At 42.3% G+C, this 144,179-nt stretch overlaps 1 protein-coding gene across 1 annotated transcript; it reads right to left on the bottom strand.

Annotated features, from left to right (window-relative positions):
* Positions 1-23,647: 23,647 nt before the first annotated feature.
* Positions 23,648-138,096, bottom strand: LOC126484812 (alpha-tocopherol transfer protein-like). Its single transcript, XM_050108409.1, has 8 exons — positions 138,071-138,096; positions 118,285-118,555; positions 110,808-110,877; positions 83,683-83,839; positions 44,558-44,810; positions 39,181-39,291; positions 32,686-32,791; positions 23,648-28,063 (listed from the first exon to the last, which is right to left on the bottom strand). The coding sequence occupies exons 1-8, from the start codon at positions 138,094-138,096 to the stop codon at positions 27,912-27,914; spliced, it is 1,146 nt and encodes a 381-aa protein (XP_049964366.1). The 3' UTR covers positions 23,648-27,911.
* Between the last annotated feature and the right edge of the window lie 6,083 nt (positions 138,097-144,179).

Here is a 144,179-nt window from a genome sequence, read left to right as displayed (position 1 = left end):
AAGTGTAATAATCGTAAATGACATCATGGTAACTCTTTGACTGTAAAATTAGCAATTGTACAACTCAATGTTGTTATTTCAGCTGCCTGGCCATTGTCAACTGTAAATAATAGTGCTCTAGCACCTGTAAAAACCTAAAAATCACCTCACATGTATGTACGTCATCGTTGGGTGTTTAATTTTACATATTTTACGTGAATATAATGATTATTAAATTAGTTAATTTGTTTATTAATTTGACTTCTGGAAGTGATTATAGGCATAGGTCAACAAAAGTGTCATGAGTAACTTCATTAATTCACATAGAAAACTCATGTGAGTAGCACACGATTTGACGTTATTGCCAAGATAACATTTTTCTTTATGTAAAGATTACAACATTTATTTTCACTAAGACATATATTTATGATTAAAGCAAGCGACAGCATGCAATAGTGCAATTCATCATATCATGACAGAATAACGCAGATAAAGTAGAATTACAACTTTGAAAGTAAAACTTGTATTATATACTCGTATATTAGCCTTACCAAACAGTCGTCTGTTCAAAACATTGTTTTTTGATATTCATAAAGTTTAATGTAGTTTTTCAGTGTACATGGCGAGCCGAAATACGAGGGCGTGCTGAGAAGTAATGCCTCCGAATATTTTGTATGGAATCTCTTAAAGATTTTAAAGAAAACAAACGCTATGAACATTCTACACCTTTAGTCTTCATGTTTACAAATAGGGTGACAATTATTGAATTACATAAAAAAAAGTTTAGTTAGGAACTACGGCATCCTCACACTTTATTCAACATGTAAACGTCATTATGGATACTCGGTTTTAAGCTAAGACATGTTCAATATGTCTACCATCATTGGCAACGGTGTGATGCAGACGAATAGCGAAATTCTGCATGACCCGCTGAAGTGTCGGAACAGCGATGCTGTCGATGACCTCCTGAGTGGCTGTTTTCAGATCAGCAATGGCCTTGTGATTGTTGTTGTACGCGTTGTCTTTAATATATCCCCACAACAAGGTGTCGCATGTGTCCAGATATGGAGAATATAGTGGCCAGTCGAGGTCTATTCCAGTGGCCTCTGGGTACCCTAGAGCGAGAATGCGGCCCCCAAGTGCTGCTACAGGATATCACACACCCTCCTGCTTCGATGGGGTCGAGCTCCGTCTTGCATGAACCACATACGGTCGAAATCAGGTTCACTTTGTACAATGAGAATGAAATCATCTTCCAAAACCTCCACGTACGGATCGGTAGTCACCGTGCTATCAAGGAATAGGGCACCGATTATTCCGTGACTGGACATTGCACACCACACAGTCACCAGTTGATGGTGAAGAGACTTCTCGATCACGAAATGCGGATTCTCAGTCCCCCAAACGAGCCAATTTTGCTGTATCGTGACATTTTCACTTGCAAATGGCCGACAACAACAAGTTGTGTGCGCATGCGCATACTGATTCCCGTCATACCCTGTGGCCAGCCTTCCAGTTTGAACGTCCTAACGCAAGCCGTTCAGAAGTTATGACGGTTTCATTTCATACATTTCAATATTTGTCACCCTGTATCAGCAGCCCTCTGCCAATGGAGGTTTCCGCATAACAGCTTGTGCCATATAAGTTGTGTGACGTAACTTCTTCGGGGCGTGAGGAACAGCGTTCTGTTATCGAGTTCAGAATTAGAAGAGTTCCTACACTTATGGAATACCATCACCTTCAGCATGACAACGGCAGACCACGCATGAATGGTACGACAATGAGCCGAAGCCTTGCGTTTACTGTCATCGATCATCATCCATACAGCCCCGGCTTGGCCGCACCCGATTTTCGTCTGTTTGCAGAACTTAAAGAGCACCTTCGAGGACTTCACTATGACAGTGGTGAAGTGGTGCAAGCAGAGGTGAGGTTGTGGCTCCGTCAACAAAGTCAAACATACTACAGTGACAGTATCAACAAACTAGTTTCTCGTTGGAAGAAATGTGCTCGTCCCCAAGGTGATTTTGTTGACAGATAAATATGTAGACATGAGAATGAAAATGTAGAGAGTTCATAACGTTTATTCCATTTAAAAGGCTTTAGGCGTTTTCATATTAAAAAATTGAATGTATTACTTTTTCGCACTCCCTCATAATGTGACCACCTACATACTGGCGTAATGGTCCGCGAAAAGCAGCAGCGATTCTACATGGTATGTATTTGACAAGTCTTTCTTATATTTATTGAGTTGTGTGGTCCAATCCATTCATAGTCACGCACTTCCCGTACGTTGGTAACCTACGTTCTGTGGTCGCGGAACTGGCGCCCGATAACGTCCCAGTCTCTTAACATCAGGCGAATCAGATGGCCAGCGCATCGTAGTGAGTTCACTATTATGCTCCTCTAACCACTGCAACATCATTCTGGCCTTGTGACACTAATAGTTATCTTGATGGAAGGTGCCATCGCCGTCGGGGAAGACATTAAACACGAAGAAATAACGTTCAAATAGTCCACAACTGTCATGCTCCATTTGAATAGTTCCACAGGTTCCATGGAATCCCAATTAAATTTTCCCTATAGCATAATGGCACAATCATGCTCAGTGACAAAATTGCTCAACATTGTATACGAACAGTCGCGCCGCATTTTATTACGACAGTCGGGAAACACCAATAAAACGTCGCGGAACAGCCCTGTAGCTTGTCCCGCGATTCGTTTCCAGAACTTTGTTGCTATGTGTGCACTCGGTTTAGTACTGCTGCCCTCCACCCCCACCTCCATCCCTCCCCCCCACCCCCCCACCCCCACAGCGGTCAGCATCCGCGACGAGGGACGAGTAGCCCATCTGAACATGATCATCGACTTGCTGTAACAAGAAAAAAGAGACACACATTCAGCAATGTGTGCTGATGGGTGTCTTGAGATACACTTGTGTCTGCATCAGAATAATACTCTGTGCTCATATCAGCCACAGAACACCGCCTCCCTTGCTTTAAGAGCGGGCAACCCTTCAAGCTCCACGTTCTGTGGTGAGGCTTGGGCGTCCAGCAAATTGTCGCTTGCTCATGACGTCACTGTCCTTCTACGAGTTTCCGTGCATGCCACCGTCAGGAACAACCGACCTGCGTCGCCATTCCCGAGATGCTCGTTTCTAGGCGCCGGCCAATAAAGATTTGCGCTTTGTCATAGCTGCTTATGTCAGGTGAATACTACACTTTCGACACATGTCGTCACTAGAATGATTCCCCATCCATTTCTGCCCCGTTTGTATAGCCACTAGTTCAGTACCAGATGTTTCCCGGGTACGTATTTATTCCAATCTTCTATTAGTCCACCTGCTCCCTCCCCCCCCCCCCCCCCCCCCCCGTCTCAGTCCATCTTCTTCCCCGCCTCTGTCCATCTCTTCTACCACCTATGTCCAGTTCTTCCACTCCCTCCCCCCAGAGGAGGAGAAGAATGAGATTAGTGTTTAACGTCCCGTCGACCGCGAGGTCATTAGAGACGGAGCACAAGCTCGGATTAGGGAAGGATGGAGAAGGAAATCGGTCTTGCCTTTTCGAAGGAACCATCCCGGCATTTGCCTTAGGCTATTTAGAGAAATCACAAAAAACCTAAATCGGGGTGGGCGGATACAGGCTTGAACTGTCGTCCTCCAGAATGCGAGTCCAGTATGCTACTCACTGTGCTGTCCTGCTCGTTTCCACTCGCCCCCTCCACCCCCCAAATCTCTGTCGATCTTCTGCTGACCCTATCTCTGTGCGTTTCCTCTTCACCTGTACTCTGTCCATCTGCTCCTCCCCTCTCTCTAACCATTTACTCCTACCCCTTCCTGCGTATCTGCTCTTTCATCCTCCTTCAACCTCTCCCTGTCCCTCTCCTCTTACCCTCTCTCGCTGTTCACCTCCCCCTTTCTCCTCTGTCTCTCCATCTCTCCTCTTTCCTTTTTCTGTCCCTCTCTTCCCCTCCCCTCTCTCTGGCCATCTCTTCCCTTTCTTCGTCTGTTACCTCCTCTGCCACTCTCTGTCCATCCCCTTTACCCTCTCTCTCTGCCCGTCTCTCTCTTCCTCCACCTCTCTAACTCGTCCTCTTTCCTTTCTCTACCCCTCTTCCATTTCTTTTCCAATTACTCCTCCCCATCTGTCTGTTCATCTCTTCTTTCCCCATCTCTCTGCCCATCTCTAATTCCCTCTCTCTTTCCAGCTCCTCCTCTTTCCTTTCTCTGTGCATCTCTTCCTCTCACCTCCCATTGTCAGTTCCCATCCACATCTCTCTGTCCATATCCTCTTCCACCCATATATAGCTCCACTTCCGTTTCTCTGTCCATCTTCTTCACACCCCTTCTCTCTCCATGTTGTCACATCCATCCCAAAAGGAGCCTGGTGGTTCTTACCGTCTCACACTTTCCAGGTAATGACTTATATGTGTATCAAATTTGACTGAAATCGTTCCAGAGACTTAGGACGATCTTTTTATCCACGGTTTTGCCCACATATGCATATATTTCAAATATATTTGACGTATTTCATATGTTACTCTACCCATTTTTATCCCATATCTCTAGCGAATTTCGCCCTGCGGTGTCATTTTCACGCAACGTCATTTATGTGACTTATATCTCCTAAATTAAGTGCTGTACAATTATATAGTTTTACGAATGCTTCCAGCAGTATTTGCTGTCTGCGAAATGGGTTGCGAATAGAGGTAGTAGCAAAGAAGTAATAAATTTAAACATCAAGCATCATGCAGCAATTTTCCTGCGTTAATAGCAAAAACATAAAAAGCGATAAATATTTTTCCTTTCATTATTTTGTGGGGGTTGTCAGCGAAAGCAAGTTTCGTAAAGGCTTGAAATTATGTATAAAGTTTGTCGCAAGTCACTAAGTGTTATCAGTCTCAAACAATGAATGATAAATTCTGAATATTCGCCCGTCTTAAGACACACTTCCTTTTCACCCCCAAACCAACCCCTTTGATAAGTATGTGGTTCTTATCCTCACGTCCATTCCTTCCAGACAGTAAGTGATACGTTTACCAAGTTTGACTGAATTGGTCAAGTGGTTTCGGAGGAGATGTGGAACATACATACATATATTTTTCCAATGTGTATGGGTAACATATGCCCATACTGCTAGCAAGCGGCGCTAGGTCTCGTGGTGGGCAGTGTTTTGGCTGATCTGCGTATTTGCCCTATGAATAAATATAACGTGTATTTCTGTGGGTGCTGTTGTTGTATGGGAATAACTAGAAAGTATTTTAACGTCAAATATCATACATCTCTATTTACACGGAATTTATGTATCATGGAAGTTACATAACATCTGTTCTTAGCAAAGCAGTGATAGTATTCAGAAACGTCGTTTATTAGTTCCCCACAACCTCCCAACTTGTTCTTTCTCCAGAGTCAGAACCTGCTATATAGGTCTGGTGAAATGTCTCCTAACAGCAGATGCCTGTTGTTAGAACTCCATTTCTGCCTTAGTTCAGGTCTTCACTCTTGCCTTTTTCCAACGTGCCGTGGGAGAACTTCTTGCAGAAGGGGGACGTCACCAACTCGGATCCTCGCTGTTCCTTCATTTGAGCATTAGACTTCGTAAAAGTTTGGCAAGAGCACGAGATATTCCTTACTTCAACTCCTCCAGAAATCTTCTGCTGTTTTCCGACGGAGTCTCGTCAAACCTGTTACGATCAGTGGCTTGGATCCTATTGGCAATGTACTAACTCTCTTGACGAGGAGGAAGTGTGCTGGAATGATGACTTCGTCTTCAGTTTGAGAGATGGACCTCGGCTTCAGGGCTGTTTCAATATTCACCTCTACAGTTTGCAACCATTCTTCGTCCGCAATGGACCGTCTGAACATTTCGGAGACATCGTTTGGTTGGGCCAACCATTCTCTCCCAGAATCCTCCCCACTAAGCCGCACGTGGAGCCATAAACTTTCAAGTTATGCCTTGTTGATCCAGGTATTGATGTGTCTTATAAGCAGAGATGGCTGTCTTTAATTCTGTTATCTCTTTGTTGGTTGCGTGGAACGTTTGGGCGCTGTCATTGTAGACTCTGTGTGAATTCTGCGTCTGCCAATAAATATTTGAAGTGTCAACAAGAATCGATCCATTGATGCATTGTTTTAGGTGAAGGGCTATAGACACAGCACAGGTAAATAGTACAATACAGCATACTTTTGTGATACTTCCGACTTTGGCATACAACGACAGTCAGTTGTAAGGCCTTGCGGTGTTGTCTGGTCGGCTGGTAGTGCAGGTTTTATACTCTAAATCAGAGAAAAATGCCTCGAAGGGATTATCCAAATGGGACGGAATATGGTAGATGTGATGTACATGTACAGACAAACAAATGATTACAGTTTCAGAAAAATTGGATGATTTATTGAACAGAAAGAGCTTCACAAATTGAGGCAACTCAATAACGCATTTATCCACCTCTGGCCCTTACGCAAGCGGTTATTGATATTGATTGATAGAGTTGTTGAATGTCCTCCCAAGAGTTATCGTGACAAATTCTGTGTAATTGGATGGTTAGATCGTCAAAATCTCTAAATGATTGGAGGGTCATGCCCATAATGCTCCAAACGCACTAAATCGGGAAGAGATCCGGCGACCTTGTTGTCCAAGGAAGGATCTGGCAAGCGCGAAGACAAGCAGTATAAACACTCGTCGTGTGGGTGCACAAGTTATCTTGCTGAAATGTAAAACCAGGATAGCTTGCCAGGAAGATCAACAAAACGGGGCATAGAATGTCGTCTGCGTACCTCTGTGCTGTAAGGGTGCCGCAGATGATAACCAAAGGTTTCCTGCTATGAAAACAAATGGCAACCCTGATCGTTGTCGGGTCGTATGGCGGGCGACAATCAGGTTGGTATTCCACCGCAGTCTGGGCCATCTCCGGACAACGTCTCCGGCCTGAAAGCTCATTGATTGGTATAGAGCTGTCTTCAGTGTCGAGTCCCACTTCCAACTAAGACCCGACGACCAGCGGAGAAGCCCCAGGCAGCGTTGGCATACGACCCTGACTGTCGCCCGCCATATGGCCCGATAAGCAGAAGTGATGTTCTGGGGTGTCTTTTCATTTCATAGTACGACCCCTTTAGTTTTAATCTGCGGCTTTCTTACAGCACAGTGGTACGTCGACGATATTCTATGCCCCTTTTTGTTGTTCTTCGTGGCAAGCTATCCTGGTTTTACATTTCAGCAAGATAAGCACGCCGGCACACGTGAGAGCTTCTACTTCTTGTCTTCGTGCTCGCCGAACCCTACCTTAACCAGCAAGGTCGCCGAATTCTCCCCAACTGAGAACGTTTGGAACAATAGGGGCAGGGTTCGCTAATCAGCTCGGGATATTGATGACATAATTGGACATAATTTGGAACGAGATCCCTCAGGATCAATGCTAAGCCGAATAACCGCTTGTATAAGATCCTGAGGTGGACTAACGTGATAGTGACTTGCTCAGTTTCTGAGGCTCCTTCTCATGAATAATTTTTTTTTCTGAAATTGTAGTCATCTGTTTTTCCGCCCATAAACATCATACTTACAGATTTGTGTCCCATTTGGATAATTCCTTCGCGGTGAGTTTTATTTTGTATTTTATTTATTTATTGATTTATCTATTTATTGTCGTAGAATGAATTTCTTGATCAGCTACACAGCGAGTATTTTCCACGGTGGGCGGCGCAAGAAGGAGATGCGAAGCTCTAGAAAGCACAATTCTAATTTCAAGTTGATGTCAACGTACGTGAGTAACTGGAGTTAAAAGCTTTGTGCAGTAATGGTGTCTCCGTCCAGGATAAGTGGATGTCGTTCTTACGTGGTAATTTTGGTGTAATGTAGACGTCCACCTAGACGCAACAAATTGGCATAATAAAAGATGAGGATTCATTGGATGGTGGAGTGATGTCCTTCACAGCTTGGACTTATTGGAAAAGCACTTGGGATCATCTGAAATGACGGCAAAATGTTGCATTTTAAAGCGTATGAGTGCTGCAGTTACATGGGCAAGAAGTTTAAGCACTGTTCTCAAGCCGTCATTAAGCGAGGGAGAGCCCTTTCCGTGTGAACGTCTGTCGAATACTATTCGCCACATGGTGCTTCCGTGTCTCTTTCTCGTCATCAATTGATGATAGAAACATAAGGTGTCCGCTGAATTTGGTAGTGGAGCCAGTTCGACGAGATCATTTTTGATCTGATTTGACATCTGAGTGTCATATGCGGCACTAAGGACATCGCTCTTCTCTGGACGTCTCTGCAAAGTGAGGAGGCGTTTTCAGCATTGGGGATATTATTTGGAAGAACGGCTGACGATTTTAGTGGGATTCTGACTATTCTTTACTGATCCTCAATAGAATAGGAAGCGCGAAGCTCCTCAAGAAGTGCTGAATCCTTCACACTCAGTGATCGATCCTGGTCGATGCGTATTCTCTCTCTCTCTCTCCTGCTTTTTTTTTGGGGGGGAGGGGGGTCATCAGTCTTCTGACTGGTTTGATGCGGCGAGTCACGAATTCCTCTCATGTGCTAACCGATTCATCCCAGAGTAGCTCTTGCAACCTACGTCCTCAATTATTTGCTGAATATATTCTAATATCTGTCTTTCTCTACAGTTTTTTGGCCTCTACAGTTCCCTCTAGTGCCATGGAAGTCATTGATTATTTTACTGCCTAGGTAGCAGAATTCTTTAATTTCATCTACTTCGTGACTGTCAATTCTGATGTTAAGTTTCTCGCCGTTCTCAGTTCTGCTACTTCTCATTACTTTTGTGTTTCTTCGATTTTCTCTCAGGCCATATTGTGTACTCATTAGATTGTTCATTCCTTTCAGCAAATCACGCAATTCTTCTTCACTTTCACTCAGGATAGCAATGTCATCAGCGAATCGTATCATTGATATCCTTTCCCCTTTGAATTTTAATTCCACTCCCGAACCTTTCTTTCCTTTCCATCATTCCTTCTTCGATGTACAGATTGAAGAGTAGGGGGGAAAGACTACATGCTTGTCTTACACCCTTTTTAATCTGAGCACTTCGCTCTTGGTCGTCCACTCTTATTATTCCCTCTTGGCTCTCGTACATATTGTGTATTACCCGTCTCTCCCTACAGCTTACTCCTATTTTTCTCAGAATTTGGAACATCTTGCACCATTTTACATTATCGAACACTTTTTCCAGGTCGACAGATTCTACGAACTTGTCTTGATTTTCCTTGGTCTCGCTTCCATTACTAACCGCAACGTCAGAATTGCCTCCCTCGTGCCTTTACTTTTCCTAAAGCCAAACTGTACGTCATCTAGCGCATCCTCAATTTTCTTTTCCTTTCTTCTGTATATTATTCTTGTCAGCAACTTTGATGCATGAGCTATTAAGCTGATTTTCCGATAATTCTCGCACTTGTCAGCTATTGCCGTCTTCAGAATTGTGCGGATGATGCTTTTCCGAAAGTCAGATGGTCGCCAGACTCATATATTCTACACGCCAACATGAATAGTCGTTTTGTTGCCATTTCCTCCAGTGATTTTAGATATTATGATGGAATGTTATCTATCCCTTCTGCCTTATTTGATCATAAGTCCTCCAAAGCTCTTTTAAACTCTGATTCTAATACTGGATCCCCTATTTCTTCTATACGGACTCCTGTTTCTTCTTCTATCACATCAGACAAATCTTCCCCCTCACAGAGGCTTTCAATGTATTCTTTCCACCTATCTGCTCTCTCCTCTGCGTTTAACGGTGGAATTCCCGTTGCTTTAATGTCACGGAAGGTTGTTTTGGCTTGCCCGTATGCTGAGTCTGTTCTTCCCACTATCTAAAATGCAACTTATACGTCTACTTACATCTGTGGTTCCTGTTACATACACACGGGCCGTCTGCCGGTAAGTGAATCCTAAACATCCGGTGTTCACGTTGTCGTCTGAAATATCTTCGGTAGAAATAACCGACGAAGAAAAATGTTAATAAGTTCTGCAGGCTGTCTTTCTCGCAAAAGAGGCAAAATAGTTGTCCCCCTTGAGCCGTGCTGAGGCTCACGTTGGTGCTGTTTGTAGGTTTCCGTCCTCTCTTGGAGAACAGACGGTATCGTTTAGTTGGCATGGTTGTGGTTGTTTTTATTCTTTTCGTGTTGACTGGCGCCACTTGGGTAGCAATCGTGTCCTGTCCGCTAATGGCAGAGCAGCGGCGGATATCGATAGATATGTAGTAACTGTTCCCCTGTCTTTGGGGTGACGTCGTTGTTTTTCCAGGTCGTGTGAGTGTGCGAGTTCGGTTGGGGACTCAGGAGGAGCCAGGTCCGTGCTGTGGAGAACACGCATGGACTGCCGGTTGGAAGGTCTGTGCTCACGAGGGCGCACGGCCTCGTCGTAAACCGGATCCAGCAAGCTTTACGATGAGTGCATTTCAATCCAAGTTGAGAAACCTCCACCATTGTGATGTCTCGCGATTCTCCAGTGACCTGGTTTCGTGTTGCTGCTCGTAATGTCGCCGAGGCAAAGAGCAGCGAGTGGAGTGCTTGGGGAAGGCGGATCTGATTAGCTTTCCTCGACTCTTATTACTATTTACTGCGTTCATCTTGTTACAATTTGTTCAACCAGCGATAATTTTTCTTGCCTCATGTCCGCTAACGCCCCAGTTACCTGCCCTGGGGGTTTGTGTATGTAACGGTAGTGTACGTTTCCTGGTTTCCTTCTTCTACTCTAGTGGTAGAGATTCCTTTTTCGTTCCGGGCGCTCTAAGCACAGTATTCTGGTGACGTAGTGCAGACCGCCGGTTACGGCTTTGGCGTATTGTTTCATCCTTGCATTTGGTTTATCGGACGTCAGGTAGCTTCAGCAAGATTATCAATAGTCATTCGTTAGACTGCCACTAGTCTGAGTTACCATCTTGTCAAGTGAATGAAACTCTTGGCTGCCTATCTCATTGCTCGCGAAAGTGTTTGTTGCCGGACCTTCTCAGAGGTCGATTCCTGGAGTACCATCTGTGGCCCCTTCGTTCTTGTAAGACATGTGTGTTCTAAAAGGAGGTCTGATGGCCAGTAGTTCAGTCTAACGCTCCTTCAGCTCACGCTTTCTGCAGGTATAATCTGCCTCAGTACCCTTTAACGAACTTATGTACTGGTCCTTGTGTTTTATTATTGTATTTATTATAACAATACCTTGTAGTGCCTACATTGAAGGTTATGTATGTCTAGTTAATAGTTCTGGTCGCCTTCAGGAATAAATCTAGCAGTTTACTGTTCAGTGGATGTTAAGGGCCGCGTTACAATGTTCACTATCATCTTATGTCACCCGTTTGGTGATAAGTTGCTTGTTTCTTAATGAACCTTTTGTATTGTATTTGTTGTTTTACAGCAGGTTTCTAAATTTTATTATATTATTGCCGTTCCTGCCGTGTAAGGCCTTCAGCCGTGATTGTGGTCATTTGTCTTAAAATTCTGATTTGGTATTTGTATTTTAGCAGTAAGCCTTAAAACCTTATTTACTCCCATTCCTGGCCTGCTGTGTTTGTGGCGACGTACCCTTAATATTTCAATACCTGTAAGTTGTAAATTGCTGCGAGTTCTTAAACAATTATTGATTTATTGCCATTCTTCAAGTCGTGTGAAGTTAGCACCCCTTTTTCGAGAAATATACATTTTTTTCACAGTTCTTGATAGATGTAGCATAGTTCTAGAGTTCTTTGTACAAAATTTCAATAGTTCTGCAGAATTTAGCGACGAAAACAACAATACTCGAAAAAAATTTCGTATCGAAAATGTTCTTTGGCAGTTTCCGCAAAATGTAAATAAGTACAAGAGTTCTGAGCACAGTTTTGAACAGAGCTCCAAGAGTTCTTTCGAAAATCCAAGTAACATTTTTTTGTGCAGCTAATAGTTTACGAGATAATTGCATTTTAATGAGAAAATCTTTTCACTTACTGTGAAGTTGGCACCCTTTTTTTCAGAAATATATATTTTTTTCAGAGTTCTTGATAGATATGCCAGTTCTAGAGTTCTTTGTACAAAATTTCAATGTTTCTGCAGAATTTAGCGAAGAAAACAACTATATTCGAAAAATTTTTCGTATCGAAAACATTTTTTGTCAATTTTCGCAAAAATTAAACTTGTAAAACAGTTCTGAGGACAGTTCTGAGCAGAACCCCAAGAGCTCTATCGAAAATCCCAACAACATTGTTCTATGGCGATAATGGTTTGAGATAAATTGATTTAATATGGGACACACTTTCTTTACGGATAATATAAATATATTCGTACAACAGTTCTGATGACAGTTCTGGACACCACGTGAAGAGTTCTATCGAAAATCCTACTGAAATTTTTTTGTGCAGGTAATAGTTTAAGCGGTAATTGCAACTTAATTAAGAATTCCATAAGAGCTCCTACTGTGAAGTTGGCACCCTTTTTTTCAGAAATATATATTTTTTTCGGAGCTCTTGATAGATAAGTCATAGTTCTAGAGTTCTTTGTGCAAAATTTCAATAGTTCTGCAGAATTTAGCGACGAAAACAATATTCGAAAAAATTTTCGTTTCGAAAACATTCTTCGTCAATTTTCGCAAATTGTAAATAAGTACAACAGTTCTGAGCACAGTTCTGAACAGAACTCCAAGAGTTCTATCGAAAACCCAAGTAACATTTTTTTATGCAGCTAATAGTTTACGAGATAATTGCAATTTAAGGAGAAAATATTTTCACTTACTGTGAAGTTGGCACCCTTTTTTTCACAAATGTATATTATTTTCAGAGTTCTTGATAGATATGCCATAGATCTAGAGTTCTTTGAACAAAATTTCAATAGTTCTGCAGAATTTAGCGACGAAAACAATATTCGAAAAATTTTTCGTATGAAAAACATTTTTTGTAAATTTTCGCAAAAATTAAACTTGTAAAACAGTTCTGAGGACAGTTCTGAACAGAACCCCAAGAGCTCTATCGAAAATCCCAACAACATTTTTCTATGGCGATAATGGTTTGAGATAAATTGATTAAATATGAGACACACTTTCTTTACGGAAAATAGAAATATATTCGTACAACAGTTCTGATGACAGTTCTGGACAGAACCCCAATAGTTCTATCGAATATCCTAATTACAATTTTTTGTGCAGCTAACACGTTACGAGATAATTGCAATTTAAGGAGGGAATCTCTTCACTTACTGTGAAGTTAGAATCCTTTTCTTCAGAAAGATATATTTTTTCAGAGTTCTTGATAGAAATGTCATAGTTCTAGAGTTATTTGTACAAAATTGGAATAGTCCTGCAGAATTTAGCGAGAAAAACAACAATACTCGAAAAATTTTTCGTATCGAATACATTCTTTGTCAATTTTCGCAAAAAGTAAATTCGTACAACAGTTCTGAACAGAACACCAAGAGCTCTATCGAAAATCCTAATAATATCTTTTTTTTGCGATGGTACTTTATACGGTAACTGCTTTGATGTTAGACCCACTTTCTCCACAGAAAAAGTAAATTCGTTCTACAGTTTTGATGAACAGTTCTGGTTAACACCTCAAGACTTCTATCGATAATCATAATAACATTTTTTGTGGTTATAATAGTTTGTATGGTAACTGATTAATTGTGGGGCACTCTTACTAAAAAAAAAATTATGTCTGTTCGTATGCTCTGATGCCAGCTCTAGATAGCATTGTAAGAGTTCTATCTAAAATACTAGTAACATATTCTGTGCAGGTAATTGTTTACGTAGTAACTGCCTTTATTAAGGAATGCTTATGAGCATTTCCCGTTAAGTTTGAACCCCTTTTACGATAAATATAAATTTTTTTCACAGTTCTTGATTTATATGCAATAGTTCTAGATTTCCCTGCTCAAAACACGAATAGTTCTACAGAATTTCGGGAAGAAAACATTAACTCGGCAAAATTTTGGTATGGTAAAAAATTATTTGTCAGTTTGGAAAAAATAAATTTGTATAACAGTTCTGTTGCCAGTTCTGGATAGCACCGGAAGAGTTGCATTGAAAATGATAAGAACATTTTTGTGGCGATAGTAGTTTATACAATAATTGTTTTAATCTGATACTCACTTTATCTAATATAGCAAAATTCGTAGAATAGTTCTGATGACAGTTCTGAATATCACCCACAGAGTTCTACCAAAAACTATAATAACATTATTTGTGACGATGACATTATATGAGATAATTACTGTGGGACTCACTTTTGTCATGTAAAAGTAATAAATTCGTACAAAAGATCTGATGGCATTTCTTAATACGACCCTAAGAGTTCTACCGACAACTGCAATAACATTTTTTGTGGGGATAACAGTTAATGAGATAATAGCATTTTCGAGAGACCCACTTGGTCTACATTATAATAAATTGGCACAACCCTTTTGCTGACAGTCCTGGATAGCACCGAAAGAGTTCTTTTAAAAACCCTCATAACATTTTTATGGTGCCAGTAGATTATAAAATAGATTGTGTGTTCACTCTGCAGTGGATGTGCGCCGATGTGAAACTTACTGGCAGATAAAAACTGTGTGCTGGACCGGGTCTCTAACCCCAGGCTGTGACGAAAGAATATCGTCACAATATCCTTTCGTCCAGGAGTGCTTCTTCTGCAATTTTCGTAGGACAACTTCTACGAAATTGGGAACGCAAGAGTTAAAGTACTGCTGGAAGTACAGCTATGAGTACGATCGTAAATTCTCACTTTTATTTTGGAAAACCGAAAATCGAAAACCCGGATGTACATTCTACTAAATACAAAAAGTCTAAATGTTCAGCACTATACAAATGCCAGTACACCTTCTTAAGACTGACTGTAGTAACTGTAGGTGGAAGCGTGGGATGTGCACGCTTAGATGATTCAAGGAGAGAAGGCTCGTCAGTGCAAAACAAACAGATGGCTGAGAGAGCAGATACATTCACACGCGCCACTAACCAGATGGAGTCACTCCTGTCGAGAAGCGCACCAGAGGTACAATGAGCTGTGGTGGAGTGCTGTTGGCGTGGTTACTATGCAACTTACTTGATGGGCATCAATACACCGTTATATTAGTGTACAATACTTGAGAAACAATGTCATTCACACACTCCGAGTTCCTTATCACTCAGTACTAGACTAAATTACCGGCCTAGTGATAAGCAGCCTATGTACCTCACCGACTACACATCTTCGTGTTATAAGAAAAAAAGAGAAAAATACCAAGGGACACAAAATATGAATCCGGATAAACCGGAAATCCGGATTACTGAGGACCAAATAAACGAGGTTCTTATTTACAAATTTCGAACTTCTTATTAACTTTAATACTGTATCCCCTCACCATTATAACACCTCTATCAGTCATGTATTGAATTAGGATTTAAACATACTACTTAGTTCGTTTGTGCGATATATTCAGTAAATATACTTACATTTCTATACATTGTAAAGACTTTTAACTCTCGCTGTAGTGTAACTCATCAAACTTCCACACTTTCTTTCTAACTAGAACAAATGTTTGCAACAATATTAACGACAGCAATTTAAAATTTATTCGTTACACACAGCACATGTTTTTATGTATCCTAGCGGCTGGTGATGTTGCCACATAACTGTCATCCATGAGGGTCCTGGGCATATTTTTAGCTGTTAGTGGGTCCTGGATGTCATGAGAGCCCAAAACAATTACTGTTTTACGTAATAAAATTCATCTGGTTCTTCCTGATTCTAAAAGTATACACTTCATGTGTGCCTTTCATTGTTGTATGATTCAGTATCGACGCTAATGCTCTCTTGATGAGATATGAGCCGATTGCTCGTTTTTATCCACTGTGCCCTTTCATATTTCATTTCAGCGATTAATTTATTTGTTTATCACCGTAGTAAGTAGTACAAAGCTAATCCAGAATGTAAACTGCACTTAAATTCTGTTTGAACTGTTTAATAGTCAGTGTCCGCTGTCTGAACGTCAAATTTCAGATCAATACACTGCGCGTGGTTGCTTTATTTTATAGAAATTTTATTATTGTAAGTGGGAAGTACTAGATAGTGTTGAAGAAATCCAAAGCATATTGTTCGAAGAGCATAATATTCTTCGAAATTTACCTGTACCAATAGGTGCAGCCAAAGCAGCATTTGTGATGCTGTAATTACCTCATAGATAACGATATTTGTCTATTGTAGTTTTGTATTCCAATCAGAATTTTGAGAGCATCAAAGCCTCATTTCAACGTGAGAGAGGGGTAAAATCAATAGATGATATTGAATTGAAAGCCTTCATGAATCTCTTGTTTTTAATTGTTGTTAACAAAAGTAACAGATAAAGCCTGGAAGATCTGTGTGGAACTGATGGTGATGGCATTGAAAAATTTCACCTCGCAAATGAACATAAAACGTTTCAAATTTATCCTGGAGAGCCTTAGATTTTACAGTCGCGCTATTCGTGATGAAAGGAGACAATTAGACAAGCTAACAGCTATTCGGGAAATATTTACTGTGTTTGTACGCAACTACCACAAATCTTACACCCTTGGAGAAAATGTTACAGTAGACAAGAAGCTGGAAGGATTCTGTGGAAGGTACAGTTTTCGCCAATATGTATCAATCAAAACAAACGAGTATGTATTCTTAAGTGTGGATTCTTAAGTATTTTACCTGTACAATTTGGAAATATACGCTGTGTTGCAACCAGAAGGATTTACCAACTGAGCAACAAACATTTTGATGTTGTTCTGTGACTGTGTAAACCTCTATATCAGTCAGGTCGAAATGTGAAAGCGGACAACTGGTTTACTAATACTGGAATGATAATAGAGCTATGAAGGGAGAATTTTTCTTTTGTTGGCATGATGAAGAAAAACAAGCGTGGAGATTTCTCTAGAGTTTGCTATCAGTAAAAGAAGGGATGCCCACATTTCCTTTTTTGGCTTCCACAAGACTGAACTCTAGTTTCCTCCGTACCTAAAAAGGGGACGTGTGTGATCCAGGCATCACGTTTGCATGAAGATAATTCGATAGATGCTGACATTGTAGATAAACGGGAGCCATCCACCGTAAATTTTAAAATAGCGTTAAGCGTGGTATTTTCACAGCGGATAAGCCGAATGCTCTGTACAACGCTGCAAGAAATGTGCGCCGCTGGTTAGTGGTTGTATTTTTGTAATGATCAGTACCGTTGGAATCTATGCACAAGTGATTTATTGTGGCAACAGTAAGAAAGGTATCAGAAGGAAAGGGTTCCTGAATCACCTATGTTATACAATGTTGTTCTCTTCGCTAAATTCTGCATAACTATTGAAATTTTATACAGAGAACTCTATAACTATGACTTATCTATCAAGAACTCTGAAAAAAATATATATTTCTGAAAAAAAGGGAGCCAGCTTCACAGTAGGAGCTCTTATGGGGTTCTTAATTAAGTTGCAATTACCTCTTAAACTATTACCTGCACTAAAAAATTCTACTAGGAATTTCGATAGAACTCTTCACGTGGTGTCCAGAACTGTCATCAGAACTGTTGTACGAATATATTTATATTTTCTATAGAGAAAGTGTGTCCCACATTAAATCAATTTATCACAAACTATTATCGCCATAGAAAAATGTTATTAGGATTTTCGATAGAGCTCTTGGGGTTCTGTTCAGAACTGTCCTCAGAACTGTTGTACAAGTTTAATTTTTGCGAAAATTGACAAAAAATGTTTTCGATAGAAACATTTTTTCGAGTATTGTTGTTTTCTTCGCTAAATTCTGCAGAACTATTGAAATTTTGTACGAAGAACTCTAGAACTATGGCATACCTGTCAAGAACTGTGAAAGAAATATACATTTGTGAAAAAAAGGGTGCCAACTTCACAGTAAGTGAAAAGATTTTATTCTTAAACTGCAATTATCTCGTAAGCTGTTAGCTGCACAAAAAAATGTTACTTGGGTTTTCGATAGAACTCTTGGAGTTCTGTTCAGAACTGTACTCAGAACTGTTGTACTTATTTACAATTTGCGAAAATTGACGAAGAATGTTTTCGATATGAAAATTTTTTCGAATATTGTTTTCGTCGCTAAATTCTGCAGAACTATTGAAATTTTGTACAAAGAACTCTAGAACTATGGCATATCTATCAAGAAATCTGAAAAAAGTATACATTTGTGAAAAAAAGGGTGCCAACTTCACAGTAAGTGAAAAGATTTTCTCTTTAAATTGCAATTATCTCGTAAGCTATTAGCTGCACAAAAAAATGTTACTTGGGTTTTCGATAGAACTCTTGGAGTTCTGTTCAGAACTGTGCTCAGAACTGTTGTACTTATTTACAATTTGCGAAAATTGACGAAGAATGTTTTCGAGACGAAAATTCTTTCGAATATTGTTTTCGTCGCTAAATTCTGCAGAACTATTGAAATTTTGTACAAAGAACTCTAGAACTATGGCATATCTATCAAGAAATCTGAAAATAGTATACGTTTTTGAAAAAACGGGTGCCAACTTCACAGTTAGTGAAAAGATTTTCTCTTTAAATTGCAGTTATCTCGTAAACTATTAGCTGCACAAAAAAATGTTACTTGGATTTTCGAAAGAACTCTTGGAGCTCTGTTCAGAACTGTGCTCAGAACTCTTTTACTTATTTACATTTCGCGGAAATTGTCAGAGAATATTTTCGATACGAAAATTTTTTCGAGTATTGTTATTTTCTTCGTTACATTTTGCAGAACTATTGAAATTTTGTGGAAAGAACTCTAGAACTTTGGCACATCTAACAAGAACTGTGAAAAAAATGTATATTTCTCGAAAAAGGGGTGCTAACTTCACACGACTCATTCTTCAGCCGTGATTATGGCCACTTGCCGCAAAATTTTAATTTGGTAGTTGCATTTACGCAGTAAGCCTTTAAAACCTTATTTACTGCCATTCCTGGCGTCTGATGCCTTTTGCTGTGTTTCTGGCGACTTGCCATACCTGTAATATGTAAGTTGTAGCAAGTTTTAAAAAATTCATAATTTATTGCCCTTCCTGGCGAGTAAGGCCTTCTGCCCACATCACAGTGGCTTGCTTTTAAAACATTATCTGCTGTATTTGTATTTAATGGTGGTTTGCTAACTTGTAACTCATTGAAAACACTATTATTTACACAGTTCTTTAATCCTTCATGGCCGGTCGGAGTGGCCGAGCGGTTCTAGGCGCTACGGTCGCAGGTTCGAATCCTGCCTCGGGCATGGATGTGTGTGATGTCCTTAGGTTAGTTAGGTTTAAGTAGTTCTAAGTTCTAGGCGACTGATGACCTCAGAAGTTAAGTGCCATAGTGCTCAGAGCCATTTGAACCATTTTTTTATTTCTTCATTAATAGCGAGTGGTATTTTTGATTTATTGTTGAGTCTGAAAACACTATTATTTGCACAGTTGTTTATTCCTTCATTAATAACGAGTGGTATTTTTATTTATTGTTGAGTCTGGAATTACTGGTTTAAAATAAATTGTGTGTAACTGAAAAAGGCAACCAATGGTAACTGATTGTGGCCCCGTCCACAGTCGTAACCGAATCCCGCCTTCTTTTGACTAGCAGGTTTCACCCTTTTTCTACAACTCTTTACTATGTGACCCTGACTGAAGCAAAGAAGAAGCACCGATTGATAGATCGCAAAATCTTGAGGCTATCATGGACGTCCTTCACCTTCTCACAGTATTGAGCCCAGTGACCACACTGTTCGCAAAACACACAACAGGCTTCCACTTCCTGCACTGACTAACGTGGTCGAACGTTGACAGCTGCTATAGTCAGTGCAGTGTTAGTTATTCCTTTCAGGTGTCATTGCACCATCTACCTCTTCTGGCCAAAATTGTATCAGTTTCAGGATAAGCCATACTGAAAATTGTGCTCTCTTCATATGAATTAGCCAGGGCCTATATATATATATATATATATATATATATATATATATATATATATATATATGTCTTCAGAAAAACTGCGAGGTACCTCTGGAACTGAAACTCGGCCATAAGCTCCTACGCTCTCCCTTAGTGCCTGTGGAGCTTGAATGGGTTTCTTACGTTGAGTAAATGTTAAGCTGATAATTCTGTATCTGTCACCATTATGTGCACGTAATGTTTCCATCGTTTGTTCATAAGCAGCTGTAGTTACAGTAATGCCTTGCACCAAACTCTCGGGTTCCTCTCGAGGTAGCCTGGAAGAAACAGCTGCAGAGGAGTGCATTTCAGCAAATAATGGGTGCAAAGATATTATTGTGCTTTTCGTGGAATGCAAAAACCGCAACAAAAGCTATCAGGGAAGAAACTGCCAGATGGAAAAACCATCAAACGGAAGAGAAGGCTAACAGATGGTGAAAGAGATAACATTCAGACATATTATGGCAAGGCCATAAGAACTAATACTGAAGTTTTCCACAGAGGAGAACCCAATACACGCATTGTGCCCAACAGGTTTAGATTCTTGGTGTGGATTCCAGACATAGATTTCTGCACGAGATGTGTATCACCAAAAACATTCCCTCCCAGCGGCTCTGATGGATGTAAAAAAACGCATATACAGAGACATTGGAAATAAAACTGTACTCTCCAAGCGCCCACATGCCTGCACACAGAATCAGAATCAAAACTTCAACCAGTACATTTGGAAAAGGCTACCAGAAACAATGTTTGTGGTGACAGAGCTCAAGCCACGAAATTTGTTTGGAGTAGAATAGGTGTAAAACCAGAAAGCAATTGCTCTTCATCACTTCTAGTCTTCGACCGACAACGCGTCTGAAATCAGAAACGGACTTTTTGCAAGCATGGAAAGTAGCAAGGATGCCAAAAACCGTAAATAAAAAGACCCCAATAAGGAATCAGGGGAGGCAAATCATTATGGTCTTGGAGCGTTTTAGCAGTATGTGAACATTGCATTTAACTTTAAAGTGATTCTCCCAAAAGTCAGTTTCTGTAGCTTTAGATACACATGATTATTGAAAGCATATTCCCACCAGACTGCAAGTTTCGGCAGTTATCAGATGTCAAATGTGAATTCATAGCTTTAGAATTATTTGTTATGATGAAGTATTTTGAGAAATGAACGTGATAATACCAGATAAAATGATTATTTTCATCGTACAATAACTTCAAATGTTGTTATAGACTCATTTACATTTGAATTAAAAACACTTCTAGATTTTAAGGGAGGTATGTATGCCATACATGTCCTCAGCAAAGTACATTGAAATCTGGTGAATAGTATTAAAGAAATATGAACCAAGGCAAGAGAAAACTTTTATATTAGAAATATGTTAAAAGTTTAGTAAATAAACAGTCTTAACTAAACAACTGATTGATTTTTCCTAGTGATAAGTACCTGAGATCTCACTTCTAAGTTTTCCATTTTTCAGATTTGTGGCATTAAATTTGAGGAGAATGTAATAAAACATGTAAGATAATGCGTTTATCTGCATTCTAGCGGTTGACGTCCTTATCCCCCTAACTTACAAAGACAGTGGTTTCTTTAAATATTTGTGCTCTATTTTAGTTGTCATTGTAGTGTCACTAGCAAGTTGCAGCACTTGACAAGCCTTAATGTTAAACTTTCTCGCTAGAAATCACCTATGTGCCTGTTACGTAATCAAATTTTTCTTCTAAGTTCTACTCAGATGCTATTCCAACATCCAGCAAGCTGATACGTGTGCCTAAAGAATACAAATAAGCCGAACGTCACAATGCGTAGACTACTTAGCTGGGAGCGTGAGGAGTTCGTTACACACGAAGAAATTCTGTCGTGGAGGCCCTCGGAATCGAAGTGTAAATACTCTATACGTATCGTGGACATCTCAGAAATGCCAACAGTTCCCATGCGCGTCATTTTTCCCGAGTTACAGCACCAGAAAATATGAGAGAACAACTAGAATGTATCTTAACGTCACGTAACATACAACTTCATTTGCACAGATGCCTGTCTCATGAAAGCATCTGTCATTAACATAGCAGAGATACATTCCACACATTTGGATACGTTGTTTAGCGAGTCCCCACAGTTGTTGTGCTACTTATTAAGATTACTCTCCATTTAATTCACGGATAAATTGCTGCATTAAGTTCTATGCCTCTATGGGAACTTTGGCATTGTTTCAAGGTCTGTGAAGATGTGATACTGAGGGGGCGGCAGAATTTCCACAGGTTCTGTCCCAAGAACCAGTTCTTTGCGAATGTAAATTTAAAAAGAAATTGTGAGTCATTTTTTATGTCAGCCAACTAAATTTCTTTTTTTTTTTTTACTATTCACCACTAGCACCTAAAAACTTGTTTCCATTTACGCTGCTCTTAGGCGAGAGAGAATCTTCGACAGAAACCTGTCAGTTTGCTTGCAACTGATCATGTGTGATTCAAGTATTAGTTTGACAAGACATATTCCATTTGTGTTATCGGTCCTGTCTTCAAAGACCTCTACTGTTTTACATTTCGTGAAGTCTATTACTTAAGATTGATCTAAATAACGATTTTTCTTTGCTCCAGTGACTTATATTCTCAATTTTTTCCAGTTATTAGCACAACTTTTATCGGAACAGACTCTCTCATTGGTAACCCCGTACTTGCACAAAGTCGAATGTTACAACTAATATCATTCGATAAGTCATTAATATGTAATACATGAGCAGCTAACAAGTTCTCTTAACTGACTGTTGCCAGGCTGTGATTCACGGAGACGCAGCTCATTGCAGCGTGGTACTTGACGATTGACGCTGCTGCTGACGTTCGAGTCCTGTTCAGTGACGCTACTTTCTGACACATACCAAGCTAAATTTCTACCGCGGTACGTAGGACACGAATTAACGGCGTATAGTACTAATAATTTTGAACAATTCATTCAGTGTTTTTTCGATTCTTATTGTTTATCTTTCTTCGGAAAATAATTTTTGCGCTCTTCAAAATTCTTTAGTCTTGGAAATAAAATTGGAAAGGAAATTCGACCAAAATTTTTCTCGTAAAATTAAATTATTTTGGCATGAAGAGCTAAACTTGTTCCCAATTGCGAACAGGATGATCTTCTTCTTGCGAACTCAAACTTTTACATCTTGAAAAGTTAAATCATCCCTCCATTAGAACTCTGATTCTTCAGCCGTTAAAACTTTTTTGTAAAATGAATACTGATGTATATTAAGAAATAAAGGAAAATTATTAAATGAAATTAGCTCGTCTTTCTACAACAAAGAAGTCGCAGAATGTGTAAAACATCTTATAAACGTACGTACTACGCAATCAAGGCAATTAACGTAGTTTTTCATAATTTTCTCCACAAGTTATCTTCAGCTTCATTCCACCTAAAATATAAGTCAGCGAAGACAGATTTTTCCGTGACTGTATGTGCATGTGCGTGTGTGTTTGTTTGTGTGTGTGTGTGTGTGTGTGTGTGTGTGTGTTAGAGCCAGAGAAATGCTGTAGCGTTGCATCAGCTGGGCTTCGACAAAGGCACAGCTGGATGACAGCCAAGCAAGAAAATGAAAGATTATAGAAGGACATCGCTAAATGAAACCAAGTTGAAACACAACTCTTGGAAACAAAAGAGAAGAACGAGATGGAAGCAGTTAACAGTCCCATCGTACTTCCAGAAATTAGTTCCTATTGTCTAACATATAGTATACGAAACACATAATACTCATGCCGCTAGCGTCATATATTCCGCTTCAAGGGGAATAACAATTAACGTGTAAAAAACGACCAGAGAAGTTTGCATCAATATTTAATAGGTTTCTCGCCTGTACAACAGAAAATACATTTCATATAAACCGAGAGATACAATATAAATAAAGTTTATTAAAGAAAAACAATATTTTTTTTTATTAAGTGCTCCCAAATAAATATTTTGTCAGAGTAATATAAAAGGAAAACACTTCTTTCTAATGTAAACATGAAGAACACTCTTTCCTGTTACAAAATGTCTCTTGAACAGAGCTGTACAAACAATAAAGATTATATCTACATTATTTTCATGGTTTGCCGCTTCTGATAGAATATGTGTGAAAAAATCTTATACAGCAAAATGTTTCTTACCAAGCAAATAATCTGCTGACATACTTTGATGCCTTGTGTGTAACAAAAAGTCACACATAATCTATTTATGTAGAATAGTTGAAAATCATAACGAATTTACTCATGTTATCTCTATATAAGTAAGTTTAATCGAATTTCTGAATTTTAGACGTAGTGATGCTTTGCAAATTTACAGAAAACAATTACAAGTTCGATGTGATTTCTCGGAAATCGACTTGAGAGTGATCCTGACTCTAAGCTGGGCAGTAGTTTAATAAGTCAACAATATTCTCAGAAACAACGTAGTTCTTCACACAACTTCTTAAAATACGAATTTATGTTCATTTTGTTAGTTGTTGAATGAAGGAAAGCGTCCATTACTCGTACATTTTAGTAAATTTATGAAGGAAAAACAAAAAAATTCTTCATCAGTGAATTCGTATTAGCATTTGTGAAGCTATGCATGATTCGGTACAAAAAGGCTGTTATACGTTACATGCAAACTACTATTAGCTTCGTCCACCTATCAGAAACTCAAGCGTAATCAGAAATACTTTTCTTTAACATTACCAAATGAAGTGAAATACTTACGCCATTTTTTGCCAGATTGAAATGCACTGCTTACGTCCTGCGAAAATTACTTTCATTTGGAGTAAGTGAAAAAATAAAGAACTGAAATAATTACAAGATGAAATGTTCTCGGTTCTCGAGCTCGGCAACTGAGATAAATTGCTGAAGTAATTACTTTCAGGTGAATTCATCTTGAACTTAATGTTACATGTGACAGAACATGTAAGACGACGAGCGCTGCCTTAATCTAGACAAAGAGATTACCACGGCCGCCGACTGTAGCCGATGTGGCAGAGTTGCAGCGCAGTGATGTAGCAAACCATGTTTCTTTGTCGACGTACATGTCATTAAAAGTTCTTCTTGTTCGATAAGAACGTTGGTTTATGAACGTCACTTTCGTCAAAACCAATGTAGTGATTTGTATTGCATTTTGTACAGAATATGAAATTATCATTGGCGTTCAAGTGTGTAGAAAGTATTTCCAACAGGAAACCGTTTCTATCACAGATCATGTTTTATGTAAAAAATATGGTCTTTTGACGCTCTCTACGGGAATGAGATCAATAGTAAAGACTTTTTCTTTAACGTTGCGGAGAGTAGTATTTCATAACGTATTGAGATAAGATACTGTTGGTTTGTCGTAGCAACAACGTTTTAAATCTACAATTCAACAAAATAATTCTAAAAAAATATATCACGCCTATGAAACGAAATGTGTTGAACTGTGGCAATACTTACTCCGAAGCAGGACATACTGCCAGACCTTACCAGGCTTATGAAAGTCGTTGGAAGTGAACGGAAACATTCAAGAGAGTAGTTTTATACAGACTGGGTATACAGCCTTACGGGAACACAGAAAGCATGTTGTAAGTTAATAATAAAATGATATTATTATCGATATCGACTTAATTGCCATGATCAGATGAGCTGCTTAAAAAGAAACAAAGAAGGTGCTAGTAAAATTCTAGAAATCTAAATTACAAAGGAAACTAACGTCTGTGCACGATTGTATGCGTTTGTATAAGTAACTTGTTCAGGTATGTATAGTTGTGTGTAGAGGATAGTTCGATTTATTATTGTACCTCGGATTAGTGATAAACGTCACAATAATTTTCTTGCCTCGCTTGGCTACTGGAACCAGTGCTTGAGTTGCCTTTCGCCGCAGAAGAGCGCACCAGCGCCAGCAAAAATTGCTGCTTGCGGTATCAAGACGAGGCGTGGATCAGCGTCCTGTCACAGCGAGGAGCTGTCTGATGGACGGGAGAGAACTGGCAACAGCGACTTCGACAGCGACGGCAGAGACTTGGGTTCGACGCCAGGCCACATACGGTGTGGCGGCTGAGCTTGTTTATGTCCTAGCGTGGCAGTCGAGGCTGTTGGCTACTGAGAAAACGACCTTGTGTGGGTGGACAGTGGCCACAGCCATCATCTGAGAGAGTCACAGCGGAGACGACAGTGGAATGATGTCCAGGTAGAAGGCAACACACGTAGGAACTTCCAAGTGGAGCAGCTGGCTGGACATAGCAAAGCAGGAAGTCGCCGAGCAAGCCTGGAGGACTTGGAGTCTGGGCTGGCTTCCTGTCAACATAGGAAATCATTCCGGTGTGGAGTAGTGGACGGCAGTTGGTTTCGTCGATCCAGGGAGCGCAGAGTGCGCTACAGTCTAGTGTTCTTTCCGAAATGCGCATTACAAATGAGGGTTGGGTACTTTATGCCCACCAAAAAGAAGATTGTTAATTCTTGCTGAATTACATTAGCAACAACTTTTTTAAGAGGTTTTTTTTGTAAGTAGGGTCCAGAACCTGACAATACTTTGTAGCACACTCTTAGACTATCCATGTACTTTCAGTAACATGTTCTGCAGACTTCATGAAAATGACAAAAAAAATATATAAGTTCCGTTCATTGTTGTTGACTTTCTCTGGGAATACTTTTTAAAGATGTGCAAGTTAGACCCTGAACCTCAATATATTGAATACGGTATTCATTGGGGAAAGTGATATCTACTACAGAAACTTAAATTGTTAAGTTTAACAGAGAAGTTTAAAACATATGTGGAATGTGGTGGAAGAATTCATTAAAAACAATAAATATTTTTTCAAAATTATAAAGTATAGTGCAGTCGTCTAGTGAAAGGAGTATGGCTGAGGCTGGCCAAAGTATGTTACCAACAGATCATGCTTTTCAACTACAGCCACTCACTTGTGGTTAGTGCAGTAACACTGGAAAAGTTATTTTATGTTGTTGTGTTCAGTGAAATTTCAATCTCACCTTTTTGTCAGCATTCACTGCTTCATTTTTTTCATTTCTTACGTACAGCAGTGGGTAGCTTGGGCTAGTGTGTTCGACAGCTGATTTTAGGTCTCTCGTTAAACACTTGTGTATTGCTAGTTATGTTGCCAACTTTAGGTTGGGTATATTCTATTTGGTAAGCCGAATGAAACTGATTATTGTGTTTTCCTGCTCTCCTTTTACTGTTGTGTTTTATTTTCGGTAAAATACAAAATTGGCCAACGTTATTGTAAAGTTGGTGAAATCAAGGGGGCAGTTTATTTAATTGTTTGCTTCATTGTGTTAGAAATTCAGCTTTTGCGTTTAGGCAATTTGAGCGCTGAGCACCTAGCGTCGGTCATCATGCGCATGCACTCGAAGAAGCTGAAACTGGTCAATAAATAAATGTAAACATTGTTAAGGAATTACGCACCCGCCAGGTTAGCCGAGCGCGCTAACGCGCTGCTTCCTGGACTCGGGTAGGCGCACCGGCCCGGCGGATTAACGACGAGGGCCGGTGTGTCGGCCAGCCTGGATGTGGTTTTTAGGCGGTTTTCCGCATCCCTCTAGGTGAATACCGGGCTGGTCTCCACGTCCCGCCTCAGTTACACGGCTCGCAGACATCTGAACACTTTCGGACTATTCGATGGATTACAATCGTCGCAGACCGTTGGGGCGCACTAATTCGGAAGGGCATCCGGCCACCCCTTCAACCCACATCCGATTAACCATGCCGACCCTGCGTATTTACTGGAAAACCGGCATAAGCAAAAGAAAGAAAGGAAGAATTTTTAAAGAATTACGCATACCAACATCCTGTCAGTTGTCACTCTCACCATTTCCTGCGCCAGGTAATTTTGTTTCCTAGAATTCTGCCACACTTCCCATTTTATTTTTGTACAAACTTTCTTTTGTACAAAGGGCGAGTAGATAATCTTGAGATATGCGGGTATCCAACCGCTAGTGAAAGCGAAGAATCGTGATTCTAGTTGAAGTAATTCTCCTAAGGTTGATGGTGCACTAGAATGTAAGCCGTCCCAGGTTATGAATGAGCTGGGCCGTGCCGGTAACTGGCTACTGCGGAAGCGAGCGTGGTACGGCGAGACAGCGGCGGAAGGCCGAGCGAGGCGCGGCGCGCTCAGTCGATGGAGAGGGCGCGGAAGGAGCCCTCCATGCCGAAGACGTCGGTGGCGGTGAGACCGCGCCCTGGCCTGCGGGACTCGTCCACCCGCAGCGCCTGCTCCGACAGGAACCACTCGCGGTGCTCCTTCAGCCGCTGCCGCGTCTCGTCTGGAACACAGCGGCGGACACTTGTTACAAAAAATGGCCATTCCAAGTAAGAATAAAACACGTTTGTTTCTCCAGAAGTTTTTATTCTAGATAACGAAGTGAAAATACATTTTTTTAAATCTTCTCTATTGATGGAACTTTTCCTGATTATCGGACGAGTCGTGGCGTCGTGTTGCCGCAACGTTTCGACGAGTTTCCTACTCGACATCTTCAGGTGAAGTGTCAGGTTCTTGTCCAATTGGTATGTTTGTAGCCGCCGAAGGCCTAATGGGTGGACCAGTCGCATACCTCCAGAATAACTGTCGCAGCTGGCAGTGGGAACCTCACGATGGGCTGGAGGTGGGTTTGAGCATCAAGGACTCCTGTTGCTGCCTGTCTGTTTTGCACGCTGCTTCTACAGCACCACGAATTGGCGCCTGGACCCCTCACTAGCCCGCCGGGGGCCAATACTACCGGCATATCTCTTCCGGACGCAAGCTACTGGCCCATCCGCTGACTCCTCGGAAAAGGATTCTGTAGTATAGACGCTCTAATAGAATTGAAAATGAACCCGACACTTCACCTAAAGAAGACGAGTAGGAAAACTGTCAAACAGTTGCGATAGCAGAACGCCACGGGTTGGCTGACATCCCGAAGAAACTGTCTCGATGAAATTCCCCAAGAAACCTTGTGTTTCCAAATCTTAGGTATTTTTCTACGTAGTCGCCGTTTGTCTCAGCTCTCCACAACATTTACTATGCCTTCTGCATACTCAGTGGCCACCAGATTGGCAAATTAGTCATTAGTGTCCTATCTCATTTCTCTGTCGTTTCCACAGAGCTTTCTGCCCGAAAGATCCTTCAATTGGGAAAAAAGACAGTGATGAAATGGGACCATGTCTGGAGTACATAGTGGATGCTCAGCAACGTCCAACTTACACTGCTGAAGACAATCCTCCTTCAAAGCATCAGAATGTGGGTGAGCGGTATACTGAAGAAGCACAATGCTGCTGGACAACATTCCACGCCCTTTGTTTTGAACGGCACGGAGTTGTCTTTGAAGGTTCCGACAATACACCACTGCACTTTGGCACGGAAACACTGTGGCCATAACCTTTATAGCGCTAAGATTAGCCTGACTTTGTTTTTGTTTTGCTGGGTATCGTGAGTGACACCATTCGGACTAGGGCTTTGTTTCTGGACTTTTATGGGAAACACACGTCTCTCCACCGGTAACAACGAGGATCAAAAATTCCTCACCACCATTGTCGTACCGAGTGCAAAAAAGCAATGGAGCTCCCACTCGTAATTTTTTTGTGTTAGTCTGCCAAAAGTCGAGGAACCCACCTGGAATACACTTTTATCTAATGCTTCATTCGTAGCATTTATATAAACTACTATTATCTTGTTGTAAATTTCGGTGTGGTAGATTCTTGTTGTATTCAGAAACCGTGTTATACGACGATCCTCACAGTTGGTGGAGTGTAATGGCGGTGGCGGTGGCGGTTCTAGGCGCTTCCGTCTGGAACCGCGCTACCGCTACGGTCGCGGGTTCGAATCCTGCCTCGGGCATGGATGTGTGTGATGTCCTTAGGTTAGTTAGGTTTAAGTAGTTCCAAGTTCTAGGGGACTTATGACCTCAGATGTTAAGTCCCATAGTGCTCAGAGCCATTTGAAACATTTTTTGCCACAGAATCTAAAATCACACATGCATCAGAGACGACCGTTGTTCCTTGCTGTTACCGTCACACTATGCCAACGATTAGGAAGGTCTATAAACCGTAACTTCCTGGGGCGGCGGAGGGGGGGGGGGGGGAGGGGGGGGGGGAGGGGGGGGGGAATTGTGTGGCTCATAGATCAAAACGTTCTTTGCGTCTAGAATGCCACTCGTATATTGTCAAGCTCACAGATGTTTGGGAATAAGCGCTTGTCACCAATATCTACAAATAGAACACTTTTTATGTTTGGACGCTTGAGTACAGGAAGTGACGCTGTCCATACTCTAATGCAAGGGAATCCTACATAACTACTAAAACTTTTTCACGTTTGATCAGTTTCCATACCATTACCAGGTAGCAATTGCAATCGGATAAAAAAATAAATAAAAAGGAAATATGGGGAACATGAGAGAATAAAAATGTGTAAAAACAGGAGAGAAAGCTCTCTTAGACGTAATAGAAAAAATTATCTTGACTCTAAGACTTCAGACTGAGACACTTCTTACACGTCTTACATGTTTGCTGGAAGTTGACGATGGTATCTGAATCATGGAAGACAGCGAAGGTGATACTGCTCTGCAAAAAAGGAAGAAGAAACGTCTGTGAGAACCACAGAGGAATAAGCTTTCTAAATGCGTCTTACAAACGGCACGCAAGGAATGTTAAAAATTAAATGAGAAAGACAGCTAATGCTGTCCTAAAATAGGAACAAAATGATCTTAGAAAGGGTGATCGTATAATAGGATCTACTATAATGCGCCAGTTAATTGAAAAACGACCAGAAATACAATCTGGAGACTCACATCGAAGTCACAGATTGTGATGCAACTTTTGATAGAGTGTACAGAAGCAGATATTGAAAAATCATGGAAGAACGGACGTATCCGGGCTCGACGACACTCCGACATGCGAAAAATAGGCCACAGGCCATAGGACAGAGGTGTCAGAAGAAGGAGTGGAATGTTGGTAGGAGTGGCTGCAACGACTTACCCGTCGTGCGACGCATTTCTGATGGGTCAGAACAGTGGTCAAAAGTGGTGCCAATGTAACATAATTAACCCACCTTACAGTTTACATGAACTTGTAAGCTGTGGTAGTTTTATGGCCTGTATCGACTCTTTGCTGTTGGAAGCTTCGCTGAGCCCGAGGGTGACGTCACAGGCGCCACGCTTTTGCACCATTACAGAGGAGGATTGTAGGAACTTTTGGCCAATTTCAAACTAATATGTCCCAGTTGGAAGCAGTTGAGAGCTTTTGAAACAATGCGCCGTGTATCTCGTACGTAGACGATATTGTTAGACAGCAGAAACGGGAAGTTAATGTGTCACGTTAAAGCCAAGACCCACAATCAAATAAATCCTCTCTTCATTACCGATGACCAGCCATTCAGAAGACGGAACATGACTTCCAGTTTGCAATTCATAATTTCAATCAAATATAAATATCATTTAAAAATGTCCGCAAAGAGCTAAAGTAGTGGCGTTTAAAGGGAAATTTCCAATACACTCAAAAACAGTACTAGATGAACAATAAACAGAACAAAATGTAGTAATTTTATGCAAACAGAAGTTATTTTGGTAATATTTTCTTAGGCTACTAGTTTCGACGTTCCAAACATGTCATCTTCAGACCTGTCACATGAATGACACCACGTACAACCCGTGCATGTACAAGGCTAGGTACCAATATTAGAATCTGGTTTCGTAGATATCCGAACTTCATGAACATGTGTGCTCTACACATATATGAGCTGTTGCTATATTTGTGAAGAGCACACATGCTAATGAAGCTCGGACATCTACGGAAACAGACACGAATATTGATTAGTAAAAATCTTCGTATTTCAGAAAAGAAACGAGTTGGAAAGTACTATCTTTATAGCCAGTCACACAAAAGCCCTTTAGGTACTATGATAAGAATATAGCTTACTTCCTTTAACAATCCTAGCCCGGTTCCTCTTCCAAATTATCCCCCGTCTGGTGGTTAGTGCAGATTATTAACACGATCTGGCCCTTATGCAAGCAGTTATTCGGCTTTATTCAGTTGGGCATTGATTGATAGAGTTGTTGGATGTCGACCTGTCCAACTGGCGCGTCAGATCGTAAAATCATGAGCTGGTTGGAGGGAGATCTTTCTGGCAGACAGGGTCTGTCAGCGGTAAAAATGCTCGCCATATGCGGGCGGGCATTATCTCGTTGAAATATAAGCTCAGGATGGCTTGCCATGAAGGGCAACAAAACTGCCTAGAATATCGTCAACGTACCACTGTACTGTCAGGAATCCTCGTATGCGAACCGAAGGGTTCCTGCTTTGTAAAGAAGTGGCACCCGAAACCATCATTCTGCTCCTCGGGCCATGTGATGGGCAAGAGTCAGGTTGGTATCCCGCCAGTGTCTGGGGCTTCTCGAGACACGTTTCCACTGGGCATCAGGCTCATTTCGAAGCGGATCTCATCAGTGAAGACAATCTTACTACAATCAGCGAGATTCCTGTCCTGTCACAAGGGCCAGATGTGGGTCAAAGCATTTCTAACTTGCTCAATTTGTGAGACTCTTTCTATTGAGCAAATTACCGAGTTCCTCTGTATTTTTTTTTTAGTCGTATAGTATAGATTTGATGCGGATACGATTTCAGAAAGTGCATGTTGTGCTTTAACAAACGGGGTGGTTAATTTTCTGCTGGTTGCCCTGTGTTTGTACCTTGCGCTAGTTAGCACGTTGGAGAGGGTTTTGAGAAGGGACCGGGCTAGGATTGTTAAGCGAAAGTAAGCTATGTTGTTACCATGGAACGTAAATTGCTATCGGAGATTGTACTTTCTCAGTTGGTTTGTTTTCTGAGATTCGAGGATGATGCGAGGAAGGATGACGGAAATCAGTATTCAGAGACCATTTTCGCTGACGTAGCTGTTTTTCCATCAGTAACTTACTATGGTAGACTTCGAGGCTGTCCAGTTCACCACCATAATCCTTGGGCAGAACTGATTTCGGCACGTGTTTGTAAAATTCTTCCATGTCCTTTGAATGGACAAAAAGCTGAAAAATTATTGCAAAGCATTATTGATAGATTTTTGAATGCTTATCAACATGAAACTTTTATGTACAAAGCATTTTATAGTTGATATTTACACGATAATGTGTAATTAATGTAATATACTGTATAGAACACCAGAAGATCTGTTTTCACAGACATGTGTAATTAATATAATATACTGTAAGAACACGAGAAGATCTGTTTTCACTGACATCCAAGAATTTTAAAATACATAAAAATAAAATATTTTAAATAAAAAATAAGGACTAGAAACGGGTCTTTTCCCACTTTTAACAAAAATGTTAAACTATTACCGGAAAATAAAATAATAACACTAATCTTCGCGTTCTGAGTATATTTTATTTATGAAAAAGTTATTAGAACAAAAACGGTTCGAAAATTTAATGCTACCGCATTCAAACAGCAAGCAAATGTGTTGACAATGGGATTCTGAGCCAATAAAGATCCTTGAAAAATCTTGATAATTTCGGAAACCCCCGAAGTGAGACCCACAAGAGTGTGTTCACTGCTTCTATAGCTTAAGAATATATCAAATCACTCCCATGCTTCTACAAAATATAGTCGACCTGGGCCTCCTCTGGTAATCTTGGTGGAAGTTCTATGTGTCCTCCTCTTTAGATTCACATTTCAAAACGCTGCTACCAGGTGGTCTCGAATGATGTTGCTAAAGCTAGCTGGAGTTCCGTCACTCTGGAGTCATATTGTTGCACGGGTACGAAACATGTTGTTACTGATAAGAACGTAACTGGTTCTCTTGCAGATCTTTCCAATTAATACTACCAACGAAGGGCTTCGGTTTCTGCGGGAAACGTTGAATGGCTAAATTAGCTTAGAAGCTGAGGTGAATTCCGTCGTCGTGCAGCACAAACAAAGTATCTGTTCGTGCGTGCGTCGTAACTATTCGATATTTTCGACAGAATTGAACAGTTATCTCTGTTATTGTATCAGAAAATGCTGCTACGCAGCAGTACTTGAAATTTAAATACTAAGCAACTGCTAACCTTAGGAATGAGTAATGAGCGTTTACTTTCAGTGATTCACATTTGAATGTACCTATGTATCAGGTAATCTTACGTTCTAAGAGCAATGTCTTCCATAGAAATAGCTGAATACTTTCGACGTTTACCTCCTGGTCTAAAGCACTTTTGTTTTATGCATGTTTATCTCTCGCATTGTACGAAACCATGTACTGACCAGGGTTCGTCTGTGGTAAGTACGTTAGGGGATGACCGACCATTCACAGTAACAAATTTGTCGTAGATAGGTCTCCTTGATCTCTGTACAGGAGTCTACACTCGTAGCGGTGATCATGACTACGTACTGATTTACTCACAGGATCACAATCCTTATCCCATAGAGGACAATTATCTTCTAGATAATACCACAGTAAATGGATCTTAAGTCTATAATTCAGGCATTATCATTTACTTTTTGGTGCGGTACCCATCTTCCCCCCTTACTCCTTGACTCTTTCTCTGTAAGAAGATTTTAAGAGGTGGCAATTTTTGGGCATTTATTGATTTCATGTAGTCACTCGATCTTTTTTCATGGACCTTGTACCGTAAGGATAGATGCTTCATTCATAACTGATGCCGTCATTCATATTGCTATGCAATCTGCTACATCCTTTTCCTGTCCTGAGAAAAGTGCTTGCCCCCAGTTGAATTCCAATACCTTGTAAGTTTTGACACAGTATTTCCATACAACAATGTAGGAGTAACTGTGGGCTTACAAAATGTCAATCGTGTCTCTATATTTCACCTGTCAAGCCCCTGTTTGTTGTTCCACGTGTATTGTGAATTTTGCTACTTCCTTCTCGTTGTTCTTTTCAAACTGATATGTAATATCGTAGCCTGCTTAATTAAAATGTTTTACTTACTCTACCATTTTATTATTATTTCTTCTTACAGAATCGTTTCGCTTAAAACTACAGATTTAGTCTGTCGCGTTAATGTGTATAGGTTGCGTCCTTTAGGTGTTCTGAACAATAATTCGTTCTTATACATTATCCTCTTTTGCTGATTAAAGTATAATATTGTCTGCCATATAAAATAGTACGTCCTTTATTGGAATACAGAGACAAAGCTGAGCTTTCAAATCTCATAGTCTATCGTCGAGAATTATTTAAATAATGGGTGGTTCCCTGCGCTCTGCTCAGACTCCTTGCTTACCAGTCTACGTTAGTTTGGCACTTAAATTTAGTGAACAGGCTTCTGCGGACAACTACAAAATATTGCGGATTACCAAATTTTTCATTACGTTGCACATGATTCACGTTTAGAAAATATTTTACAATGTCTATACATGAAAACTGGTTTTGATATTATATTGCATCTATTTCCAGGTATTTGTTTCGTCGCAAATACTGCCTGTCGGCGAATCTCATCATTTCTAAAGCCAACTTGTCTTCACTTGTGTCATATTCAGCTATTTTTACCCTACTACTTAGAGTCTCAGGAACGAAATTGTATGCAGTGTCTACCTGTTTCGACGACATAATTTTTCTATTAATTTGCCCATTAACGTTTTGAAAATGTCATTACAAATACGTCTAAGAAATCACCCCCATAGTCATACATTTCAGTGCTGTTTCAACATACAAATAAGATAAAGAAGCAGCCAAATAACACGAGACGTAAGCTAGTATAATGACGACATGCTTCCAAATCCAGTGACTGGTACAGTAAGAACTTTGCTCTTGCCCTCGAATAAGCCGAGATGTGCACTCCTTAAGAAAACTCATTACATTTTAGTCATGGGAAATAAACATTATCTTACAAAACTATACAAGTAATAGGTAAATGAGTCATCCCTTGTAAATAACATAAAAGACAGCAAATTTATTAGAGTTACTTGTGATATGAAGAGTCAAGTACAATATGTAAACAAACATGGAACACGAACGTAAAAAATGTTTAAGGCCGCTACTCACAGTCGGATAGTTCTCTTATTGCTAGTACACGGGTTATTCAATTACTCCTGAGTTTGAGGTACACATAAAACAATTATCGATTGTGATCGTGAAAAAGCATGATATTTAAGGGAGCCAAACAGTGGCTTACAAACCCATGCAAGTGTTCAGCAAGTCAGTCACTATTTTATTTCCACCACGGCTTTTGCAGGGTTAAATCTCCGTCATAAAGCAGTTTCACGTTAGTTAACATATTATATGTACTCGTATCTTTCGTATGTACGCCATCTGGGTGCCTGGTAGCAGAAGACAAGAAAAAACAAAACACTAATTCAGTACAAGTTTCCAAGTTCTGTGGAGGTCTCTGACTGCAAGTACAGGGAGACAATTATTGAACTATATGAGAAACAAACGTAAATTAGTTTAAACTACGGCCTATACACATTTTATTTAACATGAAAACGTCACTGCAGATGTTCGCATTTAGGTTATGACATGTTCGATATAACTGCCATTATTGGCGATGATGTGACGCAGAGGAATAGCGAAATTCTGCATGACCCGCTGAAGTGTCGATGACCTCCTGAATGACTGTTTTTAGCTTAGCAATAGTTTTGGGGTTATTGCTGTATACCTTGTCTTTAAAGTAGCCCCACAAAAAGGAGTCGCATGTGTTCAGATCCGGAGAATGTAGCGGCCAATCGTGGCCCATGCAGCGGTCCCCAAAGGGCTCTTCCAGAACATCACTCGCCTGCTTCGATGCGGTCGAGTTCCGCCTTGCATGAACTACATCTTGTCGAAATCATGGAGACTTTGGATAATGGGGATGAAATCATCTCCCAAAAGCACAGCACAGCTTCGATAGTCACCGTGCCATCAAAGAATGTCACACGATTATTCCGTGACTGAACACTGCATACCATATTATTACTTTATTACTTTATTAATATATCTTCGTCGTTTACCAGCCATGGCTGGACAGACTGCGTCACAAATACAATGTTTATCAACTAATATTTGTACAACACCATACACAAAATTTATATTACAAATAAAAGAAAATATTTATGCAGTGCACAAAAACAGATAGAACAGAGAGAAAATGAAATATAACTAAACAGGAAAGCAAAACTTCATAGCAGCAAATGAAAATACCATAAAGCAAAATGTTTACAAAACCATGTAGATTACACACATACAGTTTCGTTTTGGCAAAATATGTGCTTTAAGTAAAACACAAAATTAAATGTGCAGTTAACTGAGAACATAAAAAGAAGATTAAATTTAGGCAAAATTATATATAAAACATAACAATATTTATTATTTTGTCCATTCACTAGAACCACTGTTGAAAAACTCTTCCAAGGAATATAGTGGATGTTGTTTCAAGTCCTGAGCAGTTTTTTTCCGAAATAATTCAGGTGGCAGGGATTTCACTTATGGAGGCAGTTGACTGTACATTTTTAGGGCGACTGTTGGAAAGCTGTCTTGTGTCCTTGATAGGCGACACCTTGGCACTTCAATGTTCCTCTTACAGCGAGTGTCATGATTAGGTATTTCTTGTCTTATGCTAAAATTCCTTTGATTTTCTGTTATATAAATAAGGCAGAAAAACAAATACTAGCTAAAAACAGTCCTTATGCCTAGCCTGGTGAAAATAACCTTACAGTGGTCCACTCTTTTGCTAGAGGATATGATCCTGATGGCTTTTTTTGTAATAGCAACACATCTTTGCAGCCTGAGGAGTGTCCGCACAACAACAGTCCATAACTAATGTGGCTGTGGAAAAGTGCATGGTAGACTATTGTGAGAAACTGGTCAGTTATTACCCTCTTCAGGTTCCTCAGGAGGTATATCACACGAGAAAGTTTGGTGATACGTATGCAGTGTGATCATTCATGGAGAGTTTGCTGTCAATCTTGAAGCCCACTAGTCTGACAGTCTCCATGTTTTCTTGCTCTTCAATGTTGGTTAGGCTGCATATGAAATGTTGGGTTTTTTCTTCATTGTTCTTCATCTTATTTATGATGAACCATTCTTTTATTTCTTCAAACATCAAATTTGATGCACCAAGAGCCTCTGCGGCTGCATGTCCTTTGGCAATAAGGGTAGTGTCATCTGCAAACTGCAACATTTGACTATTACAGCTCGTATCATTGACATATATGAGGAATAGGAGAGGTCCTAAGACTGATCCTTGGGGCACTCCATGTTCCAGTTTTTGTTCAAGAGAAGTTGCTTCGTGCTTTCGGTTTTCCAAATAAGATTGGAGTGTTGATAGAACAACACCTCCGACACCATAGCATCTTAATTTGGCTATTAGTGTTGTGTGTGAGATGAAGTCAAAGGTTTTGCTGAGGTCACAGAGTGTCAGTGCCACTCTCTCTCTCTCTCTCTTCAAAACTCTGTCTAATCGTTTTTTATAAGTCCAGTGTGGCTGTCACTGTTGATCTCCCTTTGCATTGAAGGTGAAGAGGATTCTCAATCGCGAAATGTAGATTCTCAGTACCCCAAATGCACCCGTTTTGCTTATTGACAAACCCATGCCAATGAAAGTGCGCTTCGTCGCTAAACCAAACCATACATGCGCACACTAATTCCCATCATGGCCCACGGCCAATCGTGCAGTTTCAAAGTCCTAACGCAAACCGGTCAGAAGTTATGACAATTTTATTTCATGCAGTTCAATAAGTAACCCAGCGTATGCACAGTAATACAATTGTAAATAGCTCCAGCGGTCACAGGCGCCTTTTCCTATTGTGTCTATGTCACGTATACTTTGTATACACTGAAGTAAGCAAAGTGAATATTAATACCCAATAAGTGCAAAGAACGTGTGAAATACTACTGCCATCAGTGGCAGTACCATCGTTTATAATAATAATAATTATTATTATTATTACATTTAACTGATATTGTGGTTATGTATGTATGTATGTACGTATGTGTGTGTTTGTATGAGAGACAGAGAGAAAGACTAAGAGAGAGAGCACAGTTTTGATTATAACAGCGCTGTGGGTTGTTAAGCATATTATTGCCATTTTTTCTGATAGGATTAATTTTTACATTTTAAGTAATAGATCAGCTCCAAATATTGATCACATTAAGCTACTGCTCAAGAAAATTTTTGTTTTTCGGATTCCGCTATATTTATTGCCTGTTCGTAAGCATATTTATTTTGTCGTATATGTGTCCTCGTGTGCGTCTTATGCTGCCCATTTGTTAGAGAGCAACATATATTCAAATAAACACAACATTGTGGACGTGGAAGCAGCCGTAATGCCCCGCTCACAATATTCGCTTTGTATGCGTGATGGCGGGGTTCGGAAAGTGTGTTATGCAGGCAAAGAATCGTGTAGCGCTGCGGGGGCTGTTCCTAATACCTCAGGGATGGCTTGCTGTAGCTCTTTCATTAAATTAATAAAGCGCCGGCGACGTAGTAAAAGTGACGGCCCTTACCTTGTCGGAGAGCTCCTTCTTCATTATGGGCTTCATGATATTAATCAACGTCTCCGTCGCCGGGACGACGTTAACCATGTGGTTACCAATTACCTTTGACGGCAGGGCATCCTGAAACATTAATTAATTAAAACTTGCCTTTCGCTGCTCAGAAATTAAGTAGTCTCCTCTTTCGAGGAAGCGGGGTAAACCAGACGTGTACAAAATGTAGGTGCAGCGAATAAATATGATGAGTCTTTTCAGCAGAGCGAATCTGTTCCGCTGTATTTCCCAGTCTGAACTACAAGACTGATGTTCCGTTGCACGTGGACTGTAATGAGCTGTATGTCTTAACGTATACAACAACCAAAGCGTACTGCCGCAGAGGAACTCTACGACCAACCTGTAATTCTGTTTTGTTATTACTGTTTGATTCCAATTACCCGGAAGACTCTGGACTGGATCTGATCCGGATAGTCAAATATCCGGATAACTGCATAAATCATGGAAAAAAGCTAAATTTGTATGTACATACTGCGTAATGTTAAGTTCATGACTGCAAAATAACGTTACTTAGATTCTGTGCAGTACTTCACTTACACACAGTGTCAGTTCTTGAACATATCAGTCAGTGTCAGTTTTTCTGTATTCAGTCACTTTTGTGCAGCCAAGTTTCGCATCCGCTTTGCGGTGAGCAGCTGTATGCAGGGTGAAAAGTATTTAAACCGACAAACTCTGGGAGGTTGTAGGGGACATTAAAACAAATATTTTTCCCTAATGTCATTTTTTCCTGTGAGGAGTATTTAAACCGATGGAGGCCGTATTACGCTCTTCAGTTATTAGAGGCCGTATTACGATCTTCAGTCGTTAGAGGGCGTATTACGATCTTCAGTTGTTAGAGGCCGTATTGCGATCTTCAGTTGTTAGAGGGCGTATTACGCTCTTCAGTTGCAGGCAACTGCTGTCCACCAGTGTAGTAGTGCATTGTCTCTGTTTACTAATGGAGCGATACACCTGGAGTGAGTACACTGATATGCTTGGTGCGTACTACCACAACGGACGAGCTGCACAGCGGGTTTATCAACAACAATATCCTAATCGCCGTATCCCACGTCAAAAAATGGCTCTGAGCACTATGGGAGTTAACTTCTGAGGTCATCAGTCCTCTAGAACTTACAACTACTTAAACCTAACTAACTTAAGGACATCACAGACACCCTAGCCCGAGGCAGGATTCGAACCTGCGACTGTAGCGGTCGCGCGGTTCCAGACTGTAGCGTCTAGAACCGCTCGGCCACCATCCCACATCAAACGACCTTTGCTGCTGTGTACCAACGTCTGCGTGAGACCGGGTCATTTAGCAGATTACCTGGACAGGGACGCCGTCGCACGGTAAGAACGTTGCGATTTGAGGAAGCTGTCTTGCAGCATGTGGAGCGGGATCCTTCAATCAGCACTCGTGCAACTGCACTTAACATGGGGACGAATCAGACGAATGTAAGAACAGTCCTTCTAGAGCAATTGTTACGTCCATTTCACTTACAGCGTGTCCGCAACCTGGAATTAGTTCATTATTAACCCAGAGCACAGTTTTCGCAGTGGTACCTGGGACACTGTGAAATGCATCCTACATTTCCATCCTCTGTGTTGTTTATCGATGAAGCAACTTTCGGGCGTGATAGAGTCTTCAACATGCACAATTCGCATGTTTGGAGTGAGGATAACCCACATGCCACAGTTACTATCGCTCATCAAGTGCGGTTCTTCGTTAATGTGTGGGTCGGTGTTGTTGGGGGCTGTCTAACTGGGCCGTACCTGCTACCTAGGCCATTAAATGGCAGGCACTATTACAGTTTTATCGTCAGAGCATTGCCAGAATTTCCGGAAAACGTCCCGCTCCTTACAAGACAACACATGTGGTTCCAACATGACGCGGCGCCGGCACATTTCTGTCGTCGTGTGCGTCGATTCCTGGACCGAAGGTTCCCAGAAACGTGGATTGGCAGAGGTGGTCCTGTACCATGGCCTGCTCGATCCCCAGATATGTCCCCTCTGGACTTTTTTGTTGGTTTGATTAATTTGTCGCCAGAGAAATCTTCCTCTACCGGTTTAAATACTCCTCACGGGAAAAAATGACATTAGGGAAAAATATTTGTTTTGATGTCCCCTACAACCTCCCAGAGTTTGTCGGTTTAAATACTTTTCACCCTGTATACTCACACTCAGGCTGCCGCTCTATCCGTGTTAGTGCAGTGTCAAGACATGCAAACGCCATACCAGCTGACGGTTTCATATCTGTTTTAGTGGCCACATCATGCTCCTGGTTATCAGATTATTCTCGCACGTTTTGAATGATTTAATCGACACCGATATTTTGGAACTCAGGTTCTGAAGAGTCACAGGCAAGCCACTCATCTACATCCTCTCAATTGCAGTCGGAACGTTCTGGGATTTTCAAAAGCGTCTTTGTTATATCTTCAAGTGCTATTTCGTCCTCTGCCGCTTCTCCTTCTTAGCCTTACTTTTCACTCTTCTTATTTTCATCTTCGTCTTTCTGTACCTCATCTTTGGTGGAAATGTCTTCCAGTTTATTCCAAGCTCCTTGTAATCTGGTTGTTTTCACCAAATTCCATGTTCCCACCACAACGTAAGAGCAGTCTTTTAAATTCAAGTTATGGCGATGAGCCACCATGACTTCTTCATTTTCGCTTTCTGTCAGAAGCTTCCTAAACAATTGCCTTCAGTAATGCCTCTTCAAAGTTTCGATAACCGACTGGTCCATTGGGTGCAGCAAACTCTTCACGTTTGGCGGCAGGAACAGTGTTTTGAAATGTCCGTCTTCTCTATCAAGAATGCAAATTTTGGCACGGTAACATGATTTATACTAACCATAACCACAGGAGCACTAGTTTCCCTTTTAGAAGCTAACGTTGTTTCAGGTAACGTATTCCAAATAAGGCCTCTCTCAATGCGTTGCATAAAAATTCAGGATCATAAGATTATGCTTCACTTTTGAATTTTTCAGTAAACTTTTCTGCTGCTGTAGCGTCTATTGATAGTTTTTCACAACTTAAATGCAATTCGCGATTATTGTGCCTGACTTTAAAATGCCGTAGCCAGCCATTGCTCGCTTTAAATGAAGACAAATTGACTATTTCCTCGTTTTTTGGCCATGGAAAAGGGTAACCCAATGTTCCCTGCTGCAAAAACCATGCTCTTTGTTTTCCGCTGTTCTCATCGCTAGCCGCGCGGAGTGGCCGCGCGGTTTGAGGCACCATGTCACGGACTGCACGGTACCTCCCACCGGTGGTTCGAGTCCTGCCCCGGGCATGGGTGTGTGTGTTGTTCTTAGCATAAGGTAGTTTAGGTAGTGTATAAGTCTATGGACCGATGACCTCAGCAGAATTCACATACATTTGGACATTTTCTTTCATCGCTTTTCTCGATGAACTCCCATATTTATCCTGAAGGACAGGTACAAAGTTTAATGCACATTGACCGTTTTAGGAGGATCGTCGTTAATTCTATACCAGTAAATAGCAGTGTTATTGACCATAATTAATGCAGCTGTAGCCCTATTGTTAGATTTACTGAAGTATTCAAAGTAATCAAACTGATCTCGAAGATGCAGCTTCTAGTGTTGCGTTGCTGATATAAATTGCAGGTTACTCTAGCTACTCACTGCTTAAAAGCTTAAACTGTGATAATTTTAAAGAATTGTTAGTTAGAGATGATATGTTGACTTCTCAGTTAGACTGTGTAGTTGCAAACCTAAGTGAAGGCATTTTAAAATATTCAACTGAGGCACCAGTCATTTTGGTGCCATATACTGGTATCGTTTTAAGGAAACTATTAAAACATGAAAAAGAGAATTTTTTTCTGATTTTAAGCAACCATTATTAGTACGTAACTGAATTTGTTCGTGAAGGTGTGCTGGAAACAGTAAGTTGTGTGGCCAAAGTGACAACAGTGTGCAGGCCTCAGTGCTTTTATATGTAAACATGATTTGGAAATGTGTAAATGTTTTACAAAATAGTTACAGTACAATTTAAAATGCTCCAAATATTCTGAACATTTCATAATCAGGAAAACACGACTTTTGCAAAGATGTGAGCAACTGCGTTCATAAATGTGGTTTTTGTAATAGTATAAACGGTGATTCAGCTGCCCCTACCGATGGGTTTAATGCAGCCTGCAACGCCTTCAAAAATTATGTGTGAGATTTTCATAGTCTCATTGACTAAGCACAAACTAGTAGTCCTACAGAAGAAAGGAACAGGACCTTTATATAGGAAATTTAACGCAGCTAAATTTTGTACCGGGGTTGCGTTTTTGCTGGAGTGCACGGTTTTCGATTAATTCAAGAAAAACGCATTTGAAGATCACTTTTGCATGTTTTCCTTGAATAATTGGAAAACTACAGCCTCTAGCGAAAACGTATCCCAGTAAATTTAAGTCATTAAATTTCCTATAAAAGTATAATTTTCATTTTTGCTTAGGACTGTGGTTGAATGTAGTGAGTGTGAAAATCGTGTGTGTGGTATTTGAAGGCGTTGCAGGTTGCATAGAACCCATGTGTTGGGACAGCTAAATCACCCTGTATATGACATGAACAAAATAAATCGCACACTCCGTCTTCAGGCCACGAGTGGCCTACCGGGACCATGCGACCGCCATGTCATCCTTAGGGAGGATGCAGATAGGAGGGGCGCAGGGTCTGCGCACCGCTCTCCCGGTCATTATGATGGTATTCTTGACCGAAGCCGCTACTATTCGGTCGAGTAGCTCCTCAATTGGCATCACGAGGCTGAGTGCACCCCGAAAAATGGCAACAGCGCAAGGCGTCCTGGATGGTCACCCATCCAAGAGCCGACCACGCCCGGCAGCGCTTAATGTCGGTGATCTCACGGGAACCGGTGTAGCCAATGCGGCAAGACCGTTGCCAAATAAATCGCACAGCTCTTGTGTATTCTGCCGGCTGGTGTGGCCGTGCGGTTCTAGGCGCTTCAATCTGGAACCACGTGACCGCTACGGTCGCAGGTTCGAATCCTGCCTCGGGCATGGACGTGTGTTATGTCCTTAGGTTAGTTAGGTTTAAGTAGTTCTAAGTTCTAGGGGACTGATGACCTCAGATGTTAAGTCCCATAGTGCTCAGAGCCTTTTCTTGTGTATTCTTAACAGTTTTCGTCTCATTTCTGCATAAACAACTGTATGTTTTGCCTCTGTTAACTACCCTCATGCATATATCGAATAGAAACTCGCTCATTTTATGAGTCGCACAAGTCTTTTGGTGTTGGCTCGTTCATAATCCGATCGCCGCTCGGCTGTGTCGTCACGGTATAGTAGTTTGGGCTCGCCTGTAGGTGCTGTGGGTTACATGGTGTTCCTCAGCACTCACCTGTGTGTAGACGAGGTACTGCCTGAGCAGCACGAGGTTGAGGCGCGCCAGATGGGGCAGCGACATGCCGCTCAGGTCGAACACGAAGAGGAAGCCGGTGTTGGCCGGGTGCTCGCGCAGGGCCAGGTCCTCGCACATCCAGTAGAACTTGAGCGCGTCCGCGTGCACGAAGCGGTCCGCCGTGTCCGGCAGCAGGCGCGCGAACAGCACGATGTAGCCGTCAGGGTGCAGCACCGGCGAGGCCGCCACGTGGCTGCAACGCCAACCACATTCACTGCCGACCTGTTTGCCCTTCACCGAGCTCTTCTTTGCATGGTAGACGTTCAAGTCGGCAGAGTCCTAATCTGTACTACTAAACGGCTAAACCGAGCACCCTATGCAAGTTGCAGGTTGCCTATCTAACGGGTAACGGAGGCAACTAAAACATGATTTTCAGTGTATCATGTTGTTATTGGCCGAATTTAAAAATTATTAATGCTGTCATAATCTGTTCATTAACAGGTATAATCTTACGTTAAAGGTAGAACACGGTAAGTCAAATGTTAAAGTTGCAGACTTATTACTATCAACAATCAGTCTTGGGTTGCACGGTGTTACACTACTGGCCATTAAAATTGCTTCACCTTGAAGATGACGTGCTACAGACGCGAAATTTAACAGATAGGAAGACGATGCTGTGACATGCAAATGATTAGCTTTTCAGAACATTCACACAGGGTTGGCGCCGGTGGCGACACCTTCAACGTGCTGACATGAGGAAAGTTTCCAACCGATTTCTCATACACAAACAGCAGTTGGCCGGCGTTGCCTGGTGAAAAGTTGTTGTCATGCCTCGTGCAAGGAGGAGAAATGCGTACCATCACGTTTCCGACTTTGATAAAGGTCGGATTGTAGCCTAACGCGATTGCGGTTAATCGTATCGCGACAATGCTGCTCGCGTTGGTCGAGATCCAATGAATAGAATATGAAATCGGTGAGTTCAGGAGGGTAATACGGAACGCCGTGCTGGATCCCAACTGCCTCGTATCACTAGCAGCCTAGATTACAGGCATCTTATGCGCATGGCTGTAACGGATCGTGCAGCCACGTCTCGATCCCTGAGTCAACAGATGGGGACGTTTGCAAGAGAACAACCATCTGCACTAACAGCAGCATGGACTATCATCTCTGAGACCATGGCTGCGGTTACCCTTGACGCTGCATCACAGACAGGAGCGCCTGCGTTGGTGTACTCAACGACGAACCTGGGTGCGCGAATGGCAAAACGTCACTTGATGATGGTAGCATTCGTGTTTGGCGACATCACGGTGAACGCACATTGAAAGCGTGTATTCGTCATCGCCGTACTGGCATATCACCCGGCGTGATGGTATGGGGTGCCACTGCTTATGCGTCTCGGTCACCTCTTGTTCGCATTGACGGCACGTTACATTTCGGATGTGTTACGACCCGTGGCTCTACCCTTCGTTCGATCCCTGCGAAACCCTACATTTCAGCAGGATAATGCACGACCGCATGTTGCAGGTCCTGTGCGGGCCTTTCTGGATACCGAAAATGATCGACTGCTGCTCTGGCTAGCACGTTCACCAGATCTCTCACCAACTGAAAACGTCTGGTCAATGGTGGCCGAGGAATTGCCTCATCACAATACGCCAGTCACTACTATTGATGAACTGTGGTATCGTGTTGAAGCTGCATGGGCAGCTGTATCTGTACACGCAATCCAAGTTCTGTTTGACTCAATGCCCAGGCGTATCAAGGCCGTTATTACTGCCATAGGTGGTTGTTCTGGGTACTGATTTCTCAGGATCTATGCACCCAAACTGCGTGAAAATGTACTCACATGTCAGTTCTAGTATGATATATTTGTCCAATGAATACCCCTTTATCATCTTCATTTCCTCTTGGTGTAGCAACTTTAATGGCCAGTACTGTATTTATTGATCGCCGCTTGGGTTTAGCCGAACGGTCTAAGGCGCTGTGCGTCTGGTCCCGGCGGAGGTTCGAGTCCTCCCTCGGGAATGGGTGTGTGTGTTTGTCCTTAGGATAATTTAGGTTAAGTAGTGTGTTAGCTTAGGGACTGATGACCTTATCAGTTAAGTTCCATAGGATTTCACACACATTTGAACATTTATTGAACGACGCGTTTTAGCCGCGAAGAGTGTCACCAGCTCATCTCGGGAGATGGCGGTCAACAATCATATCATTAGGGTGTATGTATTATGTGGACACGGATAGGCGCCAGCACTTTGTTCCGGGGTCATGGTTACAGTTTACGAGCTTTGTCTTATTCTACGGTGCTATGACTGACGACTAAAGTTGCACGAGATAACTTGTGATGCCGAAATCGGATGAAACGCGTCGTTCTTGAATCAGTAAAGAACACTGCACGACTGAGGACTGTCTTTTAATATTAATCAAAATACAAAGTTGCTGTGGCACCTTGCCACAATGGATTGAAATAAATTGCTAGAAACTATGAAAATGTCTTGAGGCAGTGTACCTCACCGGACAGACATACTCTATATTCCTCCAGCATCTGAAAATGAGGGCTCTTAGCGACTAACCAGCAAACTTAACAGATAATATGTTGAAACACAGCTGCGCTGCACCAATGGCTGGAGATCAGTAAATGAATCCAACACAGCCAACCAGTTACAACTACAAGTTGTTTTACTCTCGTTACTGCGTGTTTTAAGCTATCAATAACTGATGCACTCATCTCTTTCATTGCCACGTACGTTTATGACACCGTGTTCACGCATTGCGTTTTTTACTGTCCATACATGCATTTGTGGTCTTCCAAGGGCCTTAATGTAAGTTGCCTTGTTACTTGATAATAGCGTCCTCTAACACTCCGTATTTCCCACTGTTCTCTCACTGCCCACCCACGCCCTGAATGCATTTTCACTCATTAGCCATTTATCCAGCAGCGTACTTTGATCTCTTCACACGCATCACCTGCCTTGTTTTCCTGGTGCTCAAGTTGTCCATTCCTTGTCAGATGGTGTGCTATTCATAACATCACCTGACAGTTTGTTTCATTGGCTTTTAATTATTCTTATGTGACAAGCCCTCATCATAGAGGCCAGCACATTTACTAATGCATACAACGATCTGCACTGACAGCTTATTTTCATTAGGCAGATGTCAGATGGCAGTAGTGGGACAACTTTTATACGGTCGCACTCTGCAATGTGCAACATCACAATGACATTACGGTGGGAAGCTCAAATTTTGGCGGGAAAGTGGTTCAATTGGGCTGCCTTCACCAACCTAACTCCCTCCCCTACCCCCTACAATAAACAGCCGAAGGCCTGAATTAGAAGTCAGAAGAACAATACCAAATAGCACTTCCAAAATAAATCCCTTGCATTTAAATCAAGTTTGCTTAAAAAAACTTACTATAACATGGCTGAAGGTCTTATCACCAAAGAAGTGAAGTTATTGCTTGGCTGAAGGCCACACCAACCATAATTAGAGAATTAGAAATATCCTTACAATAAACATCACAATCTAAGGAATCAGGACAAGCGGTACTCAGCAAGTGCTCCAAGGGTCGGCCGGGGAAGGTAACTCAAACATAAGGTATGGTGAGGCAGGCAACCAGGAGTTGTGCCACCCAACAAGATGTCAACTCAAACTAGGGGTAACTTAAGCGCCGACCGACTAACTAACCAATCTTCCTAATGTCCAATCACCGGTATAAGGATGGAACATTTTAAGGCAAGGGCGAAGAGACAAACAGAAAACACCCTAGGCCGAAGGTAGACCTCCAAAAAAAAAAAAAAAAATATGCACAGTACAAAACAAGAGGCTGTCAAACTACATGCCGTGTTGGACAGCATCAACACGACGAGGAAAGGTACACTGACGGAAAAGTATGCTGACCCCCAGGGCAGGTAACTGGGGCTTTAGCGGCCACAAGGCGGAAAATACCGCTGGTTGCACTTCACTAATAAGAATGATACTAAAATCAATTATGAATAACAAATAGAAAGACTGCAATATTTCACTGCCTCGAAACAGTTCAGTCGTTGCCGTCAGGCTCAGCAGTCCTGGAAGCAACAACCTGCCGACCAGAGGTGAGACCTTAGAATAGTTGAGGTTGCATTAGCAGTTAACTCTTCAGTCAGCTTAAACTCGAGGTTTCGGTGTGCAACGAAGTTGTCGCTCTTGAAGCTACCCCACCTCGAACCGGCAGCGGCAGCACACCGCCAGCAGCCCCGGCTTGCCCTTGCGTGACACAGACCTGCTCACTGCTGCGAAGCCAACCGACCTGATGTCCGTTCGCCTCTAGCCACTCCACACAACACGATCCGGAAATACTAGCGGTCGCTCCAAAGATAGTACCACAGTACTCGTATCGATAAGTGCTGCAGCTGCCACTCATGGGCAGGCAAGCCAGCAACTCTAATGGTGCCAGACAACACACTAAGAAAATAAGACGCCACTGTCGCTATTACAAGATGCCAAGCTATGCACGGCATCAATGCGAGCTGCACATGGCTCATAATGCGTGTAAAAGGGCCTGCAAACACGCTCAATAATTGTAAACTGTCGAAATGACGCATAGCTCAGCCTACAGACCAGTTCACCGAAATAATGCAGTACACTGATGTAAATCGTCAAAAAAAAAAAAAAAAAAAAAAAAATTCATATTAACCTTTTCGAACATGCTCACTAAATGTAAACTTTAGATACAATGCATTACACAGCCCAAAGACCTGCAAACTACTCGTAAATTACCGAAATAATGCAGCACACTGATGTACAGACAAGGAAACAGCTCGTAAATTGTCAAAATAATGCATCTAAAAGGATCTGCAAATACGCTTGCTAATTGTCAACTTTCGAAATTATGAATTGCACAGCCTGCACACCTGTTCATAAAATAATCCAACTGACACGAAAACAACTCATAAATTCCCAAGGAGTAATGCATGTGTAATGCTGTCCAAACACACTCAGAAGACTTAAACAGCTGAAAATAATGCAGTGCACAAACACTAATTGCAGGTAGAATACGATTGTGAACTATTGGCGACCATCACGTATCAGTGAAGTGCTACCTACATAGGCTTCAACACACACACACACACACACACACACACACACACTCACTCACTCTCACACACTCTATGTCTATTTTCGGGTATACTGATCCCAGACACTAGAACAATACTTTAGAGTTGATAGCGTGGTTGATTTACATAAAAATGCTTCGAACTCCATCTGTCTGAGGCTCCATCATGCACAAAAACCACCTGTTTCTTGTACTTCTTAACCTTCTGCTATTACATTGCAACATTTTCAAATCTACTACTGCTGCAAACCTCCTTAACATGTGTGCATCTGTAGAAATCTTGTGCACTTGGGTGGGTGCAGCACGCTCCATTCATTCACGGGACGTGAAATTACCGCTACTTCTGGTCAGCTGCAGATTAAGTCGGTAATGGTGCTGTAGGGCAGGTTGGTCAAAGACATTTCTAAGAATGCGAGTATGTCCTGTGACTCCCATCTGCATAGAGCAAGATTATAAATAATGCTCTATGCCCAAGGTGCTATAAATATGTAGAGCACTGTCTGGTATGCTTTGGTGATGTATATGTTCGAGAATTAACAACGAATGGACGTACTGCACACTCATCTATATACATGTGCAATGGTACTCGCAAAGTATAGGAGGGGGAGGGGGGGGGCAGTTTAGCGATGATACTGAAATTGGGAAGCATGCTGTCACATCATTGGTCATTGTTGAAATTACTGTAACATTACTAAAATTGTTCACACTATCAACTGTGATGCTTACAATTACAGTACATCGAGAGTGTCTTTTTCATCGCATTCGTCCATTGGTATGCTGTTGGTTACCACATAATGATTGACTGGCATTGCTTGTTTGAGACGGAAAAAGAGTTTTGGTGGAGGGGGAACACCTTCTGGCGATGGCTAGCGCCGAAACAGTGATCGCGTACAGGACTGCAATATGAGGAATCAATCGATGTGGAACACAGAGTCATCAGCTATTCCGTCACTGTGACAGATGAGTTTAAATGTCAGTCACCTTCGGACAGCAATGGCTTGCGTCACGGCATTCATCTCATGGGTGCTGGCCCACATCCAGCTGGCGTCGGCGTGTGCGTTTGTTGAAGCCTCTGTAGGAAGCAGTTTGCTGATACGTTGTGGACGACGATAGTTCGAAAGTGTATTTTATGTGCAATGAGTGTTTGTGCTCTGTATTATTTTAGTCTGTTTAAGTGCTGTGAGCGTGTTTGCATAGCGTTAGACATACATTATTTCTTGACAATTTACGAGTTGTTTCCATGGCTTTTGCATTACTTTGTGAACAGGTGTGCACGCTGTGCAATGCATAATTTTGACAGTTGACGATGAGCAAGCATGTTTGCAGAGCATTTTACATGCATTATTTTGACAATTTACGAGTTTTTTTGCATGTCTGTTCATCAGTGTACTGCATTATTTCGGTAATTTACGAGTAGTTTGTAGGTCTGTGGACTATGTAATGCATTATTACGAAAGTTTACAGTTAGTGAGTGTGTTCACAGAGCGTTAAATATGCATTATTTTTTGCCAATGTACATCAGTGTTCTGCATTATTTCGGTAAACAGGTCTGTAGGCTGTGAAATGCATTATTTCGACAGTTTAAAATTAGTGAGCGTGTTTGCAGACCCTTTTACATGCAGTATTTTGACAATTTAGGAGTTGTTTGCTTGTCTGCACATCAGTGTACTCCATTATTTCGGTGATTTACGAGTAATTTGCAGATCTGTAGGTTATGTAGTGTGACCAGAAGCATGTCAGGTCGAATGTGTTGTATCAGTCTCATAAAGATACTTTGTTGAAACTAAATAAAGTACACTCCTTCCTCTCCCCAGTGGCTGGACGCAGACTGAGTCCTTTTCCTGCCATTTTTACCCAGACCGCCATGGGATGACAATGCCCTCTGGTGGCAGTACTGTGTACTAGGTCAGTTGGACTCTGGACCTCATGGTGACCACAGTGGATGGAGCTACTGCCTATGACAACTCAAACTGTTTAAATAAACACTGCATGCAAAGTAAAGGACACTCCTTCCTCTCTCCAGCAGCCCAGCACAAGCTGAGTCCTTTTCCCACCAATTCCAAGGATGGCGGTTGGATGACCTAGGTTAGTGGAGGTAGCTCAAGTAACCTTTTTTCCGCCGTTTACTTAGGTTAGTGGAGGTAGCCAAGGTGATCTTTTTTCCCCACCAAACTTTGATCCTACTGCCAGTTTAATAGGTGGGGAGGGGAGAGGGGAGACAGTCAGGTTAAAGGAGGCAGCCGAATTGACCTATTTTCCCGCCAAAATTTGAACTTCCCGCCATGACGACATTGTGACGTCCCACATCTAATGCCAACATCTTGGATCTGCCATCTTGAATAAATTTGGCAACACTGCAGAATGGGAACATATGAAGGTTGTCCCACTACTGATGGCTTCATTATTTGATGTTTCCCATAGATTGGTCTTTTGGTTATGGTTTATGATGTATCAGATATTCCCACCTCTTTTTGGGTATCTAGTCGTTGTATGACATAATTTTGACGTGTATGTTTCCGGTTTTGTAGTTACTGCTGTTACATTGTCCTCAGGTTACATGTATTTTTGAAGAAGAAGTCAAAGTTTGAATAAAGGCACCTTCTGTTGCAACTGGTCGGGTGCTTTGGATTCATGTACTTAACACACAATTTCAAACCTTTACGAAACCTTTCCTGGCTTCACCTCCCCTCTCCCCCACTCCTCCCGCCACACAGACACACAGACACACACACACACACACACACACACACACACACACACACACATCCATGCACACACAAAATAATGAAAGGAGAAACACATTTCCTACATTTTCGCTTTTCATGCAGTAAAACTTTAACGTCAGGCATGACAGTTTAATCATTACTTATTCACTGCTAACTCTATTTTTGGTTCAAATGGTTCAAATGGCTCTGAGCACTATGCGACTTAACTTCTGAGGTCATCAGTCGCCTAGAACTTAGAACTAATTAAACCTAACTAACCTAAGGACATCACACACATCCATGCCCGAGGCAGGATTCGAACCTGCGACCGTAGCGGTCGCTCGGCTCCAGACTGTAGCGCCTAGAACCGCACGGCCACTCCGGCCGGCCCTCTATTTTTAACACATTTCATGCAGACAATATCCACACATAAACCTGCGTAAACGAATGACACTTTCCGCAACATCTCTCTAAAACAATGTTCATGAAACGGCAGATAAGACACCGGCTATGAATATAAGAAGCGTCAGTACCTTCATAGACCTCTAGCGGAGAAACGAGACATACATGATACGACGTCACGTAAAAAATGTTTCTTTTCTTATCGCCATATAAATATGTGTGTTACACCGTAATGGTGAGTTGAGACTAATTCACTTCTGCGTTAATTATCTCATATCTGAGACACTGGGAAATACGTAGGCTCAATAGACAGAAGCAGTTTTCGAAAAATAGATGTTTGTGAAAATAAAATTTATTGACAAAGCACTGGTCTCATAGGTCTAAACTGTTTTTAACTATGTTTCAAGATCCTATACTTCCAATGAAAAAATAATGTACGCATTTTGTTATAAAAAATTAATATTTAAGATTATATTAATTATTAAGCTCAGCAGACAAAGTTTCCATCTGCAGGCTAGTGACGAAAATATATTTTGACTGTTGTAAAGTGTATAATGAAAGTGATATTAGAATCAGAACATTGTCCACGAGGAATGTTCTAAAAATTACTAGTAAACAATTCATACTAAAAGCAGCACACACATAATTCCGACATGTTTCCACTCTTCGTGGTCCTAGTCATCGTCTCCATCTACATGGATACTCTGAAATTCACATTTAAGTGCCTGGCAGCGGGTGCATTGAGACACGTTCACAATAATTCTCTATTATTCCAGTCTCGAACAGCCCGCGGAAAAAACGAACACCTATATCTTTCCGTGCGAGCCTTGATTTCTCTTACTTTAATATGATGGTCATTTCTCCCTATGTAGGTCCTCCGCATTCGGAGGAGAAAGTTGATGATTGAAATTCCGTGAGAATATTCTGCCTCAAAGGAAAACGCCTTTGTTTTAATGATGTCCACCCCAAATCCTGTATCATGTCAGTGACTCTCTCCCCATTTCTCGATAATACAGAACCTGCTGCTCTTCTTTGAACTTTTTCGATGTACTCCAATACTGTCTGCTAAGGATCCCACACCACGCAGCAGTACTCCAAAAGACTGACAAGTGTAGTGTAGGAAGTCTTTTTAGTCTATCTGTTGCATCTTCATATTCTGCCAATAAATCGTAGTCTTTGGTTTGCCTTCCCCATAGCATTTTCCATATGTTATTTTCAATTGAAGTTGTACCTAATTGTAATTCCGAAGTACAGGGTGTACATAAAGTCCGCAAACACTTTCAATTGTTTATTACACAAGAACCAAACGTTGTATAGATATCATACATCTGGCATTTTGAAGAGAAACCCTGAAAGTTTTTTTCGTGTATACTGCCACAGCGTAGTTTGGTAATTTGCCGATAGTCAGCGCTAGTCGCAAACATGGCGAGCTCAGGTGCAGAGTGACCTGTTTCATGAAATAGCCTCCGCGATTACCCGATCTCACTCCGTGTGACTTTTCTCTGTGGGGACACATTAAAGATCTGGTGTATGTACCGCCTCCACCATGTGATGTGGCACAGCTCCGGGAGAGAATACGGGAAGCGACTGCCACAGTCGACGATGCCATGTGGGACGGGTATGGTATCGTATTGACGTCAGCCGGGTCACTCATGGTTCGCGTATCGAATGTTTGTAAAAAAGTCTTTCAGAGTTTCTCTCATGATTGTACTTGACCATAAACGACAGCATCATCTGCAAACAACCTAAGACGGCTGCTCTCCCAAGTCGGTTATATACAAATAGATAAGGAGTAGCAGAGAGCGTATAACACTATCTTGGGGAACGCCAGAAATGACTTCTGTTTTACTCGATGACCCTCCGTCAACTGCTACGAAATGTGACCTCTCTGACAGAAATCACAAACCCAGTCACACAATTGAGACGATATTCCATAAGTACACAATTTGATTACAAGCTGCTTGTGAGGTACAGTGTCAAAAGTATCTTGGAAATGTAGAAATACGGTATCAATTTGGAATCCTTTGTAGATAGCACTCAGTACTTCGTGTGAGTAAAACGCTAGTTGTGTTTCACAGTAACGATGATTTCTAAATCCGTATTGACTGTGTGGCAATAGACCGTTCTCTTCGAGGTAACTCATGATGTATTAACGCAATACATGTTCCAAAAACCTGCTGCATATCGACGTTAACGATATGGGTCTGTATTTTAGTGGATTACCCCTATTGCCTTTCTTGAATGTTGTTGCGACCTGTGCAACTTTCTAGTCATTTTCATCAAGCTTTAGGTTAAGAGAAAACTGCCGATGCACTTACGATTGTGAAGTATTACTGCTATATACTTGATGTACACACTAAATCATGTCGCCAATCGTAAGCAACAACTGAGCGGTGGAGAGCAACGAAATTATTCTCTTAGTTTTGGACCCTTATGAAAATGAATAAGCGACAAAGGAGTGAGACAGTTTTTCGTGAATGTTCATATATACAGCGTGGGGTTACAGATATAGATAAAGCTGGACCACCACGACATCAACAGCCATCAGGAGAATTCATACGTGGTACAGTCTCAAAATAGATGCAGGTGTGCTTCAGGCCCTTACGCTTCTAAACGCCTCAGTTATTCGCTTATTTTTATATAATTTCCTCGATGCCTCAGGATGCGTCTCATCAGCGATCCCTACTTTATGCCGAGTTGTGGCAGAAATTTCTTCCCGATTTGATTGATCATTAGTTATTCGATCTACCCATCCAGTCGTCAGCATTCTTCTGTAGCACCACATTTCACAACTTTCTCTTTTCTTCTAGTTCAAATTGCTTATCGTACACGTTTCAGTTTCGTACTAGGCTACACTCCAGACAAACACATTCATAAAAGACTTCCTAACACTTAAATTTATACTGGATGTTAGTGCCTCGTTTTCAGAAATGCTTTTCCGTATTTTATATAGTGATATTCGGCCGTCACCTTTATTTTGCTGTTCAAATAGCAAAACCCATCCGCTAAATTTAGTATCTCATTTCTCGCTAGCAATTCCCTTTGAATCACCTTATTTAATTCAACTACATTGTGTTACCCTTGCTTTACTTTCATTGATGTTAATCTTACAACCTCTTCTCAGGATACTATCTATTCTGTTCAACTGTTTTTCCAAATCCTTCGCTGTCTATGACACAATTTCAGTGCCATAACCAAACCTCAAAAATTTAGTTTCTTCTCCTTGAACTTTAATTCCCTCTAATTTCTTCTTCGTTGCTGTTACTGTTTTTTCAATATACAGAATAAATAAGATTGGGAATAGGCTACAGCCCCGCCTCACTCCCCTCTCAACTACTGCCTTTCACGCCCCTCGACTCTTATGAGTGCAGTCTGATTTCTTTACAAGTTATAATAAATTTTCGCTCCCTGTGTTTTATTCATGTTGTCTTGAGTATTTAGAACAGTATATTCCAGCTGAACGTGGTCAAAAACGTTCTCTACGCCTGCAAATGCTATAAATGCAGGTCTACTTTTCTTTGATCTAAGATGAGTAGTATGGTCGGTAATATGGTATTGACTCGCGTAATCCTACGTTTATCTCGCACCTGGCTAAAATATTACGCGACTAAACGCGCAGTTCATATTTGAATCACTTGTATCTCTGTCGTTAACAAAACCTGTCAAGAGTTCCAATACGATGAGCATCAACTAGGCTTCCTTAGAATTACTTACTTAGGGTTACTCCAGTAAATATGTTCTTCCCTACTTCCTTCCACATAATTAGACGTGATCGTTCTACCTTCAGTCACTGCAGGCAGATACGTCTGCGTACTTGGAGGAAGTTAGGTGCAGAGAAGAAGATCCTAGCACTTTAGTAGACAATGCTTAAACATCGATTTCCCCATGAGGATAGTTACAGAGCAAAATTAAAAGAAGACATGAATCTGCCGTTCGGAACATGTACTAGAGAACGTATCAGAATTAAATGTATTTTGAAGTAGACTGTTACAAATCACTGAGGGAATTCAGTGTGGTCTCACTGTTACGATGAATAAACAGATATTCCAAATCAGTCATAATGGTCAAGACCAAAAGTAACTAGTCCGAAGGACGATCAGTGGAAGGAAAGTCTCACGACTTTTCTCTTCCAAATCTATGAAATATTTGTACTTACAAACAATTTATCATAATATTTCCCAAAGCGCAAGAAAAATATTTTGCACCAATCACGAGCTGATTCTTGACATGGATGAAAACCAGGACACCTTTCCAGTCACTTCCTATAGGGAGGCAATAGCACACAATTCCAGATGCATAAACAGGACCAGGCGAAATTGGCTTTGACAGGAGACGTATACTAATAAATTATTTCTTTTATCCCATATCGGAAAAGCGACACCATATCGAGATGAATCGAAATCTTGTCCACGATTGATATTTTTGAGAAAGCTTATTTATTTCCCTTGTTTGTTCTAGATTACCGACGCTATCAGTAGAAAATTGGAGTTATTTCAGGTAGAATGGTGCTTTTACATTCAATGCTAATCACAGTAACGGCAAACGGTTTACACGACTCAATTGTCTCTAGTCAGCCGCGACAACACTTAAAAATGCTGGAGAGAGTGCTGTGTTAGCTTAAGGGTTTGTTCAAAAGAAGCTGTTTGTCTTAGCGAACTTTTCTCTTCGCTCTTACCGTCAGATTTATCCAAGGCCTGTTAACAACATGGCAGCGTCTTTTGCCCACTTTCAGAAGTTCATAGACCTCGGACTTCCTTCCGCAGAGAAACAATTTCGTGGTGAAAGGCTAAGCCACATATTTCGTAACTTCCTCTCTGAAGAGGAATGTACACTGTTATTAATCCTTCTGAAAATTAAAATGGTTTAAGTGTGCCATGATCTTTAATAACGGCGTAATCTACACAACAGCAGTAAGAAAATATTTGGAAAAGACTTGTATGATTACGAAGTCGTTCGTGACGGAGTCCTTGCATAAAAAGTTCTCGGTTTACTTGCCGCCTCAAATTTGGATAACATCTAAATTTGACGCGGCAAGTAAACCGAGAACTATTTATGGAAAAGACTTGTTGAATTATTTTTTATCGACCGATGAAGTATTGGAAAGTAGTTTGAATAAGTGTAATGAATGAAAATTTGCAATGTTTAGTATCATCCCCTTCAACAAAATACCCGCAAAAGTGGAGCTGAATTTTATTTTATGATACCGGGAGTTTCAGATAAGTAGCATTTCTCTGTTTACTTATATTTACTTAAAAAATAAACATAAGAAGCAGAGTTTAGAATATACTCGTAGTATATTTTGCTATTTTCCAGAAAGTTGCAGTTACTAGCCAATTTTTTTAGTGTAAAATTTTTCCTGTACTTTAGGTAAAGTATTTAAATCGTGTCAGCTTCCTCTTAATAATTTCATCATTTTTCAATAAAACACCATTTCGTGATATTCAGTTTTACCCTATTAATAATATCTTGTTTTGAGTTATGGTAGTTGCTGTTTGTTTATTAACATGAATTGGAAAACGACCAGTTAAAGAACCTTATATTATAACAGGACAAATTCTAACAGTCATTAATTTTATCTGTTTCTTAATTAATGCTCATGTAGCAAATGGATGAGTTAAATTAAGTAATAAGCATTAAATAAGTTAATTAGTTTATTAAAAACATAAGTTTTGAAAACATGAAACTGGAAGTTTAACTCTTCTATTAACTTTTTATTTCTTAAAAAAATTAACTAAGGAAATAAAATCAATAAAATTTTTAAATCAGTCTGTGTGCAAATCTGTATAAATAGAATTTCTATCAATTTTAATTAGGAAACTAGAAACATTCGAAGTTTGAGCTGTGGATCTAACATTCTGTACAAAGGTGGCTGTGTTGAGATGGCATCTGTGGTGGCGGAATGTTCATTTAAGTAAGGTGTTCAAAAAGTGGCCGTTTTAGTGAAGGCATAATTCACAGCATCTTCTCTACGACCTGGCGCCATAAGGTTCCTCCGTGTGCTGTTTGAAGTCATCAGGGGTTTTGGCTTCGGTGAGATAAACACGATTCCTCAGAAGTTTTCAGAATAAGAAAACTGCTAGTGTTAAATCGGGCGAAGGTGAGGGCCATTCCTCAGGACAGCAGCGAGTGAACCATTTTAGACAATATTTATTGTTCTTGCACAGCATGACTTGCATGCTAAGCAAACATCGTGCTGCATCTAAATATGGCCTCGACTGTCTATAGCACTACTGTCAACTACAAAACGTAAACTGTAAGCGATAAAGGCTCGATACATCCGACCCGTCAGAGTGCCCACGAAGTAGTGTGTACATACGGTACCACCTCCAGGGATTCAAGAGCACACGTTAAGGGACCACCTCCTTTGACTATCGACTGACACACCCACCTAGGATTTTACATGGCCCAGTAATGCATATTACGACGGTTTACGGCACCATAATTTTGAACGTGTATTCATCAGAAGATATAATCCGTTGTGAACCATCCAGAATATGCAAGTGTGATACAAGTGATTGTACTGGCTTCTTGTAAGCGACCTCTGGACCGCGATGTATTATATGAAAAAAATGCTACATCTACATCCCAGCTTCTTACTGATCTTCGTCTATTGCCGACGCGTCTTCTCAAATTCCTTGTTTTTCGAAACCATTGTCCAGCACGCAAACACGTAATGGCAGATGGAGCTGATGCACCTAGATATCTCATGGAATGAGTCATGGATTATTTGTTGTCACCGTATCTTCAGTCGACGATCATCAGTAACATGTCAGCCTTCTCGCCGGAAGTGTACACGACGTTCATTCGTTAACCAATCTCGGCTGTTTGTGCATTTAGATCTTTGTAATATGCGGCTGTGTAAGGGTGGAGTGTATAAAACAATCGAACACGACTTCAAACTACGCGGCAAGGAAGAGTGTCGCTCCGTGACAGCAGTAATTTTACATCTCATCCATAGGTCGTTTAGAAGGCGGACTGAGCTGTGCTTTCATGAAAATGAGCACACTTGTGAACACCTCTCTTAAATGAACATTTCGCCACAAAAAAACTATCTGAACGCAGGCTATTATGTACAGTATGTTACGTTCACGTCTGAAAGTTTGAACCTTTGTAGCTCCTTAAATAAAATCGATAGAAATTTGGTTGGATTTGTACACAGTTTATTCAAATACATCAGGTATAGGACAGATAAAAATAATAGTCTAGCGTTATCACATTTATGCTATAGCAGTCACCCTGAAATTTGGTAGAAAAGGTTTTCAAAGTGCTTCCCAGCGTGTAGTGCCTTGAACTTTCTGTGATGAATTACTGAGGATCACGATTTTTCTGTAAATCGAAGTGAGGATCCTGGAGTGTTACAGTTTTCGAAGACTCTGCCCTTTAGATAATCTCAACAGTGGAGATCAGGTCTAAAAATGGGGGGTGATGGGGAAGGGGCGAGGGGGGGGGTTGGCATTCCACACCATCTTCAGCAGCTTGAACCTTTGGATTCACAGAACCCACGATGCTGTATTCGTTGACGTCCTGTTAGAGATGGAAGTGTGCCTCATCACAAAACCAGATGATTAACAATTGTTGCATTTTCAAAGGCATCAATCATCTCATTCCAAAAGAATATCGCTGCTCAACGTCACTGCCTTGCGAAAGTTAACACAGTTGAATTTTTAAGGGAAAATGTTAAGTTTCTGTTTCATTATCCACGGTAGAGACAGTTGTGCTGTGCTGAATGTTTTCTTTGATGTAGTAGGCTCTTCACTGAATACGGTCCGTAATTGTTTCATATTGTCCTGGGTGCAAGCTGAGGCTGGACCTTCCAAGAGTCATGTAGGAATCCAGATTTTCATAACGTTTCATCAACCTGTTAAACAAAACAAAGAACACTTCCACAAAGTCCACAACAGAGGATGCTTAAATTTTGTCATCGTAATTGGATATACTCTCAGTACTATAACCGTGAGGGAAAGTATTCATCCCGCATGGTGCTCTTCCTGGATTAACCGTGCCTTGGATGTATAACAATACATCCGGAAACAAACACTGTCCCAATGTTCGTGCTTCCTTTCTGAAAGGTGAAATGAGATACTGTTGAGTGAGATACAGAATTTTCGAAGCTACAACACAACATTACAAGGAGACTCATTTATGGCTTACGATTGAAGCACAACAGACAAACACTTTGCGCCACACTGTGCTATGTTATGGAGAAAAACATCTCATCTGTGGTAGTTTGCTAATGATGTCACTACAAACACATTTCTTGTGTTTTCAGAATGCGGTGCACCTAACGGGTGGTACGTATTGTGACAGCTGGATCGTGGTCTGAATGTGTAGAGCGAAAAGTTTCCAGATGACATAAAGGCCAGGTGACGTTTGTGATCGCAGTGCCGCGTCCGGCATTATCGACGAGTGTGATTGCAGTACAGTGTGGCCCCCGCCCCCCTCCTACCCGCCGTAACCTTGCTGCCCGCGTTGCCGCGGGTCCGGTTGAGGGGGAGAGGAGAGAGGGACGGGGGAGGGGAAGGGGGAGGGACGCGCTAATGGGGAGGCGGTACGACCCCCGACCTTTTGCGCGGTTTCACGCCGCGAGCCGTCCTCTGCCAACAGCGCGGTTCGCCGACCTCTGGCGGAGCTTGGCGGCCGATTGAAGGGTCGCCAATAACGAGGCCGCATCGGGCAGCATCCTCACCGCGCCGCTGACACCGGCCGCGAGCCACGTTATCACTCTGGCTCAGAGCGGCTGTACAGTGCTCAACGGTTACCATCATCTCTTCCGTCTGTGAACCACTGCTGGTGTACGTTAAGCGCTCAAAATTGTGTTAATATGTAAAGGGTGAAACTTCACAGTATCACCACACTCAAATATTGTATACCTGCATAAAACACAAGTGCTCTGCTACAACAACATGTTAAGCAGGAATGTGGCAATGCATCATAGGCTTAAATGAGACAAACCTGAGCAAGCAACGTTTTAGAAGAAAACAAGACGTGAAGAAAATAGCGGCTCACATAATGTTTATGTAAAGTCTCACACTGATTTTTCACGTTTAGGAAAGTACATCAAATACATAGAGAGTGTAGTATACAGTATTTCTGTGTCTAAAATGCATGTGAAAACCGCATCAACAACACATAAAACATTTATGTCTCGTGTTAGAATGGTATGTCCACGTCCATAATAAGTCAAAATACGCAAAGAATATTGCCATTTTGATAGTAGGATTACTTTAGGCTATGATAATAATAATAATAATTATTATGAGCGCCTGACATGTTGAGAGGTCTTTCAGTAATGTTTCACTCCTCCAAGTACTATTATAGGGGTAAGAATAGGATGCACCATTTCTACACTACAGAAATGTAATGGATGATACTGACTGCTTACTATTGCATTATATTAAATTTTATCTTCATTTACCGGAATTTATGTACACTTAACAACTTTCAAGTGAAACTGCAATATTTAACGATCGGAACTATGATGCCAAGGCTCTCTTAAAGGTTTTTCAAATTGTGTTTCCATTAACAACTACTCAATAATAACAAAATGCAATCACAATGCATCAAATACAACATACAACATAGCCTAAGAGAAACGAACTGACTAAGCACCATTTTAAGGGGAAAAAGGCATTTTTATAAAATTATTAAGTCGTTGTTTCACTTAAACTACACATCTTCGTGGTATGCAAATGTAACTTCATAATGATCATAATATACGATGTAAACATACGAAAAAGCCAAAGAAAGTAATGTATAAGCTTCCACACATAGAGAGCAAATATCAGTATCTAAAAAATATGGTCGTTGCACCAGAACAAAATTATTTGCAATATCTGTAAAGATTTCGAATAGAAAATACACATGCCACTGCTGTCGTAAATTAATTGTTCTGCAGTATTAAAAAATATACTAATGGCTTTCATACGAGCGCTTGTTATAAAACCTACAGGTTAATCTCCAGTTGTCAACGACTAAATTTCGGTTTCTCTACCAGACTTTAGAAGGCACAATGGACTCTCATATTAAGTGTTTCAACATCTAAATTGTCTGTATTACTTATGAAATTTAAATTGTGTACATTACTTATAAAATTACACTCAGCTCACGTAACATCACTACTGACAAAACTCACAGATTAAGCATCACTTGTCGGCGAATGAAGTTTGATGTCTGTACCACATTTTTCAGGGCACAACGGATTACCAAATTAAATATTTCCACATCCAACTTGTCTGAATTTCTTTATAAAAATACACGCAGCTCCCTCGTTGGCACTACTGATGCAACTTACAGCATAAAGTGCGTTTGTCGACTTGTATAGTTTGATCATTATACCAAAGTAGGCAATGTTATATCCACTTCTAAATTTTCTGTATTATTTTTCAAAAACTTCCTTTGGTTCAGCTAAAAGCAATATCAAAGTCAGCCAAATAGTGCAGTTACCCCCATGTTAGGGTATTAAATTGATCCTGCAGTAACAAAGAATTTGTCATCTTTTGCTGGTAATGCTAACCAATGCTGTCACACAATGATTTGATGAAATAGCATACCAAGAGTAATAAGACAGATCAGTATACATAAGAAACGAAGGTTGCTATACTTTCAACAGTCCACTTCCAACTACTCTTCAAAGTCAGCAAAACATTATAGTGGTTCCATGCTACAATATTAACTTTATCTTACACTGCAAAATGATTATTATCCTCTGCTGACAACTAACTTATGCTATCGCGCAGTGGAAATTAGAACACCAAGAACACAAGACAGTGATATTCAACACAAAAAGATAGGTACTGAGATCTGAAATGCACTTCTAACACCAGTGCTGTGATGTGTGTGCCATAAATTGACAGTCATGTTAGGAAAGGAATCTTAAAACCGAACTGTAACACCAGAGGCTAACAGTATCCGTAAATTGACTGTGGTGTCAACTAATGAATCTTAAAACTGTACTGTAACACCAGATGCTAAAAGTATATGTGCCATAACATGACAGTGGGTGGTACTGGATCTCAAGTACCATTCTAAAAGCAGAAGCTGACAGTGTGTATGTACTGTAGCCTAACAGTAGGTGTGACAACTGCATCTCAAAACTGTATTCTAATACAGAAAGGTCACTGTGTGTGCACCATAGCCTCTTTTTGATAATCTGCATCTTATTCCAACAAGGAAAAGGGATTAGTCAGCAAGCTGAGACTTGTCGATGTCAGCAAGTCAAGACTTGTTCCAAAAAGTGAAATGGTTATTCAGCAAATTGAGACTACAGACTAAGCATATGTACACATTCAGCACCGTCTCCCTGATATTATCTGCATGTATCTGCCTCCCTCCCCCTCACTCGATGTGTGTATAGTCAGGAGGCTGTGCTAGAATGTGTATGTATGCTTAGTAGTCTCAACTTTGCTGACTAAGCATTTTGCTCCTTGGAACAAATCTTGGCTAGCTGACATCAATAAGTCTCAGCTTGCTGACGAATTGCTTTTGTGGGATGAGTCATATCACAACTTGCCAGAACAAGGTTACGACACAATACATTGTGAGGACCTCCACTGTTAGTTATTGGCACGTACATTCTGTCATCTTCTGGTGTTAGAATACCTTTAGAAATCCCCAGTACCAGCTGTCATGCTATGGTACGTTCACAGGCAGCTTCTGATGTAGGACTGTGAAACACAGTAGCTGATATCACTGTTAAGTTATGGAACATAAACTGTCAGCTTCTGGCGTTGGAATACTATTTGAAATTCAGTTCAAATGGTTCAAATGGCTCTGAGCACTATGGGACTTAACATCTATGGTCATCAGTCCCCTAGAACTTAGAACTACTTAAACCTAACTAACCTAAGGACAGCAAACAACACCCAGCCATCACGAGGCAGAGAAAATCCCTGACCCCGCCGGGAATCGAACCCGGGAACCCGGGCGTGGGAAGCGAGAACGCTACCGCACGACCACGAGATGCGGGCTGAGATTCAGTAGCCGAGACCCATGTCAATTTATAGAACATACACAGTGAGCCTCTTCGTTAGAAAACTGTTTGAGATCCCTAATAGCACATACCCACCGTTACATTAGGGCATATGTACTGTAATCTTCTGGTGTTGCAATACTATTTGAGATCCCTAGAAGCATACACTCTGTGTTACATTATACTGTCATCTTCTGCTGTTACAATACAGTTTTAATATTCAGTAGCTGACACCGGTTATCAGATTATGGCTGATACACTTTCAGATTTTGGTGTTAGAATTCTATTTTAGTTCTGAACGCTTACTTGTTTGCGTCAAGTATCGCTGCTTTGTTTGCTTAGTATTGCAGCTTCCACAGTGCAATAGCATAAGGTAGCATTATCAGCAGAAGATGACAAATGTTTAGTACTCCAAGATAAGGGTTAATACGCTTAGTACAGACAATTTAAACATAGCAATATCATTGTTTGATTTGAAAAAAATGATGAATAAATACTCATCGACAAATGCACCTTATGCTGGAAGTTATATCAGTAGTCCTAATAAGTGAGCCACATGTACTTTGGTACGCAGAAAAATTAGAAGTTGAAGTACTTAATTTGAGGTCCAATTAAGTTTTGCAAAATGTGGTACATATACCACACCTTAGTCGTCGATAAGCGCTGCAAAAGTATAAATTTAATCAGTGTTGCTAATAAGTAAGCTGTGTGTATTTTGATAAGTAATACTGACAAATTAGATGTGAAAATATTTTATTTTAGAGTCCGTTCTACCTTGAAAACTTGAGCAAGTGCTCCGAAACAGACAAGTTTTGACTGCTGCGCTGTTATGACAGCTACGTGTATTTTGGTTAGTAACACAGACAATTTAGATTTGGAAATATACAATTTGATGGTCGAATGTGCCTTAGAAAGTATGGCACGGGTATTTAACTTCTGTCATCAATAAGTGCTGCTTAACCTTTCTTAGTGGTAATATTGACCGTCATCTACTATACAGAATTTAGATGTCAGAATATTTCATTTGATGGTCCATTGTGTCTTGCAGAGTGTGATACAGATTCTGAATTTAAGTTGTCGAGAAGTGCTGCTTAATCTTCAAGTTTCAGCAGTAGCTCTATTACGCAAGGTGTGCATACACTCCTGGAAATGGAAAAAAGAACACATTGACACCGGTGTGTCAGACCCACCATACTTGCTCCGGACACTGCGAGAGGGCTGTACAAGCAATGATCACACGCACGGCACAGCGGACACACCAGGAACCGCGGTGTTGGCCGTCGAATGGCGCTAGCTGCGCAGCATTTGTGCACCGCCGCCGTCAGTGTCAGCCAGTTTGCCGTGGCATACGGAGCTCCATCGCAGTCTTTAACACTGGTAGCATGCCGCGACAGCGTGGACGTGAACCGTATGTGCAGTTGACGGACTTTGAGCGAGGGCGTATAGTGGGCATGCAGGAGGCCAGGTGGACGTACCGCCGAATTGCTCAACACGTGGGGCGTGAGGTCTCCACAGTACATCGATGTTGTCGCCAGTGGTCGGCGGAAGGTGCACGTGCCCGTCGACCTGGGACCGGACCGCAGCGACGCACGGATGCACGCCAAGACCGTAGGATCCTACGCAGTGCCGTAGGGGACCGCACCGCCACTTCCCAGCAAATTAGGGACACTGTTGCTCCTGGGGTATCGGCGAGGACCATTCGCAACCGTCTCCATGAAGCTGGGCTACGGTCCCGCACACCGTTAGGCCGTCTTCCGCTCACGCCCCAACATCGTGCAGCCCGCCTCCAGTGGTGTCGCGACAGGCGTGAATGGAGGGACGAATGGAGACGTGTCGTCTTCAGCGATGAGAGTCGCTTCTGCCTTGGTGCCAATGATGGTCGTATGCGTGTATGGCGCCGTGCAGGTGAGCGCCACAATCAGGACTGCATACGACCGAGGCACACAGGGCCAACACCCGGCATCATGGTGTGGGGAGCGATCTCCTACACTGGCCGTACACCACTGGTGATCGTCGAGAGGACACTGAATAGTGCACGGTACATCCAAACCGTCATCGAACCCATCGTTCTACCAGTCCTAGACCGGCAAGGGAACTTGCTGTTCCAACAGGAAAATGCACGTCCGCATGTATCCCGTGCCACCCAACGTGCTCTAGAAGGTGTAAGTCAACTACCCTGGCCAGCAAGATCTCCGGATCTGTCCCCCATTGAGCATGTTTGGGACTGGATGAAGCGTCGTCTCACGTGGTCTGCACGTCCAGCACGAACGCTGGTCCAACTGAGGCGCCAGGTGGAAATGGCATGGCAAGCCGTTCCACAGGACTACATCCAGCATCTCTACGATCGTCTCCATGGGAGAATAGCAGCCTGCATTGCTGCGAAAGGTGGATATACACTGTACTAGTGCCGACATTGTGCATGCTCTGTTGCCTGTGTCTATGTGCCTGCGGTTCTGTCAGTGTGATCATGTGATGTATCTGACCCCAGGAATGTGTCAATAAAGTTTCCCCTTCCTGGGACAATGAATTCACGGTGTTCTTATTTCAATTTCCAGGAGTGTATTTTTAAAAATCTTATAGGACAACCAAGCTACCATAGGAGTGACATGTGTGTTTCATAATCAAAATCTTTGCAGATTTCCATAAACTATTTTATCTTGGTGCACAGATCGAATTTTCGTTCACGATGAGAGATGTTTTACTACACTTGCATATTACAATAAGATACCAGTAGATATCTTGTACTCGAAAGTTTTCCTGATTTGATAAATAATTTCATTTTGGAGAAAAGCTCAGATTTTCGAGATACTGAATGTTACTGTCTCCCTGTGTCGAAGGCTGTCCAGCTATTGACGATGTTGTATTTAAATCTCATATTATGACCATTATGAAGTTATGCTTCCATATGACAGAAATATGTAAGATTTCGACAAAATGCCGTTTTTCCCATAAATAGTACTTGGTCAGTTTGTTTGTCTGTGCTGATTTGTGTGTTTACATCTTGTGTTTGATTCGTTGTGATTGGATTTTGGAGTTACTTAGAGGTTGATTATAGTTTTAGAGAGCCTTAGCACCATAGTTCCGATTGGTAAATTTCTAAGCCCTTCTCAAAAGTTCATATTTGTATATACGCAACCTAGGTCAAATGAGAATCTATACAGTGGTACCCAACAGGTGGTCCGCGGACCCCCAGGGGTCTGCGAGCTACGCGAGAGGGGTCCGCAAGATGCTATTAGAATAAAAAATATATTAAATATATTTCGTATGATAACAGATTTTTTTTGTTTTGGCCGTTTCCTGCATGAGCAGAGCTTTAGCGAACGCTAACTTCTGCGTCTAGCGTCTTCCTAGAGCCAACTGACCCTAGCAAACTATAGCGCAAAACTAGAATTAGATAGAGGCAAATAGTTCTGCTGTATGCCTTTAGACTGCGCGCGGGGCCTCTTTGCGGCTGACGACTGACAGTCATCTCATTAAGAAATGAAAATTAAAACTAACTGTATACTAAAGGAGTACTTTGTTGTAACTGTATTTTTCAAATAAATAATAAGTTGTATGAAATTAGTGTTTTCTTATTTTTCACACATGTCTACTCAATGCCATCTCAAGTGAAGTACGTTTGAAAGACCAATACACTCAGTTTTAATTTTTTCCTGTCATATTCAGTTCATACTCAATTTTTATTTTTTTAAGGAGTTTGTTATGCTAAACACTCAGATTTGAAGACAAAGATTTTGAGCAATAATCAAAAATTTAACAATAAATATGTTGGTTAAATTGAAAAAGTTTTAAGCTCAATATTTTTTCAATAATGAATGTCAATGTTTTTTGTTAGTACCAAAAATAGAAAACGTATAAAAAGAGGCTTAATTTGGCTTTTTTAGGTACTTGATACTGTGATGTGACAAGGTACCAATCATGCTCGATGAGGGGGTCCTCGAGAAAATTTTGTTGGGAACCCCTGATCTGTACTATACAATGAGAATCTATGCTATCTAATCAGTATCATCGATTACATTTTTATAGTCTAGAATATTATGTGTTGTCTTCTTCCCCCTAAAATGTCGCTTGGTCAGGTCTGTCTGCTTTAGTCCTAGCCCCGTTCAGCATGTTATTTTAGCAGAGCACTTACGTTTTGTACAGTTACAGAACAATTTAGATGTGAAGGCACTGTAGGTTGCACCCCTTGCGTATTGTATGCATGAAAACAACCTTGGGATTCTTGATGTAAACATTGTGTTACTGACACTTTTTCGCATACATTTTACTCATGAACATATTTACACTTTGAACATGAGACTAATTTACGCAATTTAGATGAGGCTTACATGTCTTGATAAATATTATGTGTACTAAGATGGTACCTGTTCTTTCGGACATGTCCGAAAGAACAGATACCATCAGTGACCAAGCAGCTCGTTAGAATGAAATTACAATGAAATGAACACCCTTATCTGCTTACAGGCGTTGACATACGTCAACAGGGACCGATGAAGATGTGTGCTCCGACCGGGGCACACATTTTCATCTGTAAGCAGCTAAGGGTGTTCATTTCATTGAAATATTATGTTGTTTGGAGACTTTTTAACATGGCAAAAAATTCATGTGGTGTGTGTGTGTGTGTGTGTGTGTCTGTTCCGTATATTTAATTTGAGAGTCCTTTGTGCATCACACCAAGCGTAGTACATTAATCGAAATAAGCGCACTGATAAGTGCTGCTTAGTCCTTAAATGAGACCACGAGTCCCAAGTTACACTAGAATTATAAATATCCTTACTTCTTTTTCATAAATAATCGAATACTTTTGAACACGGTGCCAATTTACTTAAAATTTAGGTGAAGTTTATGTATTTTTGACACGGGAATATTGCAGTACTGTCGGTATCTTTACATATTTCGAAGATGACGCAAATTTCATATCGTTTGGATACCTTTGAACAAGGCGCCCTAATGTAAACTACCGTAAGTGAGCTAATTCCTCCATCTTGACTCTTCCCAGTTTTTCAGTTTTTTCTAATTTTTCTCTTTTGTCGCTACCACAACTGTGTTTGAATTTTTGAACTTCCCTTCACCACCATCTTGCATTTTGAAGTTTCGTACCAGTGCTATCTTGGATTTCTGAATTTATTGCCAGTGCTGTCTTGCAGGCTGGCCGGAGTGGCCGTACGGTTCTAGGCACTACAGTCTGGAGCCGAGCGACCGCTACGGTCGCAGGTTCGAATCCTGCCTCGGGCATGGATGTGAGTGATGTCCTTAGGTTAGTCAGGTTTAATTAGTTCTAAGTTCTAGGCGACTGATGACCTCAGAAGTTAAGTCGCATAGTGTTCAGAGCCATTTTTGAGCTGTCTTGCATTCAGCAACTGGAAGGCCATGACTGCAGTGCGGACTTAGCAGTCGACGCTTGAACCGTGTGCCATAACAGACAAAGACATAATTCTGTTATCAAAAATGCTTATTTAGTCATAGAACCAATTGGACCCACTTTAGTCCACACACGTCTTCAGCTGTTCTTTCTACTATACATTATCTATGATGCTGCAAGGTGGCTCTACCTTTGTGCCTTCCAGCGAAACGTATATATTGACATTCCCATTGCCAGTCAGTGGATCAATTTTTACGTAACTTATCACAGAGTAAGGATACTGCTGTAGGTCAGTTAACAGTAGTGCACTAACATGTGAGGTTAGGACTATTGCTGGAAGGTCCTCCTCTTCTCTTGCACCCTCTGCACTGTCTAGCTTAAAGGAAGAAACCAGATGGCGCTATGGTTGGCCCGCTAGATAGCGCTGCCATAGGTCAAACGGATATCAACTGCGTTTTTTTTTAAATAGGAACCCCAATTTTTATTACATATTCATGTAGTACGTAAAGAAATATGAATGTTTTAGTTGGACCACTTTTTTCGCTTTGAGATAGATGGCGCTGTAATACACTCCTGGAAATGGAAAAAAGAACACATTGACACCGGTGTGTCAGACCCACCATACTTGCTCCGGACACTGCGAGAGGGCTGTACAAGCAATGATCACACGCACGGCACAGCGGACACACCAGGAACCGCGGTGTTGGCCGTCGAATGGCGCTAGCTGCGCAGCATTTGTGCACCGCCGCCGTCAGTGTCAGCCAGTTTGCCGTGGCATACGGAGCTCCATCGCAGTCTTTAACACTGGTAGCATGCCGCGACAGCGTGGACGTGAACCGTATGTGCAGTTGACGGACTTTGAGCGAGGGCGTATAGTGGGCATGTGGGAGGTCGGGTGGACGTACCGCCGAATTGCTCAACACGTGGGGCGTGAGGTCTCCACAGTACATCGATGTTGTCGCCAGTGGTCGGCGGAAGGTGCACGTGCCCGTCGACCTGGGACCGGACCGCAGCGACGCACGGATGCACGCCAAGACCGTAGGATCCTACGCAGTGCCGTAGGGGACCGCACTGCCACTTCCCAGCAAATTAGGGACACTGTTGCTCCTGGGGTATCGGCGAGGACCATTCGCAACCGTCTCCATGAAGCTGGGCTACGGTCCCGCACACCGTTAGGCCGTCTTCCGCTCACGCCCCAACATCGTGCAGCCCGCCTCCAGTGGTGTCGCGACAGGCGTGAATGGAGGGACGTCGTCTTCAGCGATGAGAGTCGCTTCTGCCTTGGTGCCAATGATGGTCGTATGCGTGTTTGGCGCCGTGCAGGTGAGCGCCACAATCAGGACTGCATACGACCGAGGCACACAGGGCCAACACCCGGCATCATGGTGTGGGGAGCGATCTCCTACACTGGCCGTACACCACTGGTGATCGTCGAGGGGACACTGAATAGTGCACGGTACATCCAAACCGTCATCGAACCCATCGTTCTACCATTCCTAGACCGGCAAGGGAACTTGCTGTTCCAACAGAACAATGCTCGTCCGCATGTATCCCGTGCCACCCAACGTGCTCTAGAAGGTGTAAGTCAACTACCCTGGCCAGCAAGATCTCCGGATCTGTCCCCCATTGAGCATGTTTGGGACTGGATGAAGCGTCGTCTCACGCGGTCTGCACGTCCAGCACGAACGCTGGTCCAACTGAGGCGCGAGGTGGAAATGGCATGGCAAGCCGTTCCACAGGACTACATCCAGCATCTCTACGATCGTCTCCATGGGAGAATAGCAGCCTGCATTGCTGCGAAAGGTGCATATACACTGTACTAGTGCCGACATTGTGCATGCTCTGTTGCCTGTGTCTATGTGCCTGTGGTTCTGTCAGTGTGATCATGTGATGTATCTGACCCCAGGAATGTGTCAATAAAGTTTCCCCTTCCTGGGACAATGAATTCACGGTGTTCTTATTTCAATTTGCAGGAGTGTAGTCACAAACGTATAAGTACGTGGTATCACTCAACTTTCCGTCAGTGCGGACTGTATTTGCTTCGTGATACATTACCCGTGTTAAAATGGACCGGTTACCAATTGCGGAAAAGGTCGATATCGTGTTGATGTATGGCTATTGTGATCAAAATGCCCAACGGGCGTGTGCTATGTATGCTGCTCGGTATCCTGGGCGACATCATCCAAGTGACCGTACCGTTCGCCGGATAGTTACGTTATTTAAGGAAACAGGAAGTGTTCAGCCACATGTGAAACGTCAACCACGACCTGCAACAAATGATGATGCCCAAGAAGGCGTTTCAGCTGCTGTCGCGGCTAATCCGCACATCAGTAGCAGACAAATTGCGCGAGAATCGGGAATCTCAAAAACGTCGGTGTTGAGAATGCTACATCAACATTGATTGCACCCGTACGATATTTCTATGCACCAGGAATTGCATGGCGACGACTTTGAACGTCGTGTACAGTACTGCCACTGGGCGCAAGAGAAATTACGGGACGATGACAGATTTTTTGCACGCGTTCCATTTAGCAACGAAGCGTCATTCACCAACAGTGGTAACGTAAACCGGCATAATATGCACTATTGGGCAACGGAAAATCCACGATGTCTGCGACAAGTGGAACATCAGCTATCTTGGGGGATTAATGTATGGTGCGGCAGTATGGGAGGAAGGATAATTGGCCCCCATTTTATCGATTGCAATCTAAATGGTTCAATGTATGCGGATTTCCTACGTAATGTTCTACCAATGTTACGACAAGATGTTTCACTGCATGACAGAATGGCGATGAACTTCCAACATGATGGATGTCGGACACACAGCTTGCGTGCGATTGAAGCGGTATTGAATAGCATATTTCATGACAGGTGTATTGGCCGTCGGAGCACCGTACCACCGCCCGCACGTTCACCGGATCTGACGTCCCCGGATTTCTTTCTGTGGGGAAAGCTGAAGGATATTTGCTATCGTGATCCACCGACAACGCCTGACAACATGCGTCAGCGCATTGTCAATGCATGTGCGAAATTACGGAAGGCGAACTACTCGCTGTTGAAAGGAATGTCGTTACACGCATTGCCAAATGCATAGAGGTTCACGGTCATCATTTGGAGCATTTATTGCATTAATGTGGTATTTACAGGTTACCACGCTGTAACAGCATGCGTTCTCAGAAATGATAAGTTCATAAAGGTACATGTATCACATTGGAACAACCGAAATAAAATGTTCAAACGTACGTACGTCCTCTATTTTAATTTAAAAAACCTTCCTGTTACCAACTGTTCGTCTAAAATTGTGAGCCATATGTTTGTGACTATTACAGCGCCATCCATCACAAAGCGAAAACAGTGGTCCAACTAAAACATTCATATTTCCTTACGTACTACATGAATGTGTAACAAGAAATGGGGGTTCCCATTTAAAAAAACGCAGTTGATATCCGTTTGACATATGGCAGCGCCATCTAGCGGGCCAACCATAGCGCCATCTGGTTTCCCTCTTCCAGCTAGACAAGTTTCGTGCTTTGTATTTTTTTTTGTTTGACGCTTATTTCGTGAGATATTTGGCCTGGTCGCTTTCATACTACACTGCTGACCACTAAAACAGCAACACTGGGAAGGATAGCAAACAACAAACTGTTATTAATTGTCCATATCCATTGTGATAAGTAGCGTACATTAATTTTGTAGGTGATTTGGTGATATAAGTGGTGCAAAATTCAGTACAAGCAGCAACGAGACCTCCATCCTGGTTGGGCATCGAATGGAACTGCGCTTGGATGACAGATGTAGGTGCGTCATACCACGTTGGTTCATCGCTATGGCATGGTAGCTGGTGAATAGGGGAAAGTGCGAGAAATGAGGGAGAATCCATGTTGGAATGTTTTCAGTGGTTGAGAGATCTGTATAATACAGCCAGAGGAGGGCCACAGCAACAACAATGCAAAATACTCTGTATTGAGGTAGGTGAGTACAAAATAGGCACCAGGTAGTTGGTTCAAATGGCTCTGAGCACTATGGGACTCAACTGCTGAGGTCATTAGTCCCCTAGAACTTAGAACTAGTTAAACCTAACTAACCTAAGGACATCACAAACATCCATGCCCGAGGCAGGATTCGAACCTGCGACCGTAGCGGTCTTGCGGTTCCAGACTGCAGCACCTTTAACCGCACGGCCACTTCGGCCGGCGCACCAGGTAGTGTTCTGTTGCTCTGTTGAAAGCGTATTCAATGGTAATGCATGCCGTCGCGCCAGTGCTGGCCCGTACGACGATGATAAAAGTAATCTGGCAACATTCGCCCTCCTGAGAGCACAATAGCCTCATTAAATCCCAACTGAAATCCGGTGTTTCGACAAGAGTCTGTGTCGTCTTTATCAGAAGTGAAACGTACCGGGTGATATTCTTAGACAAGAAGATCATGTTATAGTTGAAGCGTCATATAATTTCGATTTTGTGGTGCCTAACATAGCAAAGAGCATTTAAATATTCTCTGTTATTCTCTGAATAGCTGTTGTTGCGATAACATTATTCAATGTCTTTTAAGAACTCCGTTCAAATTGATTTACTGAGAAAATTTGGTTGCAAATGGTTCAAATGGCCCTAAGCACTATGGGACTTAACATCTGAGGTCATCAGTCCCCTTGTGTTTGATCTACTTAAACCCAACTAATTTAAGGCAACACACACATCCATGCCCGAGGCAGAATTCGAACCTGCGACCGTAGGAGAAGCGCGGTTCCGGACTGAAGCGCCTACAGCCGCTCGGCCACAGCTGCAGGCCATTTGGCTGCAGTTGCTCTACAATTTCTACAGGGAATGTTCGATTGTTTCGTTCTTTTGGGCAAAAAAGAAACAGATTCGAACTCTGAATAACTTATAGCCTTAAATCTAGAGTTATATGTCGACTGGCTTGTTAATATAAGAACCAACATACGCCCACATGACTGAGACGGCGAAGTAGTTAATACAGCGACAAAGCGTTAACAGAATAATCAGATACTGCGTGTCGCCATTCTGTTTGAGGAGATACACTTGTTAGATTAGGGCTTTTGTCAGTCAGGTTCAATAATTTGAATACTTCAAGTAGCTTTGAGGATTCCGTTTCCTAAAGAGATATAGCTGTGAATCTGACCGAGTCTGCACCATGGTTCTTACGTTACATGGGCATTGTCCTTAACAATGTGAGTCTGGAAGGGATGACTCAAGTTGCAAGATAGTTCTGTCTTTATTTCTTTTAGTGGTGCCATGTCCGGCGCTGACGCAGGGTCGGCATTGTTAGGAATGGATTTGGCAAGGTTAGTGGAAAGGGGTGGCCAGACGTCCTTCCTGCCGCCACCCCGTACCCCCCAGGACAGAATTAGTGTACCGCGACTGTCTGCGTCGAGTGTAAGTAATGGAATAGAGTGAGTGTGTTCAGATGTCTGCGAGTCGTGTAACTGAGGCGGAACGTGGAGACCAGCCCGGTATTCACCGAGCGGGATGTGGAAAACCGCCTAAAAACCACATCCAGGCTGGCTAGCACACCGACCTACGACGAAAATCCGCCGGGCGGATTCGATCCGGGGGCCGGTGCGCCTATCCGAGTCCAGGAAGCAGCGCATTAGCGCTCTCGGCTAACCTGGCGGGTCAAGTTGCAAGATAGTTCTCCGTTAATAATCCAGGTTTGACACCCTCCTCCCCTTTTCCCTCCTCCTTCGCTGCAACACAAATTTCAAAATGGTTCAAATGGCTCTGAGCACTATGGGACTTAACATCTTAGGTCATCAGTCCCCTAGAACTTAGAACTACTTAAACCTAACTAACCTAAGGACATCACACACATCCATTCCCGAGGCAGGATTCGAACCTGCGACCGTAGCAGTCCCGCGGTCCCGGACTGCAGCGCCTAGAACCTCACGGCCACCGCGGCCGGCAACACAATTTCGATAGCACTACTATTTATAACACGTTTCATCGTTCCGAAGATCGCAAGACGGATTCTGAAATTTTTGACGGTTCGGTAAGAAACATTGTCTTTGAGACAGCTTTGATTTCTATCACTACTACCGGAGAAATGCTGAGATATGTTCCTTAAGCATTTTATTCCCTCCCAAGTGGAACCCGATGCCAAACCTGAAGTGGTAATGCTCTCTAGAAAGTGGCGCTGACTGTTACAAAAGCATCCCCAGTCAGCGACAGCGAAACGGTTTTATGAGACCTACTGGCTCACAGGCCGCGCAGCACCCTTTCCTCGCGGCAGACGTCGTTCCAAGTAAGAAACTTTACGGTCGACAAAAACTTGCGAAACGGGAGAGGACAAAATGGGATTTACGTAGCACAAGAAGTTAAATATTCAGCGTTGAACAGCTGCCAGGCCGCATATGGAGCGGCGCGGACGGGCGATTTGCTCTGTGGCGGCGTGTAAAGAGCGGCCTGTTTACGACCGCAGGGAGTGGACGGCGGTCGGGGCGCGTGTTACACATGGATAAAGCGCGGTTTTGTTATCCCTCGGCTGAGCGTGCCAAAGCAGCGAAAGGGACGTGGCACTGGGATCTCGGTCCTTCCAAGCGGCCAAGACGGATGGCTTTGTTTTCTTCGCGATCTGCGGGACGGGTTACATTGCTAGAAAAGTCGAGCATACAAGTCACATTTTCGGTTTGTCAGATGCCTTATTATAGTTTGCTTACAGCCTATTACTACGGGGTAACTGACACACACCGTAAGTACATTGTGGAGGGCTTGTCCTAGAGTTTTAATTATCACCTCGAGAAAGTATGTATTGAGTACTTTAGCCGTCTGGATTGGTCTGAAAGAGCTGAAAAAAATCCTCTGCTGGCCAAAAAGAATCACTGCACTATATCAATGGGTTGCGCCGTTTTGTTGGCTCCCGTTGTGGCGTGCTACGGTGCTGTCGGGGGCTATTTCGTTTTGTACCAGGACTGCAGACACTAATCTAAGAAAATAAAATAAATTAATAACTACCTACTTTATTTCTCGCGGTGATAATATAGACTCTTTATGTCTGTCCCCCCTGCAAATCTCAGAATGCTGGCTTAACCAAAGTATAATCAAGTATTTAAATATTATCTCGTAGGTTAAACTCTACATACTAAAGACGCAGATATTTTATTATTTTACTTTGTGAGTTCTACTTATTCAGAACCGTCGTTTCTGTCGACTTTTTGTGGTAAAGTAGGCTGTTCTCAAAGACTGCCCACAGTAAATGAGTGCTCTGGCACGGTAACATCGAATAATCACGTCTCATGGCATTTATACAAATTTAACATTTTATTAAAATGAGAGGTGTATTAAGAGATAGTAGGTAAGGGGCTAGTACTTTGCTGTATGATTACTAATAGCAACTTTACTACCTATCTAAATATTAAGAAACAACAGATTTTTAATGAAAAACATAAATTTTCCCCCTGTACTTCTCTTGGCGTCTATTTGAATGACAAGTAGCCTATAGGAATGTAATACATACTAGTATTAAAAAGTACCTGAACTTATAAATCTAAATGTTTGAGGTATTTAGCCAAGCAAAATGTCAGCTCCAGTTTATAATGTTTGTTAGAATGTAGGAGAGACTGTTACATTTCGTTAGCTTTGGTCTCCCCTTGGAATCAATGGCTGGTTTAATGTGAAGAAAATGTCCAGTCACTGACATGAGTAATATGTTTGCGCTTCTCATTAAAAAATTCGAATGCAGTTAAAACGGCGAATCTCTCCTATGAGTTCACTCCTACCACTTCTCGATAATCTTTATGCGTATCATTATCATCAGCTAAATGACTGTGCACATCTCACTGCCATAGCTCGACGTTGTTAAAATGCTTTGAAGGCGAGATATCCGTATCAGAACCACAGGAGACTGAACTCGGTTTATTAAAAGAACTTAAGGCTATTTGTATTATACTGTTTGTTATAATGTCTATCCAGTAAATGGGTTCGACATCACTAAATCGAAAATTCGTCAGCTTTTTCCGAGAGTTAATAGTTGATTTGTTCAATTTTGTTTCGATGTGTCAGTGGAGTTAGGTCCTTTTGCGTTACTTTTCCTCTAGCTTTAATGGACTACATTGCAGTGCCATTGACTCCACAGTCTTTTCCGTCTTCACACCCTGAACGACTTTATTTTAATCTGGCATTACTTCGAAAATTTCAATTTATCTATTATTAACTACCTGTGCTTCTCATTAAGTTCTTGGAAATAAATATTCTAATGTTTGTATAATCTCTTCCCCAGAGCTATTTTCAGCTGTTTCTGTTGTCATATTTTCATTGTACTTTTCACAGCCACTCGGACAGATTTCGAATAGATTTATGTAGCTGAGCCAACGGCCTTACCGCAGTGGTAACACAGGTTCCCGTCAGATCACTGACCTTAAGCGCTTGGAATGGGTGACCATTCGGTCTGCCGAGCGCTGTTGGCAAGCGGGTTGCACTCAACCCTTGTGAGGCCAATTGAGGAGCTATTTGACTGGGAAGTAGCGGCTCCGGTCACGAAACTGGCAACGGTCGGGAGACGGTGTTCTGACCACATGTCCTTACACAACCGCATCCAGTGGCGCTCGTGGGGTGAGGATGACACGGCGGTCTATCGGTACCGTTGGGCCTTCAAGACTTGTTCGGAAGTAATTCTGTTTAGTTGAGCAAGTTATATCATGTTGCCCTTACCATTTACCGCAAATCTATTCTCAATAGCTACTTTGAACAGTTTGAGATTTTCTGTCCATTTGCGTTCTTCATATCTGCAGCAGCTTCGAATGTTCCTCTAAGTGGCTATGTTAAATAACCTTCTTCTATTTTCATTTTAAAACATTGAACTTGTCGCTTAATTTGATGTCACATTGTTGAACAAACCGACCGGTGTGACCGATCGGTTCTAGGCGCTACAGTCTGGAACCGCACGACTGCTACGGTCGCAGGTTCGAATCCTGCCTCGGGCATGGATGTGTGTGATGTCCTTAGGTTAGTTAGGTTTAAGTAGTTCTAAGTTCTAGGGGACTGATGACCTCAGAAGGTAAGTCCAATAGAGCTCAGAGCCATTTGAACCATTTTGTTGAACAAATTGCTATAATTTGTATTTCTTATGCGCTGTCGGATGAGTGTGTTTATTTCAAGCTTTCTCTCAACTTTTCTCTCTGCGTTAATTCTAAGGCTACTTGAAATTTTAAAGTAGTTTAAGATCATCTTATGCTATAAGACTTCTTTGCTGTTTGATAAAATATATGCGCTCTGTTAATTTGCTGACGCAACCCGTTTCTTTAATTTTAAAGCGAAAATCCCCATTGTTATCTTCTAATGGTATCTGCTGTCATTAACATTTTGTGTAATTCTTTGTCGAGGCATTCTACCTCTTCATGAGAAAGTGCAAACGATGGAGCGTAGACCTGAATGATGGACACCAGTATATAATAAACTTTCGAAATGACGGATTGATATGGCACTGTCATTAACGAATTGTGAGACTTCCTACAGAACCATACAAAACGTTGTACTTCCAAAATGCTGCGTTCGCCGTTCTGCGAGTTAATTACAACAAATACACAGCCACCACTGTCCAAGAACGTAAGAGTGCGTTATTATTATCTGAAGAATATTTTCATTTTAGTCTTTATGATCTTAATTTCGGCCGTTTTTGTTACAAATCTATATTTGCAAACCTGTATTTGTATATCTGTGCTTCATAATTATCTTGTCTGTGAAAGGGGAACTCCAAATCATCCGCATTGCCACACAACTGGAAGTAACTGGAAGACAACGATCAAAGCTCCGTGCTATTTCCACGCCCTCAGGTTCGATGCACTATAGCCCAGTCTGACACCTATGACTCCACATGGACCATCGTACTGGCAGCTGAATTCACGCTCTCCTATCCGTGGGATACCCTGTCCTGACTCCATATAGACAGCGAGATGTATCAGCACCTCAGTGAGAGGCATAGAACTCGTTTCGCTGCAAGCACTGGGTATTGTGGACATGACATGTTCTCAAAATTATGAGTTTGTATTACTTCCCGTCTGCTAAATTCTAAAACTCCTAGGTACATGGCTGTTGTCAAGATATTAAACACACGACAAAAATTGTTTTAGAAAATTTAACAACAAACTTACAACGTAGCATGTATGTGTGCAAATACTACGATAATAATAAAACTACAAGTTCAAGTTTGACATAAACTTGATAAGAAGGGTTCCGGAAATGCCGTTCAACAGCAAAACGAGAAAGAGGTAACTAAAATATAACAAGGCATCACATGCTAACGTACCAAATGCAAATATGAGTTTTGTAGAATCCAAGAAGACAGACGATCCTTTTCAGGTCCTTTATTCAGAAACGCTTCTTCACGAAAAATCGTTTTCGATATCAATGGCGACTCTTACTCAGTGTGAAATTCTGAGGATACTTTTCTGCTGAAATCATAATAAGAATTTTTTGTTTCTTTGCTTACTGGAGGATTGTATACAAGAGTGATTTATACGTTACGAAACATGGTATTATTCGAACCCTGAGTGAGGGCTGGGACAAAGAAGAAAGGAGTGCAAATGTGATAAAGCGCTTCGAAAAACGCGGTCCTGGTGACAAAGAATTTTGAAATTACATCCAAGTAAATTATTGCACTGAAAGCAGTGACAAACACGCAGATGTCGTAAGAAAGGCGAACGTTACATATCGTAGGTATCTTAAGAAATTGAACACTAGACTTTAAGATACTTTAACATATTTCTAGAAATGGCATCATATAACACGGTAATATGCTGTTTAATTTATTCATTAGTGTGCAGCCGGTTTCGCTCTAGCACCTGTTGTACTTGTATCATGGATACATGAAAGTGAAAAGGTGAAAGCGATGTTTCAAAATTGTAGTAAAAACGCAAGCAATACTTACAGCGTTTGTTAACAGTAAGAGCAGCATACTCACATGAAAGATCACACTTCCAAAAATACGACATTTATAAATGATGTTTAGTCATGCAGATATAGATGTTTGGAGAGGAAGCTATAGACGGTCATCGAAGGAAGACAAAAAATAAAACGGCAACGATTCATGAACAAACGTTAGCTTCAAACATCGCTGATATCAACATGCAGTACACTTACTTTCGTCAGCTGGCGCTCATTTGTCGAAACTGGATATACTTGTCGACAAATAACTATCCGCGATCCTTTTTGTAGAGAATATTTTCCGAGTGCCAATCACTGTTTTTGTTATTTGAAAGTCACCTATTTCGGGCAGTATTGCACACAATTTTTGAAATATTCTGTTTTTTCTTTTCTTTTACAATTAGATTTAAATTTGTTCGTTCAAAATAGAATTTGGTTCTTTAGCACAATGTGAAAAGATTTCCACTTTTTCATGAGGTAGATGTTTGGAGAGCCAAGTTATAGACAACCATCCAAGAAGCACAAAAACAAAACACCAAATATTCATGAACAAACGTCAGCGTAAAATGTCCCTTATATCCAAATGCAATAGACTTTGTTTCAACCAGCTGGGTCTCATTTATCGAAACTGGACATAACAGTCAGCAGAGAACTATCCGCGAACGTTTTTGTAGACGACCTATTTTCCGTGTGTCAATCACTGTTTTTGTTATTTTAAAGTCACTTGTTTCGGACAGTATCGTCCAAAATTTTCCATACATTCTTTTTTTTCAGTTCAGTTTTTTCGTTCATAACAGAATTTGGTTGTGTAGGATAATGAGAAAAGGTTTCCAGCTCCTCCATGAGGTAGGTGTTCGGAGTGGCAGTTACAGGCAACATCCAAGGAACACAAAAAATAAAACGCCAAATGCCTTATGTAAAATAATAAACGATTCAAATGCCTCTGAGCACTATGGGACTTAACATCTATGGTCATCAATCCCCTAGAACTTAGAGCTACTTAAACTTAACTAACCTAAGGACAGCACACAACACCCAGTCATCACGAGGCAGAGAAAATCCCTGACCCCGTCGGGAATCGAACCCGGGAACATGGGCGGGGGAAGCGAGAACGCTACCGCACGACTACGAGCTGCGGACTGTAAAATAATAACACTGTTTTCAGTTTTCTGCATTATACGCTTTTCTTCTCTTAGACGCGTAGCAAATGTCAACGGACTACTTTTGCCAGTGTTACAAAGTTCTTTGTATCGTGTAAGTATTTTTCTGCTGGTTTATCCAAAGTAATAATTACCGCAGTGGTTTCACCGCATTTTATGTGTGTCCGGTGTCAGATTCTATTGTCAGTCCGGAAATCAATGTTTGCTCCTGTTTTACGGAAATATGTGACTCATCTTCTCGGACATTTGCCCGATACATGACAAGACCGCAAACTATGTTTTCTACTTTTTCGCTTTATTTACTACCGTTATTTCTGTCCTACTTTTAGTTCTCATTTTTCCAACGTCTACAGACTTAATTTATTCACCCAGCACTCAGTCCCTCTAGCATGGCTATGTACCTCGACGTATTCGGTTATATTTACGTGTTCTTGTCAGATAGTGCTAAGCAGATTACCCTGTGTATCATAGCATGAGGACGTGAGGTATTGTCGATTATCTCGTCACATGTGGTCGGTTTCCGGAAAAAATTAAATGTATTACAGACTGAAACATCTAAAAAGATTATACTGTTTTCATTTTCATATTCAGGTACGTTTTCTAGTTTTGTACAGTTCATTGCATTCCTGATGAAGTGTGGATGCCTCCTCTTTTGTTCCAATGAACAAAATAGCCATTTATAAAGCGCTTGTAACACCTTGACCAATTAGCATTGACTACCTTACAAGAGTATTTTTCTATGTGATCCAGGAAATATTAGCTAATGCTGCCGCCAGACTACAGCCCTAGGCAATAGTTTATTTTGCTTGAAGTGTTTTTCTTTAAAACTTAAGTAGTAATAGGATAAGATCACTAGTAAATAGTTCAGTAAGTTCGACAATTTATACTTCACTAAGTTTCCTGTATTACAAAATATGTTTCTTAGAGTACTAATTGTTTCATCTACACGGCTAATGACATAAATTTACCCTCTGGTGGGATGATAATCTCTTTAATCTGGTCGGACATTACAGACGACGCTGCTGTCAGGGAAAATCTTGAAGTTGATGTATATGAAGCAGACACGATCGTCTGCCAGACCCGCAGCGTAAGTATCATACAATATTGGTGGTCCTAAGAACTAAAAGAAAAAAATGTATTTGTGGGGTGCACATCCTCTAGATACTTAATAAACGTATGGTCCGTAGCAGGCTACAATGCGACGTTTATTTAATCGTGCTATTAGCTAATTTTAACTGAGCGACAGTGTTAAGTACATTTGTAACACGAAATACAGATGTTACAAATGTGCTTGACAATGACGCTTAGCTAATAGCACGATTTAAGTAAACGTCGCATTACAGCCTACTACTGACCATGTTTACGTTTATTAACTGAAAAAAATGAAACCAACACATGAGTTAAAGTGGACGATGGAAAGGTGATGGGAAGACATTTTACGAAAAGTGAAGTAAGCAATTACCAGAAAGAATAGCGAGGCTATTATCGTATTCGTCATTAAGAACACCTAATACGTAACTGAATGCAACAAGTGATAAACCCGGATCTTGTGTGCCGTACATACTTACAAGAGTGCAGCGACGTTGTCTATCTCGGGCATCAGGGGGTCCCTGTTGGAGAACGCCTCTGGGGCGTGGGTGCGCACCGTGTAGTACAGGTCGACGCCCTCCTTTGCCTTCTCCAGGTCGCCGTCGGCTGTCCGCAGAAACAGTGGCAGTTGCTCCTCTGCAACAACACCCGTACTCTCAGTGCCGACACAACTGCACTGTCCACCGTAGAAACTGCCATCTTGGCAACTTCTTTCTATCTCGTAGTTTCGAGGTTGCAATTGCTGTATCCAACAGATTATGAGAAGATGTTCGTAAAAAAACGTAATATGATAATCAGCTACGGCTTAACCCACCCGTATTACCTCGATACAAAACGGAATAAAATTTGTGAGACATTTCCGCAATTTTGTCCGTATTTGTTACTGATTTGATTTTTCCTCTTAATCTGGTATCTATTTACTAAACCAGACCATATATACTGAAGCGCCAAAGAAATTCGTTATCTGCTTATTATCGTATAGGGCCTCCACGAGCACTCAGAAGTGTCACAAGACGATGTGGCATGGACTCGACTAATGTCTGAAGTAGTGCTGGAGGGAACTGACGCCATGAATCCTGTAGGACTGTCCGTAAATCCGTAAGAGGTACGTGCCGAGTAAAACTGTGAGGGACGGGAAAAACCCACCGTGGTACAACAACAAAGTTAGGAAACTACTGCGAGAGCAAAGAGAGCTTCACTCCAAGTTTAAACGCAGCCAAAACCTCTCAGACAAACAGAAGCTAAACGATGTCAAAGATAGCGTAAGGAGGGCTATGCGTGAAGCGTTCAGTGAATTCGAAAGTAAAATTCTATGTACCGACTTGACAGAAAATCCTAGGAAGTTCTGGTCTTACGTTAAATCAGTAAGTGGCTCGAAACAGCATATCCAGACACTCCGGGATGATGATGGCTTTAAAACAGAGGATGACACGCGTAAAGCTGAAATACTAAACACCTTTTTCCAAAGCTGTTTCACAGAGGAAGACCTCACTGCAGTTCCTTCTCTAAATCCTCGCACAAACGAAAAAATGGCTGACATCGAAATAAGTGTCCAAGGAATAGAAAAGCAACTGGAATCACTCAACAGAGGAAAGTCCACTGGACTTGACGGGATACCAATTCGATTCTACACAGAGTACGCGAAAGAACTTGCCCCCCTTCTAACAGCCGTGTACCGCAAGTCTCTAGAGGAACGGAAGGTTCCAAATGATTGGAAAAAAGCACAGGTAGTCCCAGTCTTCAAGATGGGTCGTCGAGCAGATGCGCAAAACTATAGACCTATATCTCTGACGTCGATCTGTTGTAGAATTTTAGAACATGTTTTTTGCTCGAGTATCATGTCGTTTTTGGAAACCCCGAATCTACTATGTAGGAATCAACATGGATTCCGGAAACAGCGATCATGTGAGACCCAACTCGCTTTATTTATTCATGAGACCCAGAAAATATTAGATCCAGGCCCCCAGGCAGATGCTATTGTTTTGACTTCCGGAAGGCGTTCGATACAGTTCCGCACTGTCGCCTGATAAACAAAGTAAGAGCCTACGGAATATCAGACCAGCTGTGTGGCTGGATTGAAGAGTTTTTAGCAAACAGAACACAGCATGTTGTTATCAATGGAGAGACGTCTACAGACGTTAAAGTAACCTCTGGCGTGCCACAGGGGAGTGTTATGGGACCATTGCTTTTCACAATATATATAAATGACCTAGTAGATAGTGGGGAAGTTCCATGCGGCTTTTCGCGGATGATGCTGTAGTATACAGAGAAGTTGCAGCATTACAAAATTGTAGGGAAATGCAGGAAGATCTGCAGCGGATAGGCACTTGGTGCAGGGAGTGGCAACTGACCCTTAACATAGACAAATATAATGTATTGCGAATACATAGAAAGAAGGATCCTTTATTGTATGATTATATGATAGCGGAGCAAACTCTGGTAGCAGTTACTTCTGTAAAATATCTGGGAATATGCTTGCGGAAGGATTTGAAGTGGAATGATCATATAAAATTAATTGTTGGTAAGGCGGGTACGAGGCTGAGATTCATTGGGAGAGTCCTTAGAAAATGTAGTCCATCAACAAAGGAGGTGGCTTACAAAACACTCGTTCGACCTATACTTGAGTATTGCTCATCAGTGTGTGATCCGTACCAGATCGGATTGACGGAGGAGATAGAGAAGATCCAAAGAAGAGCGGCGCGTTTCGTCACAGGGTTATTTGGTAACCGTGATAGCGTTACGGAGATGTTTAACAAACTCAAGTGGCAGATTCTGCAAGAGAGGCGCTCTGCATCGCGGTGTTGCTTGCTGTCCAGGTTTCGAGAGGGTGCGTTTCTGGATGAGGTATCGAATATATTGCTTCCCCCTACTTATACCTCCCGAGGAGATCACGAATGTAAAATTAGAGAGATTCGAGCGCGCACGGAGGCTTTCAGTCAGTCGTTCTTCCCGCGAACCATATGCGACTGGAACAGGAAAGGGAGGTAATGACAGTGGCACGTAAAGTGCCCTCCGCCACACACCGTTGGGTGGCTTACGGAGTATAAATGTAGATGTAGATGTAGAAGAGTACGAGGGGTTGGAGTTCTTTTCTGAACAGCACGTTGGAAGGCTTTCCAGATATTCTCAATAATGTTTATGTCTGGACAGTTTGGGGGCCAGCGGAAGTGTTTAAACTCAGAAGAGTGTTCCTGGAGCCACTCTGTAGCAATTCTGGACGTGTAGTGCGTCGCATAGTCCTGCTGGAATTGCCCAAGTCCGTCGGAATGCACAATGGATATGAACGGATGCAGGTGATCAGACTTCAGCGCTTTTACGTATGTGTCAGCGGTCAGAGTCGTATCTCGGCGTATCGGGAGTTCCGTAATCACTCCAACTGCACACGCCTCACACCATTACAGGGCCTCCACCAGCTTGAACAGTTCCTCGCTGACATGCATGATCCATAGGTTCATGGGGTTGTCTCCATACCTATACACGACCATCCACTTGATACAATTTGAAAGGAGACTCGACCGACCAGGCACCATGTTTCCAGTCATCAACAGTCCAATGTCGGTGTTGACGGGCAGAGCCGATGCGTTAAGTTTTGTATCGTGCAGTCATCACGAGTGGGCCTTCGGCTTCGAGAGGCCACGTCAGTGATATTTGGTTGAATGGTTTACACGCTGAGACTTTTTGACGGCCCAGCACTGAAATCTGCAGCATTTTGCGTAAGGTTTGCACTTCTGTTACGTCGAACGATACTCTTCGATTGTCGTTGGTCCAGTTCTTGCAAGTTCTTTTCCCGGCACCAGCGATGTCGGAGATTTGATGTTTTACCGGATTCCTGATACTTACGGTACACTCGTGAAGTGTTCGTACAGAAAACCCATACTTCATCGCTATCACGGAGATGCTGTGTCCTATCGGTCGTGCGCCGACTGTATCACTACGTTCATCTCGATAACCTGCCATTGTAGCAGCAGTAACCGATCAAACAACTGTGCCAGACACTTGTTGTCTTATATAGTCGTTGCCGACAGCAGCACTGTATTCTGTCTGTTTATATATTTCTGTATTTCAATACACATGCCTATACCAGTTTCTTTGGCTCTTGAGTGTATCTTCTACCCTAATAATAAATCCGTAAAACTGTCGTGTTTTTCCCTTCGTCTCTAAACACGATTATCTCAAAAACTGCTAGACCAACTTTTACGGGGTTTTCGCAGGTAACTTGAGCATAAAAACCGTGATTTTAAGTTTTACCAAGACTTTCTCTTCTGTTTGTCTATATGCGAAGCTACTAGATGGATTTTAATGGGGCTTTCAGTGGTAAGTTTAGCATGGGGGCAACGTGTAGCCTATATTTAGTCAAAATCGCATTACAAGGAAAAAATTTTCAAACGTATTACAAAAATATATGTACGTTTCCCATCTACTCTGAAACCAGTAGACCGCTTTCGACAAAACTTGTGCAGTTATCGCCTACTGTTTGGAAAGAATCGCTGTGGGAGTGAGTTAAAAAGAAGTGAATGCCCAGATTTTATTCATCCAGAATTTGAGAACGAGAGCACTTAGTGACTAGTAACAAAGTTTATACATAATTTCAAACCTTCACGAAACTTTTTCAACCCCCCCCCCCCCCCCCCACCCCCCATCAAAGGAAAAATTTTCCTGTTCATTTTCGCATTAGGTATGACTCATATTGCAGACAGTGCTTATAAATATCACTGAACATACTTGAGAACTTATACGTATGTGTGATATATAGCTCAGGATATATGATATCATAAACACTGAGATGCGCGAAAAACTGTAGCATCGTGCAGCGACATTTAAATCTGTTACTACGAACCCGCTGAACGGATTTCGATTAAATCTGGTAAGAAGATAGCTTGAGTCACGAAGAAGAAAATAGGCTACTTAAGAAAGTGGGAAGACAGATACTTATTGATTTGTAGAATATTACGCGAATTAGATAAAAGCATTTACTCTTTGAAAAACCTATTTACCCTTTGATATATAAACTTTATCATACGTATTTACGAAAAAGCTTTTCTTGTTTGATATGTGCTTATGTGATAAGATTCATAGTGACGACTTTAGTGCTTAAAAATCTTCGTTGTGTTTATTCCATACTTTCACACTATTTGCTGCATAATGTACACGTTGCCTAATGTACAGCTACTATGTACACTTGCAGTATTTGAGAACGAGAGAGCTTGTGACTTGTAAAAAACATCCACATAATTTCAGACATTCACTAAACGTTTTTTCGCTGACAACCCCTACAAAATGCCGAAAGGAGAACAGGCCTTTGTTTCCTACATTTTCGCTGTTCATCCAGCAAAATTGTCACCTCAGCCATGAAGTCATGACGTTTACATTTATTGCTTCTTTGCTACTAACTCTATTTGCAAGACATTTCGCAGACAGTATCCACCTAAGCTGCTGAAAGTACCTACAAAATTGTTGTATCACATATAGTTCAAAAGAGAGCCTTGTGACGTAACAGAGAGAAAGGCACGAGGAGATGGAGTAATAGAATTGAATAATAAATACCAGGCTACGCCGGGTACTCAACTAATTAGAAATAAAACAGTGTATGTAACATTTAACAAATATATCTAATTTTATAAGAGTTATAAAGAAAGGAAAATTGAGAATGTGTTAGATGACGATCAGTTCGGTTTTAGGATAGATAAAGGCACGAGAGAGGCAATTCTGACGTTGTGATTGATAATGGAAGCAAGACTAAAGAAAAATCAAATTCGTAGGATTTGTCGATCTCGAAAAAGCGTTCGACAATGTAAAATGGCGCAAGATGTTCGGAATTCTGAGGAAAACAGGGGTAATCTATAGGGAGAGACGGGTAATATACAATATGTACAAGAGCCAAGAGGTAATAATAAGATTGGACGACCAAGAACGAAGCTCTCGGATAAAATGAGTGTAAGACAGTATCGTTCTCCCACACTGTTTAACCCGTACATATAAGAAGGAATGATAGAATTAAGAGAAAGGTTCAGCAGTGGAACTAATATTCAGGGTGAAAGGGAATCAATGATACTATTTGCTGATGACACTGCTATCCTGGGTGAAAGTGAAGAAGAATTACATGATCAAAAGAATGAACAGTATAATGAGTACAAAATACGCATTGAGAGGAAATCGAAGAAATGAGAACAGCGGGAAACATAACATCAGGATTAATGATCACGAAGTAGATGAAGTTAAGAAACTCTGCTATCGAGGCAGCAAAATAACCAATGACGGACGGAGCAAGGGGGACATCAAAAGCAGACCAGCACTGGCAAAAGTCTACTAGTATCAAACATAGGCCTTAATTTGAAGAACAAAATTCTGAAAACGTACGTTTGGAACACAGCATTGTATGGTAGTGAAACATGGACTGTGGGAAAACTGGAACAGAAGAAAATCGAAGCATTTGAGATGTGGTGCTACAGAAGAATGTTGAAAATTAGGTGGACGGATAAGGTAAGAAATGAAAAGTTCTGCTGAGAATCGGAGAGGAGAGAAATTTGTGGAAAACACTGACATGGAGAAGGGACAGGATGATAAGACATCTGTTGCGATATGAGGGAATGGCTTCCATAGTACTAGTGGGAGCTGCAGAGGACAAAAACTGTAGAGGATGCGAGAAATTGGAATACTTCCAGCAAATAACTGAGGACGAAGGTTGCAAGTGCTACTCTGAGATTAAGTGGTTGGCACGGGAGACGATTTCGTTGCGGATCGAATCAAACTAGCCAGCAGACCGATGACTTAAGAAAAAGTACTTCACATGACCCTCCCGAGAAACTGTGGGCTTTAGCACGCCGCTTCCAGGGTTGAATGGGGCCAGACAGTACTTGATCGAATCTGCCCGGCGTGCCGGCCAGCCTGGGTATGATTTTTAAGCGATTTCCCACATCCGACCAGGTGGATACCGAGCTAGTACCCTCGTCCCACTTCAGTTAAACGGTTCGCAAACGTTCTGACTCTTTCACATTAGGTAACGCTAGACAGACGGAGTGCACCAATTCCTTCCTGAAAGAGCGCGGAGGGGATGGGTGACAGCAGGAGACAGGAGGGGCATACTGTCATCTCCTACAACAACAGTGCCGAACCCAACAACATGTCGATCCAGTGTAGACCTGTTTGTCATCTAACGCATCCCCTAGTGTGGAAGACGTAATATTATTTTTATTTATTTTCTTGTTATACATCTGTCTTACCAACTGAGGCCTATAGCCATTATTTATAGCAATATTCTCAAGTGCGACCAGTTCAGTTTCTACCGCATCTGGTGCAAGAGGGATAGCTGTAACTCGATGAATACTAGAATGAAAAAAGGTCATCTTAGGGGCATACGGATGGGCCGAGTCTGCAGGTATAATATTGTCGGAAAACGTGTTTTTCCGAAAAATATTATATTCAATGCGGTTGTTAACCACAGGTAAAGTGAGGTCCTGGGACCTTCCCCAGGGAAGCGTCCTGGGACCTCTGCTTTTCCTGATCTATATAAATGACCTGGGTGACAATCTGAGCAGTTCTCTTAGGTTGTTCGTAGATGATGCTGTAATTTACCGTCTAGTAAGGTCATCCGAAAACCAGTATCAGTTGCAAAGCGATTTAGAAAAGATTGCTGTATGGTGTGGCAGATGGCAGTTGACGCTAAATAACGAAAAGTGTGAGGTGATCCACATGAGTTCCAAAAGAAATCCGTTGGAATTCGATTACTCGATAAATAGTACAATTCTAAAGGCTGTCAGTTCAACTAAGTACCTGGGTGTTAAAATTACGAACAACTTCAGTTGGAAAGACCACATAGATAATATTGTGGGGAAGGCGAGCCAAAGGTTGCGTTTCATTGGCAGGACACTTAGAAGATGCAACAAGTCCACTAAAGAGACAGTTTACACTACACTCGTTCGTCCTCTGTTAGAATATTGCTGCGTGGTGTGGGATCCTTACCAGATGGGATTGACGGAGGACATCGAAAGGGTGCAAAAAAGGGCAGCTCGTTTTGTATTATCACGTAATAGGGTAGAGAGTGTGGCAGATATTATACGCGAATTGGGATGGAAGTCATTAAAGCAAAGACGTTTTTCGTCGCGCGAGATCTATTTACTAAATTTCAGTCACCAACTTTCTCTTCCGAATGCGGAAATACTTTGTTGAGCCCAACCTACATAGGAATGATCATCAAAATAAAATAAGAGAAATCAGAGCTCGAACAGAAAGGTTTAGGTGTTCGTTTTTCCCGTGCGCTGTTCGGGAGTGGAATGGTAGAGAGATAGTATTATTGTGGTTCGATGAACCCTCTGCCAAGCACTTAATGTGAATTGCAGAGTAGTCATGTAGATGTAGATGTAAAGCATGGTCATCGAATCCATGCTCTCTGAAGATATTAGAGCACATGAACTATACTGAAACCAGTGTAGGTTCTCTCCCAACTTTTCTTCCAATGATCAACTCTTGTACCTCGACCTATACAAAAAACCTCAGCAATCAAAAGTCTACTAATTTTGTGTCTCTTGACCTCGGCAATCCATGTGAAGGAGTACTGAATCCTGGTCTTTGAAACTCCAAGACTGAAGAGTGCCATTTAACTGTGTTTAGCATACTGTGTCCTTCCTATTCAATCTTCCATTCCTCTTAACCATTCAAAACACCAAATCCTAGCCTATCATATGTCACAATGAAGATATTTTCAACTCTCGACTCGTACACTAAAAGTACGCCTAAACAACAATGACACACCTTAATACTCTACCCCACTCTGCAGAAATCAGACTCTCTCTTCAAATTTCAACTCCAGTTCAATCACGTGCTGCTACAAGCAATGGCTTCTGAAGATCAATCCTTACAGTACCTAGGTACTGATTCAGTGGCGGGCTGGTGGATTTGTTAACGGTAGGCTAGAACAACGTGCAAGTATCATGGAGATGCTCTGAAATTCAAATGGCTGTTCCAGGAGAAAAGGCTAAGTACTTTTCAAGGAAAACTGTTGAGAAAATTTCGGCGTGCAGAACGGACTTACTGCAGCCACCGTATATTTCCCGTAAGGACCACAAAGACAAGAGAAATTAGGGCTCGCACAGATGCATATAGATAGTCTTTTTCCCTCGCTATAATTGCGACTGGAATAAGAAAAGGAATGACTAGTAGTGTTACAGGGTATCCTCTGCCGCGCACCATAAGATGGCTTGCTGAATATGTATGTAGATGTAGATTATGAGGAGAACCACAAGAATGTACAAATTTGTGACTTCTAATCAGCCATTTTCGATAGTCGTGTCGAATTAATTAGCTTGGAAAAAATTCGATCATCAACTCACATAGAAACATCACTTAATAAGGAAAAGAACGCCCACAACTGTAGAGTACATACCTCTGTGTTATCTAGATTTTTACACTTCGGAGTACTCTGCACATTCCGCATGCTATAGTACAACCACTCATCCTTCCACCTCTAGTTCCAGTTCTGACATGCTTTTCGAATCTCGACCAACCTTTCATCAACCTAACACTATATCCTATCCCAGGGCAACTTCAGACCCCCATTCCCACACAATGAAATATTGTCCAATCAGATCGAACCCTTCTCCTCCATACTTCTTGTAGTTATCATCCTCTCCCGTCCTTTCCTCCTTACGAGCATTACCCGTCTCCATCCTTGTCTGTCCCAGAATGTATGTTTTCTCATCCTTGTACATTATATTCATTCCCATATAGTAACCTGCTTGGCCCATCAGTTTCTTCACGTCTTGTGATACCACAAAATCAAATAGTATCTTTCCCATCGGAGGTGTCTTTTACTGCCGCGCGGAATTAGCCGAGCTGTCTAAGGCGCTGCAGTCATGAACTGTACGGCTGGTCCCGGCGGAGGTTCGAGTCCTCACTCGGGCATGTGTGTTTGTGTTTGTCCTTAGGATAATTTAGGTTAAGTAGTGTGTAAGCTTAGGGACTGATGACCTTAGCAGTTAAGTCCCATAAGATTCCACATGCATTTTTTGTCTTTTATTTTGTACAGTATAATGGAGTGTCACACATTGTTACTTTTAATATGTCTTCCACATCACCAAAATTGGTTAAGAAATTCGGACTTTTCACCTCGTCTGAAAACCATCTAGCAACTTTACAGCTCATGAAAACATCTCCATGTGGTTATCAGTGTTTTGTGCCGTTGTGCAGCTCACGTCTTTCTTGGACAGTACTGAAGACGACCCACTAACACGCTGCAGCCGTACACGCGTCAACAATAAGTGAACGCGGCAGGAGAAGAACAGCTGGTAGCCTAAGTCGTAAGGATGCTTCATGACCGTCAGGGGCTTCGGCTTGATTTGGATTATAGCTCCTGACCCACTTCCGTTTCGAGCTGCAGACCAGCGTTAATAACAAGTTAATGCGGACGTAGTCCTATGTGAGTATATGAACGCGACGATATATTGTAGCGAGTATTCGCCCTATGCGTAATTACCGGTACTAAACCACACATTTTGATTGATCCATTATGATGTTAAGACACTGATGATCGTTCACACTAAAAACAAGAGATCCTGAGAGGAAGCAATCATTGTCACCATTAAGGTTTCCTCTACAGATACACCTTTCTTTGTTGGTAATTTTAACATTACCTCAACAACAAATAGGTAACTGCAGTGCTGATACACTATTAGCTCTTGGTGTTCTGACCAAAATCTCTTTATGAATTTCACATTCTCTGCAAGAAAATTTCAAGGCAATATGAATGAACCCTGGATGCTAAAAAAAAAAAAAAAAAAATAAAAAAAATGGTTCAAATGGCTCTGAGCACTATGGGGCTTAACAGCAACGGTCATCAGTCCCCTAGAACTTAGAACTACTTAAACCTAACTAACCTAAGGACATCACACAACACCCAGTCATCACGAGGCAGAGAACCTGGATGCAACATTGATGTCTTATTTAGTATAAAAACACCCAGAAATACTATAAGCGATACGTCCTCTTCCCAAAGAAAGCAACGAATAATTACGCCCGTTGGATGGAAGACAAACTTCTAGTCAGTCGTCCTTGGTTTGATAGCCAATAAGAGCCTCATATTCCTTTCATGAACACAGATAGGAGATAATGTGTTACCTTACAATTTCAAACTGAAGTACTTTCCGCAGAATACCAAATTCTATTTCAGACCGGCTCACCATCGAGTAAGTGAAAAAGATACAATTGTACAGCTGAAATTCAAATACTAAACAGAAATTTTGGTAATTAATGATAAATAGAGACAGGAAACTTCCAGAGGAATGTAAGGCAAGAACGAAACTGCTTTACAGATATCAACAGAAGCACTGCAGAAATTATGACCACATATCATCACTGAACCGCTGCTCTTGGCAAGAAAAGGCTTTCTTTGGCATGATCAAAAGATCTGCCCTAACCAAAAATTAGCGCAGAAGACATCTTAACACTATGGAATAAGTATTCCGGCTCCAATAACAAGTGTAGATCCCATGCGGACGTTTGCCACTGTAGGCAAGAGTCTTCTCTCTCATTCTTTGAATGTGGAACATTAAAAGCCATCAGATAACTTCTTAAGAGTTAACATACTCACCATACTGAAACATTTAAGCACAGTGTTCGTGAAAATTATCGTATCTAATTCCTTTGTAGAGGTTAAAATATTTGTGTTGAATGTGCTTTTCACTGTGAGGAAACAATTACAGAATCCCAACATATGTGGGCGATTCGTTCAGCGGAAGATGATATCTCTGTGAACTTCCGCGAATGACATCTTATAGAACAACCATTAAAATCATATTTTCAGAGATATATGATCCAGAAAATGTTTTAGAGACAGTACTTAGAGATGGAATAAGAATGCCTGTAAGGTAATTTGGTTGTCGTCCGAAGGGACGAATTTTACCACGGCATGAATAGTCAAGTCTAGTATCAACGTCACATCTGACAGGAGAGACTTTGAAATTCAGAATACACTCACTAAAAATGTGATTAAAAATCGCAGCTACTAAATTTTTCCACGTCGAAAGCAAAATAGTCCGCGTTCAGTATGGATCTGCGAATTTTGTCACTAGCTTTTTCTCAAGATGAAGAGTCAGTAGTGCCGTTACATTCTCCCAAGAGGCAACCTATAACCAGTGTTGCTCACAGTCTTTGTATGCACTCAATAATTCCTGTTAGGAAAACTTTGTACTGATTCCATGCACTAGAAGAGTATTCCAGTGTAAGTCGTAGACGAAAGACTATGTACACGAAAGAAAAGCTGCAGCCTCCGGAAAAAATGAATATGAATTAATTTTAAAAATCTGAAGTATTTAAATGAATTAAAATGTTATATCCACGGGAAAAAGCCAAAGTTCAAAATAAAGCTTAAGTAGATATTTGTGTATATGCTGCTTGACGCTGCGGCACACCAGTCTATCAAAATACGTAGAAGACTTTCGGTGAGCTACGAATAGAATTATTGGGAGAAAGTCTTGCGAGGGAGGCTACACACCGTTAATAACGTCTGAAGCTAAAAATAATCGTTACACATTCATGGTTTTAATAATGCGGTAAAAGAATTTATTGTTTTCTGTAGTCCGAAGACTACTAAGTTACAACTATGAGTTCCAAACGTTTGTGGAAAACAGCTGAATGCGAGAAAATGTGGCTGGTGTCTAAAACCAATTACGTGGTAAGAGAATAGGTAATGGCAACCACTTGCCTCTTCAAATTGACACTCATAAGCTCGGCTTTCTAGGCACGATAAGTTAAGATCAAATGGAATTATATACCACACTGCAACTCGGGTAACGCAGCTCTCTTTGAAGCTGCTGACAATATGTGACAGTCGTAGCCGTGTAGCAATAATGAATGTGACGTTTGTGTGGAAAACACAAACAATATTTTCTCTCTCCTTTATATATCATAATTGAGTTACTAATTAAACTGTAATCAATGATAAATAATGTCTGTTGGTTCATCTACTTAACTTGACACAAAACTCAATTTGAAAACTAGTCCATTTCGCGAATGCTAAGCGAGATTACAGTGAACAGATATGTAAATAATAATTATACTTTCTTTCTTGTGCAAAATAGACTACCACTGACCTACAGGTGTTTCACCAAATACTAGAGCTTTATAAAAGTCCCATTTCATATTTTCATAATTAATGAGCATTGATTTGTGTATAAGAAGAGTGAATAGAGCTTTTATGAATTAATTTGGTAACTGATGACATTTTTGGCAGAAGTATATTCTAAGGGTTACGCACTTCAATGAAAAAAAAGTTTTCTTCAAATAACTTGCGGCAATGCAGCCGGGTGAGATCGTTGACAACAGCCGATATTTGAAAAGGAGCACACCCTGCCATTTTCAGAGCAAGATCACCTTGAAACATGGCAGTGTGTGCTCCTTTTCAAATATCGGCTGTTGTCGACGATCTCACCCGGCTGCATTACCGCAAGTTATTTGAACACTGTATAACCCCAGGGGGGGGGGGGGACTCGGGTATCACAAAGGCTTTCTTTTTCACACATTTATTTGCGAAGCGTTGATTTTCTGTCTTAAGTCTGACCGGGTATTACAGGTGACTGGGATGTGGATGTGTGTGTGTGTGTGTGTGTGTGTGTGTGTGTGTGTGTGTGTGCGTGTGTGTGTGTGTGTGTGTGTGAGTGTGTGTGTGTGTGTGTGTGTGTGTGTGTGTGTGGTGGACAGTGTCGCGTTTCCAGTTGATAATGAGGATGATGAGTATGACGATGCGAAAGGAGAGACTGTCACATGGTGCCAGTTCACAGTATACTCCATGAGAAAATCTAGAGAGGTTTGGGATTTAACCTAGGATACTTGCGCAAAGCCTGGAGATCAGGGACTTAATACCAGCTTCTCCCCTTTAATTGATAGCCACATACTGGCAGTGCAAGAATTTTCTCACTAACAATAATCGAACCGAATACACAAAAGCTGACAGTTGCTGTACGATAGCAATATTTACTGCACAAGGAAAAAGTAAAATGAGAAAACATATCTCTGTATTCTTTTCACCAGATACTCGTATATCACCAGTAAAACATTGATATGTCAGTTATCTTTGTCATAGCGGGTAATGTCATTTACGGCCTCACAGGTAACTGAAATGAAGTAAAGTTGTACGGTGCTGTCTCATGTGCCTGAAGCACACTAATATTCCATCCTTGTTTGTGGATCAATATCCACTGGAAATAAAATGTTGCAACTTCCTGCCAACAGAACATTGAACCAATGGCTTTTTGTTGTGAGATACGTCGCACAGCTGACGGCATTGTGGAACTTGAGCAAACGCTTTTGGGAACCAACAGTTTCATTACATCTATTTCTGACTTTTGGATAGCATACGCAGCGTTCCAGCCTATAGTCAAGCGGCAGAACGCCAGTCGGAAACGAGAGAGAACACAGAGGGCTGTGAAGAAGACGTCAGCCAATTGCACGCTGATCGACCCCTCTCTAAGACGACAACGTGACAGTAACGGCCTCTAAGTGAAGTCAAATTCTACAGCAGCATCTAGATTAGGCGCTTCAAGACAAGCGACTTAGGAACTGTATATACTGAAGAGATTTCTAATTTTGTCTGTCGTCCTTTGCTTGTGACACATATGTGTAAATACAAAGTATTGTAATCGTTTCCTTTTGTAATAAAATTAATTAATACGATATGTTTGAATGTTGTCTAGTGATCCGAGAAGGCAGGCTTTCTAGATTCTACATATTTGACGACAAGGCAGGATTCAGCATTGGCGACGAGTAATAACAAGAACACAGTGCCTGACGTCCATGGATTTTCTTTTGTGTTTTGATGGCGCCTTAATTCTACGTTGTCTTTTTTTGAAAGTGTGTATTTCTTTGCTTCAACAGTGTATCTTATAGTGTTTTTGCTAAACAGTGTTTTCGGTGGGCATTGTGGAAATTTTCTTTGCTTGTGTGTTTATTTTTATTGCGTGCCTTGTCTGTTTATTGCATAATTGTCTCTTATGATATGAGAAACCCACCTCTTCCACCCCCCTGCTCAGATGCCTCAGATGCAAGCGATAGATGCAACGCAGCTAACACAGATATTTCAGTTTCAGACCCAACAAATCGCATCTCTACTCAATACAGTACAGCAGTTACTGGTGAACGCTGGACGCCTGACAGAACAACAAACTACGCCTGTCGCTCCGGGTGCCGTAGCGCCGTTTCGCTGGTTTAATGAAGAAGTAGAATGGCTCAAGTGGTTGCAGCAGTTTAAAGCCCGCGTAATAGCTCACAACGTACCAGGTGCTGCGTAACTCCATTACTTTTTGTCAACAATAGGAAGTGCAGTGTTTCGCCTCATTCAGGAATTGTTCCCTAACGTCACTTCGTGTGAACTTTCCTACGATTGGGTTGTATATTCGTTAACTAACTATTATGACTGACAAGTGGATGTGGTCACAGCGTACCAATTCTTTCATTGCGAGAAACAGTCAGAACAAACTTAGCTCGAATGGGTAACAGATTTGCAGGGTATGGCGAGGAAATACAATTCAAATGTGCTTGTGGTGCTTTATATACTAATGTTATGTTGCATCATGCAATCGTGCACAATGTAACTGATGTCAAACTTAGGGAACAGATTTTGAAACAGTCCAGTCCATCATTCCAGCACGTAGTGCAAATTCTAGATCATTACGATTCAGGTGCTGTGTCAGCCGATAAATTTAAGCTGCCGCGAATTTGTCGGTTCGAGTCATCCCTTGCTCGTGACTGACCCATTGGGCAGCAACAGCCTGCGAGTTCCATGCCACATGAACAGTTCTCTACACAGGTGAACAGAAATAAGTCTCTTTCGTTTTCACGGCAAAAGCGCCAAGACTGTCCGTCAAGTCAAGCACAGTGTTACGCTTGTGACAAGCAAGGTCACGCACAATCCGTCTGTTTGCAGCGAAACAAACATAAGAATTCTGTCCACTTACATAAATCTAGTCACAAGGACAATTTAATTAATGCAGTGTATTTAAAGCCTGCAGCAAGCATTAGCTAAACTAGCAAGCAAACAGTTTCTTCTGTGCTAAGCCAGTCCAACAAACTTTTTGTTCATTTGCATATTAGTGGGAAACATGTGATATTACAGGCAGCTCTGTTACATTGATGAATAGTAACACGTATGAACTGTTAGGCTCCCTACACGTGTCTAAAACTAGTACGCAGCTGACGGCTTGTTATAGACATGACATTCACGTTCTCGGAAATGAACTTTGCCTGCTATGTATCGCTCACATACGTGAACTGTTACTTTCACTGTGCTACAATCACACGATTGTGAGAATATATTTGACCTTGATTATTTTGATTTGTTTGGCTTTCAAATTCAGGACAATGTGTTGTCAGTGAATGCATTCAATGCAAAAGAGAGTGTGAAAGACTTCCATAAAAGGTTTAGGTAAGGCTAATAATTTTGATGCACGTATTACTATGAAAGACGATGCTCAGCCGAAATTTTTCCGGGTCAGAACTTCCCATTGTATTAAGGGACAATGTGGCTGCTGAACTTTAAGTATTGGAAGACAGCGGAAATATTGCGGCCATACAAGTAAGTCAGCGGGCAAGTCCACTGCTTTTGCTCCCCAGACCTTCAGGTCGTATTCACCTCTGTGTTGACTTTAAGTCTACAGTCAATCCACAAACTAAGATTGAAACTTATACATTGCCACGCACGGAGGATCTCATAGACAGATTAGGCGCTGTTCTCTGCTTTTCAAAAATGATTTGCGCGACGTATATCTTCAAATACCTCTAGATGAAGAATCTCAAAACGTATGTGTTATGAACACTCATTTGCGGTTGTTTAAATATGTGCGTTTGCCTTTTGACAGTGCTTCCGCACCACTATTTTACGATGGTATTTGGAACAGCTGACTCCTCAAGTACCAAATTGTTCAAACTATTTGGACGATATTGTCGTAGCAGGTCGTAGACCTCATGAACACATTGCAAGTTTGCGTGCTTTGTTTCGTGTGTTATCTGATGCAGGACTGGACAAGTGTGACATTTTAAACCCGAGTGGCAGTATCTTGGTCATGTCATAAACAGTCAAGGTGTACATTCTCTACAGTCACATACGTTAGCCATATGTGATCTGCCAGTTCTTCTCAGTGTCACAGAATTGCAGTCTGTCCCGGGAAAAATGAACTATTATATTCGGTTCATACCGAATGCTGCACAAATCGCAGCTCCATTTCATCGCTTGGGTCGCGAGAACGTCCCCTTTGTTTGGACAGATGACTACCAAGAAGCTTTTCAAAAACCTAAAGATGCATTGCTCAGTGATCGATTCTTGGTTCACTTTGATCCTGACAAACCGGTTGTGTTTACGTTGACGCTTCCTCTTACGGAATCGGTACAGTGCTTTCACACAGAATTGGTGATAAAGACAGGCCTATTGCTATGGCATCAAAAGTGTTGTCCAAAGGTCAGTGTAACTATTCAGAAATAGAGAAAAAAATTTGAAATTTGTGGTAAGGTATTGTGGGACCAAACTGCTGAACTCATCGGTCCCTAGGCTTACTCACTACTTAGTCCAACTTAAAGTAACTTATGTTAGGGACAACACATACACCCATGTCCGAGGGAGGACTCAAACCTCCGACGGGGAGAAATAGAGAAAGAAGCATTAGCTACTGTATATGGTGTCACCAAATTCCACCACTATTTGTATGGCAGACAACTGTACATAGTAACCTATCACAAGCAATTGCAGTCCTTATTTCACCCGACGAAGCCGGTTCCTGTACAAATTCCAAATATTGGATTTGTTGCTGTCTCAATACCAGCACGAGATTGTGTATCGTCCGACGGTGATGATGATGATGTTTGGTTTGTAGGGCGATCAACTGCGCGGTCATCAACGTCTGTAACAAGTCCCAATTTTTACACAGTCCATTTTCTTTCACAATCAAATATAGTCACTGTCACAAATGATGAAGATGATGATGATGAAATGATGAGGAAAATACAAAAACCCAGTCCCCGGGCAGAGAAAATCCCCAACCTGGCCGGGAATAGAACCTGGGACCCCATGATACAGGCGCAGTATCGTTCGACAGCTCAACATGGTAAAGCGGACGCACTTTCACGTCTTCCGATTGGTCTTGATACAGGCATCGACGATTCTACTGCATCTTGCTGTCACATCGATCTTCAGGATTATGCTTCAATCCTTTCCTGTGAACGGTAGGAAACTTCCACAAGTGACTGAAGCTGGTTCAGATTTGAAGATTTTGCTAAAATACATTTTCACACCTTGGCCTCGCTCATTACTTAGCATAACGAACTCTGTAGTGCGCCGATACTTTGCACATTGGCATAGCCTCGTTGTACAGCAAGGAGTTTTTCTTGTTGGCCGGCCGGAGTGGCCGAGCGGTTCTAGGCGCTTCAGTCTGGAACCGCACGACCGCTGCGGTCGCAGGTTCGAATCCTGCCTCGGGCATGGATGTGTGTGATGTCCTTAGGTTAGGTAGGTTTAAGTAGTTCTAAGTTCTAGGGGACTGATGACCTCAGATGTTAAGTCCCATAGTGCTCACAGCCATTTGAACCAGTTAGTCTTGTTCAAAATGACAGTGGACAGTCACGTGTGCTGATTCTCAAAGCTTTTCAAAAAGAAATGTTTCACTTACTTCACCAAGGACACTGGGGGATCATTCGTACGAAACAGTTAGCGCTTCGACACTGTACTTGGCATGGTGTGGACACCAAATAGGACAGTTGACGTCACAAATTCAGGCATGTGTGGAAAATCGCTCCGCCACAAAAATTCTCTGCTTGGCCTAAGTCGCAATCACCATGGCAACGTGTGCAGATAGACACTGCGGGACCTTTTTGGAACACTCGTTGGTTGATTGTGGTAGACGCTTATAGCAAGTTTCCTTTTGCTGCGCCAATAAATTCGAGAACGTCACGTAGCACAATTCAGATATTGTCCTCTACTTTTTTCCTCAAAGGTTTGCCTGAAGTCATGGTATCGGACAACGGCCCTCAGTTCACGTCAAATGAATTTTGAAACATTTTGTGAAAGCAGTGGCATACTGCATCTAACTAGTGCACTGTTCCATCCACAGTCCAACGGCGAAGTTATGTCAGAACGTTCAAGCAGCAGATGACTAAACTTCACACCGAACACAGCAGGATTCAAACATTGCAACTGCTTCTCACGTTCTATCGTTCGCATCCACGAGTTCGACCATCGCCGGCCGAACTGCTTCACGGCCGCCGCCATCGGACACTACTCCACCTGCTCCACCCTCCTCAGCATCCGGCGCCGAAGGAAGGCTGCAAGTATCGCTACGCGCCGCATGATATTATGTTTTACAGGTTTTTTAGAGGCAGCAGACGGTGGGTGCGAGGCGAGATCCTTCGTTGACTTGGCACATGCGTGTATTTCATTTCAGACCCAGACGGATTGCAGCGCCGCCATCATGCCACTGTCATGTGCATGGTGATCCTTCTGTGTCTCTTCCCCCAGATTCAAGGATCCCGAGGACAGGCCGGCCATAGCAGCCGCCAGAGGGTGTTATCACGACACCATGGGACGACCCCATGGAGACGGAGCCTTCATCTCCTGCACCTCCTCTCGTCCTATCGATGGAGCTGGACCCGCCCATGACGCAGCAGCCGACACTTTCTACATTTTATGGGCCTCGGGAGGTGGACGTGTACCCTTCTGGGAGACGTTTCCTCCAGACCGAAGGCCAGATGGTACGACCGGAAGCCTGATGTCACCTGCAGCCACAGCTTCCGGTCCAGCGCAGCGTCCATGATGCTGCCTCCCCTCTCCTTGTCGAGCTCCTTACGACGACTGTCGGTCGCTTTTGGGAGGAGGGGGGGGGGGGGGGTTGGGTGAGGGATGTTCTAGCGTAAAGTCAAGTGCCGGAACGCCAATCGGAAACGAGAGAGCACAGGGGGCCGTGAAGAAGACGTCAGCCAATTGCACGCTGACCGACCCCTCTCTAGGACGACAACGCGACAGCAGCGGCCTCTTGTGAAGAGGACATAAGCGCCGTGCCGACTAGTCGCGACCACATCTACAGCAGCATCAAGGTTAGGTAGTTTAAGACCAGCGACTTAGGAATTGTATACACTGAAGAGATTTCTTATTTTGTCTGTCGCACTTTGCTTGCGACTCGTCTGTGTAAATCATTTCCTTCTGTAATAAAATTCATTAATACGATTTGCTTGGATGTTGTCTAGCGATCCGAGAAGGCGGGATTCAACACAGAGAGAAAACAGCTGGCTTTAAAATTAATTATGTTTATGAAACCTATTCAGATTTTCACAAGTCAGGTCATTTAACTGAAAATAAATCATAAAGTTAGAATGATTATAATTTTACAAGTACATCACAGATATAGGATGGCAATTTTATTGTTCCAGTAGCTGACAGGGGAATAGAGTAGCTAACAGGTATGTAAAACTATATAAAACATGACGCTAATACCACCAAGACCCACTGTGGGGTATTGGTTCCAACGTTTGATTCCTATTATGGAATACAAACATGACGAAAGGTACCCTCTACTCCTTACCACTTCAGAGAACAAAAATAAAATTAGCTTCTAGGTTCTTTGGCACAGAGAGTATTAAGTGCAGAACAGGGAATCAGTGATCATAAGGCCGTTGCAGCATCCCTGAATATGGAAGTTAATAGGAATATAAAAAAAGGGAGGAGGGTTTAGCTGTTTAGAAAGAGTAATAGAAGGAAGATTTCAGACTACCTAACAGATCAAAACGAAAATTTCTGTTCCGACACTGACAACGTTGAGTGTTTATGGAAAAAGTTCAAGGCAATCGTAAAATGCGTTTTAGACAGGCACGTGTCGAGTAAAACTGTGAGGGACGAGAAAAACCCACCGTGGTTCAACAACAAAGTTAGGAAACTACTGCGAAAGCAAAGAGAACTTAACTCCAAGTTTAAACGCAGCCAAAACCTCTCAGACAAACAGAAGCTAAACGATGTCAAAGTTAGCGTAAGGAGGGGTATGCGTAAAGCGTTCAGTGAATTCGAAAGTAAAATTCTATGTACCGACTTGACAGAAAATCCTAGGAAGTTCTGGTCTTACGTTAAATCAGTAAATGGCTCGGAACAGCATATCCAGACACTCCAGGATGATGATGGCACTGAAACAGAGGATGACACGCGTAAAGCTGAAGTTCTAAACACCTTTTTCGAAAGCTGTTTCACAGAGGAAGACCGCACTGCAGTTCCTTCTCTAAATCCTCGCACAAACGAAAAAATGGCTGACATCGAAATAAGTGTCCAAGGAATAGAAAAGCAACTGGAATCACTCAACAGAGGAAAGTCCACTGGACCTGACGGGATACCAATTCGATTCGACACAGAGTACGCGAAAGAACTTGCCCCCGTCTAACAGCCGTGTACCGCAAGTCTCTAGAGGAACGGAAGGTTACAAATGATTGGAAAAGAGCACAGGTAGTCCCAGTCTTCAAGAAGGGTCGTCTAGCAGATGCGCAGAACTATAGACCTATATTTCTGACTTCGGTCTGTTGTAGAATTTTAGAACATATTTTTTGCTCGAGTATCATACCGTTTTTGGAAACCCAGAATCTACTCTGTAGGAATCAACATGGATTCCGGAAACAGCTATCGTGTGAGACCCAACTCGCTTTATTTGTTCATGAGACCCAGAAAATATTAGATACAGTCTCCCAGGTAGATGCTATTTTCCTTGAATTCCGGAAGGCGTTCGATACAGTCCCGCACTGTCGCCTGATAAACAAAGTAAGAGCCTACGGAATATCAGACCATCTGTTTGTCTGGATTGAAGAGTTTTTAGCAAACAGAACACAGCATGTTGTTATCAATGGAGAGACGCCTACAGACGTTAAAGTAACCTCTGGCGTGCCACAGGGGAGTGTTATGGGACCATTGCTTTTCACAATATATATAAATGACCTAGTAGATAGCGTCGGACGTTCCATGCGGCTTTTCGCGGATGATGCTGTAGTATACAGAGAAGTTGGAGCATTAGAAAATCGTAGCGAAATGCAGGAAGATCTGCAGCGGATAGGCACTTGGTGCAGGGAGTGGCAACTGACCCTTAACATAGACAAATGTAATGTATTGCGAATACATAGAAAGAAGGATCCTTTATTGTATGATTATATGACAGCGGAACAAACACTGGTAGCAGTTACTTCTGTAAAATACACTCCTGGAAATGGAAAAAAGAACACATTGACACCGGTGTGTCAGACCCACCATACTTGCTCCGGACACTGCGAGAGGGCTGTACAAGCAATGATCACACGCACGGCACAGCGGACACACCAGGAACCGCGGTGTTGGCCGTCGAATGGCGCTAGCTGCGCAGCATTTGTGCACCGCCGCCGTCAGTGTCAGCCAGTTTGCCGTGGCATACGGAGCTCCATCGCAGTCTTTAACACTGGTAGCATGCCGCGACAACGTGGACGTGAACCGTAAGTGGAGTTGACAGACTTTGAGCGAGGGCGTATAGTGGGCATGCGGGAGGCCGGGTGGACGTACCGCCGAATTGCTCAACACGTGGGGCATGAGGTCTCCACAGTACATCGATGTTGTCGCCAGTGGTCGGCGGAAGGTGCACGTGCCCGTCGACCTGGGACCGGACCGCAGCGACGCACGGATGCACGCCAAGACCGTAGGATCCTACGCAGTGCCGTAGGGGACCGCACCGCCACTTCCCAGCAAATTAGGGACACTGTTGCTCCTGGGGTATCGGCGAGGACCATTCGCAACCGTCTCCATGAAGCTGGGCTACGGTCCCGCACACCGTTAGGCCGTCTTCCGCTCACGCCCCAACATCGTGCAGCCCGCCTCCAGTGGTGTCGCGACAGGCGTGAATGGAGGGACGAATGGAGACGTGTCGTCTACAGCGATGAGAGTCGCTTCTGCCTTGGTGCCAATGATGGTCGTACGCGTGTTTGGCGCCGTGCAGGTGAGCGCCACAATCAGGACTGCATACGACCAAGGCACACAGGGCCAACACCCAGCATCATGGTGTGGGGAGCGATCTCCTACACTGGCCGTACACCACTGGTGATCGTCGAGGGGACACTGAATAGTGCACGGTACATCCAAACCGTCATCGAACCCATCGTTCTACCATTCCTAGACCGGCAAGGGAACTTGCTGTTCCAACAGGACAATGCACGTCCGCATGTATCCCGTGCCACCCAACGTGCTCTAGAAGGTGTAAGTCAACTACCCTGGCCAGCAAGATCTCCGGATCTGTCCCCCATTGAGCATGTTTGGGACTGGATGAAGCGTCGTCTCACGCGGTCTGCACGTCCAGCACGAACGCTGGTCCAACTGAGGCGCCAGGTGGAAATGGCATGGCAAGCCGTTCCACAGGGCTACATCCAGCATCTCTACGATCGTCTCCATGGGAGAATAGCAGCCTGCATTGCTGCGAAAGGTGGATATACACTGTACTAGTGCCGACATTGTGCATGCTCTGTTGCCTGTGTCTATGTGCCTGTGGTTCTGTCAGTGTGATCATGTGATGTATCTGACCCCACGAATGTGTCAATAAAGTTTCCCCTTCCTGGGACAATGAATTCACGGTGTTCTTATTTCAATTTCCAGGAGTGTATCTGAGAGTATGCGTGCGGAACGATCTGAAGTGGAATGATCATATAAAATTAATTGTTGGTAAGGCGGGTACCAGGTTGACATTCATTGGGAGAGTCCTTAGAAAATGTAGTCCATCAACAAAGGAGGTGGCTTACAAAACACTCGTTCGACCTGTACTTGAGTATTTCTCATCAGTGTGGGATCCGTACCAGATCGGGTTGACGGAAGAGGTAGGGAAGATCCAAAGCAGAGCGGCGCGTATCGTCATAGGGTTATTTGGTAACCGTAATAGCGTTACGGAGATGTTTAATAAACTCAAGTGGCAGACTCTGCAAGAGAGGTGCTCTGCATCGCGGTGTAGCTTGCTCGCCAGGTTTCGAGAGGGTGCGTTTCTGGATGAGGTATCGAATATATTGCTTCCCCCTACTTAAACCTCCCGAGGAGATCACGAATGTAAAATTAGAGAGATTCGAGCGCGCACGGGGGCTTTCCGGCAGTCGTTCTTCCCGCGAACCATACGCGACTAGAACAGAAAAGGGACGTAATGACAGTGGCACGTAAAGTGCCCTCCGCCACACACCGTTGGGTGGCTTGCGGAGTATAAATGTAGATGTAGATGTAGATGAAAGTTGCTGCTCTATCTTCGTTTATACAAAACCGAAGAAAGGAATTTAATGCAGACTTGTAGAAGTAGCCAACAAACATGATTAAAGGCACCCGTCTACTCCTTACCACGTCAGAGAACAAAAATAAAATTAGCTTTTAGGTTCTTTGGAACAGAGAGTATTAAAGTCGCTACTCTATCTTCGTTTACACAAACCCGAAGAAAGGAATTTAATGCAGACTTGTAGAAGTAGCCAACAGAGACTTTACTGTGAGTGATTTAGGGAATGTTAGGAAATCACACACTTACACTATGTGATCAAAAGTATCCGGACATCCCCAAAAACATAAGTTTTTCATGTTAGGTGTATTGTGTTGCCACCTACTGCCAAGTGCTCCATATCAGCGACCTCAATAGTCATTAGACATCGCGAGAGCGCAGAACGGGGCGCTCCACGGAACTCACGGTCTTCCAACGTGTTCAGGTGATTGGGTGTCGTACGTCTATACGCGAAATTTCAACACTCCTAAACATCTCTAGGTCCACTGTATCCGATATGATAGCGAAGTGGAAACGTGAAGGGACGCGTACAGCAAGAAAGTGTACAGACCGACCTCGTCTGTTGACTGACTAAGACCCCCGACAGTTGAAGAGGGTCGTAATGTGTAATAGGCAGACATCTATTCAGACCATCACACTGGAATCCCAAACTGCATCAGGATCCACTGCAAGTAGTATGACAGTTAGGCGGGAGGTGAGAAAACTTGGATCTCATGGTCAAGCGGCTGCTTATAAGCTTTACATCACACTGGTAAATGCCAAACGACACCTCGCTTGGTGTAAGGAGCGTAAACATTGGACGATTGAACAATGGAAAAACGTTGTGTGGAGCGTCGAATCACGGTACACAATGTGGTGATCCGATGGCAGGGTGTGGGTATGGCGAATGCCGGGTGAACGTCATCTGCCAGCCTGTGTAGTGCCAACAGTGAAATTTGGAGGCGGTGGTGTTATGGTGTGGTCGTGTTTTTCATCGAGGGGGCTTGCACTCCTTGTTGTTTTGCGTGGCTCTATCACAACACAGGCCTACATTTTAAGCACCTTATTACTTCCCGTTGTTGAAGGGGAATTCGGGGATGGCAATTGCATCTTTCAAACGATCGAGCACCTGTTCATAACGCACGGCCTGAAGCGGATTGGTTACACGACAATAACATCCCTGTAATGGACTGGCCTGCACAGAGTTCTGATCTGAATCCTATGGAACACCTTTGGGATGTTTTGGAAAGCCGACTTCGTGCCAGGCCTCACCGACCGACATCGATATCCCTCCTCAGTGCAGCACTCTGTGAAGATTGGGCTTCCATTCCCCAAGAAACGTTGCAGTACTTGACTGAGCATAAGCCTGCGAGAGTGGAAGCTGTCATCAAGGCTAAGGGTGGGTCAACACCATATTGAATTCCAGCATTACCGATGGTGGGCGCCACGAACTTGTAAGTCATTTTCAGCGAGGTGTCCGGACACTTTTGATCACATGGTGTATGAAACACTTAATTACAGAAAGGCGCCATGTTAGCAGAACGGCGTTCCTCTCGCCACGGTGACGGTTTACGTCAGCAGCACGGCCGTACGCTCTGCTGGCAAGACGGGTGATTTTAGGGCAGTTCGCTGTGGGCAGACATTTGGGTTTCTTCATCTCCGAAGTCGTGCGGGCACGTCGCTAATTACACTGCTTGAGAAGCACCCAGAAGGGAAGTTTCAAGGCCCTGAGAGGGTATATAATATTATTTCAGTGATAAAAAAGTCGAATCAAATTTACTTATCAATATGACGCTAGAACCCTTCCGGTCTTAAGTCGTGCACTATTTCTTTTGGGTAGAGGTTGATAAAATTGTTGTATCCTTTCCTGAGACAAACTGACCCACAACCACTGTAAATGGTCCTCGATAGCCCAGATACTGGCACTGGGACCAAGTTGACGACCCTGGTGGTCTCAGGCAATTCCCTTTAGAGACAGATCTTGAGAATACCTCAGCATCATGCCGAAAGTTCATAGAGACACACGGCACGTGTGGACGAGCGTTAGCCTGCTAAAAAAAATGCATCAGGACACCGTCGTATGAAAGGTAATGCATGAGGACGCATGATGTCTGTGACACACCATTGTACCATCAGAGTTCCCTCAATCACTACAAGACGTGACCTGAAGCTACATCCGATGGATCCTCACACCACGGCTCCAGGCGTAAAACCGCAGTGCTTCTCCAAAACATCGGAGCAATGGGCTCTCTGCCCAGGTCGCCACCACACGATAACGATGAAGATGAAGATGGTCATCCAGGATAGTGCGGCACCACGATTCATCGCGGAACACAGTGAAATGACGTTCACCAGCAGTCCATGCTCCTCAGTCATGGAATCACTCAAAATGCAGCCGTTTCTATGCGTTAACGGCACTCTACGCTTGAGGCGGTAATTCTCCAGTCTGGTTGCTGCAGTCTCCAACCAATGATGCTGGGATTTCTCTGCCAGTTATCGGACGCTAGACGCAGATGCGAAGGGGCGGCGTTGTGTTTGATGCAGAGTACGGCGGTCTTACCTCGTGGCTGTCACCCGAGGTCAATCAGAACGTTCCCATGTAGTCCAACACTGGGATACTGTCACATCCGATATGTCCCACAAATCTGGACACTGTACTAATTGGCACGCTGGTCAAATGCAGACCTCTCTTATGAGGCGTCGCACGTGGCGTCTTCATCTCTTTCACAGTGCTCACTCAACGTCTGACGCTGTCCACACCCCTTATACAGTATACCCTACGAGATCTAATAACAACACAGAACGCAAACAACACACTTTCACTCTGACAGCCTTCATACATCTGATATCGTGTCTGTCTGTTGAACAAAAAGCGACTGACCGAGCATGTGCTCTGATTTGTTTACACTTCAGACGACCCCCATCTTCGAAATGAAAATGCACCACTCTGTAGTTACCACATCATGTCAAAATGTTCCAAGGGACACACTATGGATATGAAACCTGCGGGTTGCATGCTGTCAATCTTAGTGAATACCTAAGAGACCTCAATGGACGAGAATACGTGCCTGGGAACAATCTCCAGTAATCTCCCTGAGTCTGGACAGTGGTTAAGGTTCTTGAATCGGTGGTGTTACTAGTTACTTCACGACCTACAAAAGGTGTTGACATGCTACTTCCTTAGGGATGCATAAATCAAGACAATTGAACGGAGATTCGATGGCTAACCACAGCGTTACCTCTCTGGAAAGTGATTACAGAACTCCTTAGTGTTACGAAGACTAACGAAACTGCAGGGGGATTTTATGACGCAGACAGGGAATCTGCTGGCAACTAGTACCTGGAGACCAGAGCAGAGTAGTCCGTACCTGGCACTGGCGGCAGGTGTGGCTGCTGCTCCACCCACTCCTTCAGCTGCTGTATCTCATCCGCAGACATCTGTAACACAGAGGAGACCAACTTGAGAAGAGAATATTTTGTTACTTTGTCCAACTTGGTGTTTAGTGCACTCCAATGGACGTAGAAGCTCCAGTTGTGAACACTTGAAAATCCCCTAAGGGTCAAGACTGGCAGAGGAGAAAAATTTTGAGCAATTTGAGTCGAGATTCAATAAAAAAGGAAAATAATTCAATGATTTAAACGCAATGTTCGAAGGAACTATTGGTCGTTTACTAGGATTTATTAAAGACAATCCGAACTCACGGAATGAGGCCAGTTAGGTCTGTGGAGGAGAGCTGTGACCTTCGTCTCGAAGTACATTACATAAAACAAAGTCTTGATCACATGTTACCTTACTAAAACTCAGTACCCGTTTCGGCTTTGCAGCCATCATTGGATCTAAAAATTACAGCAGCCGGACATAGGTGCGTTGTCAGTACTTGATTAGGCGCCTACGTGACGCTGCTCTACTTTTTAGATCTGATGATGGCTGCAAAGCCGAAACCGATACTCAGTTTTAATACAGTAGCAAGTGACCAAGACTCTGACATACACAATACCATCCAAATTAATAAATTTTTACAGTAAGCGACCTTCAGACGTTACAGTTATTGTCTTTTCAAATACCAACTCCTCTCGTCTGATTGTCTAGGATACTTCCTTCATTTATTGCTGGTGTTAATTCGAAAATGCAAGAATATGTGAGAAGTGCATAGCGTCTGCGCGATAGGGAAGCACCCGAGAGACTACCTTTAATCGAAATTCGTAGCATTCATATGAACTGTATTTTCAAGAAACGATTATGGTTCGCTGTCAGCTAAGGGAAATTCGTGACTTCTCAGTTGCCACTGTGCTCTAGCAACCACTCCTAAGAAAAACTGTTTCCAGAACAGGAGGTTTGTTTCTGACACACTTGGTACTTCCAACCCGATAAAAATCTATAAACTTACTTAGTAATAAACTTTGTTCAGACAAGCAAAGAAAAAGCGTACGCCATTTCTTAATGGAAATAGGAAGGCAGCCTAGGGTATAACATCCTACTGACGAGGAACTCATTGTAGAGCATGCTCTGATCTCGATATGGATAAGAAATCAGCCGTGTCCTATTCAAAGGCATCTATCCCGGCATTTATCTTTAAGGATTTAGGGAAATCACAAATGGTCTGAAGGGAATTCTGACCGTCTTTCTCTTCATGAGGACTTCTAGTCGTGGAACACTTCGCGCACCCATCACTTCCTCTGTCAAGAGATACATAAAAAACGTGCTGCTGAGCCTCGCGGCCTTGAAAACAACTGACTCGATCACACTTACAGGTGTGAATCAAGTTGTGGGTTTGGACACCGATGAATCAAAGCTGACTCATTAATCGAAATATATTCTGAAAAAAGGTTTACAAACAAAGAGGAAAACAAATTTTAAGCTCTGAAACCGAGAGGAAAGACAGCACTAGTATTCAATACCAGTTTCACATGTGCTGAAGCATCGATTAAAAGTTACGCAGAAGGTGACCGGCGGTTTTCTTCCGATGAGATCACTTACGTACCACGAACAGTAAACGTCATATTCGGTTTTAAAGGGCTCTAGGTACTCCTGCATCTGGGTGAAGCCTTATAGACAGACTTTCGCCAACTTGGTCCCTATCGCGAGTTTTTCTGTGATAAACAGTGACTACGTGGACGGTACGTAGTGACTGCTCCAGGACACCAACAAAAGCGAGGGTGAGTTGTTCTGCCAGGACCTAATTGAAATCTCGATGCTAGAAAGAAAACAGCTGTCAGGGTAGTCACCCATTTCTATTGCCATCATGAACGGCCGTTCATGCGGTAAGGTATGTTCGTCTTACAAGCGAGTTCTGAGGGATTTCTATAGATACGTTGGAATACCTGGCTATTCATAATCACTGTCTACCACGAAGATATCACTGTGCCCCTGACGGCCTTCTACAAAACAAGGGGTCTCTTTTAACGGTCACAGCCTTCTTGGTGACCATCAATAACAACAGCTTGAAAGGTGTAGCATTAAATCTACCTGGCTCAGTGTTACCCTCAACAGAGGGAATGATGATTCGTAATTTCTGTGTGACTCTCCTCTGGGACACACACACAAACACACACACACACAAACACAAAAATGGGGAGGCAGCAATTTTTTATTTTAATTATTATCTTAGTTTCCTTACAAAATAAAAGTAGTATCAAGCATAGCAGCACAATGTACATTGAAAGAAGCGTCTTCTAATCCAACGTTAGCATTAATGACTGAAAGTCAATCGCTGCTACAGTAGTGGAGTGAGATAACTGTCAAAGGAATAAGAATATAGCATGATATACCACACTTTGAGGTTCGCCGATGACATTGTAATTCTGTCAGAGACAGCAAAGGACTTGGAAGAGCAGTTGAACGAAATGGATAGTGTCTTGAAAGGAGGATATGAACATTAACAAAAGCAAAACGAGGATAATGGAATGTAGTCGAATTAAGTCGGGTGATGCTGAGGGAATTAGATTAGGAAATGAGACACTTAAAGTAGTAAAGGACTTTTGCTATTTGGGGAGCAAAATAACTGACGATGGTCGAAGCAGAGAAGATATAAAATGTAGACTGGTAATGGCAAGGAAAGCGTTTCTGAAGAAGAGAAATTTATTAACATCGAGTATAGATTTATGTGTCAGGAAGTCATTTCTGAAAGTATTTGTATGGAGTGTAGCCATGTACGGAAGTGAAATATGGACGATAAATAGTTTGGACAAGAAGAGAATAGAATCTTTCGAAATGTGGTGCTACAGAAGAATGCTGAAGATTAGATGGGCAGATCACATAACTAATGAGGAGGTATTGAATAGGATTGGGGAGAAGAGAAGCTTGTGGTACAACTTGACTAGAAGAAGGGATCGGTTGGTAGGACATGTTCTGAGGCATCAAGGGATCACCACTTTAGTATTGGAGGGCAGCGTGGAGGGTAAAAATAGTAGACGGAGACCAAGAGATGAATACACTAAGCAGATTCAGAAGGATGTAGGTTGCAGTAGGTACTGGGAGATGAAGAAGCTTGCACAGGATAGAGTAGCATGGAGAGCTGCATCAAACCAGTCTCACGACTGACGACCACAACAACAACAACCATACTGTGCATGTCATATAATATTAATACTGAATATTGTGACAGCGTTAGTTACTTACTTACAAATGTCGTGCTATTTCGGTGTCCAGCATGTGTGCCTGCCAGGGAGTCTCGTACGAGATGTGGAGGACGGTCTATTGGCAGCGACTGAGCACACTGAGTACATCCGACTGCAAAACTTGGCTCGTGTCGGCACGAACGACGCCTGCCGCCAGGGTTCATAGGACTACCTAGCTTCCTACCGATGTCTGGCTAATTTGGTGAAGACAGATTGCCTCATCCACAGGGCGGAAGCAGAGCTATCGTTTTGCAGCATCGTTCCCAGAACCTATCGCGGTTCTCTGGTGTGGAATGGAGTGAAAGGTCTCAACAAAAGGCTCAAACGATTCTGCGACAGAATCGGTTGCAGCTTTCTCGACTCCCGCTAACGGGTGAAGCAGTAGGTCAGACGTACAATACACGCAGGCAACTGATAGTAGGGTAGCAGAGTAAGTGTGGCGTTCACATGTTGCTGTTTTAAGATAGAGAAATCACTTCACAGGTCCCCGTCGTAGCATTCGTCATAACACATCTCAGAAAGAAAATATTAATGTACTATTAATTAACTACAGGAGCATCTAGTTTCTGGAACCAATCTCGCTTATAAACGATAACAATGCCAACGTAGTACTAAGGTAAGAAAGCTGGTTGAAACAGCAATAAAATTCCAAATTCCGATTGGGATGTATATAGTAAAGATAGGTTGAACGCTGGTGATGGAAGCGTATTTATAGCCACAAAAAATACGATAATATCTAGGAGATTATTACAGATTTGGAGTCCAATAATTTTGCTCAAGACTGGATCAAACATGGACATCGGATACTTTATAGACCCCCGCCACAGTATCAGTAGTGACGGAACAGTTGAGGGGAAGCTTGGAGAATATTTCATTTAAATTTTCTGGTCATTTTACAGTTTTAGGAGGAGATTCTAACCTACTAGCTACAGACAGAGAGACTCAAGTTATTAGGACGTGGAGTACGGATAGAGAAACATGTGAAGTTGTTCTAAATGCTTTATCCGAAAATTACCGTCAGTACTTAATGAACGCACCGACTCAGAAGACAACATATTAGACCTGCTGCTGACAAACAGACTTAAATTTTTAGACCAAGAGTAGAGCCGGGAATCACTAATCATAAGGCATCGCTGAATACAACTGTAAATACGAATACAAAGAAAGGCAGGAAGATTTTTCTGCTTAGCAAGTGCGACAAGAAACAGATTTAGGATTACCTGAAAGGACAGCAGAAAATTTCATCTCCAGCAATAACAACGCTGAGCATCAATTAATGAAGCTCAAGAGTGTTGCACAACATGCGTTAGACAGATATCTGATGAGCAACGTTGTGAGGCAACGTTGTGAGTATGAAAAAGACCCGCCGTGGTTCGGCAGCTGTGTTAAAAAACTGATAAAGAAGCAGAGAGAGAGCTCCACTGTAAACTTAAACGTAGCCCAAGTCTCAGAGATAAACAAAAACTAAATGAAACCAATAGTAGTGAAAGGAAAGCCATGCATGAAGCGTTCAGGTAACTGGAAAGCAAAATTCTGCCTACCAACTTGACAGAAAATCCTAAAAAGCTTTTGTCTTACACTTAATCAGTAAAAGGACAGAAGCCATCTGTCCAGATACTCTGTGACCATAATGGGATTGAAACATAAGACGACAGAGAAAAGGCTGAAATATTAAACGTAATTTTCCAAAAGTCTTTTAAACAGGAAGATCGCACTGCAGTGCCTATTTTAAATTGTCACACGAACGACAAAATGGCTGATATCGAAAAAAAGTGAGCATGGGACAGAAATCGCTGAACACAGGAGCGAAGTGTTCCCGACAGTTGGAAACAAGCACAGGTCATTCTCGTTTTCAATAAGGGGCGTCAGACAGAAGGACAAAACTATTGCCTTTTATCTATCACATCAGTCAGATGCACAGTTTCGGAATATGTTTTATGCTCCCGTATTATGACATTTCTGGAGGCCGGAAATCTATGTAGGAACCAACATGAGTTCTGAAAACACTGATCGTGTGACACCCAGCTCGCTCCGTTCGTCCAAGGGACACGGAAAGCGGTAAATACCGGCGCCTAGGTTGTTGCCGTGTTCCTTTACTTCCGGAATGCATTCGATACAGTTACACACTGGCACCTAATGAACAAAATACGAGTGACTGAACTGAAGAGTTTCTCGCAAAAAAAAAAAAAAAAAAAAAAAAAAAAAAAATTGAAAGGAAAGAAGTCTCCAGCACAAGTGTAAATTCGGGTGCGCTCCAGGCGAGTGCTATAGATCCGTTACTTTTCATAATATATAACGTCGGGAGTGGCATGAGACTTTGCACAGTTCATGCTGTTGTGTACAGAGAAATTGCGACGCTTTAAAACGGTAGCAAAAAGCAGGAAGATCTGCAGAGGATCGACACTTGGTGCAGGGAGTGAAAAATTGACCGTCAACATGACGAAATTTAATGTACTGTGAATACATAGGCAGAAAACCCCTTTATTGCATGATTTCACGATTGTGCAACAATCACTGGAAGCAGTTACATCCATAAAATATCTGCTATGCATGTGGAGCGATTTGATATCGAATGATCACATAAAATTAATCGGGGATAATTCAGACGTCAGACTAAGATTCATTGGAAGAGTCCTTAGGGAAATTTAGTCCATCAACAAAGGAAGTGGCTTTTAAAACAGCTGCTCAACCAATACTTGGACATTGCTCGTCCGTATGGGAATCGTACCAGGTAGGACTGATAGAGCAAATAGTGAATACCCAAAGAAGAACAGGACGTTTCGTTACGGATTTATTTAGTAAGCACGAATGCGTGCCAGTAATGATAAATGAACTCTAGTTTCAGGCGCTCCAAGAGAGGCGTTCTGTATAATGGTATGGTTTGTTGTTAAAGTAATGAGAGCGTACGTTCCTAGAAGAGGCCACAAACGTTTTACTTCCTGACATGTACAAATATCTCGCGAAAGGCCCATAAAGATAAAATGAGGGAAACTCGAGCCCACGTTGAAGCATACCGGCATACGATCTTCCTGTGAACTGTTTGCGACTGGAACAGGAAATGAGGGAAGTGACAGTGGCGCACAAAGTACCCTCCGCCACACACCGCAAGGTGGCTTGCGGAGTATAGACGTAGATGTATATGTCACTGTAATTACCACCTTCCGTTCACTAAGAAGAAGCTGGACATTGGGACATATCCTTTGTCCCAGTGTCAAATGTTTACTCTTCGGATCTCTGTTCCTGTTCTTCTGTTCCTTAGGTTTTATGAAAGGAATCTATAGAAAACCTATATATTAATGACTTACAATGTAACACCAGTTGTGATGTCCACAGCTCGCGGTCTAGCCGTTACCGTTCCTGCCTCTAGGCCCCGAGTTCACTTGTTCGATTCCCGGTCAGGTCGGAGATTTTTCTCTGCTCGGAGACTGGGTTTTGTGTTGTCATCATCATTTCATCATCGATGAGCAAGTAGCCGAAGAGGCGTGAAGTAGAATGATATGCACTACTTGGGTACTCGCTGCCAATAATGCCGCACGATCATTTTATTTTTCATAAGTTGTGATCTTACACTCGTCGCAGATGACGCAGTTATTAATGACAAGATGTTGTTATCGAGACATGCTAGTAACAGTCATTCAGATCCAGAATGAGATTTTCACTCTGCAGCGGAGTGTGCGCTGATATGAAACTTCCTGGCAGATTAAAACTGTGTGCCCGACCGAGACTCGAACTCGGGAACTTTGCCTTTCGCTGGCACGTGCTCTACCATCTGAGCTACCGAAGCGCGACTCACGCCCGGTCCTCACAGCTTTACTTCTGCGTTTCTCGTCTCCTACCTACCAAAGTTTACAGAAGCTCTCCTGCGAACCTTGCAGACGAGATACTGGTAGAAGTAAAGCTGTGAGGACTGGGCATGAATCGTGCTTCGGTAGCTCAGATGGTAGAGCACTTGCCCGCAAAAGGCAAAGGTCCCGAGTTCGAGTCTCGGTCGGGCACACAGTTTCAGTCATTCAGATCTTGACAAAATGTCAGTCCTTCCATAGATAGGCTTCGTTGCTAGAACAGGTTAAAGATTAACTAATTTTTGAACATTTCACCAAGATAAATGTTTTTCCGTCGTTCTAAAATCGCGAGGCGTAGCTCGTATCCTATGTCCTGCAACATGCACTGCACGTTAGCTACCGGAGCAGTACGCAGATGTATTGGTGGCTCTGAAACTTTGCTTACCTCAGCTAAGTGCGCAGGGCTTGGACAGCTGGGTGGGAGAGCGTTCACCAAGCGTTCTCGTGAGTAGCGACGGAGCGGCGGCCGCCTCCGGGAGGCCTTTATAAGGCGATTTGCCGCCCCCGCCCCCTCCGCCACCTCGGCCCCCTCCAGGCACACCGGCACCTCCAGGAGGTGAGGGTCACGTGGCGTGGCGCGCGCCTCCGCCGCCTCGGACACCCGACACTGGCGGCATCGCCCGCAAGGCCTGGAGGGCGCCAGGTTTCCTCCTGTCCTGCGTCCGTCTCCAAAGATTGCTTGTGGTCCGCAATGTGCCACGTGTTGTCCGTGTCTCGAAAATCTCTCCTCTCGCTACGCGACGACTATTTCGATAAGCGGCATAATATCTTACGAATCCAAGATTTATTCACATTCGTACCTTGTACTACAGTCGGTTTTAGCGTTCCATAGCTTAGTCGCTTAAAAGGGAACCCTTACAGCAATACTTCGTTGTCTGCCTGTCTGTCCGTTCCGCTATTTAAAGCCTCTTTTCTCAGGAAATGGTAAATGAATCAAGCTGAAATTTATGTCGCATATCAAGGTAAACAGTCCCTTGGCGGTGAATCTAAGTCAATGCAACCAAAAGATACGGATATTTATACCACATACTTTGATATTCGCAAACTCTCTCATTGTTCCTGATCTACTGGGTGATCAAAAAGTCAGTATAAATTTGATAAACTGAATAAATCACGGAATAATGTAGATAGAGAGGTACAAATTGACACACATGCTTGGAATGACATGGGGTTTTATTAGAACCAAAAGAATACAAAAGTTCAAAAAATGTCCGACAGATGGCGCTTTATCTGATCAGAATAGCAATAATTAGCGAACAAAGTAAGACAAAGCAAAGATGATGTTCTTTACACGAAATGCTCAATATGTCCACCATCATTCCTCAACAATAGCTGTAGTCGAGGAATAATGTTGTGAACAGCACTGTAAAGCACGTCCAGAGTTATGGTGAGGCATTGGCGTCGGATGTTGTCTTTCAGCATCCCTAGAGCATCGATCACGATACACTTGCGACTTCAGGTAACTCCAAAGCCAACAATCGCACGGACTGAGGTCTGGGGACCTGGGAGGCCAAGCATGACAAAAGTGGCGGCTGAGCACACGATCATTACCAAACGACGCGCGCAAGAGATCTTTCACTCGTCTAGGAATATGTGGTGTTTTTTTTTTTGGTTCTAATAAAACCCCATGTCATTCCAAGCATGTGTATCAGTTTTGACCTCTCTATCTACATTATTCCGTGGTCTATTAAGTTTTCAAATTTATACTGACTTTCTGATCACCCGGTATATTAACGACATAGGGGACAATCTGAGTAGTCGTCTTAGATTGTTTGCAGATGATGCTGTCATTTACCGTCTTGTAAAGTCATCAGATGATCAAAAGGACTTGCAAAATGATTTAGATAAAATATCTGTGTGGTTCGAAAAGTGGCAATTGATCCTGAATATGGAAAAGTGTGTAGTTATTCACATGAGTACTAAAAGAAATCAGCTAAATTACGATTGCGCGATGAGTCACACAAATCTGAAGGCTGTAAATTGAACTAAATACTTAGGGATTACAATTACAAATAACCTAAATTGGAACGATTACATAGATAATATTGTGGGTTGAGCAACCCAAAGACTGCGATTCATTGGCAGAACACTTAGAAGGTGCAACAGGTCTACCAAAGAGACTGCTTACACTACGCTTGTCCACCCTATTCTGGAGTACTGCTGTGTGGTGTGGGACTGACGGATGACATCGAAAAAGTACAAAGAAGGGCAGCTCGTTTTGTATTATCGCGAAATAGGGGACATACTGTCACAGACATGATTCGTGAAATGGAGTGGCAATTATTAAAACAAAGGCGTTTTTCGTTGCGACGGGATCTTCTCATGAAATTTCAATCACCAGTTTTCTCCTCCGATTGCGAAAACATTCTGTTGGCACCCACCTACATAGGGAGAAATGATCATCAGGATAAAATAAGAGAAATCAGGGCTCGCACGGAAAAATTTAAGTGCTCGTTTTTCCCGCGTGCCGTTCGAGAGTGGAACGGTAGATAAACAGCATGAAGATGGTTGATTGAATCCTCTGCCAGGCACTTTATTGTGAATAGCAGAGTAATCACGTAGACATAGAAAACATAAAGGGTACTTTCAGTTGACCTAGAATCATGAACTATTGCAGGGAGTAAGTAACCAGGAATAACATAAACTTGCACAAGTTTCAAAATGACAACAAAATCTGCTGATGTTTCTCAATCGACAAAAAATGGCTCTGAGCACTATGGGACTTAACATCTATGGTCATCAGTCCCCTAGAACTTAGAACTACTTAAACCTAACTAACCTAAGGACAGCACACAACACCCAGTCATCACGAGGCAGAGAAAATCCCTGACCCCGCCGGGAATCGAACCCGGAAACCCGGGCGCGGGAAGCGAGAACGCTACCGCACGACCACGAGCTGCGGACTCAATCGACAACATTCTGTATTAATAGTGCAGTAACATCGGCAGAACCTCTATATGTGAGCACGTGTTCTGATTCTCCAAGAAAGGTGGATAAATGAAAACAGAAATCAAAAAGTTAGTACGCGGAATTGTGCTTCGATACTACAACAGAGCAGACTGTCCGACAGCTTGAAAAATACAGGGTGATCTCTGTGAAAACAATAATTATTCTGGCTCAGGGACCTACGCTCTTTGTCCTATCCGTTCACTAGGTTTCTGATTCCGAAAGCGTACAGACAGAAGAAAATTTTCATTGGAGTACAAACTCTTTGCTGCAGCAGGAACGATGTTCTGTGTTCAATGCAGTAATCGCGTTTAGAGGCCATTAGTTTTACAGTACACTTCCATAAAACTTGAGTTTCATAAAATCATTCGCACAAATTCGTTCGCAATTTTGCTCGCCTTGAATGGAAATAGCAGCATGAAACTACCTATGGTCACTTTTGTGTAGCGTAATCAGCGATTTGAGTGATGTGTGCAGTGATGAAGGGTCAGTAACAGATAAAATAAAAAAATTTCTCGTAAATAAAATGGGTTCATACGTAACACGATACAGTAATGATATTTCAGATGTTACCAAAACTAATTTCATAGTTTTTAACAACTTTCTCGCTGGAAGTTTCTACAAAATCTACGAAACGCAAATTCATCAGCGATGAAATTTTATGTTGTACAAGTGGCACAGTTTCACATTTACTTTTTTGTCTCGGAATACTGTTATGTTTTAACAAGAAAATATGTATCACATGCGTCTATAAACTTCGAGAATGTTCATACATTTTTTTCAGTCCGACCAAATAAAAACTTTGAGGTTCGCCGATGACATTGTAATTCTGTCAGAGACAGCAAAGGACTTGGAAGAGCAGTTGAACGGAATGGACTGTGTCTTGAAAGGAGGATGTAAGATGAACATCAACAAAAGCAAAACGAGGATAATGGAATGTAGTCGAATTAAGTCGGGTGATGCTGAGGGAATTAGATTAGGAAATGAGACACTTAAAGTAGTAAAGGAGTTTTGCTATTTGGGGAGCAAAATAACTGATGATGGTCGAAGTAGAGAGGATATAAAATGTAGACTGGCAATGGCAAGGAAAGCGTTTCTGAAGAAGAGAAATTTATTAACATCGAGTATAGATTTGTCAGGAAGTCGTTTCTGAAAGTATTTGTATGGAGTGTTGCCATGTATAGAAGTGAAACATGGACGGTAAATAGTTTAGACAGGAAGAGAATAGAAGCTTTTGAAATGTGGTGCTACAGAAGAATACTGATGATTAGATGGGTTTTTAACAACTCGTGGTCTAAGGGTAGCGTCTTTGATTCTTAATCAAAACTTCGGTCCCGGGTTCGATCCCTGCCACTGCCTAAATTTTGATAAATTATCAGCATTGGCGACCGAATACTTCCGGCATAAGAAGTCAGCCTCATTCTCACAACGGCCTTGTCAAAGAGGGTGGAGGCGCGGATAGAGGTTCAGGGCACTCTCTTGTCCTAGGGGTGGGAAATTGCCCCTAAAGGCGGAAGAATCAGCAATGATCAACGACTTGAGGATGCAGAAGGCAATGGAAACCACTGAATTAAAGACACGTAACGTGTATCCACAGGACATGTGGCCTGTATTTGAAGAAGTGTCATGATGAACTCTCCATTGGCAAAATATTCCGGAATAGTCCCCCATTCGGATCTCCGGGAGAGGACTGCCAAGGGGGAGGTTACCATGAGAAAAAGATCGAATAATCAACGAAAGGATAACGTTCTACGAGTCGGGGCGTGGAATGTCAGAAGCTTGAACGTGGTAGAGAAACTAGAAAATTTGAAAAGGGAAATGCAAAGGCTCAATCTAGATATGGTAGGGGTCAGTGAAGTGAAGTGGAAGGAAGACAAGGATTTCTGGTCAGATGAGTATCGGGTAATATCAACAGCAGCAGAAAATGGTATAACAGGTGTAGGATTCGTTATGAATAGGAAGGTAGGGCAGAGGGTGTGTTACTGTGAACAGTTCAGTGACCCGGTTGTTTTAATCAGAATCGACAGCAGACCAACACCGACAGCGATAGTTCAGGTATACATGCCGACGTCGCAAGCTGAAGATGAACAGATAGAGAAAGTGTATGAGGATATTGAAAGGATAATGCAGTATGTAAAGGGGGACGAAAATCTAATAGTCATGGGCGACTGGAATGCAGTTGTAGCGGAAGGAGTAGAAGAAAAGGTTACAGGAGAATATGGGCTTGGGACAAGGAATGAAAGAGGAGAAAGACTAATTGAGTTCTGTAACAAGTTTCAGCTAGTAATAGCGAATACCCTGTTCAAGAAGGGGTTCAAGAGGAAGAGGTATACTTGGAAAAGGCCGGGAGATACGGGAAGATTTCAATTAGATTACATCATGGTCAGACAGAGATTCCGAAATCAGATACTGGATTGTAAGGCGTCCCCAGGAGCAGATATTGACTCAGATCACAATATAGTAGTGATGGAGAGTAGGCTGAAGTTCAATACGCAAAGAAGTGGGATACGGAAGTACTAAGGAATGACGAGATACGTTTGAAGTTCCCTAACGCTATAGATACAGCAATAAGGAATAGCGCAGTAGGCAGTATAGTTGAAGAGGAATGGACATCTCTAAAAAGGCCCATCATAGAAGTTGGGAAGGAAAACATAGGTACAAAAAAGGTAGCTGCGAAGAAACCATGGGTAACAGAAGAAATACTTCAGCTGATTGATGAAAGGAGGAAGTACAAACATGTTCCGGGAAAATCAGGAATACAGAAATACACGTGTCTGAGGAATGAAATAAATAGGAAGTGCAGGGAAGCTAAGACGCAATGGCTGCAGGAAAAATGTGAAGACATCGAAAAAGATATGATTGTCGGAAGGACAGACTCAGCATACAGGAAAGTCAAGACAACCTTTGGTGACATTAAAAGCAACGGTGGTAACATTAAGAGTGCAACGGGAATTCCACTGTTAAATGCAGAGGAGAGAGCAGATAGGTGGAAAGAATACATTGAAAGCCTCTATGAGGGTGAAGATTTGTCTGATGTGATAGAAGAAAAACAGGAGCCGGTTTAGAAGAGATAGGGGATCCAGTATTAGAATCGGAATTTAAAAGAGCTTTGTAGGACTTACGATCAAATAAGGCAGAAGGTATAGATAACATTCCATCAGAATTTCTAAAATCATTGGGGGAAGTGGCAACAAAATGACTATTCACGTTGGTGTGTAGAATATATGAGTCTGGCGACATATCATCTGACGTTCGGGAAAGCATCATCCACACAATTCCGAAGACGGCAAGAGCTGACAAGCGCGAGAATTATCGCACAATCAGCTTAACAGCTCATGCATCGAAGCTGCTTACAAGAATAATATACAGAAGAACGGAAAAGAAAATTGAGAATGCGCTAGGTGACGATCAGTTTGGCTTTAGGAAAAGTAAAGGGACGAGGGAGGCAATTCTGACGTTACGGCTAATAATGGAAGCAAGGCTAAAGAAAAACCAAGACACTTCATAGGATTTGTCGACCTGGAAAAAGCGTTCGACAATATAAAATGGTGAAAGCTGTTCGAGATTCTGAAAAAAGTAGGGGTAAGCTATAGGGAGAGACGGGTCATATACAATATGTACAACAACCAAGACGGAATAATAAGAGTGGACGATCAAGAACGAAATGCTCGTATTAAGAAGGGTGTAAGACAAGGCTGTAGCCTTTCGCTCCTACTCTTCAATCTGTACATCGAGGAAGCAATGATGGAAATAAAAGAAAGGTTCCGGAGTGGAATTAAAATACAAGGTGAAAGGATATCAATAATACGATTCACTGATGACATTGCTATCCTGAGTGAAAGTGAAGAAGAATTAAATGATCTGCTGAACGGAATGAAGTCTAATGAGTACACAGTATGGTTTGAGAGTAAATGGGAGAAAGACGAAGGTAATGAGAAGTAGTAGAAATGAGAACAGCAAGAAACTTAACATCAGGATTGATGGTCACGAAGTCAATGAAGTTAAGGAATTCTGCTACCTAGGCAGTAAAATAACCAATGACAGACGGAGCAAGGAGGACATCAAAAGCAGACTCGCTATGGCAAAAAAGGTATTTCTGGCCAAGAGAAGTCTACTAATATCAAATACCGGCCTTAATTTGAGGAAGAAATTTATGAGGATGTATGTCTGGAGTAGAGCATTGTATGGTAGTGAAACATGGACTGTGGGAAAACCGGAACAGAAGAGAATCGAAGCATTTGAGATGTGTTGCTATAGACGAAATTGAAAATTAGGTGGACTGATAAGGTAAGGAATGAGGAGGTTCTACGCAGAATCGGAGAGGAGAGGACTATGTGGAAAACACTGATAAGGAGAAGGGACAGGATGATAGGACATCTGCTAAGACATGAGGGAATGACTTCCATGGTGCTAGAGGGAGCTGTAGAGGGCAAAAACTGTAGAGGAAGACAGAGATTGGAATACGTCAAGCAAATAATTGAGGACGTAGGTTGCAAGCGCTACTCTGAGATGAAGAGATTAGCACAGGAAAGGAATACGTGGCGGGCCGCATCAAACCAGTCAGTAGACTGACGACAAAAAAAAAAAAAAAAGATAGGTAGATCACATAAATAACGAGGAGGTACTGAATAGAATTGGGGAGGAGTTTGTGGCACAACTTGACGAGAAGAAGGGACCGGTTGGTAGGACATGTTCTGAGGCATCAAGGGGTCACAAATTTAGCATTGGTGGGCAGCGTGGAGGGTGAAAATCGTAGAGGGAGACCAAGAGAAGAATACACTAAGCAGATTCAGATGGATGTAGGTTGCAGTAGGTACTGGGAGATGAAGAAACTTGCACAGGATAGGGTAGCATGGAGAGCTGCATCAAACCAGTCTCAGGACTGAAGACCGCAACAACAACAAATGTCAGAACTTCTGCTTTTGCCCACAGGATGTAGTAAAAAAATTATGTGTCTAACATTTTTTCTTAATATTTGAAATTATCGCCAGCTGGCGACGCTGTTAGACTGAGATGACCTTGAGATGCGTATTCTAGTGACGGCCGCTATAATTGTATCTGACGGGCCTCTTGAATTTGCGCGCGTAACTGCCTGAGTAGCTGACTTCAATGCTAATGAGTTCGGAAATGGCGCAGCATATCGAATTGTTCTTCTTCGCAATCTACCCTACGACAGCCTCACAAGGTTTTCAGACTCTTTCTGTCCACTCCGTGTACAGAACAAAGCGGTCTAGACGAGAGCTTTGTCTTTGATGAACATTCACCGTCGGGGACAGTATTCTGGGTTCCATTACTTAACCATCGGGACGTAAGTGTCTCACGACAGGTTATCAGACAACCAGTGAGAATTTGCTGCGCCTATTACTCTCTGTCAGCGTCCCACTAGTAAAGCTAAGCCTGCCAATGGTTTACAGAATTCTTATAATTGCAGATTGCACCTGTAGGTTCAGCTGTCTTTATATTTCGGTGTTAACCCTATGCTTCGTACTGTTGCTTCGAATTAGTTGTGCCTGCAAATAGGCAAACCAATAAACAGATTCGCGAAACAGGTTCCTGTCGCGATTTCCGGGACAATTCGTATCAGTGAGCTACACACACTTATGGACGTTTGTCCCGTCAGATGGTTCAAATGGTTCAAATGGCTCTGAGCACTATGGGACTCAACTGCTGAGGTCATTAGTCCCCTAGAACTTAGAACTAGTTAAACCTAACTAACCTAAGGACATCACACACATCCATGCCCGAGGCAGGATTCGAACCTGCGACCGTAGCGGTCTCGCGGTTCCAGACTGTAGCGCCAGAACCGCGCGGCCACTTCGGCCGGCCTGTCCCGTCAGAAATGGTGTCGATAGTGAGTGGGCACCGTAGTGTGAGTTACAATTTTGGAGAGATACTCTAGCCATCTATGTGTGTCCGTTTTCTGTATGTCCTGTCGTTTTTGCGCAGTCGTATTCTCAAATCCTGGAGGTACTTACGAATAACCCTGCAGGCCCAAAACCCTCCCGCATTGTAAAATGAAACTGTGGGAAATAGTTTTTTTTCACATTGTTGCTTCTAACTACCACAGTAATTAAACCGCACATTAATATCTTTCACTCCGAAAAAATTAGTGCTCGGAGGGTTGAAATGTCTTCGAGCCATTTAACGTACACTGTAACAATCTTCCGAAAGCCATCACGGACCACTGCGAGATGTGCGAGAAGTGAGTCAGTGAGGTTCTGGAAGATACCGGCAGGGATCTGGAGCCATGACGACTCAAGTGCCGTGGCCAGTTGCGCTGGGTATGTCGGTTGTCGCGCGATTAACCCAATCGAAGTGGTCCCACAGATTCTCCATTGGGTCCAAATCCAGGGAGTATGGTGGCCAGGTTGGTAAATTTATTCTCGTGCTCTTCGCAACACGCGCGTACACGTTGCATTGTCCTGCTGACTGATACCATCGTGCCGAGGAAAAACAGACTCTGTATAGGGACTAACATGGCCCATAAGCATAGAGGCATACTTGTGTTGATCCACTATGTCCTCAAGAACGACGAGATCACCCTTAACGCTCCTTCCTCCAGTCTGAAACCTACCGACGATGGTTGCAGGGTGTTTGCTTTCAGATGTTTCACGCCACTCAGATCATCGCTCATTTGTCCTGTGAATAGGCCACCTATCGTCACATAGGTCCAGTTGTGGTACTGGTGGGCGAATTCCATCCTTCGTACCTGATGGGTGCACGCACCAGGAACCTGCTGCGGAGTCCCATGCGCAGCAACGTTCGCTGAACGGTCGTTGATTAGACGGTATTGGTAGCCCCTTGGTTCATTTGAGTGGCCAGCTGTTCAACAGTTTCACGTTTATTCGCCCATACGCATTTCCACAGCCGTCGTTCACCCCTGTCATCTATGGCCCATGGTGCACTACAGTTGCCTCAGAGCCGGTTTTGGATAGCGCCATTTTGCCATACACGGTATACTTTAACCACAGCGGCACGTGAACAGTTTACAACTTTAGTCACTTCTGAAATGCTTCCACTTTTGGCCGGAAATCCAATGATAGTGCCATCAGATAAATCGTTCCGTTTCCAAACGACTACACTGTTTTCCGCATCCCACCGACACGGTTTATACGCCCTTCACTGCTAATGGTTCAACGTGCCGTCAGTGAGAGGTTATTGCACTTTGACGTCGAAGATTGACGTTGGTTACGTCAGTGTGACTGGACCATGTGCATGAGAGCCTGTTTGGTATGCTTGGACCTTTGTTAACAGGCTGCAATGGGACACTGTGTCAAATGGTTTACGGAAATCCGAGCGAACGGAATTTGCGTCTCGCCTGTCATCTGTGGTTCTCAGGACATTGTAGGAGAGAAGGGCGATTAGAGACTCATACGAGATAAGATATCTAAATCAGTGCTGATATATGGAAAGAAGCTGCTCTCTATCAAGGAAATTTGTTATGTACGTAATAAATACATGCTGAAGAATTCTGAGGCAAACCGACGACAAGGGTATTGGTCAGCAATTTTGGTTAGTAACTTTACGCTACGTATGTACAGGAGTTGCCTCCGCTTTTTTCCAGTTACTTGGAACTTCGCGCTGGGCAAGAAATTCGCCATAAATGCAAGCTACGTAACGGGCTAGTGCCAAAGACCACTCTCTGTAAATCTGAACTGAGATTCCGTTTGGACCTGGCGATTTATTTTCCATTGTTTCGGTTGCTGTTCAACACAAGGTATGTCTGTAGCTGTGTACTCCGCACGAGAGTTGGTACGACGGCCGAATTGATGTTACATCTGTACGATGCTCCTGCATGAATGATATTTTTGAAAGCAAAATCTAAAACTTTAGCTTTCCTTTTGCTGCCTTTTATTGCACACTAGACTCGTCGGCAGATGACTGAAATAAAAGACTTTGACCCATTTAGTGATTTCAGAAACAATGGTATCTGCAGATCAGTGAGTGATCTCCCTTTAATATGGTCTGACACAAGCTTTTGGAAGGTAGTGATGTAAGGCTCAGAGAAAAAAGTGCCACAGCATGCCACTGGAAAAAGAAATCTCAGTGGCCGTCTACTCATCTGGCAGGGGTGTTAGCAGATTACGCCGCCACCAGCGACAATTCATGCAAGGATATAATGATCGTTGGTAGCAGGGAAGTGGTCGCCAATTCTGGGCACCGACGATTTCTCCTGAGCCAACCGCGGCCGTCTCGGTCCTTTAACAAGTGGATCTGACCATTAGGTGTTTTTGTTGCTAGGTGGGATCGCGTCAGAGATATGAGTTTTTTTTTAATGGGATGCTATAGTTTGGTACTTATTTTTTGTTAGCGGCTGTAGAGAAGAATCCAGTGATGTGTAACAGTGAGGTCTTTGAAGGTCAACGAAGGTCACAGAGGTAGAATGAACGTCCATTTACAGGTGTCGGAAGTGATAACCATTGGTATCAATGCAGTGCTGCAATCTTCTTATCATGGATTGAGTCGTATTCCTCATCACTTCGGCACTTATCGAAGCACATGCTCAGATAATTCTCTCTCTTATATCGTGGAAATAGTAAATATTCGCCGAATACGGCGTATCTATCTAACCTGCCATTGACATGTAAACACCATGTGACGGTTTCGCAATACAACACTAATATGAACGGTAACACTAATATCGTCGAATCAAGCGAATGTGAATGATGTATTCCTTCGAAGAACAAGTCGACATACTTCTCATTTACGGAGAATGCCAACGAAATTCAGTGAGAGCTATAGACTTATACGCTGAAAGATGTCCTCAACGTACTCACCATATGCGCCGTACATTTAAATATGTGTATGATAAATTGAGAACAACTGGATCTTTAACACGCCGGAAACATATCCAGCAAAGGAAAGTTACTAACGAGGAAATGCAAATTGGTACGATTGCCACTGTGGTTCGAGATACTTGTGTTACTTCGCGTCAAATTTCTAGGGAATCTGGCATGAGGCAGAGTAGTGCTGCCGTTCGTGCTCTGTATTGCCAGACATATCATTCTTACCATATCAGTCTCCGCAAAGAACTAACTGGTACGGATTGCATGTGTCGCATTGAATTCTGCCAATGGGCTCAACTTCAGATTCAGAGGGACGACTCATTGATTACTTTAATTTTATTTACTGACGAGGCTACATTCACAAACCATGGAAATGTTAATTTGAATAACATGCATTATTGGGCAATTCAAAATCCATGTTGGCTGTTGCAAATTGCTGAAATTCAGAATAAAATGAAGCAGGTTACTTTTGATAAATTGACTCAGAGAGGTTCTGGCAAAAAATGTTCTGGGAAATGAAGCAAATAAATTATTATTAAAAAGAAAGAACAATATTGTGTGAACCAAAGTGTGAAACAACGTGCTATTAATAAAATATCTATTAAAATATTTGTGGAACACCTATTTAAGAAGAATGTACACTTTACAAAGGATAGGATGTCATTATTAAAAAATTAATTACGTACTTATTGAATAAAAATATCCATTTTACAGGGTCCAAGCTTTTGTGACGACTCCTTTATTCATAATGTGGTCTTGTGCACTATCAGATATAGAAGTTACTAGTTTAAATATCATCATAACTGTGAACCATGCTGCGGCTCGCGTTGGTGCTGTTTGTAGGTTTCCACCCTCTGTTGGAGACCAGACAGTATCGTATAGTTGGCGTGGTAGCGGATGCATGTCTCCTTCTAATGTTGACAGCCGCCACTCGGTTTCGCGAGCGTTGCCAGTCCGCTAGTGGCAGCAGCGGCGGTTATCGATATGTAGTAACTGTTGCCCTATCTTTGGGGCGCCTTCGTTTTTTCTCCGGGTCGTGTGAGTGGGTCAGTTTAGTTGCGGACTCAGGAGCCAGGTCTGCACAGAGCGGGAACACGCCAGGACCGCTGGCGGCATGCATGGACTGCAATATGGAAGGGCTGTAGTCCCGAGGGAGCACGATCTCGTCATAAACCGGATCCAGCAAACTTTAAGATGAGTGCATTTCAATCCGAGAAGAGATACCTCTACCATTGTGATATCTCGCGATTCTCCAGTGACTTGGGTTCGTGTTGCTGCTCGTAGCGTCGCCGAGGCGAAGAGCAGCGAGTGGATTTCTTTTGGAAGGCGGATCGGAATAGCTTTCCTCGACTTCTTATTACTATTTATTGCGTTCAGCTTGTTACAATTTGTTAAGTTCAACCAGCGATAATTTTTCTTGCTGGTGGCCGCCAACGCCCCAGTTACCTGCCCTAGGGGTTAGTGTATGTTTCCTCGCCTTGCCACTGCTGTCCGGTAAGGCGTATACTTATGACAGCTTTATTGATTGTAGGCTGGTAGATGATTCTTCTACTCTGGTGGTAGGGATTCCTTTCTCGTTCTGAGCGCTCTAAGCCCACTATTCCGGGTACTTAGTGGAGACAACCGGTTTCGGCTTTGGCATAGTGTGCCATCGTTGCATTTGGTTTATCGAACGTCAGGTAGCTTCAGCAAGATTATCTTTAGTCAATCGATAGACTGCCACTAGTCTGAGTTACCATCTTGTGAAGGGAATGCAACTCTTGGATGCCTATCTCATCGCTCGCGAAAGTGTTTGTTGCCGGACTTTCTCATAGGTTGATTTCTTGAGCACCGTCTGTGGCCGCTTGGTTCTTGTAAGACACGTATGTTCTAAAAGAAGGTCTGATGGACAGTAGTTCAGTGTAACTCTCCTTCAGTCCACACCTTCTGCGGATATAATCTGCTTCAGTACCCTTTAAGGAACTTATCTACTGGTCCTTATGTTTTATTATTGTATTACTTATTACTATACCTTGTAATGCCTACATTAAAGGTTATATATGTCTAGTTAATAGTTCTGGTTGCCTTCTGGAATAAATCTAGCAGTGCAGTGTTGAGTGGACGTTAAGGGTTGTGTTACGAAGTTTTCCATCTTCTTATTTCACCCGTTTGGTGACCAGTTGCTTGTTTTTTAAGAAACCTTTGCAATTGTGTTTGCTGTTTTTAATTTTTTTTTTATTATTGCCGTTGCTGGCGTGTAAAGCCTTCAGCAGTGATTGTGGTAATTTACCTGAAAATTCTAATTTGGTATTTGTATTTTATTATTAAGCCTTAAAACCTTATTACTGCCATACCTGGCGTCTGATACCTTCTTCTGTGTTTGTGGCGACTTACCTTTAATATTTGAATACCTGTAAGTTGTAAATTGCAGGGAGTTCTTAAATTCTTAATTTATTGCCATTCTTGGCGTGTAAGGCCTTCAGCCGGGATTGTAGTCACTTGCCTTAAAATTCTAATTTGGTGTTTGTATTTACGCAGTAAGCCTATAAAACTTTATTTACTGCCATTTCTGGCGTCTGATGCCTTCTGGTGTGTTTGTGGCGACTTGCCTTCAATATTTCGATTCCTGTAATTTGTAAGTTGCAGCTAGTTTTAAACAATTCTTAACTTATTGCCATTCGTGGCATGTAAGGCCTTCTGCCCATTCACAGTGGCTTGCTTTCAAAACATTATCGGCTGTATCTGTATTTAATGGTGATTTGCTAAGTTGTAACTCACTGAAAACACTATTATTTACACAGTTGTTTATTCCTTCATTAATAACGTGTGGTATTTTTATTTATTGTTGAGTTGGAATTACTGGTTTAAAATAAATAGTGTGTAACTGTAAAAGGCAACCAATAGTATCTGATTACGGCCCCGTCCACAACCGTAACCGAATCCTGCCTCCCTTGACCACCACATTTCAAACTGCCTAATGGGGACAATTATTGATTTAAAAAATGCTGGAACATCCTTTCAAAAATTAATTTGTTGTTTTGCTATTATTAGCCTCACACTGAATGACACTTCATAGTTAAGATTTCAAAATGAGATATGTGCAAACTACACACGTTAAAATGCTTTGTATCGTCTCGGTTCCGAGAGTTCCGGAACCTGTACCGAAAATTGGAATAGAGATCATCATAAACATCATTTCCGCCCTTTTTATTGCTCATGAAAACCACACATTGCATGTTGTACCCCCATACAGCGAGACCTTCAGAGGTGATGGTTCGCCGGCCGAAATGGCCGTGCGGTTCTAGGCGCTGCAGTCTGGAACCGCGAGACCGCTACGGTCGCAGGTTCGAATCCTGCCTCGGGCATGGATGTGTGTGATGTCCTTAGGTTGGTTAGGTTTAAGTAGTTCTAAGTTCTAGGGGACTAATGACCTGAGAAGTTGAGTCCCATAGTGCTCAGAGCCATTTTTTTTTTTGGTGATGGTTCGGATTGCTGTTTACAACGGTACCTCTAATACCCAGTAGCAAGTCCTCTTGCATTGATACATGCCTGTATTTGTCGTGGCATACTATCCACAAGTTCATCAAGGCACTGGTCCAGATTGTTCCACTCCTCATCGGCGATTCGACATAGATTCCTCCGAGTTATTGGTGGGTCACGTCGTCCATAAACAGCCCTTTTCAATCCACTCTATTCGAGCGATGTTATCATGAAGGAAGTCATTCACTAGATGTGCATGATGGGAGCACGAATTGTCGTCCGTGAAGACGAATGCCTCGCCAGTACGCTGCCGTTATGGTTGCACTATTGGTAGAAGGATGGCATTCACGTATATGCGACACTCATCGGGGAAGAGAACGTGATGCCAATCCTGAGCGGTCCATTCGGCATGTTGTTGGGTCCATTTGTACCGCGCTGCATAGTGTCGTGGTTGCAAAGATGGACCTTGCCATGGACGTCGGGAGTGAAGTTGCGCGTCACGCAGCCTATTGCGCATAGTTTGAGTCGTAACACGACGTCCTGTGGCTGCACGAAAAGCATTATTCAATATGGTGGGGTTGCTGTCAGGGTTCCTCCGAGCCATAATCCCTAGGTAGCAGTCATCCACTGCAGTAGTAGCCCTTGGGCGGCCTAAGCGAGGCAACTCATTTACAGTTCCTGTCTGTATCTCCTCCATGGCCGAACAACATCGCTTTGTTTCAGTCCGAGACGCCTGTACCCTTCCTTTGTTGAGAGCCCTTCCTGGTAGAAAGTAACAATGCGGACGCGATCAAACCGCGGTATTGACCGTCTAGGGATGGCTAAACTACAGACAGCACGAGCCGTGTACCTCCATCCTGGTGGAATGACTGGAACTGATCGGCTGTCGGACCCCTCCGTCTGATAGGCGCTGCTCATGCATGGTTGTTTACATCTTTGGGCGGATTTAGTGACATCTCTGAACAGTCAAAGGGACTATGTCTGTGATACAATATCCACAGTCAATGTCTATCTTCAGGAGATCTGGGTACTGGGTGATGCAAAACTTTTTTTGATGTTTGTATAATGACACTGCTGCACTTGTGGCGAAGCAAGCTCTGTACCATTGTGAGAGATACAGAAGTGATGGGACTTAACCTAGTTCACTACTACCAGCGCGTCATTATAACATGTCTATGCATAACACACAAAGAATTGCACCATAACCTAAGAGTGAAATTGAAAAATTAAAATAGTTTTTCCAAACTTTGTCAATGTATGCTTCAGTATATTAATTTTAACATTGTGAAGTCTCATAATGATCTAATGATTATAATTCGCTAAATACATTATTTTTTGAAAAATATTTGGCGCTAAACAATGAAGCTAGAAAGCTAAAAATTGGTTAGAATGTGCAACTGTATGTCCCAATCAGAGGTTACAAATATGAGACATGGGACTTAGGGAAGCAGGAGAAGGTGTGGACGGGGCTAGTCAATTTATTTAACGTAATAATTTTTTATAAACAATATTTTTAAAAAACTGGCTAACACAAACTGCAGTGACGGCTGAAGGCCTTATTCAAAAAATGTTGTGTGTGAAATCTTATGGGACTTAACTGCTAAGGTCATCAGTCCCTAAGCTTACACACAACCTAAATTATCCTAAGGACAAACACACACACCCATGCCCGAGGGAGGACTCGAATCTCCGCCGGGACCAGCAGCACAATCCAAGACTGCAGCGCCCTAGACCGCTCGGCTAGGCCTGAGAAAAGTCCCTACAGTTGCGTAAGCGGTGAGACATTCAGCCAAGAGTTATGCTCACTTAACAAGATGGCAACTCAAACTAGGGACCGCTTAAACGCCGACCAGCGCACTCGCAAAATCCACCTGAGATGCGATAACCAATACCACGATAGAATAACAGTTAACATCGTCAAATGACAAGCATTTAATTACATAAGTTGGCTCCACCAAATCCTAGTACGCAGACAGGGTTAAGGCTAAACTGCCTATTCAAAATCTGACTAGATGCACATGGAACCGCAAAAGAGAATTCTACAAACAACTCAAACAATGCTGAAACGGTCACTATACAGCAACAAGAGGAACTGCAGGTAGACATGAACGCTAAGAACACAGAAACTGTCGAAAAACCAGATACACGTCGTCCACTGAGACGACCTACCGAACGACGAACCATCGGTCGGTGCCAATCAAGTCAGGCAAGGGAAACGTCGGAGTATAAAACCGCCAGTTGACAGCTTGATGGCATGAGGTCACTTCGACGGACGGACACACACGCAAGTGAAAGTTGCACTACCCGAATACAACGATCCATTCAACTTAAACTCGCAGAATCCGGCCCTCGGCGTGGTCGTGCAATCTCTCTCCATCGGGCAGTGCATACATCGCCGGCTCCCTCGGCGATTACTGGCGCTGTCAGACCTCAGTGCTGCGTCCGAAGCAAACTGAACTCTGTCACAATACACGTGCAGCTACCGGTGCCTAGAGCGGTTGGCAGCAGATGTTCCATTCGGCAGTCTGCTGCGCCCATCTATAAATAAAGCTAGGTACTACAATTACGACAGTCTAATCTAAAAGCCGTAAATTCAACTAAATACCTAGGTACTACAATTACGAACAACTTAAATTGGAAAGAAGACATAGAAAATGTTGTGGGGAAGGCTAACCAAAGACTGCGTTTTATTGGCAGGACACTTAGAAAATGTAACAGACCTACTAAGGAGACTGCCTACACTAAACTCGTCCGTCCTCTTTTAGAATACTGCTGCACGGTGTGGGATCCTTACCAGGTAGCACTGACGGAGTACATCGAAAAAGTTCAAAGAAAGGCAGCATGTTTTGTGTTATCGCGAAATATGGGAGAGAGCGTCACAGAAATGATACAGGATGTGGGCTGGACATCATTAAAACAAAGGCGTTTTTCGTTGCGACGGAATCTTCTCACGAAATTCCAATCACCAACCTTCTCCTCTGAAAGCGAAAATATTTTGTTGACACCGACGTACATAGGGAGAAATGATCACCACGATAAAATAAGGGAAATCAGAGCTAGTACGGAAAGATGTAGGTGTTCATTCTTTCCGGGCTCTGTACGAGATTGGAACAATAGAGAATTGTGAAGGTGGCTCGATGAAACCTCTGCCAGGCACTCAAATGTGATTTGCAGAGTATCCATGTAGATGTAGATGTAGATGTAGAAAGCGAGAGGGGCAGTAAGAGGAGACACTTCGCACCGAGAGATTAATCTGTCCGCGTCAGTCAAACACCTGTAACTGTGCCTCGGATCATGTCACAACCAGGCTGCCACTAAAAGTGTTTCGTCAAAAGTAGAAACTGAGCTCGTGAGGACTGTAAATTCTCCTGGATCGCTCAATTCTCACAGAAGTAATTCTCTGTGTGCTGCCCGTATTGTTGACAAACGGCGTGGCAAGTGTCGAGATTATTTTCCACTGCTGAGGGGAGTAATTAACTTTCTGTGATTTGAAGTCAGGGCGATAACCACTTTACTTGGAACTTACTGTAGAGGTCACCTCTAAAATGCTAATAGTGCTGTTTCCAATAGGGACATAATATTGTTTTCAGGAATATTATTCGCTTGTGCACGTGAACCTTTACTGAGTATATTAATCAGTTACAACTCAAAAATTTTATTTATAGTCACAATTTCTGATCCCGCTGAGTTAATAGCAAGTAGGAACATTTTCTTTGAGTGAGTATGAAGAGAAATGTGGAGTTGCAGGCTGGAAATTATGGTCAGTGTGTTCTCCATCACTTTCTGGCTGAGCACAAAAATAGTTATCAGGTCCCTGTAAACGGGGAAGCTTTATATATATTAATATACCTGCGGCTCCGAACATTGACAATCTAATAAAACCAAGCCATAGTTTTGCATGGAAGTGTACCAGTATGCAATTCTGTTCCTTTGACATTTCAGGAATCTTTCTCTTTATTGACGTCCACAAGTCATGACAGCATGCCTTGCTTACTTCTTTCCTTATTGCACACATTTATGGACTAACAAAGAAAAGTAAGTAAGTTCTTTTTGTAAACATGAACATTAAACATGATGTGTATATGTTTCGTAAGTTGAAAGTGGAGCGAGTAAGAATCAGTACCAGTAAAGAAGTAAGCATTATTTTCGGAGTTCTAAAGAAGTAAGCATTATTTTCGGAGATCTAGATTCATCAGCTGTGTAAACAAATACCGTAGAAGAGGATTTAAAAGGATCACGAAAGCATCACTTTGTACTTCTCTTCTTGGTTACTTGAAATATACATTTAAAAAAGAAAGTTACATTTACGAGGGCAAATGCGTCGTATTACTGGAGCAAATACCCATTTAAGGCCAGAGAAACCTTTGAAAATGCCTTCCTCACACTATGTAATTAGCAGAAACACTGTAATATTTGCTGTTTAAAATAAATGTCTCGTTCACACAACATAAATTACGAACGAAAAGCAATTGTAAGCAATTTCTATGTAAACAACAGTCTGCTAAAATTTTGGAGCATCTAATATGGCGACGCCGGCTTCAGCACATCGTACAGGGTTAATTCTGTAGCGCCGTCTCCCCTTATTTTTACCTCCATGCAGAAATATCACTGAGTTCCTAACAAGCGAAGATCGCAAGTGCCTGATATATTATAGAATGTACTTCTAGTATAAATGTATGTAACAATAATTATAACATATTATGTGAAGCGCACAAAAAAATATGTTAGGTTATTCTAAGACTAGTGTACTGATTTTGATCATCCTTGATTTTCTTCTTTGAGAGCTCGTAAGATGTCAAGTAGTGCAGCTACTATAGTGTTCATGTTTTCTATTAAAATAAGAATATCATTGCCCAGAGTTCTTACTCTTGGGGACATAAAGGAATCCAAAACAGTCAGGACGCTTACTGCCAGTATTCTTGCTGCAGTATTTTGAGCCGTTCATGAAACGAAATGGGTGTGAAGTTATACGCAACTCACTGGCAATACTGAGAGTCAGTGTCCATTGCTTCGTGATGTGTACTTTGTACAAATATTAGGGACTTACCGACCTCCTGTATTCATGGGTGGAGCGAAGGAAAAATAACTGTATGACTGGGTACGAACCCTAATCTTGCTCACCACACCAGGGACACAAAAGAACTATTTTACTGTCGACGTCGGTGCAATTCTCTGTTTAACTTCCTCATGAATGGATGTTACTCTTACGTGTACTATCATTTGACGACTATACTGCACCATTACGTAAAATAATACTCACCCTGATCCAGACAACGTAGTTATCATATATAAAAACTCACTGATGGTCTGATGTATTAAGTTAGCTGTGCTGATACGAAGATTAGACCCGAATATGTGTTGTACTTTTCTGTTATGGACATACAACTCATATCTGTGAAAGTACGACCTAACTCCATTCGAAGGTTGTAGATGCTGTTACATCTTCACACATGCAACACTGAAATGTGGGTTATGACATGTGTATGAAAAATGAACGCGTATAGGATATTTTTCGTGTAATGCTGCTTGTATTTAAGTGGGTGAAATGAGTTGCTTGGAAGTGAAATAGATTGTTTCAAATGAAAATAGACTGATGCAAGAATACAGCTTGATACATCAAAATAGGAAGCTCTACCTATAACGAATTAAGAGTAGTATCATCGCAACCTTCTGCTAACTACTCGATTCGCATTAATTTCTAAATGAAAGTCGAATGAGGAAACAATGTAACTTATTAAAATTGCTCCAGCCGTGTAAAGTAATGTACAAACAATCGTTTTGGTCATTAGTGAATCTGCAAGCGGAGGAGGGGGGGGGGGGGGGCAAACCTGATAACGAGCTCCAATATGAAGCTGTGTGCTGTGAAAGCTTCTGCTAATGAACAGGTGGCCAGACACATGCAGGATAATTGAAAGTGCTCTCCTAAAGACGGCTTACTGTTAAAGAGTGTCTCGTAGCCACCTACCGCTTGATTACTTCGCAAAAGCCAATTTTACTCCGGCCTGTGCTTATGTGTGCATCTCGGTATAGCGTCGGACTGTCTTGATGAGTTTGTTTATTTCCGATAGTGATTCTACTCATTATCGTCACCCGTAAGTTTCGCTTAAGTTTCCTTTCTTGCCAGAATAGGCCAGAAAATATAAGCACATATTTCACAACCCTGTCTCTTATTCTGATGAGCGTGTTTCAACTTCGTTGTGGTTTCGGTCCTGCAGCCAGATGACGTCGAAGTCTTCTTGACGTCCTGCAACGATATTTCGGCTGACAATTATTCAATCATATTCAGGTGAGTTGGTGCTGTCGTGGCAAGATGTCGATATCATGCGCAAGCGCATCATCCGGAAGCGAATCTCTGATGTTAGAACTGTTTTTCCCTGCCTGTTGTAGTTCTTCGACACTCCGTTCTACTATTCCATTTTCTTCTTTCGCACCAAACCACTGTCCATAGATACCTTCTGTACGCTGCCGTGCAGCGGTGGAATAGATTAACAAAACTTAGACCACAAATCTAGAGCGCATCTGAAGCTATCAGTTTTCTTTGGCTGGATAATGCCTTAGGGTCAGATACATTGTGTACGAAAATACAGGAACACTTAACAACTGGTTACTAATTTCAGTCAGATCTACGAGAAGCCGTATCCGATCATGAGCTACTTCGCCGAATGGAGGCATTACACTGCGAACAGACAATGAAGATCTGAAGATAGCCTGTAACGGCTGAGTCCGGTCCGGACTTCTTATGTCTTCTGTCAGATTTGATAGGAATAAATTAAGTTATTATGTTTTCTTTCCGTTCGTTGCAGTTCCTTGCTTCACCCTTCGTGGACAGTAACGCTCACTTGTTTTAAATACATATGTTTTATTATTCTCGCAGTTCCTAGATTATTACTCCGCTTACTATTGCTGTACGTTACTTTCAGGTGCATCTGAATGTCAGCCAGGAAATCTACGTAACACAGAGTCCCATGCTGGTTACGCGCGACTGGTAAAAGAAAGATACAATTGTATCTGGAAAGTGTATGTGTGGTTTCACATAAAGCATTCTCCAAAGACATAAAAAGGAAAACTTTTGAGGCTGCCTCCGTAGGAGGCCTTGTCAGGAGCAGACTGCCAGGCAGAGGACCCCGGTTCGATTTCCGGTACTGCCAGCGATTTTTCCTTGGTGGGAGGACTGGACCGGGGGCACTGAGTCTTGTGACGCCGGCTAGGAGTTACCTGACGGAACAGTAGCGGCTCGACATCACGAAAACTGACAGCGGTCGGGAGAGGAATGTGCTGACAACACTCCCCTTCATATTGCATCCAATGACGCCACTGGCGGAGGACGACATGGTAGCCGCGCGGTACCGATCGACTGGCCAGCAACTGTGGACCGAGTTTACGTTTTTAAGTATTTAACGCACTTTAACTGTTGTGAAGTTACAAAATAATCTCTGAACAGTATTTGATAGGGCCATGAACGTATTTTTACTGAACTAAATATATAACTCGCATTTGACTGTAGTCATTCATACAGATAGCTATCCTCGTTGAAATTAGAACCAACACCAGCTATGAAACTTCCTGGCAGATTAAAACTGTGTGCCCGACCGAGACTCGAACTCGGGACCTTTGCCTTTCGCGGGCAAGTGCTCTGGCAACACCAGCTATGTTTGTTACCATAGTGGTCGCAAATCAAAATATCTGTCTTTCAATATAACGTTTCTGTATTATGATCACCATTCATGAGACACAAGATCGCTACTCTCCAAACAACTTTCCGTCCTCTCTCGTACCAGTAGTGTTCACTTCAAGTTTTCCTGCACTGTATGCATTTCAGACGGAATAACATGTTTCTAAAATACACTACTTTACACATTTCATCACATTCAAAAATATACGTACATCTTATGATTTGTCGAAATGTGATTTTGGCAGGTAGACACATTAATGTGACTGGACAGTGTAATATACCATTCGTCGATAATGGGGCCAGTACTATTCACAGATGTTACTAGTGTTTATACTTAGAGATATACTCAAGCTGCTCTAATCGAGAGGTATCTTTGACATAAAAAGGCACAGTAAGTTTTTGTATGAAAAAAAAAGATATCAATATAAGAAGAAAAGCCAGAAACAACAGAATTCTGTAATTGGGAGGCTAACAATGAACAAGCATTTTACAAATAGCTTCCATATCTTTGGTGAGATGATCGTTTAAGAATAAGAAATCTTGGACTACTCATCTGGTGTGTCCTCGACAACGGACGCTACGGGGGCTAGCATGCTGAGACAGTTTCCGAATGGCGCCGCGGTAGGCGCTTTGAAGTTCGCCAGCAACCACAAGCGCTGTCCAATCAACAACCTACGCACCGCTGCCTCAGGCAGCAACGGACGGGTCACGTTTGGCGCTCGTGTGTGACAGTTCTAGTAAAGAGTTCCAAGGTTGCATTTCGTAGCTACAGCTCGTAGTGGAGTACAGCCCGCGAGACTTAATCTACTAGTGGAGTGACCTACAGACTTCGCATAGGAACAAGTGTTTACTACGATGATTGACAGTACGGCGCCCAGGACGGACATAGTCTTGTTGACTTTGTATTCAGTGACGCACGTCTTGGCGCGCCACTGCTCAGTTGTATCTGTCCGCAAACACATTCAAAGAGTTGCTGTATAATTTTAGTTAAGTATCGCAGCAGAATGAAGTGTATATGTGCGTGTGACACTAATTAGTTTGTACTGCCACAGTTCCTCCGTCCACCTCGGAGCATCTAAACCTAATACGACGTGTTTGAGCCGTTCTACACAGACGACCCGTACACACGATGAACAGTGGTTGACAAGTACTGGTACGTCATAAAAATACTTAGGGAGCACAGTAACATTTAAACACAAATACATCCTCAATATACTCCATTCACCATTGAACTTTCCCTTTTTTGCTTAAGACACCAGTACAGATTTCACGAACGAGGAAATAGGTTTACTAAGTAAAGGTCTCAAATACAAGAAGGAGACATGTATTTACAATAAATCTGTAAAACAACGATAGCTTCAACAAAGGTAGTAAGTGACACGGCAAAATTACCTATACGTGAACCAAACAAACTAACAGTAAAAGTAGCAAAGCTCAAAGGAACAGTAATAAAAACCAGGAAAATCTACACCTTAAGATAACTACTAAACGTAATACTCTAGAAACGTACAATAAACTAGCAACACAAAATGCAATTTTTGTATTGTCATGATCAAAATATAAATACTTTCTGCTAGTTAGATTTTATTTAAAACAGTGGTGAGACGGTCCAGTTCAATATCTTAGAAACAACTGATCGACCCAATGTCTGAAACACGATAATCCGAGTAATATAAACCGGAACGTCAGCTGCGTAAACCACACGACAGCAGATCCCAGTGCTGCGGTTTTGTCTCAAGGCCCGAGGGTGGAGAAATTCGATAGCGACACATATACTCCGCGCTGCCTTGATTAAGTTTAAAGGCTAGCAAGGGCGTCCTAGCCTCCGTGCTGAGCACTCACGGCTTATATTTTCAGGTTATCAGGCCAAGCAATGGTGAGCGATTTAAAGTAGTTAGAGGGACAGTTCTGATCTTCACATAGTTAGTGAACTGTTAGATCTTCATACACCTGCTTAATTTAGTAATGAGAATAAGTTCCTCGCAAAAAAGTCAGCTTCTCTGCTGCACATTCTTTAAAGCCAGAGAAGATATTAGGACTGACAATACAGTTTTATATCAGTGAAACAATCCTAGTTCGTAGACATAAAACGGTGCCCCAATTTATGTCCTAGTCTAAAGAAGAGTTGAGGGACGGATTAGCTGAAAGAATTGGGACTGTATTGATATTCTATAAAACGTGAGGAAGAGAAGCGGAGAACTGGACGGAAAATAGGGATTTAGAACTATGAATTTTCTCCATTGTTACTGGAACCTTGTAAGTGATCGTCTGTGTCGTTGAGAGCAAATAAATATGACTGATTGTTGCAGACTGCAACTAGAACAGATAGTGTGTACTAATGGAATAAATGGAATAGTTAGTACGTAGACAGCGTGAAAATTAAATTTAGAATCTCTTAGCAGAGGATCATCTTGGAATTACAAAAGATAAACGCCGAAGAGAGGCAGTTCTTATGTTGCGATTGATAGTGGAAGCAAGACTGTAAAAATGAAGGCACCTGCACAGGATTTGTCGACCTAGAGATCACAATGTAAAATGGAGCTAAATGCTCAAAATTCTCAGAAAAAATAGCTGTTAACCATAGAGAAAGACGATTTATACATAACACGTGCAAATACCGAGAGGGGAAAATGAAAGTGAAAGGCCAAAGGTTGCAGGATTTTGCTCCTGCTGTTCAATCTTTACATGACGGAAATATAACATCAGTTCAGGAGTCGAATTAAAATTTGTGGACAAAGGATATCAGTTACAAAATTTGTTGATGACATTCCGGTCCTCATTGACAGTGGGGGGAGAATTGCTGGACCTACTGAATAGAATTAACAGTCTAATGAGGTTAGCGATAAACGTAATGGCAAACTGGAGGCTCACAAAGCAGACGAAATGAAGAAATTCTGCCAAAATGAAGAAATTATGCTACCTTGGAGCAAACTTACGCATGTTGGACGAAGCAAACAGGACATAAGAAACAGACTAGCACAATTAAAGAGAGCAGTCCTTGCAAAAATAAGTCTGCTGGTATCAAACATAGCAGTAAATTTTAAGAAGAACTTTCAGAGAATGTATGTTTGAAGCGTAGCATTAAATGGAAGTAAATGACAAACTGTGGTAAAACCGGGAAAGAAAATAATCGAAGCGTTTGAGATGTGGTGAAATAGAGGGATGTTGACATTGAAGAGGACTGATCAGATAAGATATGAGCAGGTTCTCCCAAAATCGGCGAGGATTGGAAATATGGAAATAATTTACAAGGAGGACAGACAGAATGATGGGACATGTGTTAAGGCATAAAGGAATAACGTAATAACGTCCATTGTACTTGAGGGAGCTGCAGAGGGCAAAGAAAAATGTAGGGAAGGCAGAGATTGGAGTGTATCCATCAAATAACTGACAGTGTGTGCAAGTGCTGCTGTGCGA

The sequence above is a fragment of the Schistocerca serialis genome, chromosome 6 (assembly GCF_023864345.2).
Source record: "Schistocerca serialis cubense isolate TAMUIC-IGC-003099 chromosome 6, iqSchSeri2.2, whole genome shotgun sequence".
Classification (NCBI taxonomy): Eukaryota; Metazoa; Arthropoda; class Insecta; order Orthoptera; family Acrididae; genus Schistocerca; species Schistocerca serialis.
Note: the sequence above shows the minus strand (reverse complement) of the source record. Positions and strands in the feature narration are given on the sequence as shown.

Coding starts and splice junctions, on each gene's coding strand:
- LOC126484812 (XM_050108409.1), bottom strand. CDS start 138,096: ATGGACACTGACTCTCAGTATTGCCA. Junction 118,556..138,070: donor ACTGACTCTCAGTATTGCCA/GTGAGTTGCGTA, acceptor AGACGGACGCAG/GACAGGAGGAAACCTGGCGC. Junction 32,792..39,180: donor AGAAGGAGCTCTCCGACAAG/GTAAGGGCCGTC, acceptor ATAATTTTTCAG/CTTTTTGTCCATTCAAAGGA.